Consider the following 144,179-nt stretch of genomic DNA (forward strand, 5'->3'; position numbering starts at 1 on the left):
GTTGATCACAGCATGCAAGAATATAACTCAAAAAAGAGGTTAATCACGGAAAAAAATAATAATAAAAGAGAGTGCCTTTACAGTAGATTTCCCATTTATAGAGTTGTCTAAACGATTTCCCAGGAGTCGCAATGCACCATCAACAAAGTCAGCTCACTCTGTTACTGATATATCCTCCATGAAAACAGTACATCAAAGACAGAGATCCCCAGACTCTCCCACAACCTCTCTGAACGAAGCAGTGAGCCTCGTTCCTTGAGGATCTGTTTTTTTTTTTTTTTTTTGCAGCAGCCTATATGAACCAAGAGACTCCTTCCATTCAGCAGTGTTTTTGTCCATCTGCACCCAGAAGGTTTGGTTTACAAAGAATCTGGCCCATCATCATCGTTCCTACAGCTAAACCCTACATCCCTTTTTGTTGTTTGTTGACAGTTTTTTCTAAGACAATCCATGAACCAGGCAATAAATCCTCTCTCTTTCTTGTTAGACGCAGGTGAGTTTAGTTTTTTACTGTGAGGGATGCCTATTGGAAAATAAGGTTCTGTTAAGGAAATTTATGAACATCTTTATTGAATGTTTTCTTCATCTGCTGTAATGTGTGCCTGTGTTTCACCTTACTGTTGGACTAGAATTATTCTAAAAGCAAATTTTCCTTCTAACTCATTCTTTCACCATTTGTTAATTTGGAAAAGGAGGAAAAACATTGAAGGAAAACTGGGCACACAGTCTCACCTGAGTGAGAGAGGGACTATTTATGAGGTACTCCAAGTCCAAGTGATTAAAAAATTCAAGAAGAACTTACTTACCTGGTGACTGACAACTTTATGATGATGAATAACTTAATTCTGATGTATATCCCACTGTTCTTTCTAATGTGACAGGGGATCGATAAAGTACATTTTTGTCTCTCTGTCTGGATGTTTGTCTCTGTATTAATGTGAAAATGTAGTATGAGCAAGGCAGGTTCTGACTATATAGAGATTTTTTTTCTGTTTAAAGTCTTGTTTTGTACATTTATCTGTAATATACATGTGATTATAGCCTTATTTAGAAAAAAAGTTTAAAAAAATGAATTAATACAGTATATTCATAACTTATTAAACTAAATTATTAATAAACTAAACGACTTTTTTTTAGAGTTATCTGTATTTCTATGTTTTATGACTTACAATTATAAGCTGGCTATAGCAGAGTATCATTTTATCTAATTTAGAGATATTGGTATTTGCTACACTTCTCATGACCTTTGACTTGACCTTTCTATAAATAAAATGTAAGCGGAAAAAAAAACATCAGTGTCATGGAAAAAATAGCCTAATTAAGAAATAAAAAAGTATCTAATTTACAGACATTTTCGTTAGATAGCAACAAAAGCCTTTAAACGTGTTTCTGGGAAAGCTTCCCTCAAAGAGGTTTAGTGTCTCTAATGATGTGATGCCATGGCAACATTCAAATGGTAATGTATCCTGAACTCAAGTGATAATCTAGTCCTCATCTTGCTCCAGAGGTTGTCCTGGAATCAGAACAAATGGACATACTTTTAAACACTTGAGATGTAATTGCTCAAACCTGTCCTTTCAAACTCTGTAAAGTGCATTGCCATTTATCAAGTATTACGTGCCTGAAAGATTTTTCTAAACACTTTAATGTTTAGTATATTTTACACCCTGAAAAATATATTTTTCACCCCTGTGCTTTCAAAAACCGGGAAGCACACTGAGGGTGTTTCCTGCTCCGGAATGTTGCATGAGTCCTCAAGGACCCTTAAAAGAGGAGGCTTGGTGCACTCTCCTTTGTGCCAACACGTCCTGACTTAACTCCCTCATTGCAGAACACTCTATAGTTTATTCAAGTAAATACACTACAGTATTTCATAAGCTGCAGTTTTAAACATTTCCTAGACAAGTAACGTAGAACAGCCCCGCTCGGAAAATAAATCATGTGACTAATTTCATCATATGGCATGGCAGTAAACAGCACTTAAGCATAGAAGAGCTGCAGGGAATGAAGGGTGTCTAATGCCAGCTGGGAGGACAGAGGAGCTGTTTATGCATTTGTTTTCATTCATGCTCTCAGTCTCATTTTTGTGTTCAACCTCATCACTCAATGTGAAGTATTCTTCTTATTCTCATTCTTTTATTTTGGATTCAATAAACAAGTCTTTTACTTTATAAATACAGAGTGCAAGATCAAAAACTACATGTTTGCTGTCTGGACCGACTATGGGTTTTCCTTTGATTATTCCAGCAAACCCCAAATTACTTCAGTCTTCAGTCAACACTGGCATGTTAGTGAAGTCCTGAAGTGGGATCCAGTGTCCAAATCCATAGATGCATTTCCATTACAATGGTCGCAGAGGGCAGACACTGATAGGATAAAACCAAACCAAGTTCTATAAACCGTGGCCGAGTTTACTTTGTCCATTTAGCAAGTTGTTTCCCATGAAGATGTCAGAGTCTTTGGATTGACGACTTGGAAGGAACAGTGTTTTTGACTCTTCTATTGTCTTCATGTCACTTTGACCAATGTTTGGTAAAGAATACACTATAAATACCACATTGTTTTTGATGCTGAAACCAGGCTTTGCCACATTGTCCAGAATAGCTAAACAAAGTTCAGTTTTTCAGTTCATTTGTTTGTTTGTTTAAAAATTATAATTTGTGATGCGATCTGGGAAAACCCGTCGGATGTCGCGCTGGGCCGTTTTCAGTAAATTCCAAAATAGTTTGAATGTCAGTTTTTTTGTCAAATTTTTTTTTCCATTAAATTATTATTCTATAACATCTTTTCTCTTATCTCTGAAAATATCTTGGCAAAATTCCCTTGTTTAGTGCAGAAAAACAGCGATTTATAGTGTCAAGCTGAAAATACTCTCTTTCTCTAATGCATTCTATGCGACCATTAGCGCCCGGCAGAGGTGAAAAAAAAAAAAAAAAAAAACAATCGCCGTATATCCCATACACCTGTCCGTCTCGTAAGACTACAAAGATAGTTTACCTTTAAAATAAACCGCATACATGTACAGTGAATGTGTATAGTGCGCATTTCGCGCCAATCCTGTTTAAACTATAACGTCACGCAGTTTCATAACAATCGCGAGATGGACGCGTCTCAACGGTGACAGTTATTTAAACCTGTTTTTCTCAAAATTCCGTTCCAGAAAATCATAGAGATCGGCCGACTTCAGATAAACATAACTTCTGCTAGCAACAAGCTATGATAAAAATAAAAACAGATTTGGAAAGGGCTTGATACCAGCATCCATATGATATCAAAACCTGTAATAGGTAAAATTTCACCATGTGGTGGGTTTTCCCAGATCGCATCACATTTGCTTTTACAAAAAATACTTCATAATTGAGTTGGTCACATTTGATCTGTATTTGAAAAACTATTTATGGACTTTCACTTTTGGCCTTTCAGCATGTTTGTAATCTATTAATCATATCTACAAATCTTGTACATTTCCTCCAATTTTGAATATTCTTTAATGATTTTGCAAATTTAGGTCAGAAGAGAGGTCTTCACAAATCACATAAAAAATTATAATGTTCATGAATGAATAGCAGACGGAATTGACTTAAAATAAAAATTATTAAGAAAAGTTGTTTCCCAAAGTTATTCAATATTTTTTACCCAAATCTATTCTCTAGCCAACCAACCAGTCAGTCAGTCTTTGAAATCGATCAAATCAATCAATCAATCAATCAATCAAGACTGGAACATATTTGAGGTTAACACCACTACATGCCACAGACAAGTTTTACATCCATAAAGATGAGAAGACCATGTCAACTGTTTATTGTCCTATATTGCCTCCTTCTGGCCGTTACTCTCGGGAAGATACTCCCTTCTCAAAAAGTGAAAACCAGACATACCTAAAAAAAACAAAAAACAAAAAAAAACAATTCAATTCAAAGAAGAAAAAAAGTAATAAACAATTGTTATATTTGTAATATTACAATAACATTGTAATAATATTATATTTGTGTCCACGGTTCCTACATTTAGACACCTAATGCATGACCTATGCGTTAACACTTTCTGTCACTCTATTTGTCCAATCTTAAGATTCTTTATCTTTTTAAAGACCCAAGCCATTTGAATAATATTAAATAGCCTTTCCTTAAATAGATTTTTTTTGTTTGTTGTTGCAGCATTATGAAGTTATATGCCATGAATCAAACAATCAAAAAATCTGTTTGGATTAAGATCTGAAAGGACGAAGGAATGACATATGACCTTGGCTCTGGAGAGCTGACTAAAAAAGTGATAAGTGAAAAGAGAAACTCTGAACGGCATGCAGACAACATCTCTACTGACATGATGGATGTGCTGGTAACGAGCCCGTCACACTGGAAACAACAGGGGGAGATAAATACGAGTGTTTGGATGCTGGACTGTGAAAAACAGATGATAGATTCATTACTGTTTTTGTTGAGAATGGCAAGAGAAAACTAATGGGACAAACAAGACACAGAAGTGAATCTATTTTAGTGCTATTACAAACTCAGGTCTAGAAGGGAGGTCTTTACACATTACATTTTAATAGATGGTTAAAAAAGTTGAAAGAATGTTAATAAGAATAAGAAACATACAGACATAAATTCACATTTTAACAAATAATTGCCACCGTTTATTTTAAGAATTAAGAAACCACAAGGATAGAAAATGTCTGTAATTGTAGATCACACGTATTGTGCATGCAATAAAAAGAGATTTTTTTAATCAAATTTATGAAACAGCAGTTTTTAAATCTAAAACTAGTTTAAATCCATTCACTTAAACTGTAATTGCACTTATCAATTACCAAAAAATGTGAAGCACCTAACCTGGAAAGTGAGTCCCATTTCTTACCCTCATAGTTTGTATTTAATACTTATATTCATTTACAGAAATTATCTTGGCTGCATCACAGATTTGTAACACACCACAAAGCATTTGTCCTGAGCCACTTAAACACAAATAAATAACTTGCAGATGGGAGTATTAATCAAGTACAAATACAATTCTGTGCTTCAATAATGGTAGACGTCTTTGTATCAGAGTGTTCAAGATATTTTAAAGCTGTGCTAAAGGTCTTGATTTGACTAGTCCTCTCGTAGATATGCATCTGGGATGTCCTCATCCTCCATTCCAGGGCTGAGGTTTTGAAGCCTTTCACTGTTCTCAGCTTTAGAGTCTTTGAGTTCTCTCTCAGCCTCCAGCATCAGCTGCCGAAAATGTTCCACCTGGGACTGTGCGACCTGCAGACTGCTCTGTGCTGTCACAGAAGCTTGGTCAGCCCCTGGAAAGGACAAACAAGGGTTAGGCTATTACAACATGTGGCCAAATGTCAACGAGTCCCCTACACTAAAGCTGGGTTTACACAGTACGATTTTGGTCACGATTTGGCAGTCTAAGACAAATTTAGCAAATTCTAAAAGATTCCTTTAAACCTAGGCTAAAATTTGAAGTCTCTGATCATTAGTTTGACATGTTCACCGACAGCCGATTAAAACAGCCGTGTCAGAAGATTTGGCAGTGTGACTTCTCTTACAACGGCCATCAAACAATCATCGTTTTTCAAGACAAGCCATGACCAAAATTATCCACGCAATCCCGCGTGTAATGCAGCTCACTCACCGGACGTGTCATTGATTGATTTATGTAAAACTCCGGACGAGTTTTCTTTTGTGCTTCCGTTTTTGAAATCCGTATTTTTAAAACTCAATGTAAAATGCACAAGTGAAGGTAAAGAGGGTATTAAAAGGATATTATAAAATATATTAAAATAGTAAATATTTATTTGTCGCATGTAATTGTATTTATATTTAAATTTATAATTGTAATATTATTACATAATATTAATTTATTTTTTACTGTGTTTTTAATCAAATAAGTACAGCCTAACGCTAAAATGTGGTAACCTGCATTGGTACCTTAAAGAGCTGTTTTTTACTTGATTTAAATGTATTTTGTTTGTATAAATTAATGTGTGTATTTAAATATAAATTTTAAATATATATTATATAATAGTTTTATTTTTTTATTCATTTAAATATTACCCAATCATCCTGATGTTCATAAAGAACTGTTAACAAAAAAAGGTTGTGTAAAGCAGTGTTAACTTAATAGCCTTAAAGGGTTAGTTCACCCAAAAATGAAAATTCTGTCATTAATTACTCACCCTCATGTCATTCCAAACCTGTAAGACATTTGATCATCTTTGGAACACAAATGAAGATCTTTTTGATGAAATCTGAGGGCTTTTTGTCTGCACGTTTTGCAGAAAGACAGTAAAGACATCATTAAAGTAATCCATGTGACTCCAGTAGTCTAACCTCAATTTTATAAAGTGAAACGAGTGCTTTGTTTGCGCAAAAAAACAGATTCCAAACGGATTTGGAACGACATGAGGGTGAGCAAATCATGACAGAATTTTCATTTTTGGGCGAACTAACCCTTTAAACACTTACTCCAGAAAATGAGCACTACCTGCATTGAAGGCTGTCTCTGCTGCCAGCTCTGAGAGATTGATGGCAGTCTTCCAGCAGGATTCAAATCGTTTGTAATCCTTTCTCCAGTCAATTACCTAATTAAATAAATAAAAACTTTGCAATCAATTTCATTAAAAAAAAGGTATATTAATAATTTATTTATAACATAATGTCAGAAAAACAACTACAATGTATTACTGTAAGGATAAATCTAATATGAAAGCTCGTGAACATTAACTCTGTGTTTTTCCAAGTCATTACCTTCTGACGTTGGTTAAGGATGACCTGCCAGATAGCATTCTCCTCCGCAGGAGTAAGTTTGCTGATGGAAGCCACATAGCGCTTGTGTAAAGTCACAAGACTGTTTATAGCCTAAACAAGACAAGTATGTTGGATGATGTTTTTGCAAACATTTTTTAATCATGAAAACAAAAGCATCAATCCACTGTCCAAAATAGCTGTGATTACCTTAACATAACCTGTGAGAGTGTCGAGCAGCGCTAAAGTAGTCTGTGAGAGGAAAGTATTAGCACTGTCAGTGACCAGAGATGATGCTCTCCGTACCAGATCTTCATGAGACAGACCTTCTGGTTTCTAAACAAGACAAAGAGAACAGAGTGAGAGGTTTTTCAAATACCAATTTAGTAAAAAATAACACTAGAGAAGTTTTAATGGCAGACTGTAATGTCATTATATGGTGAAGACTGAGCTTATAAATATTAATTAGATGTGTTGACATTACTAGGTCATCTTCCTAGCCATTTATACATGCCATCTAATTAATATTCATGAGCCTTCACCTTGCTAGGCCACCATTAATAAATGGATGACCTGTGCAGATGTGCTCGACTAAAGCTGTTTTTTTGTAGATGTTTCAAGCCAGCTTTACATTTGCTCTAATATTTTCAACATTGAATAAAATTCAGATTGAATTTCCATATTAAAGGCCCACTGAAGTGCCTTGGAACGCTCAGCTTTGTATGATGCGTTGACGTAATTTCCACTGAAACAGGAAGCTAAGGCTGCGGGATAAATTGAGTGGCTCCTCCCCCTTTTCAAATAGCCAATAGCATTTAGTTTATCTCACAGACTGCAAGTCGTACTTGAAAGCACCATGGAAGCGAATCCAAGCGCTGATGGATTCAATAGTTCATTCTTAACCAACATCCAGTTGGAAAACGGAATATAACTCGAGCGTTTGAGCAACCGAACACACATCTCCAACCCATATTGATCCGTGTTGTGTCAACGTCTTCTTGGCAAGGGGGTATTTTTAGCATAAGGTGCGGGACGCTTTACATTCTAGAGAGCATTTGATTGGACAGAAGATGTGATGAGAAGCTCAAGTCCGTGGTGATGTCTTAAAAATCCGTGATCCATTTTAGCGGAAGTGAGAGATTGTAAGTTTAGTATGCTTATATCTCCTAAATGCGAATTTTGTCATTGTTTTGGGAACACACTAGCTTATTCATAACCTTTAGGCTAACATATTCATACTAAAAGCTAAAAAACTTAAATTTTGATTTCAGGAGGCCTTTAAAAGATGTCAAAACTGAAATGTCAACAGTTTAAAAAGCTGCCATAAAATGAAGTTGCAATAGTTTTTTCTTCCCTATTGTGACATATATCTGAGTGAAACGACAGTGAATTATCAGAAATTACGACATCTTTTGAACTCTGTATTTTATTAAATTAAAGTATTTAAGTACTTTGTTTATTAAATATTAGCAGTTACAACAATCACACAGTGAATGTTCCAGTCACATTGTGATGGTGCAGACCTGGATGAAGGGAACAGCACACAGAGCACCTGAGACACTCAGCGTCTTCCAGTTCTTCCTGATTAGTGTGGGCAGAAGAGCCAGTCTGCGGCTGCTCTGACAGGAGCTTCTGTTCATCAAGGAAGCTGAACAGCTACACAAACAGTGAATTCAAGGACAACACTTTATATACACGACAGTTTGAACACGTCAGGCTAAAATAAAACGTAAAGTAAGCTATTAAATAATAGATTTCAGAAAGTTAAAATAAGAAATATGGGCAACAATGTATATTAACACCAGCCAAAACATCTGATCGAATTTACACAACATATGTTTATGTAACGGCAACTGCTGTTCCATTATTGATGATTGTACAGAAACCACAAATACACTAAGACTACGTTTCATGAAATTAAACAATCTTGAAGAATAAGACGGATAAAAACAATATACAACCTCAGTCCGACAGCGAACAATTTCCTTCTGTACGCCGCCATACTTGTTGAGATGAAGGATGACGATCTCCCTCTGTCGGTGTTGACAGAGAATTGCACCCTGTGGTTCAAGGCAAGCCTTGTGGATATTTAAGATGACTGTCCAAAAAACCTTAGCGAATGACGCACTTATACACGTTTTAAGATGACCGAATCCGTAGCGAATGACGCTCTTTATACACACATTTTCTGCCAGCCTCCTTATTAAATGATTTGTCAGTTGTTAAACCTAATGTTTTACCATTTCTACATAACCATTAAACAATAACCAATATCTTATAGTGATCTATGCTATGTCTATTTGAGCCCATTTAGTTTCATTTTCTCTATCTCTTTGGCAGTCATAACCGCCACAACCAGGTCTGCGAGCATACTTTCACCATAGTTAAACAAAATGCCATGACATTTAGATAGGCCTACAGGAGTATCCTGTTTTGGGCCTACGTGTTTTCTAGTTTGATCATTGTAACCTTATCAGCCCTCTCATATGACCTGAATAACATTGACATGACAAAATGTTGTTTATCTTTTTTCTCTTTTATCCTTTCGATGTATAGTTTCTACATACAGTTTTATGATTTAGGCTTCAAATAATTAGGTAGGCCTAATTATATGTATCTAAAATAAAGACCAAAGGGAGACAGGATTTCAAGTGATTGTATATCATAATATATAATATAATTTCTATTGATCATGAGTGTTGAAGACTCAAGAGTCTTGTAAGACAACCCTCTCATTAAGTGTTTGTGTTTGTGAAGGATTCAGGCCCTGAAGACTTTTAGTGAACCTTTAGTTGTCTCTGTTATTCTTTATGGAAATACCTATTCCCAAACAATCGTATAAAGAAAAACATATTTGTCAGTCTGAAAAGTCAATGTAAATAATTAATGTGATCACTAACTTTAAAGTTCAGGGGAGTTCCATTGGGGGTGTTTGTCGTGATACTCGAGAGCTTTCAAGTCACGAAAGACGCACTTCCTTTTCTAAAAACTCACAGATGGGAAATTATAATGATGTTGTTTGAATGTGGTGCAATCTTTTAAATGCTAGATCTTGCTAGGTTTTAATACTAGATCTTACCTAACATTTTTGGCAATATTATTCACATAAAAAAACTCTTCAAAGCTTTGTTTATTTTAATTTATTTATTATATTCTAATGAATGTACCATTTATGAAAAAACAGGCCACAAATGTAAGGTTGATACAACAAACAGATTAATAATACATGTTTTAATTTGAAGTAGAATTAAAATTAGTTTTTCTTTTTTTTTTAAATCCAGTCGTCACCATCGCACAATTAATCTTTAAATAGGCTAGGCTGCGAAGGATCCACTCGGCCCAGGGAAAGATAGGCGCATTTGTAGGCCGTATATGAATGAGCCTTCGAAATGGGACAGCCTTCGTTGCACCGCGATGACACTCGGCCTTTGAATGCAAGCTTGTGAAGGATGAGACTTCTGAATTAGGATGCAGCTATAAGTAATGTTTTACTTCTAATGCATAAATGCAAAATACATCACATTTATGCAATAAAATGTCAGGTCAGTTCAGGTCAAGTATATTTGTATATCGCTTTTCACAATACAGATTGTATCAAAGCAGCTTCACAGTATTAAATTAAAATAATACAACAAGGTTTGTTTCTAGTGGAATTTATTGATTGATAAAATAAAATAAAATATCCCCAAAATATCCCCAACTGAGCAAGCCAAAGGCAACAGTGGCAAGGAACCGAAAAACTCCATCAAGTGACCTAATGGTGTCCTAAAACTTCATCAAGTGACCTAATGGAGAAAAAAAAAAACCTTGGGAGAACCCAGGCTCAGTCGGGGGCCAGTTCTCCTCTGGCGTTTATGAACTAGAGGCCGGATTGTAGTTTGAACTGTAAGATTAAAAATATTATATGAATGCCTGGCCGAAAAGATGCGTCTTTAATCTAGTTTTAAACTGGGTGAGCGAGTCTGAGCAACGAACAGTATCAGGAAGGCTATTCCAGAGTTTTGGTGCTAAATGTGAAAATGCTCTCCCTCCTTTGGTGGATCTGGATATCCTAGGTATGACCAAAAGCCTCGAATTTATTGATCTTAAAGAGCGCGATGGATTATAGGGCGTTATAGAAGATCCGTTAAATAGACTGGAGCTAAGCCGTTTAGGGCTTTATAAGTCAGTAGCAATACCTTGTAAATAATACGGAACTTTATAGGTAACCAATGCAGTGATGATAAAACCGGTGTTATATGATTATATTTTCTTGATCTAGTAAGAACTCTAGCAGCTGCATTTTGGACTAACTGTAGATTGTTTATTGAGGATGCAGGACAACCAGCTAATAAAGCATTACAGTAATCTAGTCTCGAGGTCATGAATGCATGAACTAGCTTTTCTGCATCAGAAACTGATAGCATATTACGTAGCTTAGCAATGTTTCTAAGGTGGAAAAAGGCTGTTTGTAACATATGAAATATGATTTTCAAAAGACAGGTTGCAGTCGAGTATAACACCCAGGTCTTTTACTGTAGAGGATAAAGTAACAGGACATCCTACGATGTTAAAGTTGTATTGTAAGAGGTTTTGTGGGCGGTTTTTTGAACCGATAAGTATTACCTCTGTCTTGTCTGGATTTAATAAAAGAAAATTACGCGTCATCCAATCTTTTATATCTTTAACACACTCTGTCAATTTGGATAATTTAGCGTTTTCATCTGGCCGTGATGAAATATAGATTTGAGTGTCATCAGCATAACAATGGAAACTAATTCCATGTTTCCTTATAATATTTCCAAGTGGCATCATATATATTGAGAATAATAAAGGGCCCAACACAGATCCCTGCGGCACTCCATAGTTTACTGAAGTTATGATCGATTTTTCTCCATTTAAATAGACAAAATGGTAGCGGTCTGATAAGTATGACCTGAACCAGCTTAATGCTTGTCCTTGAACACCAGTATAATTTTGTAGTCGATCTAAGAGTATTGTATGATCTATAGTATTGAACGCAGCACTAAGATCAAGTAAAACTAGTAAAATGTATGTTCAGTTGTTCAGTTGCAACGTGGTTGGACACTGATAGAAGTCTTGTTTAAATCCTTTGCTTTCCCTTTAATGGTCACATTAAATATTCCTATACCGTGGCTTCTTTTGTCCATGTAATTTTGTTAATGTGATGTTTGACAAACAGGGTTTCTTAAGGGTCATTTTAGGGCTGCTAACATGTTGAATATGTTATTCTCATCATGGGTGTCAAACATTAATATCTCCTGCAAATCAATTACTCACAGGTTAGGTATGTTAATTTTGTCCAAAACAGTACAAATCTAAATGACAACTAATAATCTTCAGCACATAACCAGAAAGAGTGTAAAAACATAGTCCTTTACAAAAAAATAGCAATTACAAAACATTTTTGCTATATCTACGGGCACATTTTACTATGGGAAAATAATACAAACAGATTGTCAAAAAGGTTTAACATGTCTAAATGCTTGCATATTTAATCCGATTTTAGTCTGATTCAACGTACATCTTTACAACAAATTACAAAACATTTTTATCTCATATTATTATCTCAATATCCATGAACATATCCAATATATTTAAATATGGTACCATATTAAGTGCAAATTTTTTAACCATTGCTACTAAACGTTTTGCTTTATTATAACTGGTTTAACTTTACCTTTACCGAATGTGAAGTAGTATTTAAATAAAGAGCTAAAGGCCTGGTCTCTCATGCCATATATAAGAGGACTTAGACATTTAGGGAAAATTATAAACACTATAAAGCAAAAATACATCACATTCAATGAAGTTATATAGTCAGTATAAACATAAATAGCTTCTTGGATAACTCCAACTAAAATGGATGATGCCCCAAGACCCAGCTGTATTAGATGCAACAGAACAGTCTTGTTGGCTTTTTTGGCTGACATTTTATCACAGGAGGCTGTTTTAGCCACAGCAGCTATAGAGGAATAAGAAAAGCTAATAACAAAACACACTAATACAAAAAATATACATGTGAAAGCTATATCGAGTTTCTTATATATCTGCAGTCTGAAAAGAGTAGTTCTTGAGCAGAACAAATTCATTGCTATGTCTGTAGAATCAATAGAATAGAAAATAATCAACTCAGACAGGGACTTAATCAAACCAAAGATCAAAACAACACCGAAAGCTATGTGAGTTCTTTCCAAATTTGTGATTTCTGCATGTCTGAGAGGGATGCAGATGGCCACATACCTCTCCAGTGACATCAAAGCCAGATTTAAGTTAGAGACATGATAGAGAGCTGTTGCAGCCATGAGAAGAACAAGACAGACATTTTTCATAATTAAAATCCTACTCATAGCACACATAAACAACACTACACTCATAATGAGATTCAGTGTATCGACCCAAAGCATGTGACCAAAGAGAATATAGCGGGATGTCTCCTGAAAAACAGTCTTTTTCCTCAAAGTGAAGATCATGACTCCATTGACATACAGGAAAATGACACATGGGGTCACAACCAAAAATGCCTTCATTGGTGCATCTTGATTCAACACCAACAGAGTCTGAGTGAGATTAGATTTAGATTCATTAAAATTAGACATTTTCAAAAGAGTATAACCACAGCTGCTGTTATAGAACACTGAATAGAGTAACACTGCAATATTGCAACGATCCTTGTAACTGCAAATCTACAGTACATGCTTCCCTCACAAGAGCTGTTAAAGGCACAGAGGTCAGAGCATCACATTTTATGTACCATCAAACAGAATCCCAGAGGCTGGGTTGTGTGTGTGTGCGTCACAAATATTTTTAGTTTTAATAAACTTAATAATTGTTTTATTATTGTGTTTTATTATTATTATTAGGCCTACTTAAAGTATGCTCTACTGTGCAATAGTAATATATTTCTGTTATAATTTCTTCAAGTTAGACCGAACTTTTATTTTGACGGCTTGTCTTAAACACCTTAGTGTTTCTGTGTGTATATGACGAATGTATGACATTAGTTTTATCCAGAGCTGTTACTGATCTGTTTTTATCAAATTAAATGCTCGTGATTTGACTCTCATAGCATCTCTGCGATGAAGTTCACATGTGTTCATGTCCTCATAGTGAGACGCTGAAAACACCATGAGCGGCACGCAAACTGTGTCGCTCATTCACAGAGACGCGCAGAACATGCAGTACATCAGTGAATACATCAATGTATTCACTCATCCATAAACCTTATTAGATCCATCAGCATGACAGCAAGTACCATCATTCTGCTCAGCGTCATCAACCTACGCCTTTGTTATTGTAAGAGATTAGCGAACCCTAGCGGCGAAAAAAATTACATATTGTAGCTTTAACAAAATGTTCAATGTCATCAGAATGCAAATAAAAATATACAAAGAATACAAAGAGCTGAAAAAAAAAAAAAACCTAGAGAAAAAGATCATGAGGGTATGATATTAATCTATACATCAGTTACATTATACAACTTTTGTCATGTTATGTTTAAATAAGTTTCAAGAGGTAAGAAATATGTAAGAAGAAGGTAAGAATAATAAGAATAATTGGCTTAAGAACAGGTAAGAATAACAGCCCAGCAAACATTGGTCCGACGGCAACGTCGTGTCCCTGGCCAAAAATAGTCGCGGTATGACGGCATAAATCGATAAAAATATGTAACACAGAACATTTCCTAAAAATGCATTCAGATACATGTGTGCATGTCTACAGTTATCTGAGGTTGCATGTATAATTGTTATTTTGACTTTTAGCTACGTGTAGTTCAATATATACCATGTTGTGTTTCGGGTGAGAGAGGACGTCACCATGGCGACGTCTTTTACACGTGCATTTATAGTCCATCATGACCCTCTATGAAATCAATTGTGATAAAGCTGTGCTTAATCCTTGCGTGGTTAATACTGCAATAATTAATACAATTTTTTATTAAATTAAAGTTTTAATAAGTTGTGTGAATACGTCCACTGACGTCCTTTACACGTCAGTGGACGTATTCACACAACTTATTAAAACTTTATCGGGTGAGAGGACGTCACCTGGCGACGTCTTTTACACGTGCATTTATAGTCCATCATGACCCTCCATCATGGAATCCTTGTGAAATATGCAAAAGCTGTGCTTAATCCTTGCATGGTTAATACTGCAAAAATTAATTTAATTGCCCAAGTAGTTTTTAAGAGGTTGTGAAGACGTCCACTGACGTCCTTTACACGTCAAGGCTGTGAATACACGTCCACTGACGTACACGTCTAGTCAAGCAAGACAGAGGAAAAAAAACCCAGGAATTATCTTTATGAAATACACGAATTGTATACAAAGTAAATATATTTACTTTATCTTGTTTAAATAAATTATAATCACACAGTTCCCAGTGTGGTTAAGTGAATGCAAAGCCTCTGCATTTTAGTCATTATTTCAACCTGATACGTTGTGTTTTTTTTTTTGTTTTTTTTTTATGGAATGTATGCATGTAAAACAGAAATATATCTGGTCACCATTTATGTCTGAGTTGGATGTAATTGCCAAAACTGTGCTGCCAAGATGTAACAAAAGATCTCCCGACATTACCAAATCCCGCGATAGGTTAGATTATCTCACGAGATGTTAACGCGTTTTCCCCATAGACTCACTCCGGAACACTGAAGTTTGAACAACCACGAAGAGAGGAGGAATTGAGGCCCATATTATTAAAAATCTACTGTTGGGTACGTACATTTTGTATTATTAGATTCACGTGCTAGAGTTTTACTTGTTTGACATGAATGAACCGAAAGAAATGATGCCCACCTTGTCAACTGAAATTGGCTAACGTTAACTGAGTTTGGCTAAAATTAGCTAGTGGGCTAAAAGTTGCTTTGAACTTATACGACGGTATACCATAAAGTATGTTTAATGATACAGTCAAAGTTATTACTGTAAATTATTAATGTAGCCTTTTGAGAGTTTCTTTCAGAAAGTAAATTATCTGAAGTAGAATGAAATGTTTAGCTGGATTTGAACATGTATGTTTTCAGTAACTGCTTTAAAATTTTTGTAATTTTAGAATTGCTAAACATGTCTATTCAGGGGACATCACAGCCCACCTGTCTTTATCAGAAATGTCCTGTTCACTTTCTCACTGTTACACACCTAGTTAAGGGTCTTTCTCAAGGGCACCACAGTGGTATTGAAGAGGCAGGGGACAAATGCTGTTTTGAATTTAGCTGAAGACCATAAAAATATTTTGAAAATAAGTGCATGTCATTTACCTCAAATTTTTAATTTTCATTTATTTTAAAAAGAAATATATTCTCTTCCCTTAGATGATGTGAAGAGGTGGAGCCCACATGCTATACAGACACTGAAATTGATGCAGCAATGGCAGAACACCTGAAACACGCTCCAGGAAGAGCTGGGGGTGGTGGATACAAAAAATGAGCCAAACAATGTGTTTAAGGGATAGTTCACCCAAAAATGAAAATTGTCATCATTTACTCAACCTCATGTTTCAAACCTGTATACCTTTCTATGCTAAACACAAAGATGTTTAGAAGAATGTTTGTAACCAAGCAGATGTCGCTTCCCATTAATAATATTTTTTTCTCCAACAATGGTAGTCAGTGGATGCTCTATTTGCTTGGTTACAAACATTCTTCAAAATATCTTCTTTTGTGTTCAGCAGAAGAAAGAAACTCATACAGGTTTGGAATTTGGTGAGTAAATTACATAATTTTCATTTTTGGGTGAACTATCTTTATATAATAATTCAGTATTTTGCAATTGGTATTTTAGTTTGGTTAACAAATCGAGAGCTTAGAATTATAAGGTTCTATCTCCGTTTATTGTAGTTTATTGAGCATCAAAGTTTTTAAACTCGGTTTATGTTTTGTGAGATGGAACCTTTTATTTTATTAATAACTACTAACAATTTTTTTTTTTTTTTTTACAAAAATAACACCCCACAGGCATTAATAAACACCTAATGGATCAGATCGCAAAAACTCAATTTCAACCAAAAGTGGAGATAGAACCTTAAAATTCTAAGCTCACGAAATGTTAAACATTGAAAAAAATAAAGAGAAATTTTGGCTGTTCAATATCAATAAAATGTTGTGCTTAATCAGAACATGCTTCTTTTTTGCTTATGTCCACAAATAATGTGTTATTGTTTTTGATGTACACGTGATTAAAACGTTTTATTGACGTTCAGGTCTGACTGGACCAATTTTGGACCTTTTTAGAACCTTTGTCAAGATGTGTAGGCTAAACCTCAAGACTTGATTGTCTTTCACGATGTTACACAATAGGTGTGTGATTATTTTATATGCAGGCTTATATATACACTTAAATTATGCAACACATTTAAACACATATGACGACGCATTTAGACGTCCAGGGACGCGCAGAAGAGACGTGGAATTCACGGCCAGAAGAGACGTGGAATTCACGGCCAGAAGAGACGTGGAATTCACGGCCAGAAGAGACGTGGAATTCACGGCCAGAAAAGACGTCGGTTCAACTTCCATTTTGGAACTATTTTTCAACCATGACGGGACGTCTCGGACGGACGTCTTTTCAACGGTCATTAAACGTCCAAATGTTTGCTGGGAGGTAAGAATAATAACAGAATAACCTTAATAACAGGTAAGAATAGGTAAGAAATATTAGGTAATAGGGTCCAAAGATATGATGGCAAGTTTTAAAGTTAAGACACTCACACACAGATACAGTATATAACGCATATTTTAAAAACTTTTTTTGTATAAAATGTATATTTATTTTCAACAGTAATGTTAACAGCAATAATAAGAAATGTCTGTCGTAAGAACAGCTGATGATGGACACAGTGCTGCGTTGTCATGGGAACATCCCAGGTGAAAATAATGAGGAAATTACGTTGGCAACCAAATGGCACCCTAAGCACTTGCGGGCTGTGTCCAAATTCAGGGGGTGCTTCTCAATATCCCTCCTCGTTTCCTCGCTCCTCCGTCCTCCAACCTATTGCCCGGAAACCGATCGAGCTCAGCCATCTTGAAGGACATCTCAATTCTATAATTGCACCGCGAGGATCGAGGAGTGAGGAGTGAGGAGGAGTCATGAGCGAGGATACACGGGTGTACCCTATGCGGAAGAGTTTTATTGACTAAACATGAGGCACGTATCAATTCCCCCTTACATCGGTCACAATCATTTCTTTACCTTTGCAGTTATATAAACCACATATCTCACATATTTCAACAGGGTATCTTGCTTTATTATTATTTATTATAAACAGGGCTTGACATTAACTTTTTTGCTCACTAGCCAATGTGGCTAGTGGTTTTCCAAAGTTACTAGCCACACAGCATTTTTACTAGCCACATTTTTGTTGTTGTGAAATTACCTGATAAAAGTTGACTATGGCGTGCTAAAATGTACTTGAACTAGATTTACAACCCTTTTAAATGTAAAACCACTGTATACACCCAAATCAAGACTACATAAATATATAACAATACAGGTCATTATCACTAGCTCTGATAAGGTTGTGTGCAGGGGCGTGTCTAGAGCATTTTCAGTGGGGGGGCCATGCTGGGGCACTGCCTCCAAACGGGGTGGCCGCCAGTGACCAAAAAAAAAGAAGCTAAATTCTACAGTAGCCTATATTACGTAAATCCTATTGATTTTATTATTTTTTTAACTTGAATAAAGTTACTTGTAAACAAATGTAGTAATAAAGCACATTTTTGATTAATTTAGTTTTTTGTTATCCCTATATATCCATTAAGTTAAATTTGAGAGCCAGTGTTTATTATTTTTAGTGTTTCCATAAAACTAACAAGTTTATAAAATAAAAGCAATTTTAATAATGAGCAATTTTAAAATCCCAGAAGCAGAAACGATGTCAATTATTTTCTTTTAATAAGTAGTTTGGCCATTACAATATACAGTAGTTTTATTCACAATCTCTTTCAAATAATAAATAAATAAATAAATAAATAAAAATAAAAAAAATCCCCCCACTGTAATAATTCAAATGGTTTGGCCAAAACATCATAGTGTTTCATTCAACATTTCTTTCAGATTAATTTACAAAAAAGCTGAGTAACACCAGAGACAATTTATATGAGACATGCCACTTCCTCAATCCTCAATACAACTATATAAGGAAAACCCGTAACGGCAAAGATGGCGGCTGTATGCACATGTCCCGCCCCTCCCGCTGGAAAGCCAATCATCTGCTTTTAACAGTCAGCAGCTGACCACTAAGGAGCGAATGTAGAGTGACGTGACATAACTGCCATATTCAACCTGTGCTTTCGCGCTGTGGCTGGCGCTGAGCCAAAGACGGACGCGCTCAGCGCTTGTCATCTCTATCACAACTGTTCAGTGTTTTAACCACATAATGTTTATTTTAGGTTTCAGACATTTAAATACATGTAATTGTTTAAGTGCTGGCACAACACCGGCATTCTGGATAGAGACGTAAATTAAGTTGGTGTCGTGAACGTGAACCCTTGCGCATGCGTAGTAAAAGTATAACCTGTAGGGAAAAAGGCGTTTTAAACCTTATTTTGGGGCAAAGTCATCAAACTTTTTCAGCGATTTTTATCATATTTTACTGCTGTTTCTATACATGCAGTTTTTATGTCCCGGTGACCAGTGCACAGTGCAGTTCTGACTCTCTGCCCAGATAGGAGCCTGGTCTTGTTAGTCCGAAATAGCTGCCCGGAGGCGTTGCCAAGATGGCGGCCGAGTGGCACGACTTGCCTAAAAGGACTTTGGTAACACAGAGTTACACTATAACACTTCAAATGAAAACACCACAGTTTAAAAATAAAATATGGAACCATTACATTGTGCTCTACTAATATATTAAAGAACAGTCTTTAGTTTAGAAACAATAATAGCTGCCAACTTTTGAGTTTAGCTTGGAGTGTATTGTGATTGTCACTAACATTTTAGTAACTAAACTGAATTTTATTAGGTTTAGTGACATGTTACAATGTTTTGGTACAATTTCTGGTAAGCTACACTTTTTTATTATTTCAATTCAATTATTGTGATTTGATTTAATATTGACTCATTTGGATAAATATTAGGTAGGCTACACAAGATAGGCGTTTTTTCTCAAGAAAAAAACAACTCACCTGATGCTGTAAACATACAGAGAGCCCTATCAGCTGGTATAGGCTATTATTTAAGGTTAAAAATAACTCAAATTAAATATAATGCGTACATTTTTTAAAAAATTATAATAACTTTAATTAATGAAATAAGTAAAATTATAATAAATATGTAATATATAACACATATTTAGCTAAATACTCTCTATAGCTATTTTTTTCTTGCCAATGTACTGTAGCCTATTATATTAATTAAATGGCTTTCCTGAGGTAAATGGGACATAATTGTTCTCCAGCTGTGTTATTGACCTCTTCACACTGATGAAAAACACTGATTGATCGATATTATGTATGAGGAATATACATTTCGGTAAGTTGTACTGTATCTTCAGTGTTCATTCATGTTTTTTTACTATTAGCTAGTAGAGATGATCGGTTCACGTGCGCTAGGGATCTGTCACGTCACATTTAACGTTACAAGCGCCAAAACGTTTGAATTTCGTAATAAAATTGACAGAATATGAGAGCTGAGATTTTTTTTATATCATAAGTAACCTGCTCTGTCTAGTCTGTCGGTCTCCGTGTCCTCTTTGCTTCGCGATTTTTCTGTGCGTGAGAAAATGGATGTGGCGTGAGAGAGTGTGAAAATTGCGTGTGTCTCACGGTGAATGTGTGAGAGTTGGCAGCTCTGGAGTAACAGTAGCAGAAAGAGAGGAAAACAGTCGAAAAAGAAGGAAGGCAGACCTCAACTAAAACAGCTGAAACTTCTGGAACTAAAACTTCTGTTTCGGGGCTGACTGGCAGCTCTTTGTTTGGTGTCTTGACTTCACACTCTTGATTGATAAAGTAAAAGTCCAAGTCCGCGACGACCGTTGTTTTTCTGGCGCTGCACTTTATGAATCGCGAACTTCAGTAGAGTCTATAAACTGATGGCCGTAAAATGAACCAATCACAAGACATCTTATAGGGGGGGCACCTGGGGTGGCCAATCGAATTTCAGGGGGGGCCGGTGCCCCCCCTGGCCACCACGTAGACCCGCCCCTGGTTGTGTGTAAAGCTCCTTTTTAAAAATAAAACCATGTATTATGTATTATGTCGCCACATTGCTCCACCGGCATACGACATAACTCCAGCAGGTTCTTTGTTGTCTGTCACTAGCGACAATACTCATTAGGGCTGTCAAAATTGCTCAAAAATTACCTTCGAATATTCCCTCTAAAAAAAACCACATAGCTTATATTCGAACTATTCGAACATCTGGTTGCGCATTTTGTCAATGACGCGCATTACGTCAATAACAGGACAAATTAATACAAAGAGACATAACTACTTGTATAGGTAGTTTATTTAAGTTTAAACATATTTGACAACGTATTACCTACACGAAAACAAGGAAATCAACTAAGGGTGCTTTCACACCTGCCTCATTTAGTTCGGTTGAATCGCACTAGAGTTCGTTTTCCCCATTGGTGCGGTTCGTTTGGGCAGGTGTGAATGCGGCAATCGCACTCGGGTGCGCACCAAAAGCGGACCAAACAAGCGTACCGAGACCTGCTCGAAGAGGTGGTCTCGGTACGCTTCGAAACGAACTCTGGAGCGGTTCGTTTGTGGTGAGAACGTGATCCGACCTCGAACAGAACCAACTGCCAAAGAAATGCGCATTTTTGGACTAAACCAGTTGCCGTAGTCAGCTGCGCTGTGATTATGGGATGAGGAGAAATGTTTGTTGACAGTTTGCACTCGCGGATAAAATTGGATTTGTGAGGAGGTGCAGACAGAGCCTTATAGAAATTATTAACAGCCGCATCCTCGCTTCATTCTCAAATATTATTGTTTGTCTAAAGTGGTGTAAACTATAATAACATATGACCAAGGATACAATCAGCCCACGCAGTCGTCTCTCCATAGTAAACAGTGGCGTGTTATGCACGCGTCGCCTCCTCCTTAAATGACTCGCCGCGTGCATTGAATAAAACATTTTTTTTAAGCCGCATCCTCGCTTTGGACAAACTGTATAATAAACTATGACTAGGGATACAATCAGACCACGCAGTCGTCTCTCCATAGTAAAAAGTGGCGTGTTGTCTGCCGGATTTTCCTCCTCTTTGTTTAATTCCTGGGAGTTCTGTTGGAATTTTACGTTGGAAAAATACGTTCAAGACCCATCTTGCCAACGAGTGATGTGGATGTTGTCACATGACTGCATTTTGGTTCGTTTCATAAACTGATCCGGACTAGAGCGATAAGTGTGGTGTGAAAAGAAACCAAAACGCCTGAAAAATGCTACAAAGTATAATTTTTCTCCCTTGGTCCGGACCAAATGAACCGATCTACAGATGTGAAAGCACCCTAATGGCCAAGACCGCAGACCTCACTCACTCTCGCTCGCTCACTCGCAGGCACTCTTTCTCCCTCACCCTCAACACCAAACGCGAATAGAGCATCTGGCGCGAGTGTAAAGACGCGTTTACGCGCGTCTGGAGGTCTTGCGGCGCGAATGAGGCGCCACGCGCTCTGTGCATAACAGTTTAAAAATGATCAAGAGTTTTATGCAAGCCATTTAAGGTCGCGACTCTTATATAGCAGGCTTCATTCACTGATTGAAACAAATATTATTAACATTAATTGAAGTTTTACAGTATATATAATCGACATTGAATGCTCCGAGCGTGCTGTGCAGTGGTAAACATGGAACTTTTCCTTGACGTGAAACGGTAAATAATCAAACCAGTGGAAGCCTGCAGTGCATGAAACTGCTGTATCAAACCTACCTTATTCATGCAATAGCCTATCTATTCAGTCAGTACAGTAGCCTACACTTTAGTAATGTTTCTGTTTAACGTTTAATAAAATGACTTGTCCCTGACCCCTCAGGCAGCGCACCCACTCGCAAAGCAGACAGCCGCGCCTCTGCTACCGCGGGCGTTTTTCCACATTCGAATATTAATTTTCACCTTCGAAATTCTGTTTTTTAAAACTATTCGAATATATATTCGAATTTAGAATATTCGTTGACAGCCCTATGGGAGTTGTAGTGTCGTAGTGTCACACTTATTTCAGATGCCTTTTGAAAAGACTACAATTATTCAACCCGCCAAAGTGGCTAGTTGGAGTGACTGTGTTACCCGCCACGAGCAAAATCCACCCGCATTTGGCGGGTTGGCGGGTGTTAATGTCAAGCCCTGATTATAAATTTCTTAAATAACCAAACTTCAACAACATAAGGGCAGATCCTTTGAGCGCTGCTGATGACGCAGTGAAGTGACACTTGAGTGATCAAGTATTCCATTGTATAAAAAAAGCTTTCATTCGATTCCTCTGCCCTCCTTTTCTTTCCTTGCAGCCTTCCTTCGCGAGGAAAGGTAACGAGGATGCACAAATAAGAATTGAGAAGCACCCTGTAGCTCAATCCTCCAAAGGCCGCATTTGAAGGCCGATTGCGTCAGCGGAGTGACGAAGGCTGTCCCAAGTCGAAGGATGCTTTTAATGCGGCCTACTGTCAGTGGCTGCGTTCCACTCCACTTTGGCCCTGTCCCAAATGGCACACTCCGGACTTGTGGACTTCCTCAGAGTTACACTTTGGTGACGTCTAGTGCAGACCTATAGGGCCCTTGGCGCAAGTCCACGAGGGCACATTGAGAGGTATTTTTGGGACAGACTCGATCGTCAAGCCGGAAATAACGGTCTGGTTGTTGTTGGAAAGGAGAAATCCCATTTTTACGCTCCGACGTCTTATCTCCATGTTAACTACACAGCCTAATTTTACAGTTCTATATTTTGATATTGTGCATGCCACCTGGGCATTAGACAATAGATACATCATGCTTATGATGTATACATTTGTACATAATAATACATAATGTTCCATTTGAACAAAAATTACAATTTTAACACATAATGAAAATGTGCATGAGTTTCAGATGAATTTACAGGTTTCAATATTCACACTATGTTTGCATATGACATTCGGTTCTATTTATTTAATGAATCATAATGTGATCGTATTATTCAACGCACTATTATTATGTTTGAGACATCAACCACTGGTCGATGACCAAAATGTTTGTATAAACTGTAGGTAACAACTGGTAAAATGTACATCTAGGTCATAAAAACCATAATATTTTCTTCTCAGCCATGTCAACAATTGTCCGTGAGCGAAATCTCCTCCCATCTGTTGTCTGATTGGCCTTTCGCAAGGATTCCTGTGGAGCCTGCATCTAAGCGGGCTTCGCGGAAGACCGCTTCAAAGGTACAAAGGGGGCGCTGCTGAGCACACTTCAGAGTGTTAAAATGCTGAATGGAACGGCCTACGGACTCGTAGACTCGGCGAGCACGTGCAATTTAAGTCCACGAGACCAAAAGTCCACATGAGGTGCGCCATTTGGGACAGGGCATATTAGACACGTACTTGCGAACTTCCCTAAGCACTTCCCCTCGGTGGAATCCCTGCCGCCATTTTGAAGTGTGTTCCACTTTGTGAAGTGGACGAGGGAAGTTTATATGGACCCTCCCTCCCTCGGTCAAAATCGAGTCTACTTCATATGTACACTTCAGGCAGCTCCATATACCACAATGCAACACGATTGTGACGTCAACGTTTATTGCGTTTAATTTAACCCACCACAAACAACTCCATGATATATTAATTATTTAAAAAAAAATTGTTTAAACAACTCAAACACACCTATATATATGTAGAATGCTACATTTAACAATTTCGTAAAAGATTAAAAAAAATTAAACAAATCAACCCCATAGTGGATTCCAAGTGATAAAGGGCTTAGCACGTTCCAATTCAGCCTATTGCAAAGGTTCCGCCAGTAGTGGGCACTCGTACATCCGAGTGAACGAAATGGAGGGAAGTTAGCGAGTGAAGGGCATAATAAAAACAAACTGGAATGCCGTCCTTCTTTCCCCGGGCCGTGAAGGATAGAACGAGGAACCAGCACCAGCCAAGACAAACGAGACAGAGGATGAGCTGATCGATATATTTAGGGAGGACATGAAGTTTCAGAGAGACAGAGCAGGGAGAGAATGGACAGATTGTTTTCTCTTGACAGATTGGTAGAAAAATAAACTTTTGGTTATGTGAATTAAAATTTGTAAATTAAACAATCGTATATTTTTTTTTTGTAAGTTATAATTTGTAAATTAAACAAAAAATAATTTCTGTGCATTGTTTATTTTTGTAATGCAAGTTATAACTTGTAAATGTAATAAAGAAATCATTCTGTACATTTATTTTTGCCATGTGAATTAATTTGTACATTTGATACAAAATGAATTGTTCTATACATTTTTCTTAGAGTATACTTTTTACAACTATTTACAAGATAAGTTACGTTTAAGACAAGAAAAAAAAAGTTTAAATTAACAGTATACATAAAACATATTGGAATAATTTTTTTGTTGTAGACTTTTATTGAGCTGAGCAGGAGGTCCTGGTGGGTCCAGGTCCATGAGACCCTGGTAAGGCCTCTGCCGGTGGGACATCATGACTGGGAGGAAGGCATATTTCCACTGTTCAGCAACAGGTTTGTATGGCTGACTCAGGCATGGGCTGCCATGTCACTGAGATGTTCTCAGAAAGAGGGAAGACAATTTAAGAATAATTAACTCACATACTCAAAAATCAAACCATATAATATTTTAACATGCAAAACGTTCTATGAGCTGAACTCTGCAGGACAGCGGCCTTCCAGGTCCGAACATTGCCTATCCCTGATCTATAAGAAATATTTTTAGTGTTTCTATTATATACTGTTCTTATTTTTTTTAAACAATATCTAATATCAAAATCTAATAAACGTGTAAAAAGTTAGTTTTTTTCATAAAAAGTACAATATTTGCCTCTGAGATTAAGTGGCCATTCATTTTGGCGTCACTTTGACAGCGAATAACTTTACATCTGAGGCGTTTAAAGACTCCATTTGTCCATTATTTATTTCTAAAGAAACACGAAAATGTATAAAAGGCTCCATTACCTTGTATCTTACGTTATGGCCCCGTAGAAGCAGTTTTTGTAAAAATAGGCTAACGATTGCGTCATAACCACGCGACTCTCTGTCGCACAGTAGAGACATTACCGTATGGACAGGAGGAGAAGCTCGCGGGCAATCGGGGGGACGTGGAGGCAAAATGACAAAATAATTAATCAGAATACTTAGCAAAAGTTGCTCCTGCTCCTAGCTCATGGACAGCTCCTACTCACACTCTCCCTCTCTGTAAGTTTCAGAAGGGAATGATTCAGATTTCTCTTGGCACAGCTACTAGAAGACAGAAAGGTTGCTCACGTCACATCTACGTCGTCAAGCTCAGTTTGAGTCTGCGCAGTACGCTCAGCCATCAGGAAGTGAGTGCTTCTAAATGACTTCACTTTTCTCCGTTGAATCCAATGGGGTCACTGTGTCCATTTCTTTTACTGTCTATGCTTTTAACGAGTCTCGGTGCGTTCTTCGAAGGCCGCGTCTTCGAAGGATGTGGTCTTCAAAGGATGCAGCACCTGAATTGGGACTGTCGGGAAGAAGTCTGCTGTGGAGCTCGCATCTGTGTGGGCACAGCAAAAGTACGCATCGAGGGCACATATCGACCACAAAGTCCCAAATGGCACACTTCATATGCACTTTCGGTCTTGTGGACTTACGCGGCTGCCACGTGCGAGTGTCCGTTAAGTCCGTGAGACCGTAGGGTGTGTCATTTTAAGCCTCAGAAGGGTGCTCGCGAGCGCCCCCTTTGCGGTCGATATGCGCCATCGATGCACACTTTTGCCGAGTTCACACTAATGCGGGCTCCGCAGCAGACTTTTTCCTGACAGTCAAAGCGGCATTACGTCACGAATGTGCGGACTCGTAGGAAGACCACGAGTGCTTAGGGTGCCATTTGGGACAGGGCCTTAGCAGCGAGCGAGTGAGCGAGCACCCCTCTGAAACCTAAAATGGCAAATGGGACACCCTACGGTCTCATCGACTTAACGGACACACGCATGAGGAAGCCATTGTAAGTCCACAAGACCGAAAGTGCATAAGTGTGCCATTTGGCACAGAGCCATTGTCTTCCGATGTTCCCCTCGCCAAGTGTGTTCCAAACAGCTACATAATGGCACACAAGTTCCCTGCTCACTCCAAAGTCCCTACTTCAAGGGATCTGTCCTTCGAAGGGAGTAGGGCATAGGGATGCTCACTTCCGTTTGGAATTCCGTTAACATTGACATGACAATATGTTGTTTCTCTTTATTCTCTTTTATCCTTAAAATATTGTTTCTACATACAGTTTTATGATTTAGGCTTCGGATAATATTTTTTTATCTGATGAAATAAAACACCAAAAGGAGAAAGTGTCATTTAGACACGTACTTGCGTATACGTGTGTACAACCCCCCCCCCCCCACACCATTCTGACCGAAATAGTGAGTCATGTCCAGATGTCATTTCTAATGATTGAGTGCTGAATAAGACTCAAGAGTCGTGATAAGACTAACCTCTCATTAAGAAAATTGTTTGTGTTTGTGATGGATTGAGGCCCTGAAGAAAGACGATTAGTGAATCTCTGATGAAATTTAGTTGTCTCTGTTATTCTTTATGGAAATACCTATTCCCAAACAATCGTATAAAGAAAAACATGTTTGTCAGTCTGAAAAGTCAATGTAAATAATTAATGCGATCACTAACTTTAAAGTGCAGGGGAGTTCCATTGGGGGTGTTTGTCATGATACTCGAGAGCTTTCAAGTCACGAAAGACACACTTCCTTTTCTAAAAACTCACAGAAGGGAAATTATAATGATGTTGTTTGAATTTGGTGCAATGACATCCCATAAATGTCATCATGATTAATTCGCACTACTAGATCTTACCTTAACTTTTTGGCAATGTTATTCACATTAAAAAAAAAAAAAACATTAAAAAAGGAAAATTAAAAGTCTGTTCAAAACTTTTACAATGCTTAAGTGCTAATTATGGTATACTCTTCAAAGCTCTGCATTGTTTATTTTATTTTGTTTATTTAATCCTTCCCTTCTTCCCTGTTAGCCATTCTAAAGAGAAGCATTTCATTCCACATAAACACTTTATTTTGTTCCTCACATGTTTTTTTTTCTCACCTTAGTGAATCAGTGAATGAACAGGCCATTACTCACAGTTCATTACTCACAGATGTTAATTCTGTCCAAAACGTTATAAAATAACTATAATCAAAATGACAACTGTAATAACCATAGTCCTTAACAAAAAATTGCAATTGCAAAACATTTTTGCCATATCCTTACATTGTGCTTATATAATACAAACATTGTCAAAAAGGTTTAACATGTCTAAATGCTTGCATATTTCGTCTGATTTTAGTCTGAACTTACATCTATACACCAAATTACACAACATTTTATCTCAGATTATTATTTCAGTGTCCAGGAACATATTCAATATATTTAAATATGGTAAATTAAGCTTAAAAAAAAAAAAAAAAAACCTTGCTACTAAATGTTTTGCTCTATTATAACTGGTTTAACTTTAACTTGAACTTTAACTTTAATTTTACCTTTACCGAATGTGAAGTAGTATTTAAATAAAGAGCTAAAGGCCTGGTCTCTCATCCCATATATAAGAGGACTTAGACATTTAGGGAAAATTATAAACATTAAAAAGCAAAAATACATAACATGTAGTACAGTCACAGGGTCAGTATAAACATAAATAGCTTCTTGGATAACTCCAACTAAAATGGATGATGCCCCAAGACCCAGCTGTATTAGATGCAACAGAACAGTCTTGTTGGCTTTTTTGGCAGACATTTTATCACAGGAGGCTGTTTTAGCCACAGCAGCTATAGAGGCATAAGTGAATATAATAACAGAACATACTAACACAAAAAACATACATGTGAAAGCTATATCGAGTTTCTTATATATCTGCAGTCTGAAGAGAGTAGTTCTTGAGCAGAACAAATTCATTGCTGTGTTTGTGGAATCAATGGAATAGAAAATAATCAACTCAGACAGTGACTGAATCAAACCCATCATCCAAACAACACCGAAAGCTATGTTAGTTCTTTCTAAATTTGTGATTTCTGCATGTCTGAGAGGGATGCAGATGGCCACATACCTCTCCAGTGACATCAAAGCCAGATTTAAGGTAGAAACCTGAAAGAAAGCTGTTGCAGCCATGAGAAGAACAAGACAGACATTTTTCGTAATTAAAATCCTACTGACACCACATATATACAACACTACACTCATCAAGAGATTAAGCGTATCGACCCAAAGCATGTGACCAAAGAGAATATAGCGGGATGTCTCCTGAAAAACAGTCTTTTTCCTCAAAGTGAAGATCATGACTCCATTGACATACAGGAAAATGACACATGGGGTCACAAACAAAAACGCCTTCATTGGTGCATCTTGATCCAACATCAACAGAGTCTGAGTGAGATTAGATTTAGATTCATTAAAATGAGACATTTTCAAAATTGTATAACCACAGATGCAGTTATAGAACACTGAGTCAATACTGAAAAATCCTTGTCAATCTACAGTACACGCTTCCCCAACATGTGTTGTTTAAGGCACAGATGTCAGAGCATCACATTTTAAATACCATCAAACAAAATCCCAGTGGCTGGTTTGGGTGCGTGCGTCACAAGCATGCCACATAGCACACAATAATATAAAAGATTATTCATTGTATAATAATTGCCTGACAATAAATAGCATAGCACAAACAGTTGCGTTGTAATGGGAAAAAGGGCGTTTCTACTCATTTAAAAAATAAATATTAACATTTAAATGGTGGCTGTAATAAAAATATGACGGATCTATTCAAAATATCATTAAAATATTGAAGTAGCCTGCAGGTTAAATAGTAACCTGGGGACACACTTAACGACTAGCTGAAACATTCTAAGACTGAATTGAACACACTTACAGAGTTTCCAACAACTGCTGCAGATTTTAAACACCGACTGAACGCTACTGTCTCTGTGACTCTGCGCATTTGGGCATGATCAGTCGTAAGTAGCCTACCAAATTACATTCATAATCGGCCTTACAGTCGTTAAGTGTGTCCCCGGCTTGAGTTCATTTTTCTAGCTGACTGAACACTGAATGGCTTTTCTGTGGTAAACGTAACATTATGTGACATTGTTTACATGCTGTTTTATCTACGTTTTTTCCGCGGTTGAAACACTAGGCTACTGTATCTTTCAACATACCTTCTGATATTCATTCATGCTTATTTTACACTGTAACTACAGCAATAAAGCAGAAGAGATGTAAGGTCTTTTCTCCATCAAACACACCCTAAACTCTCGGTTGACAAACCTTGCTTACTTGAGGTATGCTGGTTTCAAAAATGCGTGAAGGAGTAAATTCAGCCAACTCAGAGTATGTTCATAGTTAACACACAAGCCCCCGGTTTCACAGTTTTAAGCCTAATGCATGTTTAAGTTGTTTTAACTGAAAGCAACTTGCACTGACATATCTTAAAATATGTCAGAGCCATTGTTTTGTCTCAAGATCCTTATCAGAAATGTTTTTTTCTAATGGATAAGACATGTTTATAAAAGCTACTAATTAGGCAAGAATTAAAGGATTGCGCTTAGTTCAATTAGGACAGGGGTGCCCAAACCTGTTCCTGGAGATCGATCTGCAGAGTTCAGATCCAACCCATATCTAACACACTTGAAGATCTTAAATAGTTGATTCAGTTGTGTTTGATCAGGGTTGGAGCTGAACTTTGCAGGAAGGTCTCCAGAAACAGGATTGGGCACGAATGCTATTCGAGTGTGAAGAGAGTTTCAACCAGAAAGGGAACAAGACGCTGTAGAAAGGGAACAAGACATGACGTCACACGCAGAGCACCCACTACTTTAAAAATGGTGCCTGAGTTACACGTCATCAACTCTTTTGTTTTAAAGGGTTACTTCAGGATTTAGCATTAAGCTTTGTATTAGTAGAAAACCTGTAGTATTTTCGAATTACCATGCTTTCCCCCCTCATATCCCCCTGAGAGGAGAGATTTATGTATTTTTTGTCTGGAAAAAATCCTCCGATGACGCAAAAATCGTCATTTTGCGTCATCGGAGGATTTTCTGTCCAGAGGCTAAAGACTACAGCCAGTAGATGGCGTTGTTCCGCATGTTTTCAACCCGCCCATAGAGGGTGGGATCTCACTCACAGAATGTACACAGTATCAGCCGTCTTTCTTTGGAAGCTAAGCTAGCATGCTCTTGTTCTGTGGAGAAAGCTGAATAATAGGAGAAAGCTGAGTAAGTAGGGGTTACCAGAGCCATGGAGAGAAAGAGTTGCGACACTCCCATAGACCTCCGTTGTAAATAATGGCGGCGCTTTTAACCGCCTACTTCCGGGATTTGAAGAGCGGAATAGTTCTAAACACTGTCATTTTGCCGTTGGACCCCATTCACTTACATTGCTGCGCGTCGAGTTGTTCCAGAGTTAAGTTGTTGAAATATCGACCTCTTTTGAATGGTCAACTGTCTATTTTGTATCAGAGGCCCTTTGCGATGCTTATACTGGTCTTCATTTGTACATGCACAGCGTAATTATTTATATTTTATGTTAGTTGTTTCAACCAATTTTCAAGCACTGCCTGCTAACTTAGCTAGTTAGCTAGCGCGACTTCGTCATTTAAGAGTTCGGTAATGAATCGCTGCCACCTTTATAGCAACTTTTATTTAATTTAATTTTTTGGGATATACTTTTCATTATGTTTTATTGTCTTGAGTGAAGCGGCTTGTGAGAACAATGCTGGACCTCTAGGATTGTTATGGCCATCACCAGTCCTGTCTGTTTCATGGATCACCTGCCCCTGATTTTTGCTTTTCTTGTTCACACAAGCACACATTTTTGTTGTCTGTCATTGTTTAATAAAAATAGTTTATTTGAAAACTTTCTTTTGTATCAGCAATGCTTAAATTCGTTTTAATCTGTTATAGTTTTGACAATGTGTATGGCTTAATATTAAAATAATATTCTTAGTCTTAACATGATAATGTTTCACGTTGTGGTCCTGGGGTGGCCACTTTCATCAGAATAAGTGAGCTAGCTTAAGCGAATTCTGAACGGACCGCCACGGCAGACCTCTTTGCGTGATCACGAAGGTAGGCTAATGGCTGAAACAAAATTTATAAGCAAAATCACGTGAATCAATAGCCTAATATAGCCCAGTTGTGCTAAAATAAATATCATGAGACGTCCATCATCAGATGAATGATATGGAAAAGTTAAGTTAGAGCCGCTAAAGCCAGTGCTACTACCCATGCGAACATGAACACTAAGCTTTTCCCTCCAAAAATATAGCCTAAAACTTGTCTCCAAATGCAAAACTGACATTAACAAAATGCAATAACAGCTGAAAAAGTACTTGGGGTGTGTTTTATTTTATATTTACCGTTCAATAATGCAATCGCTGCTGTCTGTCCCATAGAAGAACATGACAGCCAGCGTATGTTTTAGAACTATTGGGGCGTACATGAACCACATGACAGCCTTAGCGGCGACATCAAAGAGTGTCGCAACTCTTTCTCTCTATGGCTCTGGGGGTTACCATCTTCCTTTTCCCGGACTTGTCCGGCGGGCGAGACTGTTAAAAATGTCCGGGATTCGGCTTTTGCGTTCTGCGGTCGCCATTCATTGTTTACATGCACACCTCTCGTTTCAATCTAACTGAATTAATTCCGATCGGTGAATCTGACTGTAGTGTTTACATGAACGCTAAACAAGTGATTGGTTGATTAGGGGTGGGAATCTTTTACCATCTCACGATTCGATTCGATTCCGATTCTTGAGGCTACGATTCGATTCAAAATCGATTTTCGATTCAAAAAGATTTTCGATTCAAAACAATTCGATTTTATTCATAATGATTTCTAATCAGGTTTCTGATCATGATCTACTCTCATCTGCTTTGCTATACAGAATGACAAACATAATAACAGACATTAAAGTGTCTTTTTCACATTTATTAAGTTCAATTCTCAGGGAAGTGCCTTTTATCAAAAACATTGAAAAAATGTTTTTACTTGGTACTTTTAAAGCAAAGTATTTATGATGACCCATAACGAACTTACTTCTAATACTTCCTATATTAATTTTATTAATAAAACAAATGGAAGTGATTTGGCAAGTCAACTGTAAGGTTACATTTGCCAGCATATGTCCCAACATTGCTGAGAACCAACAGGAAAATAAATGTGTGCTTGTACTAGCAGCACACTTGTAGTAAATTAATACAAACTTCAGCATATTCTGAATCTCTAGCATAGTAGCATTTAATAATAGACTTCTAACCAACATCCTCTTGTTATTTCCAATGAGCAATAATATTGCTGCAATATAATCCTTCATACAAAAAAAAAAAAAAAAAACATTTTGCTGTAGCAAATTCACAAACAGTTTTCGTTCAAAAATATAGAATTATGTACCAGAAGCTATCATAACGTATAATGCTTGTGGACTTACACATATTCTGAATAATTAGTTACATACAAAGTCGCTCTTGACTTATAGTACACAACTAAATAATAAAGAGTTATGACTTGAAATTTTTGCTGTATACCACAATCAAAAACAGCTTATACAAAGAAAGTGAATGAACATCTGCAGAGAGTAACTTACAGTCAAAATGTAACTTTTTGTGACTGGCATTGCACATTTGGCGCTTAGCCATCATGCGTCCGTTATGTGCGCGTCTCTCTGTTATGTGCACGCCACAGACTGTCCGCGCACGTGCACGTCCGCTTCAGAGTTCCGCCTTTTGCGTTCCGTCAATGTTACGTTATTAGAATTTTTTTTTTTTTTTTAGAAAATCGATTTTTGACATTTGTGAATCGATTCAGAATCGTCCACGTCCCGAATCGCGATTCATCTAAGAATCGATTTTTTCCCCCACCCCTATGGTTGATGTGCGTTTTAACATTGCTAAGAAAATTCCCGCTCCTCCGTGAGATATGCGAGACCCGGCGCGTCTCAGTAATGAAGCCACCGGCCTCGCGCCGTTCTCCCGCGGCCGTCAGCCTCGTCCTGCTCGCCACAGTAAACATGATGAATGGCGACTGTAGAACGCAAAAGCCGAATCCCGGACATTTTGGGTCTCTAAATCCCTGGCAAACTCATCACTTACTTAAGGCCTCATTATACTTCTGCGTCGGACCTACGCCGGAGCCTATACGCCGTATGGCCTCATTATACTTCTGCGTCGGACCTACGCCGGAGCCTATACGCCGTAGGCAACGTGTTGGTTTTAATTTATACTTCTGTGTCGTTGTCCGCGTTGACGCGCACCTAGGGAGCATGTGAAACCCCGAGGGAGGGGTTCTGGCAGACCAATCACCGCGCTTGTGTCCGCGTAGAATTGACGCGTTGTTACATTTTTGGAGAGGTGCACGTCAGGGTACGCCGTAGGGTACGCGCGCTACACAAAGCCTACGACGTAGCTACGGCGGCAGTTCGACGCAGAAGTATAAAACAGGCTGTAGGCAACGTGTTGGTTTTAATTTATACTTCTGTGTCGTTGTCCGCGTTGACGCGCACCTAGGGAGCATGTGAAACCCCGAGGGAGGGGTTCTGGCAGACCAATCACCGCGCTTGTGTCCGCGTAGAATTGACGCGTTGTTACATTTTTGGAGAGGTGCACGTCAGGGTACGCCGTAGGGTACGCGCGCTACACAAAGCCTACGACGTAGCTACGGCGGCAGTTCGACGCAGAAGTATAAAACAGGCTTTAGGCTAGCCTTGTTGTTTTCAACTGTGCTCTCTAACCGGTAGGCGTGGCCTCCTAAGGCAGCGAAGCAAGTGCATTCTGGGAGTTGTTGTCTTTCATCCACATAAGCCAAAAATACATTTTCTGGCTTTTCTCAGTCTAGAAAGCTCCAAATTCAAAAATTTCTCCACATTTCTTCTACTTAAATGACCTATTTTAAATACACATTCATCTTCCCAGAGGTGAAGTATCCCTTTAAGGAGACACGCAGGCAAGCCTGAGGCATGGCAACAACATGCAGCATCTTGTTCCCCTTCTCAGAGAACCTGGTTGCATACGCAACCTGAAATGTTGCCTTTCGAAGAGGAACTTCAACACTGCATCTTGGTGCTTTGGGGAACTCAATACTCACTTTGCCATGCTGAAGGAATGCCTGCCTCACTAAGCTGTGAATATAGTAGGTGTTGCCCCCCTTGGACAATAACAATGACAACCTTTTCTTTTCTGTAGATTTATTCGCCCCAGGTGTTTTTCTCTCTTGTTTTCTATGACAGATTTTGAGGCTGAAAGTTTTAACATGAACAACAACATGCGTTAACTGCCCTTATTCTCTGTACTCACTAGTCTTTTCTTCTCACAGCGCCCCCAACAGTATGCATATTTTCTGAGGCTTTCTATATTTATCCCCTTTACATTATATTAGTGCAAATTATCTAAACAAAGACATGAAACAAATTAAATAATTATTTGAGATCATAACATAGGCATAGCAGTAAGGCCCTGTTTACACCTGGTATTAAGATGCGTTTCGAACGACACTAGGTGTAAAAGTGGTCTAAAACATTTTGAGCTTGTCCACTTTAGACCACTCCCAGAGGTAGTCAAAAACGCATTCGACCGAATTGCTTTCGTAGCGTAGATTAACGTATTACAGAAATATATACACATTAAATAAGGTTCAAAAATAAAACCTGAAATATATATAAACTAAACTAATATACATGTATTCCATTATTCCTAAAGGCCTGGATGTAGTTGTACAGGACACCTGAGTCAATGGGCCCGATGTATATGTCAAGGGATCTTTAGGGCCAGCCGACTTGAAGGATTCACCTGTATCATAACTTTTCTCGCAGTGGCCAGGGTTACCCAACCCCTGTTCACTTGGGACTTACATTTTGGAGGCCTTTTCCATGAAACACTAAATCACTCTTTTGTGTTTTCACATAGCACTCACATCTTTACACTTGAGTGAACATTTACATTTACATTTAGTCATTTAGCAGACGCTTTTGTCCAAAGCGACTCACAAATTAGGACCAAATTAAGCGAGTCATCGTGAAGAGGCAAAAACAACACAAGAAGTGCTCAAAATACAAAGTTCAGGCATTGCTCAGAGTCAGATAAGGGAGGATTAAGGGAAAAGGAAAGAATTATTATTATTATTTTTATGAGATTAAGTGCTCATGGAAGAGATGAGTTTTCAGTTGTCTTTTGAATGTTGTCAGGGATTCTGCATTCCAGATGAGTATTATTCCACCAGCATGGAACCGTGAATGAGAATGTTCTGGAAAGTGATTTCGTGGCTCTCTGTGATGGTACCATGAGTCGTCGCTCGTTGACCGATCGTAGGCTTCTGGAAGGGATGAAGACTCGTAGGAGCGAGTGAAAGTAGGAGGGAGCTGAGCCTGTGATAGATCTGTAAGCAAGCGTCAATGTCTTGAACTTAGTAGTAGCCAGTGCAGAGAGATGAACAGAGGAGTGACATGAGCCCTTTTGGGCTCGTTGAAGACAAGACGAGCTGCATCGTTCTGGATCATCTGTAGAGGTTTAGTTGTAAATGATGGAAGTCCAGCCAGAAGAGCATTGCAGTAATCAAGCTTAGATATGACCAGCGCCTGGACGAGAAGTTGTGTTGCATGCTCAGTTAGGAAAGGCCTGATCTTCCTGACGTTTGAACAGTCAAACACAATCTCCTAAAATGAACAGGTTTGTTTGCACAGACAAGAGGGAATGATAACATTTAATAAACCTTTTATATTCGTTTTTTTTTTTAAATGGGGGAGGTATTAAAGTCAAATATCTTAATTTATTTTCTGCAGTCTCTGACTGCATGCATTATATGGTTAAATATTTTTATGACTGCTAAATTGATTGCTGCCCCTGGCAACCAGCTTTCTATAGTCTCTGCTAGTTTCATACCACTTGCAGCACTCGTCACAGTTTATTTACTGACTGATTAAGTGTTCATTATCTCACATAGCAGCAAGTGCGTTGACAGATTAATCAGTTTTTATTCTTGTTCATGGTTAGTAGTGACTCTTTATTTTATTGTATTTTATTTTTTATTAAAACATTGATGAAATGAAAACAATAATCGTTTCAATACACTTATCAATATATGTGCTCACACTCTGTAGAGAGAAATAAACAATGATTCCTAGCACTAATAACACACATCTGGCAATAAACATATTTGATTTTTTTTCAGTATGTTTAAACAGAATTTAACTTTAAGATGTTAAATTCTGGATATATTGTCTATAACCAATTAAGACGTATGTCTTTACCCAGAAAACAAGACAGCACAGTTATTTAAGTGTGCATAAACTCCATTAAAATTTCATTTCGCTTCTGTACTCAGTCTGAGACAGCGTCATAGCTTTCCATTTTCCTCAGGCCTGAAAACAGCCGGGCCAATCAACGAACAGAGGGCGGGCTGAGAGCCGTGACGTAGACGCTGATTGTATCGTGGATGCGTAGATTTACTTCACATAATCTGCAAAAGTCGTTCACAGCCATGTTCACTCCGGTATTTCGCTTGATGGTTTTTGTTTTCGCATCATACATGTGTTTACAGTGAAAGTTAGATGCGGCTGAGCATGCGCATAACACACGCCATAACCAAACGTTATGTGATTGGCTTACGGGTAACCAATGATTTTAAACTTCAGACAAGCGACCCCCCGCGAGAGAGAAAACACTTCTCTATTATGCCATTCCAGACTCTGTCTACGAAGCAAAGCGAAGTAGCAGAGTTTGGTATTACCAGGCTAGATCTCTCAGACCATATATGAGAGAACTTAGACATCTTGGTAAAATCATAAACACTAAAAAACAAAAATACATTATGTGTAACAAAGTCATATAATCAATATACAATTGATTGATTATATGACTTGTAGAATATAAATTGTACAGATTAAAATGGATGCAGCACAGAGACCCAGCTGCACCTAGATGCAACAGAACAGTCCTGGTGGCTTTTTTGGCTGATGCCTTATCACAAGAGGCTGTTTTAGCCACAGCAGCTATAGAGGCATAAGTAAAGATAAAAACAAAACACACTAACACAAAAAATACACAAGTGAAGGCTAAATCCAGATTCTTATATATCTGCAGTCTGAAAAGAGTAGTTCTTGAGCAGAATAAAGGCATTGCTGTCTTTGTAGTATCAATGGAATAGGAAATAATCAACTCAGACTATTAAGCACTGAATCAAACCCATCATCCATATAACACCAATGGCCATGTTAGTTCTTCTGGTGATTTCTGCATGTCTGAGAGAGATGCAATATTTGGACATAAGAAATCAATTCCCTTTTCACTCACCTATATTTACAGATGGTTTGAAAGTGGAAAATGGTGTAACAGCAGCAAAAGGTGACTGGACATCGAAGTTATGGAATCCGTATTCCAAAACAATGCTCAATTTTCTCTGCTGAAGAACGTGCTTTGCTTTTAGCGTTGGAACAAATTGAAAATACACAACAAAAGGATTCTATAATTTTTACAGACTCTAAATCTTGCCTTCAAGCAATGGACACTTTAAAAATCGTTCATCCTTTAGTGGACTGCATCTTAACCAAAGTGGATTATCTACAGAATCAGTATTGGCCTATCTTCAGTATATCTTCTGCTGGGTTCCAGGCCATGTTGGACTTTCAGGAAATGAGCGAGCTGATGCAGCTGCTAAAGAAGCTCTTAATCAGGAAGTAAGTGAATGTCAAATTCCTCCCTAAGATATTAGACCTTTTATTAATCAGTACATATTAGATAAGTGGCAAGAGGAGTGGAGCACGTGCAAGTAGCTTATAATTCATCCGGAAATTTCAAACAGACTTTTAATCACTCTTAAAACTAGATCTGATCAAGTGGTATTCACCAGATGTCATATGTCATACAAGTTTGACTCATGCCTTTTTGCTTAAAGGTGAATACCTAACTTTATGCATGTTTTGTAAGATTCCCCTCTCTGTTAAACGTATTTTATTGGACTGTCCTGGGTATAATACAAGTAGAATGCTCTTTTATGAAGTCATTTCACTTAAGGACTTATTTTATGCCTAAAACGGTTTTGGATTTTTTATCTCTTTAAATGTTAATTAAAATGTTTTTATATAATATGACTTGTTGTGTTTGTTTGCTTGGTTTTATGGTATTTATATGATATTTGTATTTTTGTAATGGCATTTTTGCCATGAAAATAGCCTTAGATGCTGACATGGGATTAAATAAAACATTCTATCTATCCATCTATCTGAGAGGGATGAGCCCTGACAGAGAGAGCATTTTTCATAATATTAATCCTACAGCAGATACAGACAACAGTGAACTCATAAAGAGACCAAGCCAAAGCAGTATTGTGAGATAAAAAGGTCACAATTACTTTTCATTTTTTAATTTCGTGGTAGAAACATGATGTATGTGAGTTTGGTGTATTAACGAAAACTGTCTATAGGCCTACCCTTCAGGGCTACACATATTTTGTAGTCAAGGAATGATATACAATAGAAATTTAGATGTAAAAAGATGTATTCTGTAATGTCTGCTATGTGATGCATTATAGAAACACAAGAAGAAACGAGATGAATATACAAACTCACGTCAGACTTTACTCAACAGAAGCTTCTATAAGCAAAACAGACATAGCCAAACAAACCCAGAGCTTGGATTCGAAAACAGACCTCAATAATAGAACAAAGAAGTCTGCTATGCTGATATACAAGTTCCTACATTGGTAAACAACATCAACAAATTACATCTCAGCTGAGTATTATCAGAGAATTTCATAAACTCTTACATTCAACAAGGTTAAATATGTGTGATTTTAATCATGTATCAGTATGCATGTGTGCATATATGCAGGGTCTTGATGAAATCACAATACAGTATGTACACCTCTACAAATAATTTTAATAAAAACAAATCATATATAGGGCCATTTAAAAAGATGAATTGATCAATTTAACTGATAGACAAATAGATTGCACAGATGCATTGGAAAGGACAGAGCTTGGACAAGAGAAAACTGCAAAATATGAATTCAAAACCTGTGCATACTGTTACAGACCATTGAGCAATAATCAACTCTAGAATTTATACAATAAAAGGAAAAGCTGTAAAAGATTACCCAAACACATCATATGAGTTTTTGCTAATATGAACAAATTATCTGACATAATGCTACTTAAAATGCTTTAGCTGTTGCGCATATTAGTCTGTTTTTATAGATTTCCAGAAGGATTAGAGGCTTAAAGTCTCATATTTTATCTATTGTAAATTATTGACAGTGTGATAAAAGCAGTTGTCATAAGATTAAATGGACAAAAAAACATTTTACATCCCATATTTGTGGTTACTACACTGGTAAACATTGTGACAAGTGTGGTTTAATTTGATACATGCTTTTCCATAAGTCAGTTATTTTTGTGTGGTTGATCTCAAATGTCTCATCATCATACACAAACTCATATTTTAAACTTTAAGAGAAATCTATTTTTGTATCTTAATAATGAAAGAATATTATCAACTAACCTTTTAGATAACATTTACATAGTTCCCCCCCCCCCATCAGTTATTATCTATTTTTCCTCTTCCTATCGCTGTATTACATCTATTGTGCTTTTTGAGACCAAATATGAAGTAGTATTTAAATAAAGAGCTAAAGGCCTGGTCTCTCAGGCCATATATAAGAGAACTTAGACATTTGGGGAAAATCATAAACACTACAAAGCAAAAATACATTACATGTAATGATGTCATATAGTTAGTATAAACATAAATCACTTCTTGGATAACTCCAACTAAAATGGATGCAGCACAGAGACCCAGCTGTATTAGATGCAACAGAACAGTCTTGTTGGCTTTTTTGGCAGACATTTTATCACAGGAGGCTGTTTTAGCCACAGCAGCTATAGAGGCATAAGTGAATATAATAACAAAAGTCACTACGACAAAAAATACACATGTAAAAGCTATTTCAAGTTTCTTATATATCTGCAGTCTGAACAGAGTAGTTCTTGAGCAGAACAAATTCATCACTGTGTTTGTTGTGTCAATGGAATAAAAGATAATAATCTCAGACAAGCACTGAATCAAACCCATCATCCAAATAACACCAATGGCCATGTTAGTTCTTTTGTAACTGGTGATTTCTGCATGTCTGAGAGGGATGCAGATGGCCACATACCTCTCCAGTGACATCAAAGCCAGATTTAGTACGGCAATCTGATAGAGGGATTGTGCAGCCGCAAGAAGAACGATACAGACATTTTTCAAAATAAAAATCCTGCTTACAGCACACACAAATAACACCACACTCATAAAGAGATTGAGCGTATCGACCCAAAGCAGGTGACCAAACAAAATGTAGCGAGATGTCTCCTGAAAAACAGTCTTTTTCCTCAAGGTGAAGATCATGACTCCATTGACATACAGGAAAATAACACATGTGGTCACACACAGGAATGTTTTCACCGGTGCATCTTGATCTACCAGGAATGGACTCTGAGTGAGGTTAGATGTAGAACCATTAAAAGAAGACATATTCAGAAAAAATAAAACATGAAGATGTTAACCTCAGATGCTGGTATACCACACTAACTAATACTGCAATCTACAATGTCCTTGGATTGCGTACAAATCTCCAGGTGTGTGTGCTGTTGATGGCACAGAGTGAGAAAGATCAGAGCGTCGCACTTTAAATATTGTTAAATTCATTATTATGTTACGTACGTATTGAATCCCAGTGGTTGTTTCGTGTATGTAGGGGGTGGGAGGAGGTCTGTGTGTGTTTACTTTGTTTACCTTGTAATTTGGCAAAACCTCCCTAGGAGGTTTGTTGGAAGCAGGGCCAGATTAAGAATTCAGTGGTTTGCTGAATCATATTCGAGTTTACGACCCCACTGGCAACTACAAGTCAATTTCTGCGATGGACCTGGCTATACTATGGTATTTTGTGCTTTGTAAATGACAAAATTGTTATCTTTATTTACTAATGTACATTTATTAATTTATTTTTTCTTTTGTACAAAAGCAATGCCTTCCGAAATACTTGGGGCTTGGGAAAATGGACTGTTGAGTACCCAGAACGGTGGAGGCTGGCTGACTCTAACAACTGTGGGTTTTTGGTTTGTACATTAAGTAATTACTTTTTTTTATCTTTTGTTGTACAGATCAGCCTTATAATACTGAGACGAACGGAAGGTTTCAGTCACTTTTGGGCTGATATATCTTATCTTGTGGAGTGTGTCATTAAAATAGCCTTTAAATGTCACAACATCCCAGGTTCAACGAGCTAACTACGTCTTCTTCAGTGAGTGGTGTTCCATAGCACTAAAGACTGTGCAAGTGTACAGTTGCACGTGACGTGTTGCAGCATGTTTGTGTGTTTTTGCAGAGTTCCCTCAAGCCAGTCCATCCATGGCACCCAGGTTCAACGAGCTAACTACGTCTTCTGCTGCGTTGCACCTTTGAGCTTGCATATCAAAGCAAAAACAGTGAGTGAGATAGTAAAATAAAGACTGATAAAATAAAGACTTCCATAGCACTAAAGACTGTGCAAGTGTACAGTTGCACGTGACGTGTTGTAGCATGTTTGTGTGTTTTTGCAGAGTTCCCTCAAGCCAGTCCATCCATGACACCTAGTCCAGCCTCCTCGCCTAGCAGGTCACGCCCCCACCATCTAAAGGGGAAATTGACTGACTGCATCATCTAGGCCTTAGGATGGTTCCACAAAGAATTGACTGCACATAAAACATGAATTTACTTCAAACTAAAGATTTGACTTTTCATACAGCAAAAGACAGTGCATCTATTTGTGTCTCATTAGCTCTCAAAAAAACTTGAACCTTACAGTTCATTAAATATTTTACTTTAATTTTTAAGAATTAAATTGAGGCCTTGTCCACACGGAGACGCGTTTAGCTGTATAGCCTACGTAATTTTTTTGTATCATATTGCCGTTTCGTCCTGACGGATCTGCCGTTTTGGGAGCCTGAAACTGCAATCTTTTTAAACCAGATCCCAAAGTGGATAAATCTGAAAACAATTGCTTTTTCATGTGTAGCCTACAGCAAATCCGTATATTTTGTGAAATGATGATGTCATTACCCCACGTGTCGACCCTAGTCAGATGTCTACGAGCCCCTAAAGGGACGTGGTGGTGGAAAAAAATTTAGGATGGGAGAATTTTTTTTTTTCAAATCTTTTGCGTTCCCTCGCAAAACTTTTGCGTTCCCCCGAGAAACTTTGCGTTCCCACGCAAAACTTTTGCGTTTCCTCGCAAAGTTATTTGCGTTCCCATGCAAAACTTTTGCGTTCCCTCGCAAAGTTATTTGCGTTCCCACGCAAAACTTTTGCGTTCCCTCGCAAAACCTGTTTTGAGCTCGGACAGACACTTCCTGTTTAATGTCCCGCTGGCAGTGTTTCAGAGCTCCGTACGTTAATGGAGAGTTTCATAGTGTTTGAACTTGGACTCAAATATAAAGATGCGGTCAGTGCTTAACTCAAGGAGTTCAGTGAAGCTGGCAATATTCACATAGGCTATTCGAACTTCCCTATTCTTGAGCTAAACGTTGTTAAAGCACAAACGACACCTATTTGCAATCACAGTAACCTAGACAACGAGCTACAACCCAATTATCATCTATCTTTTTTCCACCTCCACGTCCCTTTAGGGGCTCCGTAGATGTCTGTGTTCTGATTAAGACATTTCATATTTTGTACCAGGCCATATGGTTGTTCAATAAAGTTCTTGGTAAAAAAAAAAAGAAAAAGCTACTGCAATTATTATTGTATACAGCGCACAAGGTTTAAGCTCATGCTCCAATTCTTTTTCTCTGTTTTTATTGTATCTCTGTGGCAGAATTACAGCGCCACATTCTAGTCTGGAATGTATACATCGTTTTGAGTCGGTTTCAGTGTTTTCGTGTGTGCACAGATATTTCTCGAGACGACGCCGTGTTTACGGAATTTATTTTAGAACAAGAAAAAAAGATCGGATAGGGAAAGTTCTAGCTTCATGTGGCATCAGCTAGGGAGCCACTAATATGCGTATGCAGGGTATTTGAATTCGCTTTTGAACACATGATCGCTTTCTACTTTAACTTTCCAATTCGCGATCATGCATAGGCCTACTGTGTATGGGAGCCGCAGTACTGATTCAAAAAATAAAGTAATGACTCTCAAGCTGATGATGACCACTGAGTTTTTCACAGAAAGCGCTTTGACATGGCTTTGAATGTATTTTTTTAATGCAAACAAACAAACAAAAACACTCACAGTGTTGTCTGCTTTCCAGATCATACATGTGCACGCATACACATGCAACAGTTTACATGAATTTTTTATGATCAAATGAGAGACATATGTTATATTTATCTACATTATCTACATAATAATGTTAGCAACAAAGAAATTAAGCACTCAGTACTTTACACTGCATTTTATTTTTCTCATTGTTTCATTTTCAAGTACATTTTGATGTCACACATGTTGCATAAAACAGTATATGACTAAAGAAAATGAACCTTTATGGTAACTGTAATTATGTTTGTCATATGGCTGGAAAGAGTGCAAAACATGCAAATAAAACAACCCTTGCAAAACACCTTCTCATATCTGTGAGGTTCATCTCCAAAATCTCATTGTAAAGACACAAGTTCATATTTTGCAATTTAAGAGAAATTTCCTTTTCTATCTTAATAATGAAATAACATTATCTATTAAAGCCTTGTAGATAATATTTCAATAGGTTTTTACAATGACTTTTCAGCCTCCTCCTGCTAAATGTATCTCTGTATTACAACTGTTTTTCCTTTTGAGACCAAATGCAAAGTAGTATTTAAATAAATATCTAAAGGCCTGGTCTCTCATGCCATATATTAGAGGACTTAGACATCTTGGAAAAATCATAAACACTACAAAGCAAAAATACATCACATTCATTGAAGTTATATAGTTAGTATAAATATAAATGACTTCTTGGATAACTCCAACTAAAATGGATGCAGCACAGAGACCCAGCTGTATTAGATGCAACAGAACAGTCTTGTTGGCTTTTTTGGCAGACATTTTATCACAGGAGGCTGTTTTAGCCACAGCAGCTATAGAGGCATAAGTGAATATAATAACAAAAGTCACTACGACAAAAAATATACATGTAAAAGCTATATCAAGTTTCTTATATATCTGCAGTCTAAAGAGAGTAGTTCTTGAGCAGAACAAATCCATTGCTATGTCTGTATCATTGGAATAAAAGATAATAATCTCAGACAGGGATTGAATCCAGCTTAACATCCAAATAACACCAATGGCCATGTTAGTTCTTCCGTAGGTGGTGATTTCTGCATGTCTGAGAGGGATGCAGATGGCCACATACCTCTCCAGTGACATCAAAGCTAGATTTAATGTAGAGACCTGATAGAGAGCTGTTGCAGCAACGAGAAGGATGAGGCAGGCAATTTTCATAACAAAAAGCCTACAAACAGCACACACAAACAACACTACACTCATTAGAAGATTGAGCGTATCCACCCAAAGCATGTGACCAAACAAAATGTAGCGAGATGTCTCCTGAAAAACAGCCTTTTTTCTCAAAGTGAAGATCATGACTCCATTGACATACAGGAAAATAACACATGAGGACACAGACAAAAATGTTTTCAAATCTCGATCCACCAGTGATATAGTCAGAGTGATGTTAGATTTAGAATCATTCAAATTAGACATATTCAGGAGCATACAAAATACCAAAAATGCTGTTATAAAACACTGAATAATACTGTGATCTATAAAGTCTTTGTACTGTAACTGCAAATCTCCAGGCTTGTGTCACCTATGTTGTTGAAGGTACAAAGAATGACCAGAGACCATCACACTTTAAATATCAATGTAAAGCATATGTCATGAACTACGTATGGAATCCCAGTGGCTGGTTTGAGTGTCAAAATGACTGTGAAAAACAACAACAACAGCAGAAACACTTGGAGTGTATTTCAACAATAAGTGCCTGACTAACAGCATCAAGTATAGCAAATCCCAGTGGTTTATGTTTCCTTGTGCGTTTGTGTGTTTGTCTGTGCATTTACCTCAGACTCTGTACTAACTATTTAAAAAAAAAAAACAGTTAGGCAGAGTCTGATCTCACAGTTGGGAAAAGCTGATTGTGTGGACAGATGGTCAGTTAATGAAAATAATATATTTAATATCTCCTTCAATTTGTGTATTAATGGAGTTAAAAAAAGTTTTAATGGAGTGTTTAAATCACTGTTCGTTATTACACAGCTCTCTGGGATACTTGGTCAATCATGGGATTCAGCGATTAGATATTGTCCATGCAAAGTGGTCTAAGTTTATAGTGGTGAATGGCAAATCAGGGGTGCGTTTCCCAAAGCAATGGTCGCAAGTTCCATTGTTATTATCACCATAGTTCAATGAGTCGGTGTTTCCCGAAACCATAATTGCAATGAACATTCGCAAACAGCATCGCAAAGTTGTGAGGTTAAAGACAGCTCTCGACCTGTGTGGTAGAAGCATTAGTTTCTTATTTGTATTAAATGTGAATAAAGTTTTAATGTATTACATTAAATACTTATCATGAGCAAAATAAGCAAGCTGACACTCAGTACAGACTATATCTCTTTCATTTCTAATACATACAGTACAAATGTCATTTACGTCTTTAAGTTTGTCAGTAGATTAAAAGCACCGTTTTTAAAGAGTGCACTCTAGTACGTAAGAACGTGCAAATAGCCCGCTTTGTTTGCAGAGGCTAACTCCACCCAGGGTTGCGTCTGGCCAGACAAAATTACGGAAGATGATAAATTGTCGACAGTAGCGATAATGTTGGTGTAAGGCACGTGGCCGAAAGTGATATAAGAGTTCAATAAAAATGAATAAAATATTTGAAAATGTATGGAAATAAAGTGTCTAACGTGCGTTTAATAATAAAGTTTTTATCAGTTAGGTTAGGGCTTTATTGTCCCAATAAGTTAGCGTCCATTTGAATAGATAATCATTAACATTCTGTGTTATTATTATGACCGCCGCTAGCGTAGCTAGCGAAAGCGGTCATATAGGGATCGTCAAAGTTTTTTTTTTTTTTTTTTTTTGCCATCTACTGAATTTTTCGTCAACGATACCAGGGACACCGAAACACCGGGGAACATGAAATTTGGTGGGCATGTAGCCCCACTAGACTTTTACGGAAAAATTTCGTTTGGTCCCCGGGGGCCACTCCAACCCCCCCCCCCCCCCCCCGCGCTGGCCCCCCCAAACCCAAAAAATGCAGTTTTTCCTAAATAACTACCTGAACCGTGGCACCGAGGATGAACAAATTTTTATGGTATGTTGCTCTTAAGGGCCCACATCAACCTAGCGGGACATAATCACTCATTTGTGATTTGCGCCCCTCCCATAAAAAATGAAAATGCAATATTATTCTGCTTTAATCGCCGCTATCTTCAGTTGAGATGTTCAGAACTGCACCATATTTCATGTGTATGATTAACTTGACATCCTCTGGGGGTATGCTAAGTTTCGTAGAATTTCATCCATGGGGGGGTATAAAATAAATTCATTTATGTGCACATTTAGTGACTGTACACTCATCGGCCTGTAGATGGTGCTGTTGAGCGAAGGGTTGCTGGTTTAGGATGATACTGTCACACACACACACACATGCAGGAATACAAACAAACGCAAGCATGCACACACACTGACATCCACACGCACACACACACACACACACACACACACACACACACAAACGCACACATACAAATCCACATGCACAGACACACACACACACACACACACACACACACACAAACACACACGCGTTGTTAAAATTCAATCAATCTGTGAATTATTAAACAAACTGCCGATGTAGCATGAAAAAGACTTGCTTGAACACAATAAGTGTGTTTTTGAAACTCATTTTTGTAATACATTATGTAGGGAAAACCACTGTTATGGATGTGACGTTTTCACATTATGGATGTTAAGTGTCTAAACTAATGACTTTTGATATAAAACTTAAATAGTAATGGCAAATAATTACAAAACTCTAAATTATCCATGATCCACAGGAATACTCCAGACAGTCTTTTAAAATATACAACTTATATACATAAACACGCAATACAGCCAAATTGCTCCACATCATTTATTTTTGTGGAAAGCCAGTGCAGGCCTGAGCGGCGGTCATATTTTGTACCGCCATGCGGTAGGCCTACATCTAGTTGGATACAGTTTAATGTACAACAACACTGAGTCGCAAATAGCATCTGTCACTATTTATAAATATAAATATCCTCCAATACTATTTACACTTATAGCAAAGGAAATAGGTCTAACGCTATACATTGTGTAGCCTATATCGCTATTTTCACTTAGTGTAAAGACCATATCGCTAAGAAAATGCTGCTGTTTTCACATAATGTAAATACAATCTATTTCTATTTGCACTTAGTGTCGCTAAGAAAATATTTTCACTTAGTGCAAATAGCCACTGTAGCCTACGATAATTTCAACATGGCGTGAACGCACCTTTATTTACCATCTAGTGAAAAAAACTTCAGAGGACTAAAGTAGGCTACTGTTTTAATATTACGTAAAATTGTTGCAGTGCTAGTTTTGTTGCTTGGCCGAATATTTTGTATATACAATTAAAAGATAATATACAGGTAAAATAATATAATTTTGTGCTACTTCTTTACTTTCATATAAAAAATAATCTCTAATTAATACCCTACTATTATAATTAGTAGTTGTAGTAGAAGTAGCAAAGTGTGGATTCCCACCTGCTGTGTAAAAGAAAAAAAAGTCTCTTATTTATTTATTTGATTATGTGCATTAAAAATATGCACTTACTGTGTTTATCTGAACCCTCAATCACATCATGTCAGTCTTGAGGGTCACATCAGAATCTACTTGCAAACAGTCCCTTGCGTTTCCATTATTAAGCACATTAAATATTTAGTATATGTCTGTGTGTTTGTACAAATAGGTCTCTGGGGGTATGAAATGTGGTGTTGATGTCTACCTGAGGTGGTTACTTTGGGCCACAGGGAGAAGAAAACCTCATGTTTGGCACATGCTGTCCTCTAGATGTGTGCCCTTATTACCTAGTGTGCTATGTAAACATTAAAGTATAAAATAAACACAAAATCTTAAGGGGATATTCTAAGAAGTTGTCATGTAGTGACAGACATGTCATGCTGATGAAACTTACTCTCCATTTGTCTAAGAATATAAAAATGTAAAGAGCTAATTACAAAGTTTCCATAAACATAAATATGATCTATGGTCTTCTTCATGATAAAAAAACTATTATACTAAAATAAATAAACAAAGAATATAGCTACATGCATATAGAGTGCATTACTTCTTAAGTATACAGAAGTTTAGGCCTATTTTAATTTAGACAAATACGCAGATAGCAAATCGGGCATTGGCTGTAATTGAATAGAACTTCAGTGGAGCTTTCATATATATTTTATGTATCCTATTACACACACACCATTGAATAATATTTCTCACAGTTTTTGATTAGTTATGTAAAAATTGAAAGCCATTTAATTAATAAAATGGTTTATGCTTTCAAAAAATATGTATTACTATTTGTTTAGATTATCATAATAACATTCGAAAAGTAAAGGTAATTTGAAAAGAAGCAACAGCAACCGATGGAGGCATGCATGGTAAAAATTCAATACTGTTTTAATGTGACAAATAGCAACAAAAAAACAAAAAAACCAATACACCAGGCTATATAGGATAAATAGCCTTATGAAATAGTTTTTGTGAAGGAGCGATGTTTCAGTTTTTGAAAGATAAGCGTATGGTAGTAGGCTACGATCTATTAGGACATACTGGTGTTGTTGAATGAGAATAACACATCTGTCATTGAAGTGCAACGGTAACAAAAGTCTCTCCTCCTTCTTTGCTTGCAATGTAACGCAAGCTCATGCACGCCGCAAGATGGCAGTAACTAACCTTGTCAAATCAAAACACAGAACACGAGGAAGTGGGTTGCTAAGGAAATCAAATCAAGCCTGAAGGCGCTGTAAACAATGAACAAACGCTTACTGGATTAATATCAATGCTCGCTTTACAATCTTACCAGCTTTGCTGATCAATGAATGATTGGAGTGATTGTGTAAATCGTGGTACGCGTGCTAATTATAACTATTCTGCTTTGTTTATGGCGTTGTGAAACTGGAAAAGGAGCGTAGATAGTCAGGTCGCTAGTTAGCTAACGTTAGCTGTTCAGCTAGTTTTAATTTACCCTAGTTACAAGATGGATAGATATCTGTAGCAAGACTTAACTAAAAACGAAAACTTGTATTTAAACATGTTTTGGTGCACCTAAACAACCTGTAACGGTCTAAAAGTGTATTTATAGCCGAGATTATTATAGATGTTTATAAAGCAAAGTTTATTAATGCAAACAACAACTATACAATATAAAATAAGAACAAATATGTTAACAGAAATAGTGAGTATATGTTGGAGCAAAAAATAACAATTAAAAAGAAAATATATTCTAAAATATTATAGTGGAATATGCTAATGCAGTGTATGAAATTGGTTATATGACCATTTGAACAGATGCATGTGATAACCAACATACTGCATAATGTAATTTCAGGACTCTTATGGCAGAATTGCATATAATTGGGCAGATCATTGGGGCCACGGGTTTCCCACAGAACAGCCTCTTCTGCAAATGGGGTGTACACACAGGTGTCTTTTTTTGTTTTATTTTTTACTATTTTATACTGTGTTAAAAACTGAAGTTTACACTAGCTGTACCAAAAAACACTGATCTTATAGACAATTATTGTGTTTTTCTTACATTTTTTAAAGGTGTAAAGATTGTTTTAATGCTTATTTGATGTGCCAAACTTTAGCCTATATAATATATAAAGCTAAACTAATAATAATATAAACTACAAAAACGTTTTCACTTTGTGCCATTCAGGAGGAGCATGGAGGCTTCTTGCTGGTCTGAAGGAAGGTCAAACTCAAGTGGACATGCCTCAAACAGGGGACATGGCATACTGGAGCCATCCCATTGATTTGCACTACACTACTAAGGGCCTACAAGGTATTTGTATTAGAGGTCGACCTATATTAGATAGCAGATTTTACCCATACCAATAACTAGGTTGGACTGCACTGGCCGATAACCGATTAATCAACTGATAGTTTTTAAAATGGATTTACTGAATGAAAACTAAAATAGTGCTGAACTTTATTAACCAGAAAAATAAAACCGGTGCCACTGGTGGGCAAGTGATGTAGCCGGTGTTGCTTCTGAACACTGACTATTGCAGCAAGCCTAATGTATATACTCTCACACTTTATTTGCTTCTATTTTAGAACACTTGGTGATTACCTAATCAAAATGACAAAATATGGAGGTCGAAGCGTAGCGGCTAGGACAACTCACAGATATCGCACACCATTCAATTCAAGCTTTTGTCCAAAACAGTTTAATTACCAAACATGCAAAAATTCACTTCAAGAATAAACAAAGTGGCATAGATGAGATTGAAGTTCGGCGTTTCTGATTTGTTTATGTTTCTGTCGGCTGCATGAACATATCAATTTGCTTTTTCACGTCACTAGCATTAAAAATGCAAATTCGCTGGCTAACGAATGCATAAAAGTGACCAGCTGGACCAGGAACCGTATGTAAGAAATGTATTTCAGTTAATCATAAAATGGCCCTGATATGTCACTAGACATTAAGAAATCATGTTCATTTCAAATACTTATATCACTGACAACAGTAGTCCGGCCAGGATATTGTCATTTAAAAGTGAAGTTGCAGCCCTCAACTGATGTTGATGTTGTCATGTTGTGTTTTGGCCTGATGCGCCACCCTCCACCTATCTACTAATCACGAAGTCAGTAATGTTTCGGCATCCGGGTTGCCAGCTCTGCTCTAGTTACCACAGCTGCAGCTACAAACGTGTCGGATAAAAAATGTCTAACGTTACGAAACCTAAAAGAGCTCGTTATGAATCTGAAATACGCAAAACATCTCTCATGAAGCATAAACATAATTAACAGAAAAAAAACTTATTGTGTAAGACTCCTCACTTGCCATTGTAAGCTCCTTGTAGCAGCCTACGTTCCTGCTGGATCCTGCAGCCTAGCTGGCAACCTCGAGTCAGGGGGAGGGGGAGGGGATACACTGCTCTACAGTAATTTGAAAGTGATTGCAGTACCAGTTTTGGCCACAATCTTACATACGGTTCCTTTAACTGCTTGATGTACTACTTATGTTAGCGTCCTCTGAAATCTCAACGGCAAACATACTGCTGTTCTCCACTAATGCAGCATCTAGTCAACAAATTAATTACTTAATAATGATATGAAAGCATGTGCTGCAGTTTACTGTGTACACCGCTTCATTGTCAATGTTTTAAATCCGCATCTGAAGTGTCCTGCTCACGTCTGTCTCACGTGTCAAAACAAACAGCACGAGGCGTCAGTTATTCCACCTCTAGAGGCCGCTCTTGTACTGTATTTTTGCCAATAACCGATTGTTCCAGCAATCGGCTATCGATGCCGATTAATCGACCTTTAATTTGTATTGTGTTTTAGTGCCACTTAAACATGATTTAATATATCGGATGTGTTTTCTACTTCTAGGATGGCCAAAGCTGCACCTCCAAGTGTGGCATCAGGACTCTTTTGGGCGATGCCAGCTGTATGGTTATGGTTATATCCACGTACCATCAAGCCCCGGACAGCATCGCCTGCAATGCGCTACATGGCGACCGCTGGGATCCTGGCAGGATCAACTTGCCGAGATGTTTGTCGGAGGAGGACCACAACTGCGCTCGCCAGATCTCATTTACAGTGGCGCAGACCGATACAGACTCCACACGGTTGGCATGGGCACAGTTGAACTAGAGCTGTGCGTTATTCTACGCCACTTTGACAGATATGGTGTGGAGAGCTGAGAATGGACTGTGGACTGATACACATTTCAGATCAGAGATATGAGGAGTGAAAAGAAGGTAAAATATTTTATTATATTGGACAGGAGTTTTTAACATAATGTAATGTGTGAATGTAAAGGTGAATAGTTAAGTATGTAATACAATGAGTTGAGTGAAATGGCAAGGATGGATTTACGTCTATGTGTTTTTGTGCATTGGATCTTAAACAATACTTTTTAAATTTCATTTTTCTACATTTTTTGTACACTTTGTATGTTTTATAGAATTGTGTTTTGTTTTGATGCAATTAAATTTGGCAGTTTTCAAAGGTGAATCAAATCTGAATCAGACATTTTTAAATCGTTCATCATCAATGCTTGATGGGAAAGACCTTTCAAAGAAAAAACTGACGTTCAGTTCTATGAGTGCATAGTTCTTGTTGGTTTGTTTTTTATCTTTATGTAACAGGCTTTTTGTAGCAGGCTCTGTGTTTTGTAGATAGTGAGATACAACTCTGTCACATTTAGCTCATTTCCTGTGTGGAGTTTCTAACTGTTTTAGTGAGACTAAAAAAGACAAAAGAGCAGGTTAGATCACAGCTCATTTATGTTTCATGTAAAATTGAGGAAGTTTAAATCTTTACAACTCAAGGTTTTCAAAAATACAACTTTGTTCTCTGAATGGGCATGGAAACAGTTTATTAAAAAAACGGTTGACACCATCCTGTTTCAGAAATGGAAACATTGGCTGTTAGAAGTATTTTAATGCACTGTTTCATGTCCTGCTTATACTGAAGTTCATCAGTTCCTCTCTAAAAACTGTTTCTTTATTTAGACAAAAAGAGAGCTGGGGGAGGGTTGTTTTTTCTTACGTTGAGGAATGTGCAGTTGTCATCATTTGATGGCTTTGCTAATTCGCTGTTAAAATCTGCTTTCTTCGAAGAGTTCTCAAGTTTGAAAGTAGGATACCCTCTTTGGGAATTGCGTCTGCATTCTGTAAACACAAGCTGTGGAAGATATTTCAACAGATAAACTGCTGTGCTAGCATACTTTCTGTGTTGTGCGATTTAACGGTTCCCTTAACATACCCATATTTAAAAGTGCACACATTTGTTTCTTACTCATTAAAAATTATTTACATACAAATAAATGAAAGGATACTTTTGAAAAATGTTTTTAAAATCATGTATACTCACACATGAGAAAGGCTATCGGTAGCCTAAAGGCCACAATAACTGCCATCAGAGTTTAGCACAACACCGGAATTTCCACATGAAAGAAGGTAGAGCCCCAGAGCACAGCTACCTTTTACGTAATTGTCATGGACCAATCACAGTTCAGCGTGAAGTTTTCCAGAACGTTTGCACTGGCAAGCACCTTGTTTGGCCAAATTGTGTTAAAAAATTACATCATACCCATTTGTTCTTCGATTTTGCAATGGAGAGGGTCGCCAATTTGAGATCACCTGACCAGGTAAACTCTACTCACTTTAACCTGGTTACCCCCATTTGTATTTAACACTTTTTCTCACGTAATAAATGGCTGACTTTGTGTGATGTCCAACCCGACTATTATATCCTGTTCTCACAAATGTGAATAAAAAATAATAATCATTCTAATTCTATGAAAATATGAAAGTTCACACTACAACTATAACAATAATGACACAGAGGAACAATATTGCTGGAAAGGATTCACTTTTTTTCCCAGCTGTTGAACGATAAAGACAGTGACCACCTATCGGAATCCCCCACCCGGTTTGTAGGAACTTCATGCAATTATAAACAAAGTTTTAATGCATTGGTGTGGATGCTAATATGCTTATTATCTTTATAATTATCGTTCTTGGTGTGAACGGGTCTTAAAGCATATAGTATAAAGTGAAAATCATTCTAATTCTATGAGAATATCGATAATGACATAGAGGAATGATATCATTGGAATCACTTTCAGATTTTTTTTTTCAGCTGATGAATAAAAAAGAAAAATTTACTATGAATCAGAATCCACCCGACTTTTAAAAGCTTGAGCATTTGGAAATTGGTTGTGAGAAATTGGAAGACGTCATAACTGCACTGCACACTTAATAAATAGAAAGTTATCGTGCCTTGGTGCAGATGCTTATAGTTATTGTTATAGGTATTTTATAGTTCTCGTTCTTGGTGTGAACAGGCCTAAGAAGGCTTTAATGTAGTATAAGTGGGTTGTTAAGGATTCTATCCTGAATTCTTGTTTAATTAAGGAAGAATTCATAACATCTTGTTTCATTCTAAATGTTTAATTCTTTGTTGGGTGGATGGCAATAGCCAGCTGACTCCAGGCATGTGAATGCCATCATGAGTTGAACTAAACACTTTGCCTCACATATTGTCCGCAGTGCGGGGTAAATCTTCTGGGGAAACTACTGTGCTAAAAAGGAAGTGTTGTGTCATTTGGTTAAACTGTGCTGCTTCCTTTTCCTCTTTTGTCATTCCTTGAGTTGAGAGCAAACTGTTCAGAACAAGAGGATGGCACGCGAAAATATCTGATATTACTTTGAAGCTCAAATACGGGTATTTGTTTTTTTCTGTTGAGCGGGACACAAGAAACCGTTGAGGTTATCGAGTGGAAACTATGTACTATAAATTAAGCATGGTGGCTTGTGAGGACATCCATTGTGTACGCTCATTGGACCTCTGACTTCGTTGGTGAGTTGTGTTTGTTTTTTTCCAGATCCATTGTGTGTTGTGCCAGCATCCACATCTCAGTAATGTTTGGTTTCTGATTCAGGCCGTTGGGTTTGAAGTAAAGAAGACAACACCAGCTTATGCTGTAGCAATGCTAAAGTGACGACACCATTATATCTAGAAGTGCTCGAGACCCTTTAACCATCCATTGATACACTCAAAGACTGAAGATAAATTCCAGCAACTCTGACCATGAGAGCGGAGAGCTTATTTCTAGCATTCCAGTGCCTGTTGGGATTTGTGCACTATAGCAAAGCATTGTCAACATGCAATCCTTTAGACCTGGAACTGATAAAGAGAAAGCGCATTGAAGCCATTAGAGGACAGATACTCAGCAAGCTACGACTGCCTAAGGAACCAGAAGTAGATGATGAAAAGGAGTTAGAAAACATCCCAGCAGAACTGATCTCAGTGTATAACAGCACTGTAGAGCTAAACCAGGAGCAGGCGGCAGATCCTGTACACCAGCCTATAGAAGATCCTAATGAGGAGGGATACTATGCTAAAGAGGTTCACAAGTTCACGATGAAACCGAGTGAGTGGGTCTGTCCTTTCTCTATTGTCTAGCCTGTTGATTATTGAATTATTATAACATTGCCTTTCTTAGTGTTAGAGCCTAAGATGCCATGTGCCTGCTGATTTCCTCAGAGAGCTGAGGGTGTGTGCAAATTATCTGACCACAAACAGGAAGGAAGGCTGCTAAGAGAATGCTAATGAAGTGACTCAGATCCTGGATTTAATGTTTCTTGGCAAACTACAGTATCACTCAGATCCAATCATCCCTTGATCTATTATTGTGTCTTAAATCCATATTTGGTCTGACAATACTGGGTTGGGAATGGTTTAGTGTTGGTTGCAGTCACTCATTTTGAGGTTTCCCATGCTTTTCACAAACATTAGATATTTATTTATTTGTGGTCAGTAATATGTTTTTTTATTTTTAGATAAAAAAAAAAAGTATCACTCAGCTCCAAAACCCCTTGATCTGTTATTCAATATATTGTATTTGTATTCGTTTTTTCAGATGATTATGATTAATTTGAGTCATCATTGAAGTATTACCTTTTGATTGCATTTTGTAAACTGATTACTTTTGTAAAGTGCCAACATATCAGTTGTGCAGGATGGCTGTTTTATTGGTACATATGGAGCCCTGCTGTCATTCTCATAAAACACATCTTTTGTTCTCTACTTTTCTTTTAGCACTCCATACAATGTCTTGTAAAATGCATACTTATTTCTAGACATATTTCCAATCAGTTTTGCTGTCTGTCTAATTACCAGTGAAGGAGAACCCAAATCGGTTGATATGGTTCAACATCACAGATATAAAGCACAAATTGGGTTCGAACCCCATGGTCTCCCAGGTGGAGCTCCGTTTGCGCATCAAGGAGCCTAACATGCCTAATTCAGAGCAGAGACTGGAGCTGTACCAGGACACTATGGAAAAGGCTCGCTACCTGAATTCACGCTTCATTTCCAATCAAATGAGTGGCAAGTGGGTGTCGTTTGATGTGACGTCGACCTTAAAGGACTGGCTGCAGAAAACGGGTAAGAATCAGTGCTCCCTGCCACAAGCTACGCTACACTTTGCTGTATTTTAGAGCTAGACATCCCATGTTTGGCAGAAACTATTTTCTAATAAAATCATAAAATTAACACAGCATGACAAGTAGCTCATTTAGCAAAACACATCAAAAGACCCTCTCGACTGTATCAATCTTGGACCTCCCACTAAAATAGTCTAAAAACGTTGTAAAAAAAAAAACCTTTACTACATTTAATAAGCTTTTGGACGCAAACTTGTTACCACGTGATTTGTAATCTGATCATAAAAATAAAAGCTAATTCAAAATATTAATATATATTCAGATAGTACATAAATAAGCTGAAATTAACACTGCTACAAACTAAAATTTGCAAACCTGTCACATTCGAAACCTGTTACCCTTCCTGGTGTAGGTCTTTTTGCAGTCACATTTTATTTTGATAGATTTTTTTTCTATTTAAGTTTGATGTTGACAAAACACGGACAAAGAAGTGTATGTATCCATGACAAATTAAACTTTCTCTAAAATGTGATTCATAGAGGCGGAGCAAGGATTTCAGTTGAAGGTGGCCTGTAATTGTAAAACTGAGGATTTTCAATTCAAAATCGCAGGTTTGTGAGTTAAAATTCAAATCCTGTATGTCTTGAGGTTGAAAGAACAAGCTAATATTGCTATTTGTGTATGCAGGTATATCTTTATCACCAAGAGGTGACAAAGCCCCCTTACCAGAGCCAATGCCCCACATTTTGGTAATGTCTCTTCCTGCTGACGGCCACAGCCCAAAATCTCGCAGAAAACGGCAAACTGATGCAGTTTGTGCCGAGTGAGCCTTTTATGATTCAGCATGAAAGAAAACTGACATTATTTTTATATATAATGTTTATGTATTATATCAAAAGCCTCACAGTGTGCCACCTTTACTTAATGCAGAAAGTCTGAGGGCTGCTGTGTGAGGAGCCTGTACATTGACTTCCGCAAAGACCTGGGCTGGAAGTGGATACATGAACCTTCTGGTTACAATGCCAACTATTGCACTGGCTCTTGCTCTTACGTCTGGACTTCGGAAAACAAGTACTCACAGGTACCAATCAGGACTAACAGATGTTTCATAACTGGACCGTTTAGAAATGATGTGTCTGATATGGTCCGATTTGGTTTGCCTACAGGTTCTTGCACTGTATAGGCATCATAATCCTGGTGCATCTGCTCAACCCTGCTGCGTTCCTCAGGTTCTAGAGCCACTGACCATCCTTTACTATGTGGGGCGACTACATAAGGTCAGAATTGATTTTTATCACTTTCATCAGTGCTCAACAGAAACTTAATCTAATTAATGCTCGATGTAACTTTTCTCAGGTAGAACAGCTGTCAAATATGATTGTGAAGGCCTGCAAGTGTTGCTGAAAGTATCGTTTCCATCTGGTCCTGATCTTGAGGTCCATTATTTTCTGAGGGGAGCGATTTTATTCCTGTTCTTTTTTCTTTTTTTTTTGTCAACTTGTCAACACTGTATCACACTTAGATATTGTAGTATTGCTTGTTTTGTACTGTACATTTATGTTGTGAATAACATTTTACATGCTGTACATGTCATTGAAGTTGACATATTCGTTGTTTGATATAAAGATGCCCAAAATGTTTCATATTATTTAGCTGATAAATCATATTGTGACTGAACATTTTCACCACAGTTCAGGTGTAGGTTTTAAATAGTTTTATTTAACATTAAAACACCTGTCTCTTTTTTTCCCAGAAACGTCTGAATAAAATTTTCCAAATGAAAACTGTTGGACTTGTGTTTACTGTACAGACTGAATAAAGTGGAAAATTATATTTCTCTCAGCTCTGTTTTCAGAAGATTCTGTACTTCCAGGTCAACAATAAGCATTGCTTTAACTCGTTGTTCTGATGCCTGGACTCAATTTATGCTTAGTTATGCTGTTGGCATTGAAAAAAAAAACATCTTTGTTTTTTTAATATGTGCTTGCAAATTATTTTTTCATTATTTTAAAAGTTGCTTTTGTTTTGTAATTAATTAATTTTTTTAGAGCCAGAGCTGTTGGTGTAACTTTATGCTGTATAATTGTGATCACCCTTCAATGTTTTTTAATGTATGTTGAGCTGTTTATCCCCGTCTCCACATTTGTTACAGGTGTTCAGGAAAGGCAATTTCCTGCCAGCTATTTTGTTGTGGCTTCAGAGCTGGCAAGGCTTTTGTTGTTCGATTTTATAAAGGAAGTGAATTAAAGGTGGTATGTTTGAATGCTGTATAATACGCCGGTATGTTTGTACACAGCATTTTATTTAATGATCTTACTGAAAATAGAATAGAATAACAGTTAACTACAATGAATTATCTTGTTTATTAGGTGAGAAAAAAATAAACTGTAATGGCCAAAAGTGATGCGCGAAGGGAATTTTTGTTTTAATGACCATGCAAGTTTGATTAAATCATTAAAATATGAGAAAAATGTTTAATATTGTTTTTAAATATTTTAAATATGAAAGCAGAACAAAACACTAAACCTGGTTAAAGTTTTTTTTTTCTGACAAAGGTATTTGTCAAAAAAGGCAAACTACAGCTAAAGGTTTTATTTACAGTATATATATATATATATATATATATATATATATATATATATATATATATATATATATATATATATATATATATATATATATATATATATATATGAAGAGTTCAGATGCAAAAGCCTCTAAGTGCCATCTGAAATTTTCTTCTAGAATGATCATTTTTATCAAGTTCATATATTTATGTTCAGTAATTTCACTTAAATGACTATTAATAGGTTATTTTCATTGCCATTTAAGTGAAATTGCTGAACTTAAATATACAAGCTTGATAAAAATGATCATTCTAGAACAAAATTTCAGATGGCACTTAGAGGCTTTTGCATCTGAACTCTTCATATATTCTCTCTCTCTCTCTCTCTCTCTCTCTCTGTATATATATATATATATATATATATATATATATATATATATATATATATATATATATATATATATATATATATATATATATATATAAATATTGAGGATTCTTTAAATTTGTGTCCTATGCTGCCATCTAGTGACACAACTGGGGTGAAGATAAAGTAGTGTTACTTGCACTTTTGACAAATGAATACTGATATATTTTGGAAAAGCCATCTAAAGGGATTACATTTTTGTTGATGAAAGATATTTTGGCAAGTTTTCAGTATAATTATTCGACTGGCAAGGAACTGTGTTGCAGGCTTTTCCAGTCCTCATGTTAATTCATTTACACAATGTAAATCTTTGGCGCCCTCTACTGGTTACACATCAACTATACTTTCCCTACGATTCAGAACTGTTTTAAAAGTGCTTGTCTAGCCTGCCATCCAGTTACAGGGTGAGACAAAATAAATACATAAGGAAACATTTATCTATTTATTTCAAACTAAAAGTAGTGAATGAAATAAGATATTCTTGCTTTTACTTGACTTCAGTGTTGTAATATTGTGACCATGATCCAAACAAGATGGTTTCCTGTTTATTGAAACTGTGGGAAGTTGATTACACTAACAAACTCTTTTAGCTGACAGAGATATAATTAATCCTCTGAAATGAAAACTGCTTTCTGTTGGCCAATAAACTGTTAAACAATATACTGCCAAATATTACCCGTTTATAAGTTGGATTGTTTTACGATGGCTTTGTTTTCTCAAAAGCAGAGTCTGAGCCAATAAAAGCTTGATAAGGAGGCTGGTATAATTGTGTATGAATTGCAGGGCACAAAAGTCAATCTTGTATAATACAGTTAATATTTCACTAACAAATGCTTCAAGTATCCTAAAACAAGCACATGACATCAGCAGAAATAACCTTCGTGCATGAAGAATGTGAATGCAGTCAAGCTGACAACCAATTTTAATTGTTACTTACAATTCAAGATCACAAAACTAAATATTCATTTAGCTTCATAAAATAGGAATGTATCCAGAGATTTCAGTTTGTGCAGATAGTAAAATCTGTTCTGTGGAAGAAGGATTTGAGGCCAAAATCTGTTTATCTTCTATTTATCTTAGTGAGATAAACAAAATGACCCAAGAAACAGAAAAGATACTGAACATCTGATATGGAGAACTTTCAAGAAAACTGTGCCAAGTACATGTCAGAGCTTTCTAAAATGTAATTTCATGAAGTAGAAGTAAAATTTGACAGTATGCATCTCATAATGTCAACATGTCAGTGTATTTTGGAAAAGTCAGATGTAATCATGAAATTTTTTTTTTAGTTGGAATGAACTGATGACGCCTGTTTTCTTCACTCTACCATTCCTGTACAGTCTTATCCCACACTAGCTGTCCATGCGGCTCTTTGGCTCCTTCAGGCAGCATGGCCAGATACACAGGAGTTTCTGCTCCTTCCTCTGGACTCTTGGTAGCATTTTGTCCAGCCATGTCAGTCCGCACCCATCCTGGACAGCAAGCATTCAGAAGGATACCATCACCTGGCCTCGTCTCACTGAGAACTCGAGCCTGGATCTTTGATAGCACAGTCACACCAATCTAAAAAAGAGACAGAAAACAAAAACAATTTCTTTTCTGACAGATTTTTGTCTGGGCCTGCTTATTGCTTAAATACACAACCTAGCAAATCAGGCTCTTGGTATGTTAGGGGCTGCATCCGAAAGCTTAGGCAGCTGAACTGTTGCCTTGCTGGCACTGCCCTATCAGCAAATGACTTTGCAGGCCGCGTTTGCGCATGAAGGGACCACACAAAACTGATTTTGGATAGAATTCTAAGGCAGCATAACGGTTTAATGATCTACAACTAAATAAAGGGAGCTTTTGTGATAACTAAGTTAATATATATATATACTACAATACTAATTTTTCTCGCTAAATGCCACAAAAGGTGGAAAAAGTTGGTCAAAAACATACATTTATACACAAACTGACCACCAACTGCAATTTTCAGATACTATTTTTATTTTTTAGCTCAACTGTCATGGAAGGTATCGCAGTACAGGATCATAACATGATCATTGGATTCGGACAAGCCTTGTTACTTTTCCACCTCCGTATACTGCCTATAGGGAGGCAACATTTTTTATTTTTTTTTATTTATTTCGGATGCAGCCAAGGACAAATAAGGATGTTTGTTACCTTGGTGGTACCATAGGCAGTGTTTGGCCAGCCCTGAGCCGTATGATCCCCTGTCTGTGCAGCATGAACAAACTCTCCCATCAGCAGGCACAACTCCTCCTCTGACAAATCTTTATTTCTGAATCTGTCCAAAGGTAAACATAAAACAAAAAATACTTGATTTGCTGTTTACTTTACCTTATCACTTATTGTAAAAATTGATTCACACACTTTGCCTGTAGTTCAGGATTGCACTGGTCAAGGGATTTCTTGCTAACAAAGCTGGACACATTGACCACTCGAGCATTGGGTCGAAGTATCGGCAGAAGAGCATGACACACCCACAGTGTTCCCCAGAAGTTGGTGCGCATGGTCACTTCAGCCTGTTCTCCAAATGGCTCTGTTGCGGAATCTAGATAAAAAAAGAGTTTCAAATGGGTGTAAACGGATGCAGAATGTGTTTTTGCAAAAACATAAAAAAAAAAAAAAAAATGTTGAATGAAAAAAAAAAATCAAGGGTCTAGAGACGCATTTTTTTTTTTTTTTAAATGCATGTTTAAATAAAAAATATTTTAAAAAGCGGCACTGTGGAATGCAAATATAAATATATATATATATATATATATATATATATATATATATATATATATATATATATATATATATATATATATATATATATATATATATATATATTTCAGGCGCGCTCTGACGTTGTTGGGCACCAAGTCATCTGATTGGGTCGCACGTCAGAGGTGCTTTGCCATAGGTTGTGCAGTTGCCGCAGCACAGCCAATGGGCGAGCTAGACGCTCTGCTGTGTTCGCTGTGCAGCTGCACGCATTTTAAAGTATTAACTTCAATATTCTCGAAGAAAGGAGTTTAACACTGCGTATTAGCTACGCAATACGAATTGACCGTTCTCGAAAGGGAACCTTGATTTTCCAATGTCTTCATGTATAAGTTGCACATGGGTCTTAACTTGACAACCTCTTTGCATTCAATCACATTCCTAAGAATGTAATCCTTTACCACACAATACGACTTGTTATGTGCTGCTGTCTTCTGGGCCTGCAGGCTGTCAATGTTGTCTGCTGCCTTTTCTGCTCTCTCCCTTCCACGCTCATGGGTTTGGTACTCTGTGTTGAAGTGGTTTCTGTATGATAGATGATACTTAGCCTCCATTGCAAAAAGGCCCTTGTCCTGCACCTTGCGATAAAGAGCCTCTTTCTTTAATTCCTGTGCCCTAGGTTCAATAACTTTCCAGGCTGGTTCCTTGTGTTTCCAGCTCTGAAACTTTGTAAGTTCTTCAGTCTTGCCCTTGAACTTGGATTTTGCTTTGTCACAGAAAATGCACTGATTGGGAAACAAGAAGGAACACCTTCTTGGAGCTCCTTCAGATTGAATTGACAGAGATTTGACATGGCGCAGAGAGTCCTTTTTCAATGATGATGATTCACCAGATGTAGAAGCCTTTGACACTTGTAAACAATCTATTTTCCCTGTAAAGCTTTTATAGCAGTATTGGTGATAGCCAATTGTATCCAAAGGCAAGTCCTCTAATGATAATGGAATCTGTTATCAAATATCCATCATGCGGTATGGTGAACTGGCTGCTTCACAGAGTCTCATATCTCGGATACTGTTCAGATATGATAGCTTCTCGCTTTCTGAAAGCCTGTTATTATAGTAAAAACTGTTGAAAAATTACTTATGACTTAGTTATGACTACAAAGGTACATCTTAATTATAGTTTCAAATACTTACTGAAATTGTTCCAAAAGAGAGAGTGGGAGATGGTGATCTGCAGGTAGCCTACCAACCAACGGCCACCAACTGCCAACTGCAAAGCCCCAACATTCCCAAACTGGCAGTTAGTCAACTTTTTGGACCTTTTTGGATTTTTTTCTGTAGTTTTTTTTGTTTTTGGTTTTTAAGTTAATTTGCTTTGTTTTGTTTACTTCAAAAGTAAAGCTATATTCAATTTCTTCAGGTTCGGGATAGGTGCAGTAAAAGGTTAAAATAAACCCCATTTCAGGCTGCTATTAGTATAATAAAAACGTTGTCAAAATCAAATGAGCTTTTTTTTTTTTTTTTTTTGCTGTTTTTGACCATATATGGTCAAGATGTTGTAAAATATAACAAATAACAATTTCCCTGGGTCAGAATTGTATGGAAAAATGTGTCCATTTGTCTCTGTGAGTTGTTTACATCAGAAGTTATGGCACTTTATATCACATTAGATTTTTCGGGTTTGGTGCAAAGGGTTAAAAATAAAGCATTTTTGACATTATTTCAGCTTGGCACCCAATTTAATCTTAAAATAGACACTTGAATGATAAAAAAAATAACAGGTTGTGGAAAAAAAAAATCACCCTATGCGCTTGAGAAAACGAAAATATAGTTGATCCTCTACACATCTTTGGCCATTTTCTGCTATTTTTGACCAGAAATAGGGTCAATATGTTGTCGAATGTCAAAAATAACCATTCCATTAAATTCCTGGGGTCAGAATTGTATGGGAAAATGTGTTCATTTGTCTGTGTATGTTGTTTACTTCAAATGTTATGCCGCTTTCTATATAATTTTTTTGATTTTTCGGGTTCCGGTCGGGTGCAGCAAAGGGTTAAAAATGAAGCCTTTGGGACATTATTTCAGCTTGGTACCTGGCAGATTCTGAAAATAGACACTTTAAAGATTTTAAAAAATCAGGTGGCATAAAAAAAGCCGGGGGGTGCGCGTGGACGCTATTTCCATCTAGACTAGACTACTTACCCAACACTCATAATATAATATAATATAGGCTGTTTTAATTGTTCAATTTTTTTTTTTTTTTTTTTTTTTTTGACAGAGCATTTAAGGCTCAAAGATTTACGCAGGTAAAAACAGAGCATACAAAACTAACGTTTGAAGGCAATTCCCGCGTTGTTGATAAGAACATCCAGGCCGCCGTACTTCTCCCCCAGAAACTTCTTGAGTTTTAGAGAGCTTCCTTGGTCACAAATATCAAGTTGATGGAAGATTACGTTTTTGCACCCCTCCGCTTGCAGTCCAGCAATAGCCTCTTGTCCAAGTTTCTCATTCCGTGCAGTGAGGAGAATATCTCCTTTGAAACCTGCCTTTTAACAATTGCCAGTCCGATGCCCTTATTAGCCCCTGTAACTACAGCCACTTTTTTGGACATTGTGGGTTTCTATTGTCTGGCGTTAAGCGAAGAAATTAAGTCACGAAAATAAAGAATCTGCACTCTGGTGTTTAATGCTGAAATGCTAGTTTGAAATGCTAGTCTGAAACGTTCCGGACTTTGGGAAGCGCACGTAGCTCCTTCTTCTTCTTCTTCTTCTTTTTATTGGCGACTTGCAACCATATGAGCATTATCGCCACCTATTGTATCTTAATTACTTTTACTTAAATCCTTTTGTTCAGTTAAGTTTGTTGTAAAAAGGATGAAATGTGTTTAAGTCACGTAGCTCCTCCTCTAAAACTGTCAACAAAAGAAAGTGCAAGTCATGCTTACTTTTGCTTTCATTGATAACATTGATTGATAGCTTTTTTATTGCCCACTCGTAACTTAAATGCATGATGTTTAAAAAAAATATAATATTGAATGTTATAGTGTAACGTGTTCAAATGCTGTTCTGTTACAAATAAGGATGCATTTAAAGTATATTGTACTTTATTCATTTTGTCATTTTGTGTGATTTGGATGTTCAAGTTGAATGACATAATTATTTCTCAAAAAAGGCTAACTACAGCTAAAGGTTTTATTTACAGTTTATATAGTATAGCTGTAGTTTGCCTTTTTTGAGAAATAATTATGTCATTCAACTTGAACATCCAAATCACACAAAATGAATAAAGTACAACATTAATATATATATATATATATATACTACTGGTATAAACTTATATAGTATATATATATATATATATATATATATATATATATATATATATATATATATATATATATATATATATATATATATATATATATATATATATATATATATATATATATACTACTGGTATAAACTACTACTGGTATAAACTTTTGACCAGTAGTATATATATATATATATATAAAAAGTTTTAGATCGGTAAGATTTTTTATGTTTTTAAAAGAAGTCTCTTCTGCTCACACAGGCTGCTTTTATTTGATATAAAAAAAACAGTATTATTGTGAAATATTATGACAATTTAAAATGACTGTTTTCTATTTTAGTATTAAAATGTCATTTATTCCTCAGATGAAAGCTGAATTTTCAACATCATTACTCCAGTCTTCAGTGTCACATGATCCTTCAGAAATCATTCTAATATGCTGATTTTATGATCAAAAAACATTCATTATTATTTTCAATGTTGAAAACAGTTGTGTACAATTTTTTTTTTTCAAAATTCTTTAATCAATAGAAAGTTCAAAATAACAGCATTTATTTAAAATAGAATATTTTCCAACATTATAAATGTCTTTACTGTAACTTTTGATCAGTTTAACTCATCCTTGATAAATAAAAGTATTGATTTATTTGATTTCTTTCCCCAAAAAATAAAATTAAAATTCTTACTGACACCAAACTTTTCTGAACGGTAGTGTTTAATGTTAGAAAAGCTTTCCATTTCAGATAAATGCTGTTCTTTTGAACTTTCTATTCATCATAGCATCATGAAATAGAAATGTAAAAAACTGTTTTCAACATTGATAATAATCATAAATGTTTCTTGAGCATCAAATCATCATATTAGAATGATTTCTGAAGGATCATGTGACACTGAAGACTGGAGTAATGATGCTGAAAATTCAGCTTTGATCACAGGAATAACTTACACTTAACTATATATTCACATAGAAAACAGCTGTTTTACATTGTAATAATATTTCACAATATGACTGTTTTTGTTTGTATTTTTAATCAAATAAATGCAGCCTTGGTTAGCAGAAGATACTTCTTTTAAACACATTAAAAATCTTACCGATCTGTGTGTATATATATTTATATGGGGCAAAAGCTCACAAACATGCTCAAAAAACAGAATTAATAAAACATAAATTAATATAACTATACAACCATGTGAATACCATAGACAGTATAAGAAGGGTGAATACAACAGGAGAGAGGCAATGATTGAGTCGAATTTGAGGATTCTTTAAAGGGATCATATAATGGTACATGCACTTTTACAAGTTGATTGTACTGAAATGTGTGTTGGCAGTGCCTGTACACAACCATCATAAAATGATCAAAATCCATCCAGTGTTTTTTTTTTTTAATCTCCTTATATGTTTGACCCTCTCTGAAATCAAGCTGTTCGTTTTTGTGACGTCACAAAATCGACTCCCCTCCCATGATTGTTGATTGACAGCAGCGTTTCAACAGACCCGCCCTCGCTCGTGAGCGAGCTGTCGTCTGTCATCATAGTGCATTGATATGCTGGAGAAGAATGGCGTCTAAGCGATTGTGGCGTTCTGTTCTTGGGTGTAATAAGGAACAGCAGTCTTTTTGATGTTTTGATGGAATATTCCCAAAGCATTGATGCGGGGATTCCCCACGATCAACCTCCATGCTTTCATGTTTGCAATCATTTCACACCAGACAGCTTTACAAACAAGGGTAAGTAAAGCTGGTTTTGCTAAGAAGCTGTTCCTGAAAAAAGGATCGGTACCAATTATTCGTGTTCCTGCTGCACCTCCAGAAGAAGTGAGTGTAACGTTTTATTAACCTTTGTATTAATATTTATATTAATCTTTGCAAATCGCTTGCTGCACGCTTCACGATGAATGCGGCTGTTTACACTCTGGGTACATTACAGCATGTTTTCTGTGTACGACGTTCTCAATATAATTCATAATCCCACGTTTATAATGAACAACGCATTATGGTTATTGTGTTAGAAACGGTGTACGCACAGAACAGAGGGGCGGGGTGAGCAAAGCTCATTAGGGCCCAAGCCCTGAAAGGGCGAAGGCCCTATTGTTTTCGGTAGGATTATTAGGGCCCAAGCCCTGAAAGGGCGAAGGCCCTATTGTTTTCGGTAGGATTATTTATTATTATTATTATTATTCTTATTTTTCTGTCAACCTTTCGGGCACTTTTGAGACCCTTAACATGCTCGAAAACTCTTGAAACTTTGCACACGGGTCAGAACCCGCGGCCATCAGGGCCGGGCTGAAGCTGGTACCCGGGCGTGGCAGGGGGGCTCGACAGCGCCCCCTTGAACGGGGTCCGAAAACTTGGTCCATAAATCAGACACGCTTGCATGTAATAATATGAAACTCGGTACACATATTGATCTCATCGGGCCGAACAACTTTCGTACTTTTACTTTTTACGCCAGCCCAACAGGAAGTCGGCTATTATGGATTGTTTTGAAACGCATGCTGTGGAATTTAATGTACTCCTCCTAGAGAATTCATCCAATCGCCTCCAAACTTGGTCAGCATGAAGTCAAGACATTGAGGATGCTAAATTGCGGACGGATTTTTGATATCTCAAACGGTTTGGCCGTGGCAAGGAAACGAATTTATGGCGAATAAGGGACACAGGAAGTGTGTTATAACTTCTGCATACATTAACTGATCTTGATGAAACTTCAGCAGTGTGTTCGTTGTAAGAGGCCGATCGCACAGATGTGACTATTGTGAGTCAAAGTTATAGCGCCACCAACAGGCAGCAGGAAGTACATCACTATTAAAATGCTTTGAAATCACTGTCTTATTTTTACCAGATTTGCTTCAAACTTTATGTGTACAATGTAGACACACGGCAGATGTAAACCTGTGAAAGGATTATTGATATCTTATATACTGTTGCCGTGGCAACGCATCAAACTTTAATATTCTTTTTTTATGCTTTTGAGACTCTTAACATACTTGAAATTGCATGAAACTCGACAGACACATCACATTTATTATCCAGTAGACATGTGCAAAGTTTCAGAAACGGGCGTGGTGAGGGGCTCAGTAGCGCCACCTTTAGTCATAAGTGGGGGGGTTAGTTTTATCAACAGCAACAAAACTTGGTATGTGTATTGTTCTCATCAAGACGGACAACTTTCTAATTTACATGAACCATCTCCGACCAACAGGAAGAGAGATATTTTGGTTTGAATGTGGATTTTCTGAAGAATTTTCTCTCCCTCTCTCTGTGTCTGTGTGTGTGTGAGGGGAGGGGGGGATTTGACTATTGCTTTTATATTGTTAATCAAGGTTTCAGGGGCTTTTGGGGTCCTTAACGTGCTCAAAAACTCTTGAAACTTTGCACACAGGTCAGAACCCACGGCCATCAGGGCCGGGCTGAAGCTGGTACCCGGGCGTGGCTGGGGGGCTCAACAGCGCCCCCTTGAACGGGGTTCTAAAACTTGATCCATATATCAAACACGCTCGCATGAATTAATATGAAACTCGGTACACATATAGATCTCATCGGGCCGAACAACTTTACCCCGGTCAAGTTTTACGCCAGCCCAACAGGAAGTCGGCTATTATGGGTTGTTTGGAAAACGCTTGCTGTGGAATGTGAAATACTCCTCCTAGAAAATTCACCGTGTCCCCTTCAAACTCGGTGTGCATGTAGTCAAGACATTGAGGATTCTAAATTGCGGACGGATTTTTGATATCTCAAACGGTTTGGCCGTGGCGAGGAATCGAATTTATGGCGAGAAAAGAGAAACACGGAAGTGGAATAACTTCTGCATACATTAACTGATCTTGATGAAACTTCAGCAGTGTGTTCGTGGTAAGAGGCCGATCAGATGGATGTAGCTATTGTGAGTCAAAGTTATAGCGCCACCAACTGGCAGCAGGAAGTGTGTCACTTTCAACATGCTTTTGACAAAAGTGGGGGGGTTAGTTTTAACTACAGTAAAGAAAAAATAGTTTGTATATTGTTCTCATCAAGCCGGACAACTTTCTAATTTACATTCAATAGCTCTGGCCATCAGGAAGTCAGATATTTTGGTCTGAATGTGAATTTTTTTGCAAAATCAGCCTCTGAATTTTTAGCCACTCCTCTTAAACTATTTATTTTATTCGTACCAAACTTTTTCAACATGATGAAACTATATTAAATATGCTAAATTGTGAATGGATAATAAATATCTCAAACGGTTTTGCTATGGCGAGGGATTAAATAATGTCCAAAAAGGAAACACTAAAAATCTTCTAAAAATGTAATTATATACCATTTATTTCTATATAAAAGTATACAAATATCACAACTAAACCCATTTTATTCTGTTTTTGCAATTCAAGAAGAATGAAAAAGTTAAAACAGGCTATTTAGTGCTATTTGGTTCAACAAAAAAGCAAACATAGGGCTATACTGCCCTCTTGTGTCCAAAAGGACATCAAAATAGTATATACATTTTTTACCAGGTAGGCCAATATTGTATTTAAATATACATGTATTAGGTCTGAGGATATTTTCCCACCGGTTAATCGACGTGTGACACGAGTGGGTGCTTTTAAATCGCTAATATAATAGTGTAAGAAAAATAATGATAATGTTGCACACACAAATCACACACATGTGGGAAAGAATGATGCTTTTAAACAACACTAAACCGCCATTAGGTGTCGCCAGGCATCCATCTTAATAAGCGAGTCATTGATTCATTCGTTCAAACGATTTGTTCGAATGAGTCGATCATGATTAAGACAGATGTTTATGGATTGATCATTCAATCTTTGAGTCAACCGATTCGTTAAAAATGCTGAATCGTTCAGTTATGAGAAAACACGTGATGCGTGATGGTTCTGCCGTGATCTTTGTTTAACTATTTTCGCTGCTGAAACAGAACAAAAACAGTCAACATTGCATCTAAAATGTAAGTGACTTAATTGTAACTGTTTATTAACCTGTTGTATGAAATCTAGGGGTGGGAGAAAAAATGTATTCTTAGATGCATCGCGATGCGGACGTGGACGATTCTGAATCGATTCACAAATGTCAAAAAATCGATTCTCTAAAAAAATATTTTTCTAATAACGTAATATTGACGGAAGGCAAAAGGCGGAACTCTAAGCGGACGTGCGTGCAGTCTGTGGCGCGCACATAACAGAGAAGTTTCTTCTGCTCACCAAGGCTGCATTTATTTGATTAAAAATACAAACAAAAACAGTAATATTGTAAAATATTATTCCAATTTAAAACAGCTGCTTTCTATTTTAATATATTTTAAACTGTTATTTATTCCTGTGATCAAAGCTGAGTTTTCAGCATCATTACTCCAGTCGTCACTGTCACATGATCCTTCAGAAATTATTCTAATATGATGATTGATACTCAAGAAACATTCATTATTATTTTAAATGTCGAAAACAGTTGTGTACAGTCTTTGATGAATAGAAAGTTCAAAAGAACAGCATTTATCTGAAATCTAAAGCTTTTGTAACGTTAAACACTACCGCTCAAAAGTTTTGGGTTAGTAATAATTAAAATTTTATTTTTTGGGGAAATAAATAAAATAAATCAGTACTTTTATTTATGAAGGATTAGTTAAACTGATCAACAGTTACAGTAAAGACATTTATAATGTTAAAAATATATATATTTGAAATATATGCTGTTCTTTTGAACTTTACATTCATCAAGGCATTTTGAAAAAAAAAAATTCTGTACACAACTGTTTTCAACATTGAAAATAATAATGAATATTTATTGAGCATCAATCATCATATTAGTATGATTTCTGAAGGATCATGTGACACTGAAGACTGGAGTAATGATGCTGAAAACTCAACTTTGATCACAGAAATGAATTACTATGTAAAATATTTAAAAATTGAAAACAGCTGTTTTAAATTGGAATAATATTTCACAATATTACTGTTTTTGTTTGTATTTTTAATCAATAAATGCAGCCTTGGTGAGCAGAAGAGACTTCTCCTAAAAACATTAAAAATCTTACTGACCCCAAACTTTTGAACAATAATATATATATATATATATATATATATATATATATATATATATATATATATATATATATATATATATATATACATATATATGTATGTGTGTGTATGTATGTATGTATATATATATATATATATATATATATATATATATATATATATATATATATAAATATAGCTGCGAGCAGCGATGGAGGGCCAAAGCCGGCGGTACCGCCACCCCGGTGCCTTTAGGTAACTAAAGGCACCGGGGTTGCGGTGCCACCGGCTTGGGCCCGTAATCGCTGCTCGCAGCTATATTTATATTTTATTATTATTATTATTATTCTTATTTTTCTGTCAACCTTTCGGGCACTTATGAGACCCTTAACGTGCTCGAAAACTCTTGAAACTTTGCACACGGGTCAGAACCCGTGGCCATCAGGGCTGGGCTGAAGCTGGTACCCGGGCGTGGCCGGGTGGCTCGACAGCGCCCCCTTGAACGGGGTCCGAAAACTTGGTCCATAAATCAGACACGCTTGCATGTAATAATATGAAACTCGGTACACATATAGATCTCATCGGGCCGAACAACTTTCGTACTTTTACTTTTTACGCCAGCCCAACAGGAAGTCGGCTATTATGGGTTGTTTTGAAACGCATGCTGTGGAATTTAATGTACTCCTCCTAGAGAATTCATCCAATCGCCTCCAAACTCGGTCAGCATGAAGTCAAGACATTGAGGATGCTAAATTGCGGACGGATTTTTGATATCTTGAACGGTTTGGCCGTGGCGAGGAAACGAATTTATGGCGAAAAAATGAAACAGGAAGTGTGTTATAACTTCTGCATACATTAACTGATCTTGATGAAACTTCAGCAGTGTGTTCGTTGTAAGAGGCCGATCGCACAGATGTGACTATTGTGAGTCAAAGTTATAGCGCCACCAACAGGCAGCAGGAAGTACATCACTATTAAAATGCTTTGAAATCAGTGTCTTATTTTTACCCGATTTGCTTCAAACTTTATGTGTACAATGTAGACACACGGCAGATGTAAACCTGTGAAAGGATTATTGATATCTTAGATACTGTTGCCGTGGCAACGCATCAAACTTTAATATTATTTTTTGATGCTTTTGAGACTCTTAACATACTTGAAATTGCATGAAACTCAACAGACACATCACATTTATTAGCCCGTAGACATGTGCAAAGTTTCAGAAACGGGCGTGGTGGAATGGCTCAGTAGCGCCACCTTTAGTCAAAAATGGGGGCTTAGTTTTTCCTAGAATCACAAAACTTGGTATGTGTATTGTTCTCATCAAGACGGACAACTTTCTAATTTACATGAACCATCTCCGACCAACAGGAAGAGAGATATTTTGGTTTGAATGTGGATTTTCTGAAGAATTTTCTCTCCCTCTCTCTGTGTCTGTGTGTGTGTGAGGGGAGGGGGGGATTGGACTATTGCTTTTATATTGTTAATCAAGGTTTCAGGGGCTTTTGGGGTCCTTAACGTGCTCAAAAACTCTTGAAACTTTGCACACAGGTCAGAACCCACGGCCATCAGGGCCGGGCTGAAGCTGGGACCCGGGCGTGGCTGGGGGGCTCAACAGCGCCCCCTTGAACGGGGTTCTAAAACTTGATCCATATATCAAACACGCTCGCATGAATTAATATGAAACTCGGTACACATATAGATCTCATCGGGCCGAACAACTTTACCCCGGTCAAGTTTTACGCCAGCCCAACAGGAAGTCGGCTATTATGGGTTGTTTGGAAAACGCTTGCTGTGGAATGTGAAATACTCCTCCTAGAAAATTCACCGTGTCCCCTTCAAACTCGGTGTGCATGTAGTCAAGACTTTGAGGATGCTAAATTGCGGACGGATTTTTGATATCTCGAACGGTTTGGCTGTGGCGAGGAATCGAATTTATGGCGAGAAAAGAGAAACACGGAAGTGGAATAACTTCTGCATACATTAACTGATCTTGATGAAACTTCAGCAGTGTGTTCGTGGTAAGAGGCCGATCAGATGGATGTAGCTATTGTGAGTCAAAGTTATAGCGCCACCAACTGGCAGCAGGAAGTGTGTCACTTTCAACATGCTTTTGACAAAAGTGGGGGGGTTAGTTTTAACTACAGTAAAGAAAAAACAGTTTGTATATTGTTCTCATCAAGCCGGACAACTTTCTAATTTACATTCAATAGCTCTGGCCATCAGGAAGTCAGATATTTTGGTCTGAATGTGAATTTTTTTGCAAAATCAGCCTCTGAATTTTTAGCCACTCCTCTTAAACTATTTATTTTATTCGTACCAAACTTTTTCAACATGATGAAACTACATTAAATATGCTAAATTGTGAATGGATAATAAATATCTCAAACGGTTTTGCTATGGCGAGGGATTAAAGTAATGTCCAAAAAGGAAACACTAAAAATCTTCTAAAAATGTAATTATATACCATTTATTTCTATATAAAAGAATACAAATATCACAACTAAACCCATTTTATTCTGTTTTTGCAATTCAAGAAGAATGAAAAAGTTAAAACAGGCTATTTAGTGCTATTTGGTTCAACAAAAAAGCAAACATAGGGCTATACTGCCCTCTTGTGTCCAAAAGGACATCAAAATAGTATATAAAACTTTTTACCAGGTAGGCCAATATTGTATTTAAATGTACATTTATTAGGTATGTGTCTGAGGATATTTTCCCACCGGTTAATCGACGTGTGACACGAGTGGGTGCTTTTAAATCGCTAATATAATAGTGAAAGAAAAATAATGATAATGTTGCACACACAAATCACACACATGTGGGAAAGAATAAACAACACTAAACCGCCATTAGGTGTCGCCAGGCATCCATCTTAATAAGCGAGTCATTGATTCATTCGTTCAAACGATTCGTTCGAATGAGTCGATCATGATTAAGACAGATGTTTATGGATTGATCATTCAATCTTTGAGTCAACCGATTCGTTAAAAATGCTGAATCGTTCAGTTATGAGAAAACACGTGATAAGTGATGGTTCTGCCGTGATCTTTGTTTAACTATTTTCGCTGCTGAAACAGAACAAAAACAGTCAACATTGCATCTAAAATGTAAGTGACTTAATTGTAACTGTTTATTAACCTGCTGTATGAAATCTAGGGGTGGGAGAAAAAAATTATTCTTAGATGCATCGCGATGCGGACGTGGACGATTCTGAATCGATTCACAAATGTCAAAAAATCGATTCTCTAAAAAAAATTTTTCTAATAACGTAATATTGACGGAAGGCAAAAGGCGGAACTCTAAGCGGACGTGCGTGCAGTCTGTGGCGCGCACATAACAGAGAAGTTTCTTCTGCTCACCAAGGCTGCATTTATTTGATTAAAAATACAAACAAAAACAGTAATATTGTAAAATATTATTCCAATTTAAAACAGCTGCTTTCTATTTTAATATATTTTAAACTGTTATTTATTCCTGTGATCAAAGCTGAGTTTTCAGCATCATTACTCCAGTCGTCACTGTCACATGATCCTTCAGAAATTATTCTAATATGATGATTGATACTCAAGAAACATTCATTATTATTTTAAATGTCGAAAACAGTTGTGTACAGTCTTTGATGAATAGTTCAAAAGAACAGCATTTATCTGAAATCTAAAGCTTTTGTAACATTAAACACTACCGCTCAAAAGTTTTGGGTTAGTAATAATTAAAATTTTATTTTTTGGGGAAATAAATAAAATAAATCAGTACTTTTATTTATGAAGGATGAGTTAAACTGATCAACAGTTACAGTAAAGACATTTATAATGTTAAAAATATATATATTTGAAATATATGCTGTTCTTTTGAACTTTACATTCATCAAAGCATTTTGAAAAAAAAAAATCTGTACACAACTGTTTTCAACATTGAAAATAATAATGAATATTTATTGAGCATCAATCATCATATTAGTATGATTTCTGAAGGATCATGTGACACTGAAGATGGGAGTAATGATGCTGAAAACTCAACTTTGATCACAGAAATGAATTACTATGTAAAATATTTAAAAATTGAAAACAGCTGTTTTAAATTGGAATAATATTTCACAATATTACTGTTTTTGTTTGTATTTTTAATCAATAAATGCAGCCTTGGTGAGCAGAAGAGACTTCTCCTAAAAACATAAAAAATCTTACTGACCCCAAACTTTTGAACAATAATATATATATATATATATATATATATATATATATATATATATATATATACATACATATATATGTATGTGTGTGTATGTATGTATGTATATATATATATATATATAAATATAGCTGCGAGCAGCGATGGAGGGCCAAAGCCGGCGGTACCGCCACCCCGGTGCCTTTAGGTAACTAAAGGCACTGGGGTTGCGGTGCCACCGGCTTGGGCCCGTAATCGCTGCTCGCAGCTATATTTATCATTTAAAATCACATGCACTTAAAGGAACACTCCGACTTTTTGGGACTTTAGCTTATTCACAGTATCCCCCAGAGTTAGATAAGTCCATACATACCTTTTTCATTTCTGTGCGTTCTGTAAGTGTTATTTGACGCACCCACCGCTAGCCTAGCTTAGCACAAAGACTGGATGTAAATGGATAATGGTAGCATACTAATCCCAATAAGTGACAAAATAATGCAAACATTTTCCTATTTACATGTTGTGATCTGTATAGTCACAGCGTGTACAAATAACAATACGAGACAGACCATTTTTAATCGTATAAATACTGGGAACTATATTCTCACTATGCGTAGGAGCACAGCTAACGTTACTTGGGCGGATTGGCTACTTGGGCGGAGTGATTAGCGCAGCACACGAGACGCCCTGTTGATGGTTCCGTAAACAAAACAAACGTGACTAACTAGCTAGACGTGACTCGTCGTGATCATGGCTGACTTTGAGGAATTGTCAGAGGAATTTTACTGTGTATCAAACCAAGATCCAGAACCATATAGTTTTGAGCCAGAATACACAGACGAGGAGTTACAAACTTTGGAAGCTGTAAGACAAGATGCCGAACAGATTGATGTCGAAGGGAGAATCAGAACGAACACGGACTGGTGGTGTAAATGTGGAACATGCCAGCCTATGCCGACAGAAACCTAGTGCCTTTGTTATAATGAATGGGACCGGGTTATTGCCATCAATGTCAAGGCTTGATGAGTGATGACAATCAAAATATTTGCGTCACTACCACGGAAGATTTCTCTGCCAATACACCCGGCAATTGTCGTTTTTTTCCCCATTGTGACAAGATCAACTGGAAGAAACGCCCCAGCCGAGTGAACCTAATGGTCAGCTGTCCACCAAGTAAGTGATTTTGTTATAATGATCATTCATAGTTCAATGGATCTGGCGCCTTATATTAATGTCTGTAAAACAACCGCTGAATTGTTTATACTTTCGCCTGGCACCGGAGCGCGAGCCTCCGCTGACTGCGCGCGCACCTCCCCAAACAGACGAGGCATTTATACTTGACGCAACTGTTTTGTTTTAGACTGAACACCAGACCATACAACTGATTTAGACGCGCAAACTGGGTGCCGGTGTGATGAGATGTACTAATATCCGTCTGCTCGGGCAGATTCGGCTCAAAGTCGTGCATCTTCGGATGCGGAGGCGCGCGCGCTGTTACAATGACGTCGTTTTTGCCGCGCACCGGATTATAAGGCGCACCTTCAATGAATGGCCTATTTTAGAACTGTTTTCATATATAGGGCGCACCGGATTATAAGGCGCATAGAATAGAAGATACTGCAGTCAAACGTTTGACTGGGTTTGCGTTATGCAGTGGTCACCAACCTTTTCAAGCCTAAGATCTGGTGCGGAAAATACGGTACATTAGCATGGCACTGTTACAGTATGGCTAATGTTAGTCATCTCAAAACATAACGGAACACTTACCGCAGCAACAGGTGATCCAATTTGTCCTGTCTTTATTATCGATGGGATGGCTGTATCCTTTAGCACACGTTTCATGGTCCGTGTGGCAACTTGCATTTTTTCAAAATAGTCGTCTATAGTAAAATGTTCAGAGCAAACGAAATACTTCTGTTTACATGTGTGTTTGGATCTATACCCAGAACAAGTAGCCATTGATTCATCAGGTCAGCGTTTTTGGTTGGAATTCTATGAAACATCATAGTAATACCTGGTCTCCCCTGTTTATTGTCACAGCTCTTTACAATACAGCGAACACCCATGATTGTAAACTGTAAATTTACTATCTAGTAATTGCTGACTCTATTACTCCAACTCTGAGCGAACTCTCTGCTCCTCACCACAGGGCGTCTCGTGTGCTGCGCTAATCACTCCACCCAAGTAGCCACTCCGCCCAAGTAACGTTAGCTGTGCTCCTACGCCTAGTGAGAATATAGTTCCCAGTATTTATACGATTAAAAATAGTCTCTGTCTCATATAGCCTTGTTATTTGTACACGCTGTGACTATACAGATCACAACATGTAAATAGGAAAATGTTTGCATTATTTTGTCACTTATTGGGATTAGCATGCTACCATTATCCATTTACATCCAGTCTTTGTGCTAAGCTAGGCTAGCGGTGGGTGCGTCAAATAACACTTACAGAACGCACAGAAATGAAAAAGGTATGTATGGACTTATCTAACTCTGGGGGATACTGTGAATAAGCTAAAGTCCCAAAAAGTCGGAGTGTTCCTTTAAACGGCGTGCTGAAAACAGAGCTGTTTTTTGCCAGGTAAAATGAGTGTTTTCTTACAATACTAATGAGAATTTTTAATTAAAGTATATTACAAAGTTTTAATTTATACCCTAAAGAATCATATTAGCTTGTACAAAAATGGCATTATATGACCCCTTTAAATTTGTGTCCAATGCTGCCATCTAGTGACACAACTGGGTTGAAGATAGTGTTACTTGCACTTTCGACAAATTAATACTAATATATTTTGGAAAAGCCATCTAATGTGATTACATTTTTGTTGATGAAAGGTATTTTGGCAATCTGAGTTTTCAGAATAATTATTCGACTGGCAAGGAATTGTGTTGCAGGCTTTTCTAGTCCTCATGTTAAAGGTTGTATCAGCGATTTCAGGCCCAAACATAAATGATCACATTCATCTAATCTTTCCTAACGATCCGCTAGCTGCCCGCCCCATAAGCATGCCGTCAAAAAACGCGTCTCTGTAGGCAGCCTAGGCTCTGAGAACTGCACACAAAAACAGTTGGTTTCACCAACCACTCAAAACCAAAATAAATAGTGTTCCAACCAATCACCGAAAGGGGTGGGTGTTGTGAGGTTTTCGTGTGCAGCCGTAATAGGCAGCCGTGCACGAGTGCAAAACCTCACAACACCCACCCCTGTCGGTGATTGGTTGGTAAATCTTGTAATCTTACACTGTAAATCTTTGGCGCCCTCTACTGGTTACACATCAACTATTCTTTCCCTACGATTCAGAACTGTTTTAAAAGTTCTTGTCTAGCCTGCTATCTAGTTACTGGGTGTGACAAAGTAAATACATAAGGAAACATTTATCTATTTATTTTAAACTAAAAGTAGTGAATGAAATAAGATATTCTTGCATTTGCTTGACTTCAGTGTTGTAATATTGTGATCATGATCCAAACAAGATGGTTTCCTGTTTATTGAAACTGTGGGAAGTTGATTACAGTTATTATCACTTTTAATCCGCTAACAAACTTATATTGTATAATACAGTTAATATTTCACTAACAAATGCTTCAAGTATCCTAAAACAAGCACATGACGTCAGCAGAAATAACCTTCGTGCATGAAGAATGTGAATGCAGTCAAGCTGACAACCACTTTTAATTGTTACTTACAATTCAAGATCACAAAACTAAATATTCATTTAGCTTCATAAAATATGAATGTATCCAGAGATTTCAGTTTGTGCAGATAGTAAAATCTGTTCTGTGGAAGAAGGATTTGAGGCCAAAATCTGTTTATCTTCTATTTATCTTAGTGAGATAAACAAAATGACCCAAGAAACAGAAAAGATACTGAACATCTGATATGGAGAACTCATAAACCATGCAATTTACTTTCAAGAAAACTGTGCCAAGTACATGTCAGAGCTTTCTAAAATGTAATTTCATGTAGTAGAAGTAAAATTTGACATGTCAGTGTATTTTGGAAAAGTCAGATGTAATCATGAACTTTTTTTTTTTAGATGGAATGAACTGATGACGCCTGTTTTCTTCACTCTACCATTCCTGTACAGTCTTGTCCGACACTAGCTGCCCATGCGGCTCTTTGGCTCCTTCAGGCAGCATGGCCAGATACACAGGAGTTTCTGCTCCTTCCTCTGGACTCTTGGTAGCATTTTGTCCAGCCATGTCAGTCCGCACCCATCCTGGACAGCAAGCATTCAGAAGGATACCATCACCTGGCCTCGTCTCACTGAGAACTCGAGCCTGGATCTTTGATAGCACAGTCACACCAATCTAAAAAAGAGACAGAAAACAACAACAAATCCTTTTCTGACAGATTTTTGTCTGGGCCTGCTTATTGCTTAAATACACAACCTAGCAAAACAGGCTCTTGGTATGTTGAATCCGAATGCATCCGAATGTTTAGGCAGCTGAACTGTTGCCTTGCTGGCACTGCCCTATCAGCAAATGACATTGCAGGCCGCGTTTGCGCATGAAGGGACCACACAAAACTGATTTTGGACAGAATTCTAAGGCAGCATAACGGTTTAATGATCTACAACAAAATAAAGGGAGCTTTGGTGATAACTAAGTTAATATATATATATTCTACAATACTAATTTCTCGCTAAATGCCACAAAAGGTGGAAAAAGTTGGTCAAAAACATACATTTATACACAAACTGACCACCAACTGCAATTTTCAGATACTATTTTTATTTTTTAGCTCAACTGTCATGGAAGGTATCGCAGTACAGGATCATAACATGATCCTTGGATTCAGACATGCCTTGTTACCTTTCCACCTCCGTATGCTGCCAATAGGGAGGCAACATTTTTTTGATTTCGGATGCAGCCAAGGACAAATAAGGATGTTTGTTACCTTGGTGGTACCATAGGCAGTGTTTGGCCAGCCCTGAGCCGTATGATCCCCTGTCTGTGCAGCATGAACAAACTCTCCCATCAGCAGGCACAACTCCTCCTCTGACAAATCTTTATTTCTGAATCTGTCCAAAGGTAAACATAAAACAAAAAATACTTGATTTGCTGTTTACTTTACCTTATCACTTATTGTAAAAATTGATTCACACACTTTGCCTGTAGTTCAGGATTGCACTGGTCAAGGGATTTCTTGCTAGCAAAGCTGGACACATTGACCACTCGAGCATTGGGTCGAAGTATCGGCAGAAGAGCATAACACACCCACAGTGTTCCCCAGAAGTTGGTGCGCATGGTCACTTCAGCCTGTTCTCCAAATGGCTCTGTTGCAGAATCTAGATAAAAGAAGAGAGTTTCAAATGTAAATGGATGCAGAATGTGTTTTTGCAAAAAAATAAAAAAATAAAAATAAAGCGTCGAATGAAAACAATTTTAAGGGTCTAGAGACGCATTTTTTTCAATTTTGAAATGCATGTTTAAATAAAAAAATATTTTAAAAAGCGGCACTGTGGAATGCAAAAAACCCAAACAAAAAAACCCAAAACAATTTCTGTGTGAACGTGGACCAAATTAACAGAAAGGTGTGAAGATTTTAACACAGAATGCTGTATGGACCGATCGTATATAATTAATATAATATAATCAGTGTTGGGTGTAATTCATTGCTAGTAATTAGCCTACTTACTTTTCCCTTAAAAGTAAAGTAAATTTTTCTGTAATTTAATTAGTTACTTCTGATGCAATTTCAATACTGTATAGAACAATTCTATATAACAATAGTGGATTTCACAGATACATTTAATGCCTGATGTTTAAATGTATGTTTTTAATGTAACCATCTCCCTTTAAATAATTTGGTCAGTTCAAGAAAAATGTATGATGAAAGAATTAAAAGAGCAGTTTCATGCCTATCCTTGTATTGGTCAGTATGGAATTGTGTTGATATGGGATTTAGAAAGTAATTAGTAGCCTACATTCAAAACTAACTTTTGAAGGCAATTCCCGCGTTGTTGATAAGAACATCCAGGCCGCCGTACTTCTCCTCCAGAAACTTCTTGAGTTTTAGAGAGCTTCCTTGGTCACAAATATCAAGTTGATGGAAGATTACGTTTTTGCACCCCTCCGCTTGCAGTCCAGCAATAGCCTCTTGTCCAAGTTTCTCATTCCGTGCAGTGAGGAGTATATCTCCTTTGAAACCAGCCTTGCACAGCCCTTTAACAATTGCCAGTCCGATGCCCTTATTTGCCCCTGTAACTACAGCCACTTTTTTGGACATTGTGGGTTTCTATTGTCTGGCGTTAAGCGAAGAAATTAAGTCACGAAAATGAAGAATCTTCACTGTTTAATGCTGAAATGCTAGGTTTTGAAACGTTCCGCACTTTGGGAAGCGCACGTAGCTCCTCCTCTAAAACTGTCAACAGAAGAAAGTGCAAGTCATGCTTACTTTTGCTTTCATTGATAACATTGATTGATAGCTTTTTTATTGCCCACTCGTAACTTAAAGGCATTATGTTGTAAAAAAAAAAAGATTATGTTATAAAATAGTGTAACGTGTTCGAATGCTGTTCTGTTACAAATAAGGATGCATTTAAAGTTAATATTGTACTTAATTCAGTTTGTGTGATTTGGATGTTCAAGTTGAATGACATAATTATTTGTCAAAAAAGGCAAACTACAGCTAAAGGTTTTATTAACAGCTTATATAGGCTATATATATATACTAGGCCTACTGGTCAAAAGTTTTAGATCGGTAAGATTTTTTATGTTTTTAAAAGAAGTCTCTTCTGCTCACCCAGGCTGCTTTTATTTGATAAAAAAAAAAAAAAAAAAAAAAAAAAACTGTATTATTGTGAAATATGACATTTTAAAATGACTGTTTTCTATTTTAATAATAAAATGTAATTTATTCCTCAGATGAAAGCTGAATTTTCAACATCTCCAGTCTTCAGTGTCACATGATCCTTCAGAAATCATTCTAATATGCTGATTTTATGATCAAAAAACATTCATTATTATTTTCAATGTTGAAAACAGTTGTGTACAATTTTTTTCAAAATTCTTTAATCAATAGAAAGTTCAAAATAACAGCATTTATTTAAAATAGAATATTTTCCAACATTATAAATGTCTTTACTGTAACTTTTGATCAGTTTAACTCATCCTTGATGAATAAAAGTATTGATTTATTTGATTTCTTTCCCCCAAAAATAAAATTAAAATTCTTACTGACCCCAAACTTTTCTGAACGGTAGTGTTTAATGTTAGAAAAGCTTTCCATTTCAGATAAATGCTGTTCTTTTGAACTTTCTATTCATCATAGCATCATGAAATAGAAATGTAAAAAACTGTTTTCAACATTGATAATAATCATAAATGTTTCTTGAGCATCAAATCATCATATTAGAATGATTTCTGAAGGATCATGTGACACTGAAGACTGGAGTAATGATGCTGAAAATTCAGCTTTGATCACAGGAATAAATTACACTTAACTATATATTTACATAGAAAACAGCTGTTTTAAATTGTAATAATATTTCACAATATGACTGTTTTGGTTTGTATTTTTAATCAAATAAATGCAGCCTTGGTGAGCAGAAGATACTTCTTTTAAACACATTAAAATCTTACAGATCTGTGTATATATATATATATATATATATATATATATATATATATATATATATATATATATATATATATATATATAATATACACAGATCTGTAAGATTTTTAATATATATATATGTATGTATGTGGGGCAAAAGCTCACAAACATGCTCAAAAAACAGAATTAATAAAAAATAAATTAATATAACTATACAACCATGTGAATACAACAGGAGAGAGGCAATGATTGAGTCGAATTTGAGGATTCTTTAAATTTGTGTCCTATGCTGCCATCTAGTGACAGAACTGGGTTGAAGATTACTTGCACTTTCGACAAATGAATACTGATACATTTTGGAAAAGCCATCTAATGTGATTACATTTTTGTTGATGAGAGGTATTTTGGCAATCTGAGTTTTCAGAATAATTATTCGACTGGCAAGGAATTGTGTTGCAGGCTTTTCCAGTCCTCATGTTAAAGGTTGTATCAGCGATTTCAGGCCCAAACATAAATGATCACATTCATCTAATCTTTCCTAACCTTTCGGATCGCTAGCTGCCCGCCCCAGATGCATGCCGTCAAAAAAACGTGTCTCTGTAGGCAGCCTAGGCTCTGAGATCTGCACACAAAAACAGTTGGTTCTCTTACGAGAGGTTCTCTTGTATTGCGTAAGTCATACGCTACGGGAAAGTTATCTTTTCTCGAGATCTGAAGCCAAAAATTATCCTTAATTTTGTATTTATTGTCAACGCAGTGTGACAGCCGGCAGACCATGGCAGGCTACATAAGCGTGCTCATTGACTGTCCAGCGGCAACTGCTGTAGCCTACCAGTGAGCCCTGTGTGACGTCACGCCCAATGAGGGCGCTTCGCGCCCTCCACACCCCTCTAACCGTCAGGATGGGTGTGGCTAGCGTGTATATAAGGAAGGGCTCACAGGCTGAAATTCTGATTTTCTTGTCTTCAGCGAAGCTCTTCGCATCGCTGGATCTTGAGAGCCGCGGCCGTTGAAACCAGCAACCAGCTAGCTTAGGAAGTGCCTGAAGAAGCCGGCCGTCTTCGCCACCTTCATCCGTGCCTGCTACGCCATCCGGCGACATATCCTTTCATTGCTGTGTGTGCTCGCCCTGCGACACACACTTTCTCTCATTTCTCTCCTAAAAGAGGACGAGGAGTTTTTCTAAAAATGCCTCGTTTTTCCTGCGGCTTGTACCGCTCCCCGCTCAGCAACGGAGACCGCCACCTCATCTGCGCTCTCTGCCTGGGCCGCGAGCACGCCACCACCGCACTCTCTCCGGTCGGCTGCCCCGAGTGCGAAGAACTCTCAATGTCGACCCTGCGGGCTCGACTTGAAGTTTTCGACCAAGCTGTCGCTCCGCCTGTCTCTGCCGGGCTGCACAGGAAGAAGCGCCGCTCGCAGAGACCACCGGAGACTAATGTGGCACCGAAAAGCTCGCCGGATCCTTTACCTCAAGCTTCTCCCTCGCCCTCTCTGCCCCCCCCTCCCGGCCGCTCAACCGCCGACTCTAACCGCCCGCGCCGCCGCCACATCAGGGGATGAAGCGGATGAGTTAGACGAGGATGCCGCCGCTGACAGCTGTTCCATCCTGGCTTCTGACAGCGAGGTGTGGTCTACCGCCTCCTCATCAATCCAGGATTCCGGCCGCACTCGAGCAGGCGAGGACGCGGAGCTTTTGCACCTCCTCACCAAGGCCGTTGACCAGCTGGGCCTCGAGTGGTCTCCTCCTAAGGAGCCAGCGCCGAACAGACTCGACGGCGGCTTTCTTCATTGCTGCCGCCGAACACCAGCATCCAGGACTGCACCTTTCCTGCCTGAGCTCCACAGCGAGCTTTCTAAATCGTGGAATGCACCATTCTCCACGAGAGTCTCTTCCCATACCTCATCGACGCTCTCACAGGTTGACGGTGCCGCTGAGAAGGGGTACAATGCTATTCCCCCCGTGGAAGAGGCGGTTGCAGTGAACCTTTGCCCGCCTTCTGGATGGCGCTGGATGGTGCATCTGCCCTGCACTCTATGGCCGAGCTGCAGATTCTCCAAGCCGATCTTCTCCGCGATCTGGACGAGAGAGGCTCGGAATCTGCTTCCATTACAGATTTACGCAGCGCGACGGATCTCTCTCTTAGCGCCACGAAATCCGCTGCCCAGGCCCTAGGAAGGTGCATGGACTCTCTGACTGTTACAGAGAGGCATCTCTGGCTATCTGGAGTCTGAGCGCGCGGTGTTTCTTAACGCCCCTCTCTCCCCCACCGGCCTGTTCGACCCAGCGGTAAACGGGATCGTGGACCGCTTCTCGGAAGTGCAGAAGACCACACAGGCAATGAACCTCTTTCTGCCTCGACGCTCGAGCTCAGCCGCATGCCGTCCTCGCGACCAGCCTGCGCAACGCTCCACCCAGCGTCCAGCTCGACCTCCATCCTCGCAGCGACAACAGGGCGGCCGCCCTAGATCGCGCTCGACCAGCCGAAACAGGCCGCCTCCCCCGCGGGGACCCCGGCCGAGGATAGCGGTGAAACCCGAGCCCGCGAAATCCTCCTAGCCCGAGGAAAGAAAAGACGGTTAAGTCCCGCTGCGGCTGGCCCACCATCAAAGCTTCACGCTCTGTCAGTCCCCGTTGCCACGGCTACTGCCGATGTTTACCTCGCAGCCAACGAGCCGGTAAATCTACCCTCTCGCCTGCACACAACCGCCATTTTTACGGCGACCCAAAGAAATCTCAAAAAGAGTATAATGTCTGGTTGCACGGATGTTCCCCATCCAAAGCCACCGGGACACTGTGTGTAAAACGGCCAGCCATCGCTGCATGCGAGCCGCCGTATCTAAGCACCGAGAGCGCGCATGCTGCACCCGCGCCTCCGTATCAAGCTCTCGAGCCCGCGATAAGCGGCAATCAGAGCCCGGAGGCCATTCTGCCCTAAGCTGCACACGCGAAAGCGTGGGAAGCTATTCCAGGCGCGTCAGAATGGGTGCTGAACACAGTAAAAAAGGGCTATACTCTGCAGTTCGCTCGCCGCTCGCCGCCCCCCATGCTTTCAAGCGCGATCCGAGACGAGAGTGAATGGGAAAGTAGCACATCTACTTCGGGCAGAAATAGCGACACTTCTGTGCAAAGGGGCTATAGAACCGGTACCCCCTTCTCTGAGCGAGTCAGGCTTTTACAGCCGTTATTTCCTCGTTCCCAAGAAGGACGGAGCTCTCAGACCGATTTTGGATCTGAGATATTTGAACAAAGCTCTTATGAGAAGGCCATTCAAAATGCTCACAACCAGGCAGATCCTCACGCAGATTAAAGACGAGAGCCCACACGAGAAGGCGTTCTGTCAGTCTGCAGAGGTTCCTGGATCTGACACCGCCCTGTCGGTTCACATAGGACACCACGGACATGTTGTCCGAGCGGACTAGCACATGGTGATCCTGTATGAGTGGAAGGAAGCGCTTGAGCGCGTTCTCGACCCCATCATCTCCAAACAGTTTATGTGGAGGCATTTCTCCTGGTCTGACCACAGGCCAAAGACCGGTTTGCCCTAAGTTGGATGCGTCCGTCGAGATAACTTTGCGGTGCGAGACGGCTCCCGTTGTCACTCCCTGCTGGTACCAGTCAGCCGCTAAGCAGGGCTTCAGTGCTGAAACACAGCTCTGAGTCACTCTGATTCGAATGCTGCCGGAAGCCCAGGCTCTGTGAGGCACTCTGGCATTCAACCAGCGTTGCAACGGGCGCATACACAGTAGACCCAGCTGAAGCACTGCTGCAGCTGAAGCCATACAACCCAGCATCCTCTGAAATGTCTTGAGAGGTGCGGTGCTGCCCGGCTGGAAAGACGCGGCCAGGAGTCGAATACAGCGCGAGCGCTGTGTCGACAGGCGGGCCGTCATTGCCACAGAGTCCAGTTCCAAACCCAGAAAAGAGGTTGACTGACTGGGCAGTAATAAGCTCTTGGTCCGTCTTTCCGACTGGCCACCTGTTCCAGCATGTGGTTTTTCCCAGGTTTCCCTGGGACTCATGCAATGGATGCTCGGCGCGCACGGCGTTGACAAAGGGTTCCCGTAGCGTAAGCTAAACTTATGCAATACGAGAGAACCTCTCGTGAAAGAACGTACTCGGTTACCTAATGTAACCTCGGTTCTCTCTAGAAGAGGGAACGAGTATTGCGTAACCTGCCGTGTCGCGCCACAAGCTTTTGCGCTTCAGACTATGAAAACCAGAATTTCAGCCTGTGAGCCCTTCCTTATATACACGCTAGCCACACCCATCCTGACGGTTAGAGGGGCGTCATTGGGCGTGACGTCACACAGGGCTCACTGGTAGGCTACAGCAGTTGCCGCTGGACAGCTAATGAGCACGCTTATGTAGCCTGCCATGGTCTGCCGGCTGTCACACTGCGTTGACAATAAATACAAAATTAAGGATAATTTTTGGCTTCAGATCTCGAGAAAAGATAACTTTCCCGTAGCGTAAGCTAAACTTACGCAATACTCGTTCCCTCTTCTAGAGAGAACCGAGGTTACATTAGGTAACCGAGTACGTTTCACCAACCACTCAAAACCAAAATAAATAGTGTTCCAACCAATCACCGACAGGGGTGGGTGTTGTGAGGTTTTCGTGTGCAGCTGTAATAGGCAGCCGTGCACGAGCAAAAAAACCTCACAACACCCACCCCTGTCGGTGATTGGTTGGTAAATCTTGTAATCTTACAATGTAAATCTTTGGCGCCCTCTACTGGTTACACATCAGCTATACTTTCCCTACGATTCAGAACTGTTTTAAAAGTGCTTGTCTAGCCTGCTCTCCAGTTACAGGGTGTGACAATGTAAATACATAAGGAAACATTTATCTATTTATTTTAAACTAAAAGCAGTGAATGAAATAAGATATTCTTGCTTTTACTTGACTTCATTGTTGTAATATTGTGATCATGATCCAAACAAGATGGTTTCCTGTTTATTGAAACTGAGGGTGGGAAGTTGATTACAGTGATTATCACTTTTAATCCGCTAACAAACTTATATTTTATAATACAGTTAATATTTCTCTAACAAATGCTTCAAGTATCCTAAAACAAGCACATGACATCAGCAGAAATAACCTTCGTGCATGAAGAATGTGAATGCAGTCAAGCTGACAACCAATTTTAATTGTTACTTATAATTCAAGATCACAAGTTGACAAATATTTTGGCAAACTAAATATTCATTTAGCTTCATAAAATATGAATGTATCCAGAGATTTCAGTTTGTGCAGATAGAAAAATCTGTTCTGTGGAAGAAGGATTTGAGGACAAAATCTGTTTATCTTCTATTTATCTTAGTGAGATAAACAAAATGACCCAAGAAACTGAAAAGATTGAACATCTGATATGGAGAACTCCTAAACCATGCAATTTACTTTCAAGAAAACTGTGCCAAGTACATGTCAGAGCTTTCTAAAATGTAATTTCATGTAGTAGAAGTAAAATTTGACAGTATGCATCTCATAATGTCAACATGTCAGTGTATTTAGGAAAAGTCAGATGTAATCATGAATTTTTTTTTTTTTTTAGATGGAATGAACTGATGACGCCTGTTTTCTTCACTCTACCATTCCTGTACAGTCTTGTCCCACACTAGCTGCCCATGCGGCTCTTTGGCTCCTTCAGGCAGCATGGCCAGATACACAGGAGTTTCTGCTCCTTCCTCTGGACTCTTGGTAGCATTTTTTCCAGCCATGTCAGTCCGCACCAATCCTGGACAGCAAGCATTCAGAAGGATACCATCACCTGGCCTCGTCTCGCTGAGAACTCGAGCCTGGATCTTTGATAGCACAGTCGCACCAATCTAAAAAAGAGACAGAAAACAACAACAAATCCTTTTCTGACAGATTTTTGTCTGGGCCTGCTTATTGCTTAAATACACAACCTAGCAAATCAGGCTCTTGGTATGTTAGGGGCTGCACCCGAAAGCTTAGGCAGCTGAACTGTTGCCTTGCTGGAACTGCCCTATCAGCAAATGACTTTGCAGGCCGCGTTTGCGCATGAAGGGACCACACAAAATAACGCAACACAGCATAACGGTTTAATGATCTACAACAAAATATAGGGAGCTTTGGTGATAACTAAGTTAATATATATAAATTCTACAATACTAATTTCTCGCTAAATGCCACCAAAGGTGGAAAAAGTTGGTCAAAAACATAGGCAACATACACAAACTGACCACCAACTGCAATTTTCAGATACTATTTTTATTTTTTAGCTCAACTGTCATTGAAAGGAATGTGCAGGATTGTGGGATATCATAGGCACCAAAGGAAATCAACCAGATGAATGTATCTCAGTACAGGATCATAACATGATCATTGGATTCGGACACACCTTGTTTCCACCTCCGTATACTGCCTATAGGGAGGCAGAATTTTTTTTTCGATCTCGATGCAGCCAAGGACAAATAAGGATGTTTGTTACCTTGGTGGTACCATAGGCAGTGTTTGGCCAGCCCTGAGCCGTATGATCCCCTGTCTGTGCAGCATGAACAAACTCTCCCATCAGCAGGCACAACTCCTCCTCTGACAAATCTTTATTTCTGAATCTGTCCAAAGGTAAACATAAAACAAAAAATACTTGATTTGCTGTTTACTTTACCTTATCACTTATTGTAAAAATTGATTCACACACTTTGCCTGTAGTTCAGGATTGCACTGGTCAAGGGATTTCTTGCTAACAAAGCTGGACACATTGACCACTCGAGCATTGGGTCGAAGTATCGGCAGAAGAGCATAACACACCCACAGTGTTCCCCAGAAGTTGGTGCGCATGGTCACTTCAGCCTGTTCTCCAAATGGCTCTGTTGCGGAATCTAGATAAAAGAAGAGAGTTTCAAATGTGTGTAAATGGATGCAGAATGTGTTTTTGCAAAAAAAAAAAAAAAAAAAAACGTCGAATGAAAACAATTTTAAGGGTCTAGAGACGCACTTTTTTCAATTTTGAAATGCATGTTTCAATAAAAAATATTTTAAAAAGCGGCACTGTGGAATGCAAACCCCCCACCCCCCCCCCCCCCCCAAAAAAAAAACGATTTCTGTGTGAACGTGGACCAAATTAACAGAATGGTGTGAAGATTTTAACACAGAATGCTGTATGGACCGATCATAATATAATTAATATAATATAATCAGTGTTGGGTGTAATGCATTGCTAGTAATTAGCCTACTTACTTTTCCCTTAAAAGTAAAGTAAATTTTTCTGTAATTTAATTAGTTACTTCTGATGCAATTTCAATACTGTATAGAACAATTCTATATAACAATAGTGGATTTCACAGATACATTTAATGCCTGATGTTTAAATGTATGTTTTTAATGTAACCATCTCCCTTTAAATAATTTGGTCAGTTCAAGAAAAATGTATGATGAAAGAATTAAAAGAGCAGTTTCATGCCTATCCTTGTATTGGTCAGTATGGAATTGTGTTGATATGGGATTTAGAAAGTAATTAGTAATAAGCAGCCTAATGCAATACTTTTTAGAGAGAGTAGCCTACAGTAATCTAATTACACTGCTGAGGATGTAATTACCTAGGTAGGCTAATTATTTTTTAGAGTAACTTAGGCTACCCAACGCTCATAATATAGGCCACAGACACTTTTTATTTTTGACAGAGCATTTAAGGCTTAAAGATTTACGCAGGTCTGCGTTAAAAAAAACAGAACATTCAAAACTAACTTTTGAAGGCAATTCCCGCGTTGTTGATAAGAACATCCAGGCCGCCGTACTTCTCCTCCAGAAACGTCTTGAGTTTTAGAGAGCTTCCTTGGTCACAAATATCAAGTTGATGGAAGATTACGTTTTTGCACCCCTCCGCTTGCAGTCCAGCAATAGCCTCTTGTCCAAGTTTCTCATTCCGTGCAGTGAGGAGAATATCTCCTTTGAAACCAGCCTTGCACAGCCCTTTAACAATTGCCAGTCCGATGCCCTTATTTGCCCCTGTAACTACAGCCACTTTTTTGGACATTGTGGGTTTCTATTGTCTGCCTTAAAGCGAAGAAATTAAGTCACGAAAATGAAGAATCTGCACTCTGGTGTTTAATGCTGAAATTCTAGTTTCTGAAACGTTCCGCACTTTGGGAAGCGCACGTAGCTCCTCCTCTAAAACTGTCAACAGAAGAAAGTGCAAGTCATGCTTACTTTTGCTTTCATTTATAACATTGATTGATAGCTTTTTTATTGCCCACGGTTAACTTAAATGCATCATGTTATACAAAAATATTATATGTGATAATGAATATTATAGTGTAACGTGTTCAAATGCTGTTCTGTTACAAATGCATTTAAAGTTAATATTGTACTTTATTCATTTTGTGTGATTTGGATGTTCAAGTTGAATATGGAAAAATGCTCCACCACCTGGGGAGTTGTGAGGGAAACCACAGAGGGAGGAGATACAGAGAGTGCCTCGCTGGTTCAGGTGTGGTTCTTCTTAAGGTGCGGTGTATACGGCGTGGGCTGTGGCCGACAACAGCCTCTAATAAACACCTGATATCACACGTACATCACAGAGACAATTATTAGATGTGTGTGTTTACATCTGGAAGACGTATTTCTTTAGAGTGTTTGCTCATCTGCAATACGTCTATAGGAACGTTTCAGTCAGATGTCAAATAGACATAGAAAATGTTTTTAAGATGTTTATGATTTAGGATTTTTGTAAAACTGGCATCTTAAAGATGTCTATCAGATGTTAGTAAACAGCAGATGCTTTCCAGATGATGTGATATTTAACTGATATCTTGCAGACGTATGTACTTTTTTAAATTTTTTACAAAAAAAGTTACATATCTTTAATCGGTCTTCTGAAAACTATAGCCTATAATATCGTAGCGTTCTCAGACAAGGACGAGACATTTTTAATAACAATAAAAACATCTAATCTTTGTCTGAGAACGCTACCATCACTTTACTTTCATTTTGTGTTTATTTATTTATTTAAGTCTTTATATGTTCGCCGGTTCCCCCTTCTTCCCATAACAACTAACTACGTTACAGTGATTTATTCCTGTGATGGCAAAACGGAATTATCAGCAGCCATTACTCAAGTCATTTTCTAAAAAATACAAATAATAAACTACGAGCAAATCAGCTATTAGAAATAGCTGTTTACTGACAGGAAGACTCCAGAGAGTTACCTTTCTTGCTCTTCACAACAATCTGGGCCTGACCACAGAATTTTTCAATACATTTCCAATATTTTACACTATTACAGTTGAATAGTATTGCTGTCACATCATGTAGGAAAGTCAAGCTGTTCCACTGGTTTCAGTGGCTGGTGTTGTAGGAGAGGTCAATCCAGGCAAAGGAATGCACAGACACTCACAGACGATCAAGGAAGTGTCTGACAAAGTCCCACAGAGGTCCTTGGACTATTACAGTGAAACAAGTCAGATGTACAGAGGGGAGGCTATGATGTGTTTACTTAGACATGTAGCTAAATGCAAATATTTACTTGTGAATCATTTAAATATAGAAATATTAGTGCAGACTTTTTGTGGTGAATGACTTTCAGGTAAAACTTTGTTCAGACTTTTCTATTATTACCCTAAAAAAAAAAAAAAAAAATCTATCACTAAGAGTTATAAGACAGCCTGTGAGTCTTACTTGCTCTTTTGTTTTCAGATGGTGGTAAGCCCATTTGTACAGAAAGCACAATCACTATATTCAGGAAGTCTCACTCACTGTCAACCCCTTTCGACAGTGCATATGGTAATGTTTCACCATGCACCTTTTACAAAATTCCCAATACTAACTTTGTCCCCACAAATCATGCATCCCTTCTTAGCTTGAATTAATAATGTACATGTGGTAATGTGTACTTATCCTAGGTCTCCTGACCACAATATGGCCTTTGACAGACCAAGCATTACAAAAGAGGATGCCCCTTCATGTCCTATTGTCATTCATAAGGTACCTTGGCACATTTTGATCACATATTCAAAGAAGAAGCCATAGATTGTCCTATTTTTTCCTCTCAGATTTGTTTATATTCTGTATTGAATTGTTCACATTTGATTTGAATCACATTCGATTAACATTCAATTCACATTATGCAATTCACATTCAATTCACATTTGATTTGAATCACATTCGATTGACCATCAATTCGATTCACCATCAATTAACATTCAGTTGACATTTGATTAAATTTAGTTCACATTTGATTCATATTTGATTAAATTCACATTTAATTCACATTAAATTCACATTCAATTCGATTCCCATTCAAATCACATTTAATTCAATTAAATTCAATTAAATTCAATTTATCTTTAATTTACATTTGATTCACATTGGATTTGATACACATTCCATTATTATTCGATTCTATATACATTCAATTAACATTCGATTTGGTTCATATTCGATTCACATTCAATTCACATTCACATTCGATTCACATTCAATTAACATTCGATTTGATTCACATTTACTTTCAATTCACATGTGATTCGATTAACATTTAATTATTATCTGAATCAATTCACACTCAATTCACATTTAATTCGATTCAGATTCAATTCACATTCGATAAGATGTGAATTGAGTGTGAATCACATGTGAATTCAAAGTGAATGTGAAACGGATCAAACTGAATGTGAATCGAATGTTAATCGAATGTTAATCGAATGTGAATTGAATGTGAATTGAATGTGAATTGAATCAAATGTGAATCCAATTGAGTGGGAATCGAATAGAATGCGAATTGAATGTGAATCAAATCGAATGTCGACTGAAGGGAATGTCAATTGTGAATTAAATCAGGTGTGAATTAAATGTAATTCAGTTCATATTCGATTCACATTGAATTCACATTCGATTCGATTCACATTCGATTTGATTCACATTTAATTCAGATTCAATTCAATTCACATTCAATTCGCATTCGATTCAATTCACATTCAATTAATATTTCATTCAATTCTTATTTGATTTGATTCACATTCAATTCACATTCGTCTTGATTCACATTCAATTCACATTCAACTCTGTTCACATTCAATTCACAATCGATTCACATTTGATTTGATTCAATTTCAATTCAATTCACATTCCATTCACATTAAATTCACATTTGATTCACATTCGATTCAGTTCAAATTTGATTTGATTCACATTCAATTCACATTCGACTTGATTCACATTCAATTCACATTCGATTCGGTTCACATTTGAATCGTTTCACATTCACTTTCAATTTACATGTGATTCGATTAACATTTAATTATCATCTGATTCGATTCACACCCAATTCACATTCAATTCAATTTAGATTCAATTCACATTCAATTAGATGTGAATTGAGTGTGAATCGCATGTGAATTGAAAGTGAATGTGAAATGGATCGAGTTGAATGTGATTTACATCACATTGAATGTGATGTAAATTACTATTTGATTCAATTCACATTCAATTGATATTTCATTCAATTCTTATTCGATTTGATTCACATTCAATTCACATTCGACTTGATTCACATTCAATTCACATTCGATTCGTTTCACATTCAATTCACTTTCAATTCAATTCACATTCGATTCACATTCGATTTGATTCACATTCGATTTGATTCACATTCGATTCGTTTCACATTCACTTTGAAATCAATTCACATTTGATTCACATTTACTAAAATTCAAATTCGATTAGATTTAAATTCGATTCACATTCAATCCCCATTTAATTTACATTTGATTTGATTCACATTCGATTCACATTCGATTTGATTCACATTCGATTCACATTTGATTAAATTCACATTCAATTCACATTCAATTCACATTCAATTTGGTTCAAATACATTCACATTGGATTCACATTCACATTCAATTCACATTGAATTTGGTTCAAATACATTCACATTCGACTTGATTCACATTCAATTCACATTCGATTCGATAATCATTCACTTCACATTCAATACATATTCAATTCAATTCACTGTTATGCTGATGATACTCAGCTCTATATTTCTTCGTGCCCTGACGAAACGCACCAATTCACAAAATTAACGGAATCCATTGCTGATATAAAAATTTGGATGACTAGTAATTTTCTACTACTTAATTCTGAAAAAAAAACTGAGTTTCTAATTATTCGGCAAAAAACCTCTGCACGTATTAACCCAGAATACTGTCTAACAATTGATGGCTGCTCTGTCAAGTCTTCGTCTGTGGTTAGGAACCTGGGTGTGCTCTTTGATACCAATCTTTCATTTGAAAGCCACGTTTCAAGCATCTGTAAAACCGCATTCTTCCATCTTAAAAATATATCTAAATTACTACATATATTTTCAATGAAAAATGCGGAACAGTTAGTTCATGCGTTCTATTGTGATACTCTACTGGGTGGTTGCCCTGCACGCATAATAAACAAACTACTGCTGGTCCAAAACGCGGCAGCTCGAGTTCTTACTAGAACCAGGAAGTATGACCATATTACCCCCGTTCTGTCAACACTGCATTGGCTCCCTTAACATTGTATACATTTTAAAATATTGCTGACTACTTACAAAGCACTAAATGGGTTTGCCCCCCAGTACTTGAGTGAGCTCTTAACGCATTATAGTCCTTCACGTCTATTGCGATCTCAAAATTCTGCTGGCGGTAGGTCCTTCTAGCACCTCAACTTTGGAACAGTCTTCCTAACATTGTCCGGGAAGCAGACACACTCTGTCAGTTTGGCCTGGCGTTCATATAAAACATTACATTTCTATTGTTCAGATCAGTTAATTTATTATTAGGATGCATAGATTAGGTCAGCCGGAGCCGGGGACACTTCCTATAACACCTGATGTCGTTACATCATAAGAAGAATGGCATCGCATCTACCCTAATGTCTTTCTGTTTATTCCAAGGTTTACTGAAGTCAGCCGGATCCGGGCCGTATCCAGATCAGATGGTGGACCTGATCCAATCTGACTTTTGACCTGTAATGTTGCCTGAATCATAATCATACACTGTTCGCTCGTTGGCCAAAGGAGAACTGGCCCCTGACTGAGCTTGGGTTCTCCCAAGGTTTTTTTCTCCATTCTGTCACCTTGATGGAGTTTTGGTTCCTTGCCACTGTTTGCCTTGGCTTTTGGCTTGCTTAGTTGGGGACATTTAATATTCAACAATATTATTGATCTTTAGGATAAACTTTATTGTATTATTTTCATGTTTTCACTGTGAAGCTGCTTTGATACAATCTGTACTTGACTTGACATTTAATTAAATTCAAAATCAATTCAATTTCGATTCACATTTGATTAAATTCAATTCACATTTTATTTACATTCAATTCACATTCAGTTCAATTCAAATACAATTCACAGTCAATTATATTCACATCGCTAGCGCAACCAAATTGGTATCCATTTCGTTATCATATCACAAACTAGCTGTCAAAAAGGCAGCTTTGCAAGAAAGAGTCTAAATGATTTTTAAATTTGACTTTTAGTTCAAAACTTCACAAAACACTGTAGCTATATATTTTATTGCAAACAAGACCTTTTGTTGGCCATAGTCTGAAGTGATTAACAGTGGGACTTTCCATGATTTCAATAATCAGTTTGCATTGCAATGCTAAAATCTAAGAAACATATATAGACTGATTTTAGTGGGTTGTTGGTTGGTTGACTGTTGACACTGGCATGTTTTCATTCATTTTTCAAAATTTCAAAAAGTTTTTTTTTTTATTATATTTTACAGCATGCTTTGTTCAAATTTATATTTTATTTTGAAATAAAACAGATGGTTATTATATTATAGCCTACCAGTTGGGTTCACTAGTACTGAAATGTTTAATTTTGTTTGCAGTATTATATCTGTAACAGTTGGGTTCACAAGTTCTACTTAGAATTTTGTACATTTGCTGCCATCTGCTGTTTGAATAAAGCAAATTATTTTGCATGTGGAATCTCAGGGCAGCAGGTGCTGTAAAAGCATTTAATTAACTTAATTAAAGTACTGTGGTAAAGCATTGAAAAGGACGTCCATTTGCATTTTGTTCTATTTCTATTGTCTGTCTTTGTTGCTTATCTGCATGTTATGTGATTTAAATGTAGGGGAACATTAAACAAATAAATAAACAAACCAGATCTTTCCACATTTAATATGGATTTTCTGATTCCATCACATTTAAGTCTATCAAGAAATGCCATAAAACTAGGCTGTAACAAGTAATAAGTAACAGTATAATGCAATGAAAAACAGTTTATCAATAAGTAATCAACAGTTGTTATTTTAACTCTGTAAAGCCTGACACATGGAATAGTCCGATTTTTTTTTTAATGGAACAGTTTATTAAATCTTTAGGAAAAAACATACAAAAATAATGAAAAAGTTTATGCATGTGTTTTTTGTTGAGTATCATATTTGATATTTCAGGATTTTATGGCTCATATATATATGAGAATATTAAGCTTGAAAAAACACCTAAGTTTTATTCAAAGGCCCAAACTACAACAACCTAAAGGTGCACATTTTTAGAAAAGCTGATTACTAATTACTGAAAAGCCTTGTATACTTAAAATGTATAAATAATCAATCAGGCAACAGAAGGCATGTATTGTGTACAACAGATTTTGATAATGTTAATAATTTAGAGGCCTTAGAAATTTAAATCAAATATATTTCAGTAGGCTATATTGTTACATTTGAAAAATAATTATTTTGAAATTTGTGCACGAGATAAGACCTATAATGTGTGTTGCTCCATTTTTAATGTTGTTGAAATATCAACCCTTACCCACACTCTAAAAAATAATTCTGTGGCTTAGTAAATATTACAGTAATGTTAAACTTTATTAACTTAATAAAATCTCTGAATATCGTTTACTTGATTGTTTGAGTTAAACATACCAAAATAATTGACTAAAAATCCAACATTTACTTTTATCTTAAATTTACAGTTATATATTTTTTTTCACTAAGAATTTAGTATTTGACTAACCAATTATTTCTTTATAATAGGCTACACATAAAATATTTGTGAAATTTCAATCAAAATATTTGAGAATGGAGAATTAAACAGATCTATGTTTTATTTTATCTATAAAATCATTACTGTGCTTTAAATCATTTTATTTAAAGCAAAACAACATACAGAGGCGTAATGTGACACCTAAACGAGAGTCGCCACTGTCTTTTCGCGTGATTGAAACGCCTTGCATAACACACGACTGTATTCCTAATGATAATGAATATAATTAATTTGGATAATAAAATGTCCTCAGAACTGTGCACTTTTTTTTTTGGCAGGTTATGGAGTCAGTCGCTCACAGTATCTTTCGGCTATGAGTGAAACGCAGGACGGCGGTATAAAGTTCGAAGTTCACCCGCAGAGTGAGTCCGTCTCCGGCACGAGAACCAGCGCTGATCCAGTGGAAATTGGATTACAGACTGGTTGATTACACTTGAATTAGGCTACCTGAATGTTTAAATGTTTAATTTTTACTTATAAAATGTTTGTTAAATGAGTTTAAATGTAGGCAATATTGTATACATGTTAAAACAGTGTAACTGTAACGGTCACCAGCTGGAGTGCCCTTGAGTGCCACCAGAGGGCACTCCACATCAAACTATCATTATTCACTCACAACTACATTTCCCAAAATTCACTGCCCGGACTCATCATCCCTGATTATCACATTCACCTGTGTCTCATTATATTGTTTAGTTCACCCCATATAAGCCTGGTTCACCTCATCATTTGCTGTGAAGTCTTGTTTGTGTCACACTGCATTTCTGAGCGTTTATCCTGTGTTTTGTTTATCTGGTTTTTGATCTTGGACTGTTTCCTCATTTGTATGAGTGTTATCTGCCTGGCCTGACTTGGACTGTTCTTGGACTTTTGATTATTGCTGCCTGCCCCGAATTCTGCCTGTTATCTGGATAACCCTTGCTGTTTGAACATTGCACTGTCTGCCCTGTTTGACCCCGCCTGTACGACCTTCCTTATTAAAAGCTGCATTTGGATCCATCCTCTACTCTCGTGTCTTGGAGCAGTTTCGTGACAGTAACATATGCTGTATTGCTGTAGCCTACTCATCGACAATAAAGGCCAATGTCATGTATACTGGTGGTGGTGGTTGTATGGAATACTATTTTACAAAGGTTTAGAGGAAATAAAAACATTAGTATTACTCATAAATAAAAACAGTTAAAATTACTCGTCATTTAATTAAAATTAAATGTTTAAATGTTAAATTATTTCTACTCAATTTTATTTGTTAATGTACCAGATGCAGTTACTTCAATTCATACAGTATATTTAATTGATTTCACAGCTTTAAAATTTACTTTAAAAATTTAAAGGCAATAACTTTTTAGAGTGCATGAACTTCCACATTTCTCAGTAAAAAGAGTAACAGAACATTTAAGTATTGCTTGTTTGCTTGAATGGTGACAATCAGTGTGTTCATTACACTTTTTTTTGTCACATAATTAACTGACTATACTGCATTTCAGAGGGCAACACCATCTTGCATGTGACTTAAACATGATTCAGATGCTCAGAAATGTTGGGAATGTCAGCTGTTTATTGACATGATGAAATATTTGAAAACATGCACATTTCTCATCTAGAAAATAACAAAAATCCTATTTCAAAGCCAAAGGCAATAACTTATTCCTAGAGCTAAAAAGTCTAAACATATTGTCTCTTAGAGCCTGAACACTCAGCCCATAAATGACTGGATTCAGAATAGGAGGAAATATCAAGAAATAAAGTGACATAACTGTTTGTGTTTCAAAGGGAAGATAACTTGTGTCAAAGCGACTTAGTACAATTTCACAAAAACAGCCCACACTATAGTTCAATATTGCAAATAAGTGTGGCATACAGGTCTTCAGTGCTTTTATTTTAGACTTTTTAGTGGCAGTAAAGCATATTTTCAGAATATGTCCATATGAGTAGAGGGTCATTGCAAGCTGAGGAAAAGTGTATACAACAACAGAAAACAATCCAATAGCACTCACAACATTTGTGTCATCACAGGACAGTTTGACAAGAGAATAGTTGGAACAGTACACTCGCCCAATTATGTTTCTACAGATTGCCAAGCGCAGAGTCAGAATAAAAAACAAAGCGAATGCCACTAAAGGATAACCCCATGAGAAAGCAATTAGTTTATACACCCTTGTGATTGTCATAATACTGTGATACTGTAGCGGAAAGCATATGGCCACATAGCGATCATAGCACATCACTGAAAGAATGGTGAATTCTATGATAGCATATGTGTGCAGGAAATAGATTTGAGCCTGACAACATGCCAAAGATACCTCATGAGAAGGAGACATTAAAGTACCCATCAAGGCCGGAAGCAAAGCCGTGCCACCATAGATGCCATTTACAGCCAAGTTACATAGAAAGATGTACATAGGTTTGTGAAGCGCTTTGTCAGTAATTATGATAAAAATCACAGTGGTGTTAGCAAAGAGTACAAACATGTACAACATAAAAAAGACCATGAAGTAAAGGTATTTAAGATCATCCATTCTGTAAAGGACCTCCAGTATGACTGAAGACATAATCGATGAGTTTTTCATCTTCTTTAAATTGTTCAGCACACTGTAGTAAAAAAAACAAAAAAACAAAAAACAAACAAAGGTACATTACATTCTTGCCAAGTAGTGTTGTAAAGCTAAAGGAAACAAGTTATAAGCAGTTGGACACGCTCTCCTTGTATTTGGCTACTGTAAATATCAGAGACAGAAAAGTATATTAATAATTAATTTAAAAACAAATATCACAAATGTTTTTCAGGTCAGCTGGATAATAGGTGAATGATGAGCCATGGCACAAATATAAAGAATTGACTCTCCTCCTCTCCTTTTCTGTTTATATTTAGGCTACTGTATGTGTAACCGGGAATCGCCCAGTGTATTCAGATCACATGGTCTTTTCATTATGATTATGTAAATAGCCTAATCTCTTATGGATGTTTGAATTAATACTAAGCGTACAAGTCAATGGTAAAAATATTATGTGTTTATACAGATTAGAGTTTGTTGGTATAACTGCTAAACATGGCATAAAAATTCAAATATAGCCTACTTGATTATCTCATCAAGGAAAGCGCCATAGACAAAACAACAGTATAAATATATTAGAATAATTAATACAAATTACATAATTAAAACCTTGTATAAAATGTTGATTAGCAAGTTGTTTCCGTCCAGGTTGCCCTTACTACAAATAGGCTATAAAGACTTGTTACATGCGACCTGTAGGCCTATCAATGAAACTACAAGGGCAGGCTCTGTTTTATGTTCTCAGTGTTTTTTTGCTATAGACCTTATGTACCAGAGAAAAGCACGCAGACATTTTTAGAATTTTGTGTTTGATATCACATATTGAACTGTATATTTCTATAGCATTGCTGTCGAAGAGTAATTAGCTAGGGAAGTGGATTTACTTACTGTAGAGTTGACGAAAGTTATTATGACATGAGCATTGTAGCCTAATGTTTGAAGTCAGAACAAATGTCAGTAGCCGGGAAGATTTAAAAACGAGCGGTTCATTCATAAATCTGTAAGAGCTTACCTTCATGCTGTAGAAATACAAACCGGAAGACAGAACACAATAAGCGCAGAGCTGAAAAGGGGCGGGGCTACACAAGGTCTATAGCGATTGAGCAAACAGCCTTGAGCTGTTGAGCAATGTAACATTATTTGTGACATCGCTTGCTGCCTGAATTTTGTCGTGTTGTATGTAGTTGTGGAATGGTATAAATCGGAGTTTTTGACTAGTTTTAACAAGTACATTACTGGTCTCTTCTTCAGCATGTAGGCTACCACCCATTGTGAATTCTTATTGGCTCAATATCGAGCTCCACATAACTGTAGATTAAAGCTGCGTTCCCTCCATGTCGAAACTAGCCTGTAAATTAAGCTCCTATATGCTTTCGAAACGTTCTGGCTGAACTGTACATTTTGTTACTGTCTCTCTCTCTCTCTCTGTCTCTCTCTCTGTCTCTCTCTGTCTCTCTCTCTCTCTCTCTCTCTCTCTCTCTCTCTCTCTATATATATATATATATATATATATATATATTGGAGAAAAAAATAATTCTGTGGCTTAGTCAATATTACATTAATATTTAACTTTATTAACTTCTCTGAATATCGTTTACTTGATTGTTTGAGTTAAACATACCAAAATAATTGACTAAAAATCCAACAGTTAATTTTATCTAAAATTTATTCAGCCAATTGTAACCAATTATTTATTTATAATACACTTAGTGCTAATATATTTGTGAAATTTCTATCAAAATATATATATAATATGAGAATGGAGAATTAAACTATTCTGTTTCAAGAAACAAAAATATTAATTAATTCAAATCAATATTATTAATATATTTAACACACTCTTAAGAAATTTAGTAAGTTTACTTAATTAAAACAATGCACCCCTCCCCCACCCTCTGATGTGACAACAACTCAACGGTTGAGTGAGAGCGGACTGTTATAGCGATCTCGGACGCATGGCGGGTGGACGTCAGCGCAAAAGGAAACTGACTCCGTGTCAGGTGGATGCAGCTGGGTTGGGAATGGTCAGGAGAAGGAGGAAGGAAGTGACGGAGTAGCAAGTGAGACGGAAGTTGGGGTGCACTGGAGAGTTGGAAGACAGCGAGGGTAATGAAGAGTGGAATATTAATCAAAGTAAAAAGAAAAAGAATAATACATCTGATTGTGGTGGAAGAGCTTCTTTAAAGTATGTGAAGCCAAAAGACTCAAAACTAAGAGATTTGGAGACATTTGCGACAGCTTATCAGTTATGCTTACGTTTGAAGGGGAAACGTTACCAGATAAGGTTTTCATTGGTTTTCGTTGGTTTTATTAAGTTGTAGCCTACATCCCTCCACCACTTCGATGTTATAAATGTCAATGGATATCGCGGCTGTATGCAAAGGAAAGAAGAGGTATATGTGTGGAGGAGACCATGATTATGATGAATGTGACAAAGTTCGCAATCAATGCTGCAATTGTGGAGGGGAGCACAGCACAGTGCAGCAGCATATCAGGGCTGTGAATTTTGTAAAAGAGCCAAAGAGGTACAAAGAATTAAGGTAACTGAAGGCATTAGCTACTCTGAAGCATTAAAGCTGGTCCCCAGAGTGAATGTAATACCAAAACAAAATGAAGGCATTGGAAATGACATAATAAATGAAGAGGATGGAAAGATAAGGAAAGACAATTTAGTTGTCAGCAAACATGATTTTGTGATTTTTATGGTTGAAATTATCAATTGTTCTGCACAGACAAGGAGTCGTACCGAAAGGATTAAAATGATTGTGAAAGCAGCTGAAAAATATCAATATATATAAGTTCACAATACTGATGTATTTATTTTTAAACTTAAATGGTTTGCCGCAATCAGTTTCCTCAATCGGTTTGAGTTGAGTTAACTTGTTGGGTTTACAGTGTATGAATTACCTGTATTAAATAGTGGTGATAAAGTGGCAGTTACTAATTTAGAAAAGGCTGAAGTTTTAGCTCAAACATTTAGGAAAGTGCATAGTTCTGAGAACCTCACTAAGGAAGCACAAGTGAACAGAAGGAAAGAGTTAGAAAGTTTCCCAGATGTTTTAGGAAAGAAAGGACATTCAGGAAATCCATTAGACGTACCTTTGAATATGTTTGAGTTGAAAAAAGCAGTCCTTAATGCAAAACAAACTACTCCAGGAAAAGACATGGTATGTTACAAAATGGCAGCAAATATGACAGATGAGACACTAGAAATAGTACTAAAAATTTTTTAATAAAATTTGGGAAATTGGTCAGCTTCCATCAGTGTGGAAACATGCAATTATAGTACCTATTTTAAAGCCAGGGAAAAACCCATCTGACCCTTCTAGTTATAGACCAATTGCTGTAACATCGCAGCTGTGTAAAATAATGGAAAGAATAATTACAGATAGAAATATAGCTGCAAGCAGCAATTACCGGGGCCAAGCACAATCAGATGACAAGACATGCCAACATTGCTGAAAGTGTCAGACCAACTGCGACAATGAACAATTAAAGACATTTAAAGAGGATTTTAGGCGAAATGGCTAAAAAAATCATATAAAAAGTCATTCAAAATATGATTTAATGTATTATCACTTTCGACCAATAGGTGGCACAGTTATAAAACTGATGTGGTGTGGTCAGAGTGAAGTGACAATGACACATACAAAGTTTGGTGTCAATATGTCAAGGCATTGCAGAGATAAAGCCTGAATAGTGGTTTTAGCATCATGCCTCAACTTTGCTGCTACGCTATACGAAAATGGTTTCATCTATAGACACGAAATCCATAACTTGTAGTCGGCACAGTCTGGAGATGATACGATTCGATTTTGGTGAAAATCGGACAAACGGTCTAGGAGGAGTTCGAAAAAGTAGGTTTTGAATGAAAATCAAGATGGCGGACAGGAAGTTCGGCCAAAAAGGAAAACTTGGTATTTATGTTCTCGGCTTGACCCAGGGAATCTATTAAGACCAGTGGCATTTCAATAACCAGATTTATTCAAAAGTTATTAGCCTTTTTGGAAATTTTGTTATAACTTTTGACCACTAGGTGGCGCTGTTTCGAAATATTTTGAGTACCTTCAGGGGATGGTGTTGTTGGCACATTCTGAGTTTCGTAATACACCAATGCATTTGTTTAGTATAGCATTTTAGTTCACAAAACTGTATTGAAGTCAATGGGAATTTCATGTTTTGTTCTATTATAGCGCCACCAAGAGGCTCAGTCCCACAATTTTTTTTATGTGTCCTCAGAGTGAGCCCCTACATACGTGTGTCAATTTTGGTGAGAATATTTCAATTCACTTCAGAGTTATAGACATTTATATGAAAAAACACGTAAAAAATTACTGACACGTGACTTTAATTGGATTTTACTACCCCTTACTATCAATATTTTCACATTTGGGCATTGGAATTTTTTTAACGACCTATGTTTCCAAACTTCTGACGGTGGTTTCGTCTCGATCGGACTAGCGGTTTCGAAGATATCGCCAAATGTTTTTTAAGTGCTAAATCACAACGCTACACAAACCACAAGGCGAAACCTAGCATGTTTGGTATCGTTGGATTCGGCAAGATTCAGGAGTCTAAAGAGATGACTCTTGTGAAAATAAGTCGACCACACCCAAAGTTATAAGCATTTGGGGGAAAAATTCACCACTAGATGGCGCTGTTTCGAAACTTCTCACGCTCCTTCAGGACATCGTGCTGATGACCTATACTGAGTTTCGTAACAATCCGTTCATGCATTCTTAAAATACAGCATTTTAGCACAAAATTAAAAATGGCTGACAGACAAAATGGCTGATCTGGGAAAATTGGATATCAGTCGACTCAGCATGACGCCCTGAATCCAGACCACATTTATGATTTTTGGACAAACTGTTCAGAAGTTATAAGCAAAAATAGCAATTTTTCATATCTCCGGACCAGTAGGTGGCACTGTGCCGAAACGCAGCATGTTGCCTCAGGTCATGCTTGTGATGACATGTACCAAGTTTGGTATGAATACGATAAAGCGTTGTGGAGATACAGCCTTACGACTGTTTTTGCAAGCGCTATGTAAAATTTGTTTGACGAATCAACTAGATTTTAATAACTTTTTGTCAACACTGCCTGAAGATGATCTGGTTCAATTTTCGTGCAAATCGGACAAACCGCCTAGGACGAGTTCGAAAAAGTAGGTTTTTCGAAAAATTCAAAATGGCGGCCATAGTTTTATGACGGAAAATGAAGTCATAGGAAGTCATAGGGTGTAATCGAATCGGCATGAGCTCAGGAATCAGAGGAAAAAATAATTTTATTGATTGGCCTTACGGTTCAAAAGTTATTAGAAAAATAAAAGTTACATTTTGGACAGGTGGTGGCACTAGAGGGAATGACTTAAAAACACCAAAATTAGTGTATTTAATGTTGGTACTGTCAAACCAAAACAACTTTCCCGCAATTGGTTCTATGGGCTGCCATAGACTCCCAGTCGGTAGAATAATAATAATAAGAACAGGAACAGATACAGTAGGTGCCTCCGCACCTTCGGTGCTTGGCCCCTAATAATAAGAACGGGAACAGATACAATAGGTGCCTCCGCACCTTCGGTGCTTGGCCCCTAATGACCCATTATTTAGAAAGCAATGACCTTTTTTCCCCATATCAGAGTGGGTTTCGTAAGGGCCGAAGTACAATGGATTCATTATTCTGTTTAGAATCAGATATTAGGAAAGCACAGACTAATAGGGAGGTGGTAATAGCAGTATTTTTTGATGTTGATTATTATTCAACATTATGATTAATGATATATTCTCAAATATTGACCAGAAAATTGGGAAATCCCTGTATGCTGATGATGGAGCATTATGGTTTAGAGGCCGCAATGAATCTTATGTTAAATCAAAAATGCAAGATGCAATTAATAAAGTGGAAAAATGAACAAATAAATGGGGATTTAGATTATCAGTGTCTAAAACACAAGTTATATGTTTTTCAAAAAAGCATAAGATCACACCTGTATCCTTAAAATTGTACAGTCAGCCTCTGTATTCATCTATGAGAAACATCTTGTTTCTACTACAATCTACTCATCTAATTCGTAATTAACTTAAAGTACTGTGGTAAAGCATTGAAAAGGACAGCCATTTGCATTTTGTTCTATTTCTATTGTCTATCTTTGTCGCTTATCTGAATGTTATGTGATTTAAATGCAGGGGGACATTAAACAAATAAATAAACAAACCAGATCTTTCCACATTTAATATGGATTTTCTGATTCCATCACCTTTAAGTCTATCAAGAAATGCCATAAAACTAGGCTGTAACAAGTAACAGTATAATGCAATGAAAAACAGTTCATCAATCAGTAATCAACAGTTGTTATTTTAACAGTTGTTAAATTTGTGCACGAGATAAGGCCTATAATGTGTATTGCTCCATGTTTAATGTTGTTGAAATATCAACCCTTTCCCATGAACTTCCACATTTCTCAGTAAAAAGAGTAACAGAACATTTAAGTGCTGCTTGTTTGCTTGAATGGTAACAATCAGTGTGTTCATTACACTCTTTTGTCACATACACTAATTAACTGACTTCTGCATTTCAGAGGGCAACACATCGTCTTGCATGTGACTTAAACATGATTCAGATGCTCAGAAATGTTGGGAATGTCAGCTGTTTATTGACATTATGAAATATTTGAAAACATGCACATTTCTCATCTAGAAAATAACAAAGATCCTATTTCAAAGCCAAAGGCAATAACTTATTCCTAGAGCTAAAAAGTCTAAACATATTGTCTCTTAGAGCCTGAACACTCAGCCCATAAATGACTGGATTCAGAATAGGAGGAAATATCAAGAAATAAATTGACATAACTGTTTGTGTTTCAAAGGCAAGATAACTTGTGTCAACACGACTTTGTATAATTTCACAAAAACAGCCCACACTATAGTTCAATATTGCAAATAAGTGTGGCATACAGGTCTTCAGTGCTTTTATTTTAGACTTTTTAGTGGCAGTAAAGCATATTTTCAGAATTTGTCCATATGAGTAGAGGTCATTGCAAGCTGAGGAAAAGTGTATACAACAACAGAAAACAATCCAATAGCACTCACAACATTTGTGTCATCACAGGACAGTTTGACAAGAGAATAGTTGGAACAGTACACTCGCCCAATTATGTTTCTACAGATTGCCAAGCGCAGAGTCAGAATAAAAAACAAAGCGAATGCCACTAAAGGATAACCCCATGAGAAAGCAATTAGTTTATACACCCTTGTGATTGTCATAATACTGTGATACTGTAGCGGATAGCATATGGCCACATAGCGATCATAGCACATCACTGAAAGAATGGTGAATTCTATGATAGCATATGTGTGCAGGAAATAGGTTTGAGCCTGACAACATGCCAAAGATACCTCATGAGAAGGAGACATTAAAGTACCCATCAAGGCCGGAAGCAAAGCCGTGCCACCATAGATGCCATTTACAGCCAAGTTACATAGAAAGATGTAGGCCTAGGTTTGTGAAGCGCTTTGTCAGTAATTATGATAAAAATCACAGTGGTGTTAGCAAGGAGTACAAACATGTACAACATGAAAAAGACCATTAAGTAAAGGTATTTAAGATCATCCATTCTGTAAAGGACCTCCAGTATGACTGAAGACATAATCGATGAGTTTTTCATCTTCTTTAAATTGTTCAGCACACTGTAGTAAAAAAAACCCCAAAAAAACAAAGGTACAGTAGTGTTGTAAAGCTAAAGGAAACAAGTTATAAGCAGTTGGACATGCTCTCCTTGTGTATGGCTACTGTAAATATCAGAGACAGAAAAAAATATTCATAATTCATATAATCCATAATTCAAACAAATATCACAAATGTTTTTCAGGTCAGCTGGATAATACGTGAATGATGAGCCATGGCACAAATATAAAGAATTGACTCTCCTCCTCTCCTTTTCTGTTTATATTTAGGCTGTACGTGTAGCCGGAAAATTGCCCAGTGTATTCAGATCACATGGTCTTTTCATTATGATTATGTAAATAGCCTAATCTCTTATGGATGTTTGAATTAATACTAAGCGTACATGTCAATGGTAAAAATATTATGTGTTTATACAGATTAGAGTTTGTTGGTATAACTGCTAAACATGGCATAAAAATTCAAATATAGCCTACTTGATTATCTCATCAAGGAAAGCGCCATAGACAAAACAACAGTATAAATATATTAGAATAATTAATACAAATTACATAATTAAAACATTGTATAAAATGTTGATTAGCAAGTTGTTTCCGTCCAGGTTGCCCTTTTACAAATAGGCTATAAAGACTTGTTACATGCGACCTGTAGGCCTATCAATGAAACTACAAGGGCAGGCTCTGTTTTATGTTCTCAGTGTTTTTTTGCTATAGACCTTATGTACCAGAGAAAAGCACGCAGACATTTTTAGAATTTTGTGTTTGATATCACATATTGAACTGTATATTTCTATAGCATTGCTGTCGAAGAGTAATTAGCTAGGGAAGTGGATTTACTTACTGTAGAGTTGACGAAAGTTATTATGACATGAGCATTGTAGCCTAATGTTTGAAGTCAGAACAAATGTCAGTAGCCGGGAAGATTTAAAAACGAGCGGTTCATTCATAAATCCAGGGCCGGCGCTCCGCACACGCACATCACGCACTGCGCGTAGGGCACCAAGTGCTTGGGGGGGGCACCAAAAAATCTGGATCGTGAAAAATCATCACAATAGGGTACTAGTATAAATAACAAATAAAATATGTCTAAAGCATGTTAATATTGGGTTTAAGTGGTCGTTCAAAGAGGCCTATTATATGTTGATCCGACGAAAACTATGTGTGTATTTAAGTGGTCCAGTGGTAGAATTTTTGCCAAGCGTGTCAGAGGTTCTGAGTTCTAATCCGCACTCATATAGTTTTTTTTTTTTTTTTTCTCATCAAAACCGATTATGTTTTTTAGTGGTTGTATATCAGGCAGGGACACTTTTTGTGCTTTTTGTTTTCTAATTGTACCGGAGCGAATAGAGAGTCTCTCCACAACGGATTGAAACGCGCGTCTGAGTGAAGGCTGAGCGCGAGCCAGAAACAAACATAGTATCCGCGCCACTGATCGCTCGGCAACGAGCACTTTGATCAGTTGATTTAAAAAAACAACACATTTCAGCGCTAGATCGACTCTTATTTAAAAAACGAATTAAATGAATGCTCTGCTGGTTAACTGGAGATGTTTTGTTTGTTTGTATTGGTACATTCGTGCCGCGAGATGTTTCAAAAGTGGTGGGGACATGTCCTACCCGCAAATTACGCCTATGCATGTCCAGGGGCGTCGCTATAGTAGTGCAAAAGATCCGGGGCTTTAGCCCTGCATGGCTAATATATATATTTTTTTAAACTTTGAAACTGCAATTAGAAGAAAAAAAAAAAAACACAATCTCAGTGTTTGTATATTTTCATATTCACAGAGTTGTCAAATTATGTACAGAATTATTATATTGTGCCTGACCTTTGCACTTTTAACTTTCTGTGTTTACATTGTTCAGTTCCAAATCTGTGTTTTTAGTAATTGTGGTGGTATTTGGTATTTATAATTTTAACCTTTATATTATTTATTTCTTTTCATGTTTGGTGCCATTGTTAATGTAAAATTATTTATTTGCAGCAGTTATTTTGGAAGTAAAGAGAACCTAACTAAGAAATTCTGAATGGTTGTTATTCCCTTGGTGGGGGGGGGGGGGGGCACCAAGCATTTGTGCTTAGGGCACCCAAATGGCTAGCGCCGGCCCTGCATAAATCTGTAAGTTCTCTTACGAGAGGTTCTCTCCTATTGCGTAAGTTGCTTACACTACGGGTAAAGTCATCTTTTCTCGAGATCTGAAGCCAAAAAATTATCCTTAATTTTGTATTTATTGTCAACGCAGTGCGGCAGCCAGCAGACCATAGCAGGCTGTATAAGTGTGCTCATTGGCTGTCCTGCGGCAACTGCAGCAGCCTACCGGTGAGCCCTGCGTGACGTCGCGCCCTCCATGTGTCACAGCCCGCCAGAATGGGTGTGGCTTACCGTATATAAGGAAGGGCTCAACAGGCTGTACTCTGATATTCATCTCTTCAGCGAAGCTCTCTGCATCGCTGGATCTTTGAAGTCAGAACGGACGATCAAGAGCAATGTTCAGCACCCCGCGTACCTCACTCACGGCGAAAGGAGGAGAGAGAGTGTTGTTAGTCCCGCCGAGGCCGGACCAACCTCCAATTCTAACACATTTCTCAGTCCCCTCTTAAGTTCAGGCGGCTGGAAATATTAATATTGCAATATATGAGCCTGTTATAATACATGCACGCCTGCAAACAAACGCCGACACAGAACATAATGGCGCTCTCTTATATGCTCACGCTGACCGAGAGCTTATGTGTGTTTCCCCCTGTGGCTCAGTGGCGAAACCTTAGGCTTTCGCACCAGAGACCTGTGTTTGAATCCTGGCTCTGGCGGCAGATTATTATGCTGTTCGCGGCCAGCTTTCTTACATACGGAAAGCGAACTTGCCTCTCGCGAGTATTTATGGCATCAGCGGGTTGTATGGCATCAGCTGCAGCAGTGCTTCAGCTGGGTCTACTGCGTATGCGCCCGCTGCAACGCTGGTTGAATGCTCGAGTGCCTCACCGAGCCTGGGCGTCCGGCGGTATGTGAATCAGAGTGACTCAGAGCTGCGTTTCAGCACTGAAACCCTGGTCAGCGGCCGACTGATACCAGCGGGAAGTGACAATGGGAGCTGTCTCGTACCGAAAGCCGTGCAATAGGAAGGAACGAGCTCATCATCCGCTTCCTTAGACGAGCCAGGAGGATGAATCCCCTGCGGCCCCCTTCGGTTCCGATTTGGGATCTTTCTTTGGTCCTAGAGGCCCTGAAAGTGTATCCCTTTGAACCGTTAGAATCCGTGGACCTAAAGTACCTCTCGCTCAAAACCGTTTTTCTGATAGCTCTGTCATCAGTAAAACGTGTGGGGGATCTACACGCACTATCTGTTAGAGTTTGGCACAAATGTGGTGTGGCCCATTAGACCTGTCTGGGAATTAGAAATAGGCTACCATGTGTAGATTTGGAATTACTTAAGATTAAATGCAATAATAAGAATGATGATTTAACTAGTGTATATTATAGATATAGGGAAAGTAAGTATAAGGAAAGTATTCAGATTTTCACAGATGGGTCTAGTGTTGTCAAAAGTACCGGTACTTCGGTACCAAGTCGGTACTGAAATTTTTAAAATGTGACGATACCAGCATTTCTGTAGTAGGCCTACCGGGGATATATTCGGCACTTAGTAATAGGCAGCTGCTTTCAGTCGCTCCGTGTTTATCTAAGTGCGGGGCTCCAGACTAACTTTTTTACTAGGAGCACTGCTCCAATATATACCACAATATATATAGTGTATTTGAATATTAAACCGCAAAAAGACTATTTAAATATTAACCCTGCATGGTCTGCTTGTCTCTGTGTGAATGAATGGCGCAGACGCGCGGTTTCATTTACCTCGCACACACACACACACACACACACACAGAGACGCAAGCGAGACGCTCGCGCTGTTTTCAGTCTCTGCTGCCTCACGATATGATGACATGATGAAATTCATCTCCAGAGCCACTCTGAGAGTCACTTCATGAGCATTTTACCGTTTCATTTGAGAAAAACTATCGTCATATCATACACACACAGAAACTAAAAGGCCTTCACGGCAACCCGTCAAAATAGTTCGGTTTAACTTGAAGAAATTGAAAGAAATAATTATATTAGGCTACTGTACAGTAGATTTAGCTATGTCTCCATGTATTAAAAATACTACTACTACTACTAATAATAATGTGTGCATTTGAAGGTGTGCAAAATAATATTCACGTTTAAACAGCATGTAGCCGTCAGTGCTTATATGTAACGTTATAATTTACTTAGGATTACCGTCATAAATAGTAGGCTAAGTCATTGAATTGAATTGAATATTTTTTTCAAATAGTTAAATAAAATAAAAAAATAGTTCCAACAGATTTTGCTGTGGTACCGAAATTGGTACCGAGAACCGTAAAATTTTAATGGTATCGGTACCGACTACTGGAATTTTGGTACCGTGACATCCCTAGATGGGTCAAAGGACATGCAAACAGATGCAAGAGGATCTGCAGTTGTTGTTCCTAGATATCAGGTGGAATTTAGTAAAAGAACAACTGATTGTCTGAGTGTGTTTGCAGTTGAACTGTTTGCCATATTGATGGCGTTGGAATGGACAGAACATATTAGTGAGAGGGAAATCTTATAGTGACTCTGTGGCAGCTCTTATAAGCATGAAGACAGGTACAACTAGAAGTCATCTAGACCTGTTGTATGAAGTGTTATTTATGAACTCAAGAATAGTTAGGCAGGGGAAAAATGTCATATTTCTGTGGGTCCCTGCACACTCTGGAATTCAGGGAAATAAGAAAGCGGATAAGGTGGCAAAAGGAGATGTTGAAGTCAACATTAAATTATCAAAATCAGAGGGGAAAGGCATAGTGTGGAGAAGTATAAATCAACAATGGCAACAGAGCTGGGATAATGCAACAAAAGGCATACATTTACACAAAATTCAAAGCAAAGTATATATCAAGAAGTAGGGGAACAAAGAGGAAAGAGCAGGTGATAATAATCAGGCTGAGAATTGGGCATAGCAATCTTAACGGCACACTTGTAATTACAGGAAAACATCCTACAGGAATGTGTGAACAATGTCAGGAAGCTGAAACAGTAGAACATATTCTTACAACATGCAGGAAATTTACTCAGGAAAGACAAGAAATGATAACACAGTTAAAAAAAAATAGGACGGGTAGATAATACAGTAAAAAGTTTATTAGAGTATGGAGAGAGTGCGGAGGGTAGGAAATGGATTTGTTTTTTTGAGGATGACTGGATTAGATAGGCGGATTTAGTATGAATGAAAACAAAGGGTAAATAAAACCGAAAGGTGGCAGTAACGCAACTCAAAGGATGCCAGCTGCCGTAAAAATCCAAAGAAGAAGAAGTGTTTGTGGGTTCTTGATTTTGAATGTTGTTCTGTTCCTGAGTCTATGTCTGCATCTGTGAAGTTCTGAGTTTATTTAATAAAGTGTGCCACCATGGCCTCCGGAACTATCTGGTCCGCCCTGGCCACCCGAACTGTCTGGTCTGCCCTGGCCACCCGAACTGTCTGGTCCACTCTAGCAACCTGCACTGCCTGCTCCGCCCCCTGGCCGCCTGCTCCGTCCTGGCCTCCCATCCTACCGCAGTCTCCAAGCCCTCTTCCGCTCCACGGGCCTGGCCCTCCATCCCGCCCCCGGGCCCACCTCCGCTCCACCACCCGCCTGGACTGTTTCCTGAGGAGCTTCTGGAATCCGCTCCTTAAGTGGGGGGCTATGTCATGATTCCTGTCTTGTGTTCCCCTTGTCTTGTGTGAACTTTTGTTATTTCCTGTCCTGTGCCATGTTTTGTAGTCCTTTGTAGTTTTTCTTATTTATTTATTATTGTTTCTGATTAGCCACGCACCCTTGTTATCTTGTTTAGCTTGTTAGTCTCTGCATTTAAACCCTGTGTCTTGTTTCAGTGTTTGTGGGTTCTTGATTTTGAATGTTGTTCTGTTCCTGAGTCTTGGTCCTGAGTCTATGTCTGCATCTGAGAAGTTCTGAGTTTATTTAAATGTGCTGCATGTGGATTTGGATCCTGCTTCCTCATTTGATTCTACCTTGTTACAATAGAATACTATTTTACAAAGGTTTAGAGGAAATAAAAAAAGTTAATATTACTCATAAATAAAAACAGTTAATTTTACTCATAAATATATTGGTTTTTAATTGTTAAATTATTTCTACTCAATTTTATTTGTTAATGTACCAGACGCAGTTACTCAGATTTACTTAATTGTTTTACTTGCATTTACTCAATTCATACAGTATATTTCATTGATTTCACAGCTTTAAAATTTGTTCATCTTTTTTGTGTAAAAATGTTTCAACTTTTTAGAGTGTATAGAACTCATACTCAAGGAGGAAAAAACACCTACATTTTATTTAGAGTCCCAAACTGATCAAAAATATGCAACTTGGTGCAGTTGCTGATATTTATATGACAAAAAGTAAGATGAAATTCTGTAATGTAGGCTAAATCAATGAGATCTTTATAACAGTATCAGACTTGCATAGAAATGTCATTTGTCACTTTATATTTCCAAATAATATCTTAGTAAGATGATATTGCTTAATTTTATGAACAAAGCACAGTATTTTTTATTTTTGGGGGCAAAACATAATAGGCCTATGCTATACAATGGTGATTAAGGAATTGTACAAATAAATATTCCTCAAAAGCCTGATGACATGCTCATGATGTCTGATGAAGCCTGATGATATTACATTTGATACATTTTAACAAAATTGTTCTAAAAAAAATTATGTAAAGATAATCGGGTACACCTAGAGTATCGTGTATTATTTAAGAAACACCACATTCATATTTGTTTGTCCACTTTGTCATGGTGCATGCATAACATTCTGGTAACCTTGCAGGCCCATTTTAAAGTTAACATGAAATTAAAATTCTCCTCTTTTTTCTAAATAGATGCAATAGATCTTGTTATGACCTAATGTAAAAAAATAATGTTGTTTTTATTGCATCAGTGTTTGCATGCATTATTTGCATAGTATTACAATACCGACCCTCTTTAGGGAGGTCATTATGGCCTTACAGTGTGATATTTGTCTCTTGCACTGTCCATTGGGCTCAGTTTGTTGACCTTGTACTTCAGACTCATCAGTGGTTTCTTTAAATTGCCTCCCTGGGAATTTGTGTGTTTTGAAAAATAATGACCCCTAATTAACATGTTTATCTAGTTTCAAATTTGTCTTCAGTTTCTCAAAGGCATTAAACATGACCACAGATGTTTGTGAGCAACTGTTGCTGGCCATTTTAAGAAGTCTTTAATCAGCCATTAAGTCATTTTATTACACACATTCAGCATTTCTGTAATAACAACTATTGGAATCCTCTTAGCCTTGTTTCATAATTTCAGCTGTATGTCTTTAATAATATTTCACAATGTTTTTTTTAATAATATTTTTCAGCTATTCCAAGAATATTCATTGATATTATTATTCACGTTTCAAAGTCCTGCTTATCAAATTATTAACCAAATTCCAAACATTTGTGTTAAGATTACTTAAATGATTGACTTTAAACCAGAACTTGACAGGACAAAAGGAACTCCCCAACTACATCAAAGAGCTTGATGTTATTATGGTAGACTTTTTTTTTAAGCTCTTTGTTGATTGTGAGAATTAATGGCTTCTTCTGTTCACAAAGTTTTATTGAAAAGCCTACAGTGTGAGAAAATATCACAGCAATGATTTTTTTACACTGTAATTATACCTAATGAGCCGTAACATATGCCGCTACCATATGCTCTGCCTGACTGTGTCTGCCACTCTGCCAGAAGAGCATCAGTTTTCATTCAGCTGGATTCATGACCTCACTTCTTACCACCAGGGCCTGTGACATCAAATGTGTGATGAAATTGATGAGTTCTGATAGGTTCAGTACTTTTGCCTATGTACAGTGATTTCCAGTTTTTGCTGGAGTCCACAATATAGTTGACACTAAAGTATAAGGACAGCCATAAAAAAGACTGGATGATGACACCACTGTTTTCTAAAGAGCTGCTTTATATAGCTCATTCAACTTAATTTCATAATTCACTTATTTTACAACGTCTGTCATTGGACTGATTGAAACTGACTTAAGCTGAATAATGACACTGTTGTCTTCTGTAGAGCTGCTTTATTTGATTTTGTCTCATTTTGATGAAGTTTGCATGATTATTATTTTCCTGTTTATCACTGGGAAGCTGCTTTGAAACAATCTGTATTTTAAAGAATTACATAAATAAAGGTTACTTGAGTAGATTCTTTTGACTATTGACATTGTGAACTATGATGATAGAGACGATAGAACTATGAAATGAATGTGGATAACAGCTCAGAAAATTTGGTCTTAGAATTTAATGAGAACTGTTGCTTTTTATATTTTAGTTTCATTACAGACTTTGTACCTGTAAGCAGCAGAAGTGTCCATTTACTCTCCATTTCATATACTGTTGTCCAGGTAAATTAGGAAAATCCCAATTGAAAATCAATTTTTTTTAATGAAAACCTGCATATGGTTTTATAGAACTGTTAATGCCAGATTCTGCCGTGTTGGTCTCTGAGAGGAAATTAAAGAAGAAAATTTTCTTTCTGAGAGGAAATGTGAAGGACAAGTGAAGGAAAATACCATATGTCTCCCTTAAATACAAAATTATCAAAATATTAGCAACATTTTCTAAAACTTATAATGAGGATGGTCAGCGATTGTGGCCTGACTGTCATCACTAGGACTGTGGTTTGTCCATGGCTCTCACATCTGGGACTAGTCAGAGAAATTATGGCCCAAGGGGGACAATTATCAAACTCGTGATAGTTAATGACCCCTGGATCTCTTTATTCTCCTCTCAGGCCAGTTTAATACTTGGTAAACAGTGTAAACAGTAAACAGTGGTAATGCTGTGAGACAAACCACTAGTAATGTTTGTGAAAGTATCCCTGGCCTATAGTATGGCTGAAAAAGATGGTGGTTTGTCTATGTTTGTCTGATGATTGAGTTGTGCAGATTGAGACAAGCAGACAGAGCAAACTGATTATACAAGGTACATTACTTTTCTCAAAATATCTGGTTCTTTTTTAAGGAAACTCAACGTTGCGTCAGTTGCTGACGCTATTGGGGCGCGCCCTTGTGGAACCCTATGTCTGAGGCACGTGTGTAGTCACGCCAATCATTTGTCAACGCAGTGCAATGACTGTGCACCTGAGCATATAAAAAGGGCATCTGCAAAGATGTCCTCAGGAAGCCGCTTGTGTGTGTGCTTTGTGAAAGAAAAGAAAAATACCTGCATTTCAAAATAGCAATGGACATGAGCTGTGTGTTATCTGTCTGGGAGCGGTGCATACACGTTCGGTCCTCGAGGTGGTTGGATGCGTGCACTGTGACAAGTGCTCAGTTAGAAAGCTCCATTCCTGACTGGCTTTCTTCACAATCACTTGCCTCTGGTTCTGATAAAATATATCAAAAAGATCTCTTGCTCCACTCATCAAAGCCCTGCATACGATGAGTTATTAGAACTTATAAATCGTGCCAATCGTGTCGACTAAGTCTGAACTGGCCCTTCCCGAAACGTGAGATCGCAGATGGTCACTTAGAGGAGCGATATCATACTCTGCTAGCATGGTTCTTTCAACTTTGAGTTATTCGACAGTGGAGAGGCTGTGTGAGCAGTATTATGGGAGGATACCTCGGGTAGAAGGGAATTTAGCAAGCTATCTCTCCCTGGGGACATCCTCATCGCTGAAGGCTCACGTTTTACAACATCTATAGACTTGTGGGCAAAGAGTATACAGCAGCCTGGTCCAGTCTGGTGGGGCTCTACACACTAAAGCAGTCTGCAGGCCTACCAATCAGACCTGCTCAAAGACTTAGACCAGGGTGAGGGTTTATCCCCCGAGGTGGTCTCCAAACTGCAAATGACCACAGATTTGCTCTTCGTGCAACCAATCAGGCAGACCGCTCTATTGGCCCACTCCGAATTTTGAATACTATGTATTTCAAATGTCTGGCCAATAAAGAAAAAAAAAAAAAAGAGTTTAAGATTCATGTTAAACGGACTTGAAACGGTTACTATTTGGCTTAACTCTTTGTTTTCATGTTAAAAGAGCATGTTTCAATGAAGTACGTCGATCAAATATAGAAAACAGGATCCACACTTCCCATCATGATTTGCACAGGGCTGGATAGGGAGAGTAAATATTGAAATAAAGTGTTAGATGAGTAAATTGGGAGACTAGTTTGGGCCAATCACACAGAACATGTTTTTTGCAATTCACGAGTAATAATAATCATAATATAAAATAAAAATAAAAGAGTATTTGATGTGCTGGAGAGTACTTTGGCCCAAACCCAGAGTACTCGCCCGTATCCCTGGCTGTGAGTCGGGGTGGTGGAGGGATGCTAAAAACTGTTGAGGAACATAATGAGTCGGCTACGTATAGGCCTCATTTGAACGTGTTCCTCACAAACTTTGTTAATAAAACATTTAAAAATGCAAGATGCAAAAACACAAGGTCTGGAGATGCTTTTTTAAACTTGTTTTAACTTGAGAGCTGCATCACACTGTAAAAAATTATTCTGTGGCTTAGTAAATATTACAGAAATTTTTAACTTTATTAACTTAATAAAATCTCTGTATATCGTTTACTTGATTGTTTGAGTTAAACATACCAAAATAATTGAGTAAAAATCCAACAGTTAATTTTATCTAAAATTTACAGATATATTTAAGTTTTTTTCAATAAAACAATTTAGTATTTGACTAACCAATTATTTCTTTATAATACTTAATATATATGTGAAATTTCTATCAAAATATTTGAGAATGTTTAATTAAACTGATCTGTTTCAAGAAACAAAAAAATTACTTAATTCAAATCAATATTATTAATATATTTAACACGCTCTTAAAATTGAGTAAGTTTACGCAATTAAAACAATGCCCCCCCCCCCTCCCCCACCCTCTGACGTGACGAAAACTCGACGGTTGGAGTGAGCGTGGCTGTTTGAACTCTCCAGTCTCCAGAACAACAGCTCTCTTCTCAGCGTCGCAGATTTGGTGCATTTTCACTGTGAAATTCAGGTTGGTGTATGTTTTATTTTATCTATAAAATCATTACTGTCCTTTAAATCATATTTAATGCAAAACAACATAGCCTACAGAGGCGTAATTCGACACCTAAACGAGACGAGAGCCGCGTTTGTCTTTTTGCGTGATTGAAACGCTTTGCATAAACACATGACTGACTTTCATAATGATAATGAATATAATTATTATCATTTGGATGATAAAATGTCCTCAGAACTATCACTTTTTGTTTATTGGCAGGTTATGTCAGTCGCTCGCAGTATATTTCGGCTGTGCCTCAGACAGTGACTGTGAGTGAAACGCAGGACGGCGGTATGAAGTTCAAAGTTCACCCGCAGAGCGCGAGTCTGTCTCCGGCACGAGGACCAGCGCAGATTCGGTGGATATTGGATAACAGAGTGGTTGTTTACACTTGAATTAGGCTACCTGAATGTTTAAATATTTCATTTTTACTTGTTAAATAAGTTTAAATGCAGGCAATATTGTATACATGAAAAAAACAGTCTAAATGTGCTGTATTTCTGTACTCATTGAAAATAAAGGCCAATGTAATGTATAATGGTGGTTGTCTGGAGTACTATTTTACAAAGGTTTAGAGAAAATAAAAAAGTTAATATTACTCATTAATAAAAACAGTTAATATTACTCATAAATATTGTTTTTTTAATGTTTAAATGTTAAATTATTTCTACTCAATTTTATTTGTTAATGTACCAGATGCAGTTACTCAGATTTACTTATTTTTTTTACTTGCATTTACTCAATTCATACAGTATATTTCATTGATTTCACAGCTTTAAAATTTACTCAATTTTTTTGAGTGTAAAAATGTTTCACCAATAAAATTGAGTAAATAATAGTTAAACTTTTTACAGTGCATGCGTGAGATGCTGCAAAAGACGCAAGACACGAGTACAACGGTTAAACACGTTCGTCTATCGTGTGTTTACATTGAAAAACAATGTAAAAGTAATGCAGTGGAATAGAAAAATGCATTGTGTGAATGGCCCCTTAATCTTCTATTATGTTGGTATTTAAAAGAGTTTCTGTTATAAAGGTGTTTTTGGGGTAAAGAATGTGTACACGTGTAAAGAAAAGCTTTTGAGAAAATTTATGCATTTATAGGCTATAGTTCATATTTAAGGGGGTTGATTATTTAAGTTGTAAAATGGATTTTATATTCAATGGACAACAGGATTATAAATGTAACACATACAGTATATTAACAAAGAACTGGAGGAACTGGATTTAAGTGAAATCTCATTTCACTTTAGGTTTTAGGAGCAAAAACGTGTTAAAAAAGTAAAGACCAGTAGGTGATTTTTCCATGAATATATATACAAATTTGGACTTAGAACTTGCTTTAGAATGATAAAGAGACAAAAGTGAAATTGCCTCTTAAACAGCTGAATAATACACTACACTCTTAAAAATAAACCTTTCCATTGCACAAAAGGTTCTTTATAGTGAAAAAAGGTTCTTTAGATTTTTTTTTAATGTTCTTCACACTAAAACATAAGACTAGGACAGAGGCCGCACTATGCATAGACGTTTTTTATTCGTGCAACGAATAAAAAACGTCTATGCATAGTGCGGCCTCTGTCCTATTCTTATGTATTATATTTTTAGGCCAGCACTCTAAAAAGTGTATTATCAAAAATTGAGTGAAGCCTGCCCTGCTCCTATCTTCACACTAAAACAAAAATGGTTCTTTTGAGAACTGTTCATTAAAAGGTTGTTTTTTTCCGAAGCACAAAACTTATTTATAGGCACATCAGTGATCCTTAACGCCTCAATTTCATGATTCTCAACATACAAGGTAAGAACTCAACAGCAATGAGCAATTGATTGATGTTAGGACTAATTGTGTTCAAAGAGACACCTCTGACGAGGACACCTCTGGACTCTGGATGGGGACAGAGACACCTCTGGACGGGGATGGAGACACCTGTGACGGAGACACCTCTGGACAGGGACGGAGAAACCTCTGAACGTGGACAGGGACGGAGAGGACTCTGGACGTGGATGGAGACACCTCTGGATGGGGACAGAGACACCTCTGACGGAGACACCTCTGACGCAGACACCTCTGGATGGGGATGGAGACACCTCTGGACTCTGGACGGGGGCGGAGACACCTCCGGTCAGGGACGGAGAAACCTCTGAACTCTGGACGTGGACAGAGACACCTTTGGATGGGGATGGGGACACTTTCTGGAAGGGGACGGAGACATCTCTGGATGGGACAGAGACTCCTCTGGACGGGAATGGGGACACCTATGGACTCTGGACAGGGACAGACACACCTCTGGACGAGGACATCTCTGGACGTGGACGGGGTCCTCTGGACGGGAACAGAGACACCTCTGACGGAGACATCTCTGGATGGGGATTGATAAAACTGACGGAGACACATTTGGAGGGGGACAGAGAAAAAAAAGTGTCCAAAAGCTTGAAAAGCATTTTTTGTTTTTATTTGTCACATTTTTCCATTTGAAACAATCATTTTATATTATCTTTTTTGTGTGTGTGTGTGTGTGTGTGTGTGTGTGTGTGCAAATGGATAAATGTAGATGTGTGATAGCATGAACAGAAAAAAATGGATAATAGGACTTATTTTACAACCTACACCCTGATGGAACCAAAAGACTCTAAATCATATCGACATATTTCTATTGTAGGACCTGGTTTTCCTGCTAAGACAAAAGCTGAGATCAAAACCCTGCAATTAAACAAAACACAGGACACCGCTGTTATGACTGACTCAGGGACATTACCATAGGAGACCATACCACAAGCAAACGGTGCAGTTTATTGTGTATCTAACACAAATTTAAACAACAGAACCAACAATGGGGTGTGAATGTAAGTATCAGCAGTGTAGGTAGGTGCATGGATGTGTTGTGTGTGTGGGTGCAAGTGTTGAGTGTAAAAATAAAAGACATAAACTTAGATCAACTTAAATGTGCATCTGTGTGAAGTCCTGGTGTCCCGAGCGAGGCGTGGACCCGGACAGTTCAACAGAGCAGCATTCGAGCCTTTAGCCACCAGACCAGAGCAGGAAGAGAACACTGCAGCAGAGGAGCTCCTATTTAAATACCAGTTTCCCAGGTACCAGCAATTAGGCTTGAAAGGGAGGAGGAGGGGCAGAAGAGCGACCAGCAACACCGCCTTGCCCAAACTTATCTCCTTGTTTATCTATGCATTCCCCCTCTCCCTACTCCCTACTCCCTACCTTTCCCTCTTATTCAAGTCACTGAAAGTTCACTAAATGATGTTTTATTAACAAAGTTCGGGAGAAGCACGTTCAGATAATTAAACCTAATTAAACACGTGTGGAGCACATTCAGACAATCAAACCTAATTAAACACGAGTGGACCACACTCTGTTAATCAACCCAATCAATGAGGTAAGAGGTGTATATATACTGCAAACTTACCTCTGTTCATTGACAGTTTAACAGCATCCCTCCACCACCCCATCTCCTCACTTCTAGTCCTAAATACTCTTACAACAACGGGGGAGTACTCTGGGTTCGGGCAAAATTTCCGAGCTCTGAGCCCTCCCCCGGACAGCACGCCAAATACGCATAATCTTTACTCTGTTTAATTGATGTAAGGGTGAACTCGTGAAAGAATGCCTATACAGTATATCACATATGATGTATCTTGTGAATCTATTGTTTTTTCCCTTTCATGTTTGTTATAATTTTAAATATCTAAGTGCGATTGGTAAAATGGTGTCTTGAGTTTCTGCACTCAGAAAACACACACACTGCTGTTTGTCTCTGTCTGTCAGGTTTGCATATCTTACTCTTAGAGTAATCTTTGAGCAATTGATGTTATGCGGGAGGAAAATACTAGTCAGCACGGCTTAAATGGGAAGTGAGCACCAGCTCCGATGTTCTTACGGACAACAAACGTATTTATACCTTGCAAATAACATTGGTACAAAACAAATAAGGCGATTGCATGCGTATTAAAGTTGACCTACGAATAACGTACTCATGCAGGCTTTTCATCTTCACAAGTCTCCCCGCCGGTCTTCCAGCGCCGCTGCGGGAGGAAAATACTAGTCAGCACGGCTTAAATGGGAAATGAGCACCTGCTCCAATGTTCTTACAGATAGCTATATTAACTCAAACATATTTATACTTTGCAAATTGCAAATATCCAGGAGACCTGGAGCGACTTGCTTCATAGCAAAGATGACTTTTCTGTGTGCCGGCCTGCTTTTGTACACATCCGTATATGCCGCCACACACTACGTCATCACGCAACGCCAATAGGATTGGACTGAGTGTCATTCATAAATTCAGACGCGCTACGCTGAAGGGCGTTCCCCTAGTGTCGTCACCGACGCAGTGTCTCGTTCCCTTTCTCAGGGAACAAGGGTTACATACGTAACCCGAGACGTTTTTTTCTGTTTACTGGTCAAAAATGTTGTCTTTATGTAAATATCATATTGATAAATTATACTGTGACTACTGGTCAATGGTAAAACTCTCATGTGAATCAACTGCCTCCAATGACATTTATGGACTTGTTTTTATTTAATTTCATGTAGGTGTCACAATCTGTGTGTTTTGTTTCATTTTCATGGACTTTTAGTTTGTATTCCTCAGTTACCTGTTTCCTGTATTTTATTTGTTCCTAGTTCCCTTTCAGTCAGTCACGTTCAATGTTATGTCAGAACGACTGATGAATTGGGATCTCGCCTGAGAGCGAGTGTAATCTTCAAGTGTAAATGGGGGAGAGTAGGAGTTGTCTGAGCCTGACCAAGAGCTGGCGGCTATGCTTTCCTGGGCCGCTGAGAGAGCTGCATGAGGGTAGTTCTGACCCAGGGCTGATGCAGGAGCTGCGCACACCGACGAACCTCACCCTGCGTGTGACAAAAGTCACTTCGTGCTCCCTTGGTCAGACGATGTCCACCTTGGTGGTCCAGGAACACCATCTCTGGCTGAACCTGGCTGATATGAGGGAGACCGACAAGTATCAAGCCATGTCCACACTAATACGTTTTCGTTTGAAAACGTATATTTTTCTCTCCGTTTTGGCCTTCCGTCCACACTGAGACGGCGTTTTAAGTCAACAAAAACGTAGCTTTTGGAAAAAGCTCTCCAAAGCGGATAAATTTGAAAACGCTGTCTTCGCGTCATAGTGTGGACTGTGAAAACGGAGGCTTTTGAATACGATGACGCATTTTTAGTCATGTGATGCAGTCATATGACCAATTCAGCCAAGATGGTGAACGACATTGTACAGCAGTTGTTTTGGATGCTCTCCGTTTTGACAGCCTTGTTAAAAATTAATGTCAGTTTGTACATACTGCAGATTGCGTTTCTTCAAAGGAGACGGAATGTTTACTCGCAGTTGTTGTTTAGCGGCGGAACTCGAGGACAGTTGCGTTTCAGACCGTACATGGAGTGGAGATTTTGGGTGAGACCTGGACGCTGCCGTGCGTGGTGGGATAACTCCGTATCATCTGAGTGAAGTTACGACCTCACATTCAAGGCCAGACAACACGACTGAGATCACCGGTGGACGTTGTTACAAAGGTTGCATGAACTCTATACTATTTAAGCGACGAAGGTAGACTGCGGAAAACAGCGAGTGCATTTGGATTAGCCCGGCAAACTGTGTCTAAAATAATCAGAGAAGTGTGCAGGACTATCACATTTCACCTGAGTATGTTTCACTTCCATTCACAGAATCAGAGGTACAGACACTTGTCACAAACTTTTATGAAACACACGGAATTCCACAGTGTCTAGGGGCTATTGACGGCACGCATATCGAAATTAAGCAGCCTTCATCAAACTCCACTGATTACATCAACAGGAAAGGCAAATTCTCCTTGAATGTACAGGCTACCTGTGATTACAAGTACACATTCATGGACATTGCTATTAAATGGCCTGGCAGCGTTCACGATGCTCGAATATTTGCAAATTCAAAAATCAATGCTTACTTGAGAGATGTAAAGATTCCTTCTTGTCCAAAAGTAATTGTGGAGGGAGAAGATCCTGTTCCTGTATTTCTTCTCAGAGACCCAGCATACCCCCCGCTGCCCTATGTTATGAAAGAGTATGCGAGTGGAGGTTCTACTCCGCAGGAACAGTACTTTGGGTTTTCACTGTGCAAGTGCAGAATGGTGATGGCAAGGAGGGCAATGGGCATAAATGTTTTATTTTGCATAACTTTTGTGAAGCTAACAGAGTAATCATTCCAGACCAAAATGTTGCTGCAGCTGTCCAATATGACAGAGACTTCCAGCCACCAACACGGCACAATAATATCAGAACAGAATGCAATGAAACTGAGGGTAGGCGAGTAAGAAATGTGCTCACCAAGTTTCTTGACCCTTGAATGATGCTCTTAAGTTGTTTGAAGCATTTCAGATTATTCCATATAAATTTTGCCACTTACTGTTATTTCTCTGAATGAAAGAGTTAAGTAAAATTCAGTTTGGTAGCATTTAAGCTTGTCTGATTAAATTATACATTCAGATTGTGAACGTGATATAATGTCTAAAGTGCTTAGGCTCCTGTAAAGTGTTAACGCAAACAACATTGAAATGGTCATTATATTCACCATATCTGTATAAAGCAATACACTGAGTCATGTTTGGATGACATTGAGCTTCTGTGATTAAACTATACATTCAGTTTGTTTTATATACAGTTTTCTGTTAACATGATATAAAATCTAACGTGCTTATGCTCCTGGAAAGTGTTAACTCAACATTGTAACACATTATATTCATCTGGGGCCATATTCACAAAGAATTTTAAGGCTAAAAGTAGGAGCAACTCCTACAAATAATGGCATTGTCACTCGTATCTTTAGGACTCCTAATTTTTTGGACTAAGAGTAATTCACGAAGCATTTTAGCCCTAAAAGTAGCACCTAAGCCTGGGACAGCTTAAAAGAAGTCGAGAGGACTCCTTACTCACTAAGATCTATTCACAAACCGCTTTTTGTGGCATTTCACGTTGCGATGTTTTGAAATGCGTTTCACGAGTTCACACTTACAAATAAGTCAGATAGAATAAATGCGTATTTGGCGTGCTGTCCGAGGAGAGGGCTCCGGGCTCGGTATTCGGCCCGAACCCAGAGTACTCCCCCCGTATTCCTGGCTGTGGAAGAACAAGCCAAGAGTGAGGAGTCGGGGGGGTGGAGGGATGCTGAAAACTGTCAAGGAAGTTAGGCGAGTTGACAGAGTGAATATATATATGCTTCCTCTCATGCTGATAGGGTAATTGTTTGATGAGTTGATTGATTGATTATTTGAATGTGCTCCTCCCGAACTTTGTTAATGAAACATCATATGCGGCGGCTACAGGAGCTTCCAATCATGAGGGAACAATTTTGCATTGTAGGCATAACTAGGGATGCAATAACGCCACCAACAACAACCAAAACTAGGCTACTCATTGCATGTAAACTAATTGTAACGTTTCATTGTGACTCAAATTAAAATGTTCTTCTCTTTGCAAACGTAGGCAGAGGCATATAGTGACAGATTAATTCAATAATGTTGCAAAGATATTGCATCAATCCATATGTTTCATTAGGCTACTAGGCTATTTTGTTTTGCCTTACTCTTTATTCATTTAGGCTATTTATTAAGTTATTCATCATCTTCTGTCCTTCGCACTAGTTGTGTAGCACACGCATTCTCAGACCTGCCACTCATCATCGTAGGGGAGGTGTTTGGAATCATCCCGCGTTACAATCATCAGCCAATCAAGGTGGTCACTTCAGTCAAGCTCGTGCATGAGTAATGACGTCATCCATAGCAACGAAGACTCACGGAGTTGTCATTTTTCTTTACTAAGAGTAGGTCTTAAAGGCGTTTTGAATAACTTTTAAGAGAAAACTCCTAGCTAAAATCTTTTAGTGCGATTTAGGAGTACTCCTAGTGGTAAGATAAAATGCTTTGTGAATACGGCCCCAGATCTGTAAAAAGCAATACACTGATTCAATAAAAGAATAAAATTGATTTTGTTTATGAACAATCATTTATTGTGTATTGCTTCAAGATATGCAGCAGGGGGAAAAAAGTTAGGCTACTTGTTGTTGTTACTGCAGAAATATCTTCTTTTTTTTAACTCCACTCTGTCAAACAGTACAGTGAAAATTAACTCATGCCCTTGTAGGCATTGTAAACATGAATTGTTGAAACTGAAAATGTCCACAAAAATAAATTTCACTTTAATGTAAACTTGTCTGTCATCAGAGATGAGTCCGAGAAAAACAGAGCATTACCAAAAAAGTCCATCAAACAACTTAAACACAGGACCAACGTTGTAACCATGGCTAGGAAACTTGAACAAGGCATTAGAATTAAACCAACAACAACAAAAAGTGTTTCTTTTTTTAACAAGCACTTATATCATGTGTATTAAAGACATGACTACTCTGTGTCATTAGAGTAATAATATTCAGTGTACGAAAATGGAGCAGAATCTTCATGGTGATGTGGTGGTGTTTGTCTGGTTGGTGCTGAAGAGGGAGCAGAGGCAACAACTAAACCATAGCATAACCAGCAGGTTGCTGATGGTGTGAGCTGTAACGTTGTGACAGCGGCGTTGGTGCAACAAATGGAGTCTGGGCCATTGATTGTCTCATAAGAACAAATCCGTCTGTGACTGAATTTGTACGTTTTTCAATGTTTGATGTCAGTCTGCCAATGTTCTCTGAAAACTCTCTGTTTGCAGCCTACATCCTCTCAAATGTCTGCCTCTTTAGCTTAAGATCTTCCTGTGAAAGTGTAATGAGCTGTCCTTCATTTGACAATTTTCGCTTAAGCCTCTCTTGTCTGTATGATGACAGCGCTGCGTTCAGCTTGTCACGTCTGTTTTGAGTCTCTGTAGACATCCCATCTGAGTCCTCACTTGCTGTAGCAGGAGAAGGAGCAGAACTACAGAGCAAAGGAGAAAGGCTATCGTGACTTCAATGCCACAATTAATGGTGGTGATGGCTGGAGAACCACCCCAGATCTGCTCGCAGAGTTCAAAGTACAGGAGTACCACTCTTCCATGCCCGCTTCTCCTTCCAGGCTTGTGCACAATTCAGAATTGAATTGAGAATGACTCCTTAATTCCAATTAAATTCTTGAATTTGAATTGAATTTGAATTGATGTCAAAAACAGGATCTAGAATTACAATTCGAATTTGAATTAAAGGAAGCAGAATTGCAATTCAATAAAAATTCAAAGAAATTCATATACATATTTTAAGTGAAGTGTTTAACAATGAAGCTTTATGATTGCATTATAATATGCGGGGCAGGAAGTGGCTCATTGGTTCATGTAGGTTGTCTACAAACCGAAAGGTTGGTGGTTCAATCCCCGGTTCCACTTGACCAAGTGTCGAGGTTTTCCATGAGCAAGACACGTAACCCCAGCTGCTCCCGACGAGCTGATTGGCGCCTTGCATGGCTGACACCGCCGTTGGTCTATGAATGGGTGAATATGAGGCTCTGTAAAGCACTTTGGTGGCCATAGGTCTGTGAAAGCGCTATATAAATGCAGTCCATTTACCATTTAGTCACAGAACAAATAATTAAGTTTGATTTATTGTAATTGTAATTTTGTGGAACATGATGGAACAAGACTCCATTTCCCAGAATGCTTTACTTTAACCAAGTATTTCAAATGGTTGCTAAACAATTTGAGGTGGACATTTGTTTGAAAGCACAATTTGATGGGCAACACTGGACTTTTTAAGTTTCAGAAGTCCCTTACAACTTCACTCTGCACCTGTTGAGAGAATCTTTAGTGTTGCAGGAAAGATATTCAGACCAGAACATTGCAGACTCAATGAAAAAACATTTGAGGAGCTATTGAGAATTAGATGCAACAGTGTTGCTCAGTAATTTTTTGCATTGGAATAAATGATAACTGCATTAAACAACTTTGTGTTTGTGTGATTACTTTGAAATGAAAATTACATTGGAACAAAACTAATTAAACAACACTGAGGGGGTAATTTATTTCAAGAATTTGATCAATATCTATTTTAGAACAAAATGTATGCAAGGTTGAGGAGTAAATAGTTACGTGAAATGAATTTTCTGTTATTAAATTACAAAATTAAAGTAATTGTATTTAGTTGTATTACTGAGGTAAAATGTTTAATTCAACTAGTTACTAATCAACTTAAAACGAAATTGCTTTGCATTGATAAAGTTATCCAAATAAAGTAATCCAAACCATATTTATAATGGGTAACTAATAACAGTAAGCAATAACATTTACAAAGTATTCTTCCTAACACTGAATGCATGTGAGACTCAACACATTCTTTCTGTTGTGTGACTGTGTGGAATTTCTTTGAATTGCCATGAATTTAATTCCACTTCCTGTCATTCCAATTCAAATTCAATTCAATGTCCTGTGGGGCAGAGTAAATTCAATTCAAATTCCAATTCATGAATTGAATGGAGGCCAATTCTGAAATTCTGAATTTTGCACAAGCCTGTCTCCTTCCGGAGTCTACTGCATGCCTGTACTTAAGCCTGATAACCTTTAATTTTGTAGTTATTTTGAGTTTTGTGACCTCGTCCTTACTGTGGGGGTAAGTGACATCATCCGCAGGATATTGCTCTTTGAAGTGGTCCAGTATTTCACCGTATTTGTTTTGGCACGTCTCCCAGTCTACATTCTCGCTTGCTTTTGCCACTTTATACTCCTGTGTTACTTGCAGCAACAACTCCACCTCACTGTTAGCCCACTTAAAAAACTCAGTGCCTTTCCTCGACATTTCAAAGTTTCCTCGCAAAGTTTCAAAGAGCCGGAAAGTAAATAAAAGCCTTAATTGGGGGAAAAACACGGGGGAAACAGAATCCGACGGCAAACAATGCAGCTGTCAGAATCCGTTCCCCCAACCCCATGATGAGATATGTGGATGTATCGGCTTAAAGGATGCCGAATCTATTCTGTGTGTGGCTAAAGCTTAAAGGAACCGTATGTAAGAAATGTATTTCAGTCACAGAGTAAAGAGCTGTAAATAACAAAGATCTGCAGAGTTACGCAAAGCACAACTGTACTATATGTCAACAACTGCCAATCAGCACCAATCAGCTGACAACCATTTTGTAAATATTAGAATCTCATTTTGTAAGAAACATAGGGGGAACAGAATCTGACGGCAAACAATCCAGCTGTCAGAATCATCCATTTTATGAGAGATGTGGATGTAGTGGCTTAAAGGATGCCGAATCTATTTTGTGTGTGGATGAAGCTTAACCAGCATCAGTTAAAAAATATTTTTTTTGCATATTTGCCTTTTATCATGACAGGACATTATGCAGACAGGAAGCGAAGTGGGAGAGAGAGAGAGATGGGGACAAAATCAGGAAAAAAGATTACTAGCCGGGACTCAAACTCTTGTCACACAACAGATAACTTTCCTTAACCAGTGGAATGGCTTAACTTTTTTCTACGACAACTACATCTCTCTCCCCCTCGATATTAAACTGTTCACCGATGCAGCCCCCTCGATTGGCTTCGGGGGATTTTACCAAGGACGCTGGTTTGCGTCTCCCTGACCCCCCCAGCTCCTAGACACACCTCAGTCCTTAGCCTCCTCTGCCCTTTTCGAGCTCTATCCGATCATCGTAGCAGCTTCCCTATGGGGGAAAGAGTGGTCAACTAAAAGCATTCTGGTCCATTGCGACAACGAAACAACTGTGTACTGAATTAACAAAGGCCGTTCTCGCTCACCTGCGATCTCTGCTTGCGTTCAGTTTATACTGTAATAACTGCCAAACACGCCCCAGTCCCTCATTATTCTCAGCTGATCTTCCCATAAATCATCCGCTAAAATCCCTTTTGGACACGTCTATCAATTCCATCCTCCAAGCAGTTTCACCTTAGCCTAGAAATCTAGACGCACCCTAGCGGCAGCAAAATGTATTTTGCAGCCAGGGCAGTCTAGCAACTCTCCATTGACTTTCGAGCTGCAAAAACCTAAATTGGGTCAGGGCAATCACGTCGTCTGTAGAGTAGGCGGGGTGGGCTTAACATGATGACGACAGCGTTGCGACGGTTACCTGCCACTTGAAAACAAAGAAGAGCGGCTGCTGAAGAACATCTTTCGAATCGGCTTTGGCCGCGACTCTGGAGGACTTGGAGTTAGGTTTTTCTTTGAGAAAAGAGCATAGAACGGCACTTAAGTCATTCTTAAAAAAAGGAAGATGTGTTTGTAGTTTTGCCGGCCAGATATGGCAAAAGTTGAATCTATCAACTAGCTCCGCTGTTGGGAAAACGCTCTGGTTGGTTGAAGTGCTGTCCTATTGCGTGCAGAGTGAATTTGAAAGACAGCCGTTTATCCCGCCCCTCGGATTGAGCCGTGTCTATGGTGAGTTGCCAGACCCAACATCTTGATGTAGGTCTGGCTTGCCAGGCTAGTTTCACCTAGAACCCTCCAAACATATTACACAGCATGGAAATCTTTCAAAACATTCACACCTCTCTCACAACCTTCCGTTTCCCGATTTCTCTCTTTTATCCATTATGCCCTTCATATCTCACCTTAACAGAGTAAAAGGTCTCCAAGCCGGATCCATAAAAAGCTATCTAAGCGGCATTACATTTTTCCATAAATTAGCCTACGGTAAGCCTGCCCCCCGCTATAAATAACTCTCAAACTTCCCTTCTCATTAAAGGAATTCAAATAACTCATCCCACCCGCCCAGATACCAAACAATCTATTACAATCGACATACTCACCAAATGTATTTCAACACTCCGTCTCGGATACCATTCCACCAACACCGCCCACACACTAGAAGCAATGTTCATCCTAGCTTTCTTCGGTTTTCTTCGCTGCTCTGAATTAACAATCATACATACAATTGTAGATATCCACCCTACAATTTCAGATTTACAGATCGTAGATAACGAAACCACATCTTTATTAAACAAAGTAAAACTGATCGAGCTAAAAAAGGTTGTTTACATTTTCAATCTTCCAACTCCCATTGTGTACTCTTTTTCTACACACTCAAAAGTATCTACTTTTTCTTCACAAAAAGAGTACATACTTATTGTCACGGCAAACTTAAGAAAACACGAAAGAGACTCAAATGCAGAGGGATGATTTAATAACGAAAAAGACAACGTAAAACAAACACCCACGAGGGGGAAAAAACACAACACAAGGAGACGAGTACAGGACAACGATCCGACACAGACTGCAAACACAAAGGAACTTATAAAGGGGACAAATCAGGCAGGTAATGAGGGAACAACAGGTGGGGCAAATGAAACCAATCAAGAGATAACAAGGAGGGTGGGGTCAACACAGAGACAGGAACACAAACACCACATGTGCTACACAAGACAGGACAGGCATGTGACATTACCCCCTCCCTACGGAGCGGCTACCAGACGCTCCACTAGGAACGGGAGGAACGGACCAGGGCGGGACAGACCAGGGCGGGACTGGAGGGACAGACCAGGGCGGGACTCCACTGGCTCCGGCTCGGGAACAGACGCTGGCTCCGGCTCGGGAACAGACGCTGGCTCCGGCTCGGGAACAGACGCTGGCTCCGGCTCGGGAACAGACGCTGGCTCCGGCTCGGGAACAGACGCTGGCTCCGGCTCGGGAACAGACGCTGGCTCCGGCTCGGGAACAGACGCTGGCTCCGGCTCGGGAACAGACGCTGGCTCCGGCTCGGGAACAGACGCTGGCTCCGGCTCGGGAACAGACACAGGCACCACCGGCTCGGGAACAGACACAGGCACCACCGGCTCGGGAACAGCCACAGACACCACCGGCTCAGGAACAGACCCAGGCACCACCGGCTCAGGAACAGACCCAGGCACCACCGGCTCAGGAACAGCCACAGGCACCACCGGCTCAGGAACAGACACAGGCACCACCGGCTCAGGAACAGCCACAGGCACCACCGGCTCAGGAACAGACCCAGGCACCACCGGCTCAGGAACAGACCGGCTCAGGAACAGACACAGGCACCACCGGCTCAGGAACAGACTCAGGCTCCACCGGCCCAGGAACAGACCCCACCGGCTCAGGTTCAGGCACTGGAACTGGCACCACCGGCTCGGGCACTGGAACTGGCCCGGGCACTGGAACTGGCACCACCGGCTCAGGCACTGGAACAGACACCACCGGTCCAAGTGTGTGCGCAGCCCACACACACCACATGGCTGTGGTCATAATGGCCAGTGTCGCAGTCACTGAGGGCTCAGGAACAGACGCCTTCGGCTCCAGCTCAGGAACTGGCACCACCGGCTTGGGCACTGGAACTGGCTCGGGCACTGGAACTGGCACCACCGGCTCAGGCACTGGAACTGGCACCACCGGCTCGGGCACTGGAACTGGCTCGGGCACTAGAACTGGCACCACCGGCTCGGGCACTGGAACTGGCACCACCGGCTCGGGCACTGGAACTGGCACCACCGGCTCGGGCACTGGAACTGGCTCGGGCACTGGAACTGGCACCACCGCCTCGGCCTCAGGCACAGGAACTGGCACCACCGGCTCGGGCACTGGAACTGGCTCGGGCACTGGAACTGGCACCACCGGCTCGGGCACTGGAACTGGCTCGGGCACTGGAACTGGCACCACCGGCTCGGGCACTGGAACTGGCTCGGGCACTGGAACTGGCACCACCGGCTCGGGCACTGGAACTGGCTCGGGCACTGGAACTGGCACCACCGGCTCGGGCACTGGAACTGGCTCGGGCACTGGAACTGGCACCACCGGCTCGGGCACTGGAACTGGCTCGGGCACTGGAACTGGCACCACCGGCTCGGGCACTGGAACTGGCTCGGGCACTGGAACTGGCACCACCGGCTCGGGCACTGGAACTGGCTCGGGCACTGGAACTGGCACCACCGGCTCGGGCACTGGAACTGGCTCGGGCACTGGAACTGGCACCACCGGCTCGGGCACTGGAACTGGCTTGGGCACTGGAACTGGCACCACCGGCTCGGGCACTGGAACTGGCTCGGGCACTGGAACTGGCACCACCGCCTCGACCTCAGGCACTGGAACTGGCACCACCGGCTCAGGCACTGGAACAGGCACCACCGGCTTCGGGACCACCGGAACTGGGACCACCGGCTTCGGGACCACCGGAACTGGGACCACCGTACTCCAGACCACCGTACTCGGGACCACCGGAACTGGGACCACCGAACTAGGGACCACCGGCACTGGAACCACCGGAACTGGGACCACCGTACTCGGGACCACCGGCACTGGGACCACCGGCACTGGAACCACCTGCATAGAACCCACCGGCACAGATACGGAAAGAGTCTTCCTTCTCCTCCTCTGTTTAGAGACCACTGGACTCGGAATCGCCGTACACGGGACCACTGGAACTGGGACCACCAGACTCGGGACCACTGGACTCGGGACCACCGGCACTGGGACCACCGGCCCTGGGACCACATTACCGGACTCTCGCTCCTGCAAATGAGCGAGACCCTCCACCATAGCCACAAAAGTACGGTTATCATAAATCCTTCTGAGCACCCAATCCATGGGCTTATCAAGGGCACAAAAAAAAGGTCCTTGAGGGCCTCCTCATTCATCCCTAGCCCCTCCGCTGTACTAAGGAATCTGACTGCAAACTTCCTTATGTCAGCTCCCTGCTGGCGGAGCGCCATCAGCGCCTGAACACGATGGATGCGTTCATCCTGTGGGCAAACGACAAGGGAAACAAGTGGATACTGAGAATCCCTCCGCTGAGTCCTTAACATGGTCGGATCGTTCTGTCACGGCAAACTTAAGAAAACACGAAAGAGACTCAAATGCAGAGGGATGATTTAATAACGAAAAAGACAACGTAAAACAAACACCCATGAGGGGGAAAAAACACAACTAAACCCAAACTCAATAACTTCCAAACTGAACATACCAAATGGGTAACGGAAGAACAGGAGACGAGTACAGGACAACGATCCGACACAGACTGCAAACACAAAGGAACTTATAAAGGGGACAAATCAGGCAGGTAATGAGGGAACAACAGGTGGGGCAAATGAAACCAATCAAGAGATAACAAGGAGGGTGGGGTCAACACAGAGACAGGAACACAAACACCACATGTGCTACACAAGACAGGACAGGCATGTGACACTTATAGGGTGTAGGCGAATTGAGACGCAGCTTAGCGAAAAACACTCACGTCGCACCTGGCGCTGCATTGCGCCGGCTGTATGATAGGGCCCATTGTGTTAAGCCTGCATGGAACAACCTTCCTGCCTGAAAATTTTATCCTAACCATATACCTACCCCTAAACCTTACCCTACCCATAAGTCATCCCTAAAATCAGAGTGAAATGATAGGTGAATAACACTGATGTAGAAGCACCTAATCCTGATTGTAAGCCTAAACTTGACATAAACTTTAAACTTGTCCCTCAAATCTGATTGGTTGATTGGAATGTTGTTCCAGGATGAACAAAGTTGTTGATCCCAGAACACATTGCACTTGGAAATCAGGTTCCAAGTGGGGATGCGGCATATCAGCAAATGGACAACTGAAGAATATTTTCAACTTTGTGCTAGGATCCATAGCTACACACAACAATGCAAACTGGTGCAAAGAATAAACACAAAAACCCTAATACCTGTAGTTGAAAATAACTTAAATACTTTGAATATGTATTTTGTTTATCTATTTAGTACCACATTACCATAAAGATGCTGTAACGGTCACCAGCTGGAGTGCCCTTGAGAGCCACCAGAGGGCACTCCACATAAGACTATTATCACTCACAAACTACATTTTCCATAACTCACTGCCCGGACTCATCATCACTTATCACTGATCACATTCACCTGTACCTCATTCACTGATTGCATTCACCTGTGTCTCATCATCCTGTTAGTCTCAGTCTATTTATACCATGTTCATTCATTCACTCACTGCGAAGTCTTGTTGTACTGTTAGTCTGCATTTCTGAGCGTTTTTTCCGTGTTTGTTTTTGACCCTGGACTGTTTACCATTTCTGACTCTGTTCTGCCTGCCCCTATCTGGATTGTTTATTGGACTCTGTTTATTGCTGCTTGCCTTGACCACTGCCTGTTTACTGGATTATGAGTTTGGATTACCCTTATTTAATAAAGCTGCATTTGGATCGATCTTCTTGTCTCGGAGCATTCATAACAGAAGACTTCGCCACACCCAGATCCAGCAGCTATGACCTCCAGGAATCCAGCAGTACGGATCTCGCCTGATCTTCCCAGTATGAGCCGGGAGTTTGCTGGACAGATTGCGGCCTTGGCCCTGGATAGCCTCGATCTGTTCCAGTACACCTGGGGGTATGTTCCTCTCGCTGCCTCTTGCTCTCTCGGTGACGAGGCAATTAAGTTGTGTTACCGGCTGGGGGCTAAGGAGGTCGACCCGAGGGAGCTCCCCGATCTCTCCGGTCTGGATTGGAGAGAGGCACTCTCCAGATGTCTGGAGAGCTTCCTTCCGTGGCACGCCATGTCACCGTCTGCACTTCACGCCAGTCCAGCCGAGCCTGCACTTCACGCCAGTCCAGCCGAGCCTGCAATTCACGCCAGTCCAGCCGAGCCCGCACTTCACGCCAAATCTGCCGAAGCCAAGGCAGTATACGTCATGCCCGACGCCCCTGAGACTGAGAGCGTCATGCCCGCCGCACCTGAGACAGCAAGTGACATGCCCGCCAAGCTAGAGCCTTCACCGCTGGTCTCGTCCAGCACAGAGCCCTCTTCACCGCTGGTCCCGTCCAGCACAGAGCCCTCTTCACCGCTGGTCTCGTCCAGCACAGAGCCTTCACCGCTGGTCCCGTCCAGCACAGAGCCTTCACTGCTTGTCCCGTCCAGCACAGAGCCCTCTTCATCGCTGGTTCCGCCCAGCTCAGAGCCCTCTTCGCCGCTGGTCCTGCCCAACTCAAAGCCCTCTTCGCCGCTGGTTCCATCCAGTTCAGAGCCCTCTTCATCGCTGGTCCTGTCCAGCTCAAAGCCCTCTTCATCGCTGGTCCTAACCAGCTCAGAGTCCTCTTCGCCGCTGGTCCTACCCAGCTCAAAGCCCTCGCTGCCGCTGGTCCCGTCAAGCTCAGAGATGCTTCACTTCCTGCCTGCCGATCCAGAGACTGTTCCCGTCAGTCCTGCCGAGCCAGAGCCAGAGCTTCACGTCACTTCTGCCGATCCAGAGACTGAGCTTCACGTCACGTCTGCCCGTCAAGAGTCTCGTCCCGCCGAGCCTGAATCTGATCCTAATACTGAGCCTGAATCTGTTCCTCTTCCTCTTCCCGCGCCTGTGTCTTCGGACAAGATGGCCGACTCCACGCCTGTCTTTGGACAAGATGGCCGACTCCAGGCCTGTGTCTTTGGACAAGATGGCCGACTCCACGCCTGTGTCTTCGGACAAGATGGCCGACTCCACGCCTGTGTCTCTTGACAAAATGGCCACCGCCGAGCCAGTGTCTCCGGACCAGATGGCCCCCTCCGAGCCAGTGTCTCCGTACAAGATGGCCGTCTCCGAGCCAGTGTCTCCGTACAAGATGGCCGCCGCCGAGCCAGTGTCTCCATACCAGATGGCCGCCGCTGAGCCAGTGTCTCCGTACAAGATGGCCGCCGCCGAGCCAGTGTGTCCGTACAAGATGGCCGCCGCCGAGCCAGTGTGTCCGTACAAGATGGCCGCCGCCGAACCAGTGTCTCAGGACAAGATGGTCTCCGCCGAACCAGTGTCCCAGGACAAGATGGTCTCCGCCGAGCCAGTGTCTCCAGACGAGATGACCACCGCCACGTCGCCTTGAGCCCTCAGTAGAGATGGCCGCCGACACGGTGTCTGTTCCTGTTCCTGAGCCGGTGTCTGTTCCTGTGCCGGTGTCTGTTCCTGTTCCTGAGCCGGTGTCTGTTCCTATTCCTGAGCCTGTTCCTGAGCCGGTGTCTGTTCCTGTTCCTGAGCCAGTGTCTGTTCCTGTGCCATGGTCTCCGCCCTGGCCGCCTGAAGGGTCGTCTCCGCCCAGGCCGCCTGAAGGGTCGTCTCCGCCCTGGTCGCCTGCACAGCCTGATCCGCCCTGGTCGCCTGCACAGCCTGATCCGCCCTGGCCGCCTGCACAGCCTGATCTGCCCTGGTCGCCTGCACAGCCTGATCCGCCCTGGTCGCCTGCACAGCCTGCTCCGCCCTGGCCTTCCGCCCTGCCGGAGTCTTCAGGTCCTCTTCCGCTGCACAGGCCTGGCCCTCCATCCCGCCCCCGGGTCCGCCTCCGCTCCACCTCCCTCCTGGACAGTTTTAGGATCGTCTGGAATCCGCTCCTTAAAGGGGGGTTATGTAACGGTCACCAGCTGGAGTGCCCTTGAGCCACCAGAGGGCACTCCACATAAGACTATTATCACTCACAAACTACATTTCCCATAACTCACTGCCCGGACTCATCATCACTTATCACTGATCACATTCACCTGTACCCCATTCACTGATTGCATTCACCTGTGTCTCATCATCCTGTTAGTCTCAGTCTATTTATACCATGTTCATTCATTCACTCACCGCGAAGTCTTGTTGTACTGTTAGTCTGCATTTCTGAGCGTTTTTCCCGTGTTTATTTTCTGTTTTTAACCCTGGACTGTTTACCATTTCTGACTGTGCTGCCTGCCCCTATCTGGATTGTTTATTAGACTGTTTATTGCTGCCTGCCTTGACCACTGCCTGTTTACTGGATTACGAGTTTGGATTACCCTTATTTAATAAAGCTGCATTTGGATCGATCTTGTCTCGGAGCATTCATAACAGATGCGTCATGCTACATTGTTACATAAAACAAATTATTAATTTTATTTTACGTTTTTAAATTAATGAAAAAGGTGAAGGCTTATTTGTGCTTTCACTTATAACAAATCAAATGTGTTTAATGCAGTTTTTCCCCCCATGAGCTAACAATTAAACCCAAGAGATTTCAGTACATCTCTTACAGAATTCCCAAATGATAAAATACTAATAAAAAACAACCAATCCTCCCAACATTCTGTTTATTAGTGAGAGACTCACTGTCTTTCCTTCAACCAACAGTGGATGCAGAAGACTAATGAGATGTAAACTGTTTTAAAAGTTTATCTTAACTTCATAAATTGTATTGCATTTCCATTTTGCTTCATGTGATTTAAGGGATCATGCATACCATGATTGATAACATGTCTTATCCTGTGATACTGACCCTCATGGTGCCCAAAGAATCAAAATCATATAGACATGTGTATTTTATTTGCTTTCTTACCTTATATGTGCTTATTTTGTTAATTAATATTCGTCTTGTTATGGTTATTATCATGGAGAAAGCACTTCATGAACCGATGTACATTTTCTTGTCTCATCTGTGTGTAAATGGGGTTTATGGAGCCTCAGGATTCTACCCTAAATTTCTGTCTGATTTAATATTGGATTCATATGTGATCTCCTCTCACATGTGTGCCCTGCAGATCTTTGTTATTTACAGCTCTTTACTGTGTGAGTTTACAATATTAACAGTGATGTCTTATGATAGATATGTAGCCATATGCAAACCTTTAGACTATCATTCCAAATTAACTAAATTCACCTGTGTGAAATTAATTCTGTTTTCATTGATTGTACCCACTATTTCTGTGTTCACTGGCACTCTGTTAGCAAATTTGAAGCCATTTTGTGCTTATCATATAGATAAATTATATTGTGACAACTGGTCAGTTGTAAAACTTTCTTGTGCATCATCTTTTGTAAATAATGTCTATGGATATATTGTTGCTGTCATATTTGTTAGCTTTGTAGTTATCATAATAGTGTCCTATGTTAAACTAATCTCTGCATGTAAAGCATCTTTAGAAAACAGAAGGAAATTCTGGCAAACGTGTCTGCCACACATTTTATTACTGATAAATTTCACTTTTACTGTGTTATTTGATATAATGTATAGCAGATATGGTTCAAATGATATTCCAGAGAGTCTGCGTCATTTTTTGGCTTTAGAATTAATTATAGTGCCACCTGTTTTTAACCCACTAATCTATGGGTTAAATATAAGAGCAGTGCGCCAAAGAGTTTTTACTTCATGTGTTGTATCAAGAGTAAATGTTTCACGTGCACCAAGAAGATGTAAAACATAATTATATAATTCTGTACTTTTCTGAATGCTTAAACAGTTGTCATGACACTTTGGTTTTTTATAAATGAATTGTGACCAAATTAATTTTGTATAAGCATATTACTAATGAAGTGTGAAATATGTATATGATATATTTATATGTCTTTGATTTAAGACCAAAAATATGACTAAAAAGAGATTTTCTTAACAAGTAGGCCTACCCTGGATCATAATGGTCTCTTAAGAGTTTTCTGTAGATGTCTTTTTATATCTTAACATCATTATTGTATATTTGTGCAAGGTTTCCTCTATAAATTTGGTATTCTATAAACAAGTAAATCAAATAGATATTGCTATTACTTTTCACAAGTCAGTCCTGTCTCTGGCAATACATTGCAAAGAAAATTATATATTTATCTTTATTTCATTCAGCTGAACCACATTGCACTATTCATACAATTTAAGGCAAAATGCACGACCAATTTTGGTATAATAATATTTTTTTGGACTGAAACGAGATATTGAATGAGGGGGAAAAAAATGACTGAACAGAACGACACCCAATTTTCGGGTTAAAGGTCAAGTTCACCCAAGAGAGAGGTGTGATGAGAGCGAGATGAAACCCAAAACCAATGTGACATATCCCTCCCCTCAAAGGGCAGCTCCAGATGCCCTAATGTCACACCAAAACAACAAAAAGTCCAGGAGGGTGGAGGAGCAGAGGCGGTCCAGGGGAAGGGATGGAGGGCCAGGCCCATGACGTAGAAGTGGCCCTAGATCAAGGCATGGCGGTGGACCTTGTTAGATTATGCTGTATTTGACCAAGCAGTGGTTTTGGTGGCTCGCCAATGTATTAGATTTCTCCAATACATAAAATAAGTAAGCTTGACCAGAGTTCTTGTGGGGAGAATAATTTATTGAAGGTAGCAGTCCTTCAGCAGCGATGAAATCATGTCGCCCTTTAACAATCTTAACCCAAACTTCTGTCTGTGTGACTGAACTTTATACATGAAGACAAAAGGGCTACAAATAAAGGAAAACTGTTAGGACCTCCCACAGGAGATTGATCTACGCTGCAATCTACCCTGAGCAATGTCGTTTCACACCCATCATTTTCTATGGGCCATGTGTCTGTATGGGCCATTTGGTTCACACCTTTACAGACACTGTTTTCAGTTGATTGCATCTTGAGGCACAGTAACAATGTAAATGCATCTGACTTAAGTTAACCGAAAATACACATAAACTTTCAACCTGGACTGTGGAGCAGTGGCGAGCCTGGGCCATGTAGCAGTGGGCGAGACCATGGACCTTGGAACAATGGTGTGCCTGGTCTGTGGAGCAGTGGCGGGTCTGGAGTGTGGGCAGTGAAGCACTGGACGAGGCCATGGTGGATCAGGTGGCCATGGCGGAGCTAGAGACCACCAAGGCAGAGTAGATGGAGCAGTAGACCACCATGGTGGAGCAGGTGGTGGTGATGACCACCTCCTTAGTGGAGCTGGAGAGCACCAAGGTGGAGTTGGTGGATTGGAAGGCCCTGGCAGAGAAAAAAACATGACCTCCGTGGCATGGAGCACAGTGAGTTCATGGATGGCTTCTGTGGCCGTAACAGAGCTTAGAGTACAGAGATGGCATCCTTGGCCATCAAAGGGCAGGCAGAAAGTTCAGGAAATAAATACATGATGTAGGGGTGTGCAATATATATTGTCTGTGATATTATCGTGATTGTTGTTTTAACGATGTGCGATCTGACACTATTGTGTATGTCCCTCACTTTACAAAAACACATCTAGAGAGCGCACCCATCTACATCATGTAGTCTAGTAGGTTAGACTAGTGAGCTTGCACTAGTGCATGCTTTCACTGCGTGATTTAGGCTAGTTTATTATAATGCATTTATAATGCCCTCAATATTCAAGATAATGGGAAAAAATACCTCTGTATATCTTTTATATTTATATAATTTAATATAGTTAAACAATATCTCACAAAGAGTGCTGTTTCTTTCTCCAAATATCAGCACGATTACAAATGTGATATTGATTTTATACAGCAGCTCAATAAACAAGAAGTTCATATTAAAGGGCACCTATTATGCAAAATTCACTTTTACATGGTGTTTGAACATAAATGTGTGTTGGCAGTGTGTGAGCAAAACCACCCTAGAATGATAAAAATCCACCCAGTGGTTTTTTTACAATCTCAATAAATAATAAGCACTGTTTCAGAACGAGCTGTTCTAAGAATTTATGCAGTGTGACGTAGAATTGCACAGGCCCCGCCCACAACTGTTGATTGACACATTGGTTGAGCATAGACCCGCCCTGAGTGAGCTGGACACAGGCCACCATTGCTCCGACGCCAGAGCAGCTGTAGACAAGATAAGATTGTCTTCTAAAGCGATTGAGGTGTTTTGTTGTTGGATGTAAGAATGAACATAGCAGTCTTCATTTACTCTCGTTGTTACTCGAGGATGGAGCTGTACTGTTTGTGATCCAGCTTACGGTCTCCGGAGCGACAGGACTAACGTTACTGATCACGGCAGAAATGAAAGCGAGAGCGCACACTTTTGCTCGTCGAGTCGTTTTACGGATATAAAGTTTACCAGTTTATTAAGCACTCACTGAAAAGGTGTGTATATTTGTTTACTGTTAGTTGTAACAAGTGTTTTGTGTACTTTGCGCTGTGTATGTTGATGACAATGAAAGGGAGAGAGAGAGAGAGTTTATGGATAAGACTTTAATGCGCACTTCTTATACTGCGTTTATTCAGCTTTTACAGTGATTTTCTGGAGTAAAACTAACGCTTTATCTTTTGTGTGATGTACAATAAACTTAACTGAACTCATCAGTATATTTTGGTCATCATTCGGACGGGGTTTGCTACAGCAGGCATGTATACATGGATTTCTCTGCGACGTCATCACTGCTT

General features: G+C 38.7%; 11 protein-coding genes and 2 pseudogenes across 14 annotated transcripts; 3 read left to right on the top strand and 10 right to left on the bottom strand.

Annotated features, from left to right (window-relative positions):
• Positions 1-4,474: 4,474 nt before the first annotated feature.
• On the bottom strand, positions 4,475-9,055 carry diablob (diablo, IAP-binding mitochondrial protein b). The gene is made up of 6 exons (XM_081390075.1): positions 8,699-9,055; positions 8,261-8,393; positions 6,948-7,073; positions 6,741-6,851; positions 6,478-6,574; positions 4,475-5,287 (listed from the first exon to the last, which is right to left on the bottom strand). The coding sequence occupies exons 1-6, from the start codon at positions 8,737-8,739 to the stop codon at positions 5,091-5,093; spliced, it is 705 nt and encodes a 234-aa protein (XP_081246201.1). The 5' UTR covers positions 8,740-9,055; the 3' UTR covers positions 4,475-5,090.
• A 3,324-nt stretch (positions 9,056-12,379) lies between these two features.
• On the bottom strand, positions 12,380-13,336 carry LOC308706056 (odorant receptor 131-2-like; the record flags this gene model as incomplete). Its single annotated transcript, XM_081391442.1, has 1 exon — positions 12,380-13,336. One exon carries the CDS (start codon positions 13,334-13,336, stop codon positions 12,380-12,382), a length of 957 nt encoding a protein of 318 aa, XP_081247568.1.
• Positions 13,337-28,305: 14,969 nt separating this feature from the next.
• LOC308706057 (odorant receptor 131-2-like) lies at positions 28,306-29,286 on the bottom strand (the record flags this gene model as incomplete). Its single annotated transcript, XM_081391443.1, has 1 exon — positions 28,306-29,286. One exon carries the CDS (start codon positions 29,284-29,286, stop codon positions 28,306-28,308), a length of 981 nt encoding a protein of 326 aa, XP_081247569.1.
• Positions 29,287-40,396: 11,110 nt separating this feature from the next.
• On the bottom strand, positions 40,397-41,371 carry LOC308706058 (odorant receptor 131-2-like; the record flags this gene model as incomplete). The annotated part of the gene is made up of 1 exon (XM_081391444.1): positions 40,397-41,371. The coding sequence occupies one exon, from the start codon at positions 41,369-41,371 to the stop codon at positions 40,397-40,399; it is 975 nt and encodes a 324-aa protein (XP_081247570.1).
• Positions 41,372-44,596: 3,225 nt separating this feature from the next.
• Positions 44,597-45,556, bottom strand: LOC308705523 (odorant receptor 131-2-like; the record flags this gene model as incomplete). Its single annotated transcript, XM_081390567.1, has 1 exon — positions 44,597-45,556. One exon carries the CDS (start codon positions 45,554-45,556, stop codon positions 44,597-44,599), a length of 960 nt encoding a protein of 319 aa, XP_081246693.1.
• A 4,150-nt stretch (positions 45,557-49,706) lies between these two features.
• Positions 49,707-53,951, top strand: b9d2 (B9 domain containing 2). 2 transcript variants are annotated; one of them, XM_081390036.1, is made up of 4 exons: positions 49,707-49,998; positions 50,481-50,563; positions 50,814-50,939; positions 52,496-53,120. In XM_081390036.1, exons 2-4 carry the CDS (start codon positions 50,488-50,490, stop codon positions 52,807-52,809), a joined length of 516 nt encoding a protein of 171 aa, XP_081246162.1. In that variant the 5' UTR covers positions 49,707-49,998; positions 50,481-50,487; the 3' UTR covers positions 52,810-53,120. The 2 variants fall into 2 exon arrangements, with proteins under 2 accessions (XP_081246162.1, XP_081246161.1); XM_081390035.1 differs by having other exon boundaries at positions 49,813-49,998; positions 50,481-50,575; positions 52,496-53,951.
• Positions 53,952-55,162: 1,211 nt separating this feature from the next.
• On the top strand, positions 55,163-59,584 carry tgfb1b (transforming growth factor, beta 1b). The gene is made up of 8 exons (XM_081390037.1): positions 55,163-55,474; positions 55,557-56,048; positions 56,798-57,064; positions 57,603-57,674; positions 57,751-57,886; positions 57,994-58,144; positions 58,230-58,340; positions 58,420-59,584. Exons 2-8 carry the CDS (start codon positions 55,706-55,708, stop codon positions 58,465-58,467), a joined length of 1,128 nt encoding a protein of 375 aa, XP_081246163.1. The 5' UTR covers positions 55,163-55,474; positions 55,557-55,705; the 3' UTR covers positions 58,468-59,584.
• Positions 59,585-60,491: 907 nt separating this feature from the next.
• Positions 60,492-65,526, bottom strand: LOC308705422 (carbonyl reductase [NADPH] 1-like; annotated as a pseudogene). The gene is made up of 4 exons (XR_014032266.1): positions 65,103-65,526; positions 62,430-62,610; positions 62,220-62,343; positions 60,492-61,619 (listed from the first exon to the last, which is right to left on the bottom strand). The product of XR_014032266.1 is annotated as a carbonyl reductase [NADPH] 1-like (transcript).
• A 14,394-nt stretch (positions 65,527-79,920) lies between these two features.
• LOC308705423 (carbonyl reductase [NADPH] 1-like) lies at positions 79,921-82,896 on the bottom strand. Its single transcript, XM_081390438.1, has 4 exons — positions 82,208-82,896; positions 81,375-81,555; positions 81,165-81,288; positions 79,921-80,575 (listed from the first exon to the last, which is right to left on the bottom strand). The coding sequence occupies exons 1-4, from the start codon at positions 82,494-82,496 to the stop codon at positions 80,336-80,338; spliced, it is 834 nt and encodes a 277-aa protein (XP_081246564.1). The 5' UTR covers positions 82,497-82,896; the 3' UTR covers positions 79,921-80,335.
• Positions 82,897-88,732: 5,836 nt separating this feature from the next.
• On the bottom strand, positions 88,733-93,188 carry LOC308706196 (carbonyl reductase [NADPH] 1-like). The gene is made up of 4 exons (XM_081391618.1): positions 91,543-93,188; positions 90,497-90,677; positions 90,287-90,410; positions 88,733-89,660 (listed from the first exon to the last, which is right to left on the bottom strand). The coding sequence occupies exons 1-4, from the start codon at positions 91,829-91,831 to the stop codon at positions 89,421-89,423; spliced, it is 834 nt and encodes a 277-aa protein (XP_081247744.1). The 5' UTR covers positions 91,832-93,188; the 3' UTR covers positions 88,733-89,420.
• Positions 93,189-100,451: 7,263 nt separating this feature from the next.
• On the bottom strand, positions 100,452-101,384 carry LOC308706059 (olfactory receptor 51G2-like; the record flags this gene model as incomplete). The annotated part of the gene is made up of 1 exon (XM_081391445.1): positions 100,452-101,384. The coding sequence occupies one exon, from the start codon at positions 101,382-101,384 to the stop codon at positions 100,452-100,454; it is 933 nt and encodes a 310-aa protein (XP_081247571.1).
• Positions 101,385-108,101: 6,717 nt separating this feature from the next.
• LOC308706060 (olfactory receptor 52K1-like) lies at positions 108,102-109,035 on the bottom strand (annotated as a pseudogene). Its single transcript has one exon. The product of its transcript is annotated as an olfactory receptor 52K1-like (transcript).
• Positions 109,036-140,301: 31,266 nt separating this feature from the next.
• On the top strand, positions 140,302-142,619 carry LOC308706062 (olfactory receptor 10J5-like; the record flags this gene model as incomplete). Its single annotated transcript, XM_081391447.1, has 2 exons — positions 140,302-141,259; positions 142,519-142,619. 2 exons carry the CDS (start codon positions 140,302-140,304, stop codon positions 142,617-142,619), a joined length of 1,059 nt encoding a protein of 352 aa, XP_081247573.1.
• Positions 142,620-144,179: the final 1,560 nt, after the last annotated feature.

The sequence above is a fragment of the Scardinius erythrophthalmus genome, assembly GCF_964197995.2.
Source record: "Scardinius erythrophthalmus genome assembly, chromosome: 17".
Classification (NCBI taxonomy): domain Eukaryota; kingdom Metazoa; phylum Chordata; class Actinopteri; order Cypriniformes; family Leuciscidae; genus Scardinius; species Scardinius erythrophthalmus.

Bases quoted from the DNA above. Each gene is read 5' to 3' on its own strand.
- LOC308706196 (XM_081391618.1), bottom strand. From the start codon at position 91,831: ATGTCCAAAAAAGTGGCTGTAGTTACAGGGGCAAATAAGGGCATCGGA. The intron at 90,678-91,542 runs GTTAGTTTTGAA...TCTTTTATCTAG, and splicing joins CGCGGGAATTGCCTTCAAAA to ATTCCGCAACAGAGCCATTT. The intron at 90,411-90,496 runs GTGTGTGAATCA...ACCTTTGGACAG, and splicing joins AATCCTGAACTACAGGCAAA to ATTCAGAAATAAAGATTTGT.
- LOC308705423 (XM_081390438.1), bottom strand. From the start codon at position 82,496: ATGTCCAAAAAAGTGGCTGTAGTTACAGGGGCAAATAAGGGCATCGGA. The intron at 81,556-82,207 runs GTTAGTTTTGAA...TCTTTTATCTAG, and splicing joins CGCGGGAATTGCCTTCAAAA to ATTCTGCAACAGAGCCATTT. The intron at 80,576-81,164 runs GTAACAAACATC...TCTCTTTTTTAG, and splicing joins CTGCCTATGGTACCACCAAG to ATTGGTGTGACTGTGCTATC.
- b9d2 (XM_081390035.1), top strand. From the start codon at position 50,488: ATGGCAGAATTGCATATAATTGGGCAGATCATTGGGGCCACGGGTTTC. The intron at 50,576-50,813 runs GTGTCTTTTTTT...TGTGCCATTCAG, and splicing joins CAAATGGGGTGTACACACAG to GAGGAGCATGGAGGCTTCTT. The intron at 50,940-52,495 runs GTATTTGTATTA...TTCTACTTCTAG, and splicing joins CACTACTAAGGGCCTACAAG to GATGGCCAAAGCTGCACCTC.
- tgfb1b (XM_081390037.1), top strand. From the start codon at position 55,706: ATGAGAGCGGAGAGCTTATTTCTAGCATTCCAGTGCCTGTTGGGATTT. The intron at 57,065-57,602 runs GTAAGAATCAGT...TGTGATTCATAG, and splicing joins GGACTGGCTGCAGAAAACGG to AGGCGGAGCAAGGATTTCAG. The intron at 57,675-57,750 runs GTTTGTGAGTTA...TTGTGTATGCAG, and splicing joins TTTTCAATTCAAAATCGCAG to GTATATCTTTATCACCAAGA.
- diablob (XM_081390075.1), bottom strand. From the start codon at position 8,739: ATGGCGGCGTACAGAAGGAAATTGTTCGCTGTCGGACTGAG. The intron at 7,074-8,260 runs GTCTGCACCATC...TGTCTTGTTTAG, and splicing joins GTGCTGTTCCCTTCATCCAG to AAACCAGAAGGTCTGTCTCA. The intron at 5,288-6,477 runs GTAGTGCTCATT...TGTCCTTTCCAG, and splicing joins AGAGACAGCCTTCAATGCAG to GGGCTGACCAAGCTTCTGTG.